We start from the raw sequence: 144,179 nt of genomic DNA on the forward strand, positions 1-144,179 counted from the left end.
CTTAAAACTTTTCAAGTCTTGAAACTTGTGGGATAGGGAGAATTATTGGAGGAGGTGGAGGAAGTGAAGCGTGATTTCCAGTCCCATTAATGCACAACAAAGGGATTAATCTTTCACCTTGATTGCCATGTGGGATATCATCTTCATTAGGAAGACTTGTTTCTAAAGATTTGGGAAGACCATAGTTGTCTGAAATAGACATTTATGAGGGAGAAATTCAAGTTTAGTTGATTTAAGTCCTTAATATAACACCCAATATGAAATAATAAGGTTAGGACCCAACAAAATGTTTATAACTGGAAGAGGGATGTCGTAATCCAAGTTATAAAATATTTGAAGGTAGGTAAATGAAGATTTATCAACTTCCACCATGAAAACAAAATATAATTAAGTTTTAATTGGATTTGAAACTCCTAGATTTTTTTAAATACATTGAATTTTCAATGGCATGTTTGAATCTCGATTGTGCCCTCTCAAGTTTGTGGCTGGGATGCCGAGGATCACAAACAAGGTGTGAATAGTCATGCAAATTTACTTGGTACCCTTAACTTTATAACCTAATTGATGTGTCGGTTAACCACACGCGCTCCACCAATCTATGATAAACATTAAGTTACCATTTTCCACAAATTGTCAGTCCCATGTTGGTGTGCCGGTTAACCACACACGCGCCACTAACGACTTAACAAAGGTGCAAAGTGCAATTTCATGGGTTAGCACCTTTTCACATTTTCCTAAGTAACTAAGATTGGGAATTTATAAGTGTTTAGTTACTTAGTATTTATCATTATACTTTTAATGAAGGGAGAGTTATGGTCCTTATCCTACCCGTTTGGCTAACGACCCTCCAGCAGTCAAGGAAGCGGTGGGTGAGAGTGGACACCCATTAAACTTCCATTTTATAGGCAGTAACCTTATACCCACCTTATAGACCGACTTCGTGAATGAGGCCTACTAACAGTACGATTGACTTTATCTTATACATATCTATCTAATTAAAATTATAATAATAGTATAAGGGTTGAATTTTAAACTTTTAAAATTCTAGGGTTTGATTTGGAATTAAAGCATTCATAAGCAAAACTTTACAAATTCCAAAACTTGAGAGCAAGTATTGAAACTTTTCAAAACTCTTGGATTTTCATAACTTATGAGTTTAATCAAAGTTTTAAAAACTTTAATGAAGAGACTCTTGAACATCCATAACTTGAGGATTGAGGACAAGTTATGAAGTCCATAAAACTATTTATGAGAAAAAGACTCTTCATTTTGTAACCTATGGCACTTTTATGAGTTGTACGATTCATAAATGTGACTTTTCATATAACTTGAGGAAAAGTTACAAAAACACATTTTATGAAGTACTTTTAGATCAATTTGGATTGAAAACAACTAACACATAATTTTTTTCATTAATCTATATTAACTCATAAAACAAGGTGACACAAAAAACTTGGTAATCCATAACTTGAGGACAAGTTATGGAGTCCATACAATGTCATTAAGATCAAGAATTACAGTAACAAACAATTTGCACATAATTCCTATGATCTACCAAAACTCATAAGTATGAACAATCCATATCAACAATTTTCAAGAATCATATAAACATATATAAAACTTGAACCTTTGATAATAACTTTGAAATTGGTTTACCATAATCATTACCACATTAAAAAACAAGTTTATAAGTTCAAAAACAACTTAGGGTAATGATTCTAGACCAATTCCCACACCAAAACTCGAAGATATGCTGTCAGGGGGTCCCACTCGTCGAGTTCATGAACCAACTCGAAGAGTTGGATGAATTTAGGCATGGACTCGGCGATTCAGCTGTCCTGACAGCATACAAACTTTGATTTTCAGCAATTTGCATCAAGTATAAGTGAAAACAAGCCTTGGCTCTGATACCACTGTTGGGTTATGTGCATTTTAACACTCCTATGGTGTACATGCAACCCTAAATACACTTGATCTATGTTTTCTCTATTATACATGCAAATATCAATTTTCCAAGGTATTGTTCTAACTAGCATAATATAAAGTACATGTAATATAAAATCTAGTAGAATTACATACCTCTTTGTTGTAGCTTGATTCCATGGAGCTCAAGAGCCTAGTGTGCCAAGTGTGACACCTAAAATGGTTCACACAACATCAAAAAAACTTGGAATAACCATGAGAAGAGATACTTCACTCTAGAAATTGGCTTGCCCTCTTGTGTATGCACTAGTGCCAATTTCACCAACCAATGGGGTCTTTATATAGTGTGCACATTAGGGTTACACCATGTAATGCATGACTTTACCCATTCCTTATGCTCCTTGGGTGTTAACCTCCATGGAGTATCCATGGATCACCACATGGGTTAAACCCAACATAAGGAATCATGGATCATAAGCCCACATATATAAGAATGAATGATTTACACAATCAATCCCCATATATTTAATTAGTCTCTTTTGATTACTAAATTAATTCAAAATTAATTCTTGATCAATACTAATTAAATAATATGATTTCATATTAATATATTAGAACTTATAATATCTTAATATGTCACGAATATCCTCTTCTCACAAAAGGTCTATCCAAATGTCTCGATGCCATGCAACCCAAATGGACCATGTCGGGTCGGGTCAAGTATATACCAATTATAGTTATGGGCTTAGACACTAATCCAACACGCTTAGCGTACTCTTATGTACGCTTAGTGTACTCCTTCCTGATCCAAGGTTGCAACCTTGGCCCTTAAACTTATCTTGGCTCCACATTTCCAGCACAAAGGACTACAAATGACCACATAATGATAGTAGGCAGGGTTTGAAATACCTGAAAAATCTCGGGTTGTTACACATATGGACTAAACTTGTTCAATCTTAATTTCTTGCCACCTGGCAGCACAAGGGCCTACCATTGCTTCCAGGTTGTTATGCAAACAATTGAGAACTCATAGAACTCACATGTATAGTCATCTTTAATTGGAATGGGCACAGAAACAAGAATATGACAACACGAATGGTTTCAAACCTCAAGTCGGGTGCTAGTGTTTAACAATAGGTTTACTCTTGATTAGTTCTTGAAGCTTTCAAGATCTTTAAGACTCCCAATGACCTCTTGACATATAAGATTCACTTTGTCAAGGAACATTACTTGACAAACAAATATTCAAGAGTTAGTGCAGATTCTAATCAAGACTAACACTACACACAATTGGTCTTAGTTGGTCTTTGTCTTATCCAAGACATCACAACTTACCAATTTCAAATGTACAACAGTAGAAACATTTTACTCTACATTTGACAAGTTTTATAAACCTTTCTTAATATTATGTCACTCAAATTACAATCTTGGAGTATGACTCTAAGACTTGTTTTTGGAACGAAGTATGACTCATCTTCTAGATTTAACCATTTCAACAATTCACAATTCCTCTTCATAGGCATACAAATGCACTAAGATATCCTTAGAGGATCAAGTGTGACATGGTTTTTCATAATCATTAAGATGATCATAAAAGACGATACTCAAGTACTCTCCCATCTTTTCAGATTGGAGAAACTTTTATCTTTCTGCCTAATTTGATTCTTCTTATTCGTCCTGCCATACATTGAACCCTTTCCAATGTTCAGAATTATACTTAAACTTTTAAACATAACGATATTTACTAAACTTTAGTAAATCATGACGAATAGTCTTATCGTTCTTTGTGGTGGACCTGACCAGCGCACACCCAGCGTACTCAATACCCTAGTCCTTCACTTGACTCACATATACATGTGAACAAGGAATTAGTCTTAATTTACCGAAGATGGACATTCTCATTCATCACACAACACAAGTTCCATGATTCCAAGTTTCTATCCAACTGAAACTTGGGTGATGAGAATCCTTCCTTATTTGGCAAATTCTCGACATTACCACAAATGAAGGAATCAAATTCATATTGCTAACATACAAACATGATTTTTCACAAATGCCATTGCAAGGAGATATAATAAAATAAATCAAAAATTTTTATTTATTTATAAAATGCAGAAAAACTTTGTCTTAAAATGCAATTACAAATGAAAACTATGTTTCTACATATGTCTAAGCAATCTATCATAACTCATTAAGCAGCAACTCAAAAATCCGATCATCGAACCATGCGATTGAAATCCATCTTCGCGACCAGATTCAACATACTCTTCCTTTAAGCTTCATTCCTTTTGCATGATCCTACAAAACATCGAAATGCGACCTTGTCACATCATGTATTAAGAATCAACAATTAGGAACTTAATAGAGTTAGATAGTAGATTTACCTGAAGCAGAGGCAAACTTTTTTATTCTACCTTATATCAGATCTTTCAGGTAGTCAGGGCAGCTTCACTTCCAATGTCCCTTCAAATGGCATTAGAAACAAACGGCTTCTTTTGCATTGGCACATGAGACAATCACAGATTTAGCCTTTCTCTTTACCATTTGGTCAACCGAGTTCACTATGGCCGATCCCTTTCCATTGGGAAGAGAAATCTTTTCTGGACTTCCAATGTTACCATTGTCAATGTCCATGGAAGTTTGAGAAGTATATCTTCCAATCAAATTTTATTTTCCAGTGAGCCAAATCATTGCTTATTCAGCAACAACAAGCAAATAGGTTAGATCAATAAGGGTCATGTCGTGGTCTGTCACACAGTAGTCCTTAATGAACTCACTATATGACTCTGGAAGTGATTGAAGAACCCAGTCAACAGCCAACTTTCTTGAGACAACGACACCCAATACTCTCAACCTGTCAATATGTGACTTCATCTCCAAGACATGAGTGCACACAGGTCTTCCATCTTGATGTTCCATTGCCAGTAGGGCTTGAGTGACATTGAAATTTTCAAGTCTTCGAGCTTGTGGGTCAGGGAGAATAATTGGAGGAGGTGGAGGAAATGAAGTATGATTTCTACTTCGACGATCCAACTGTGGAACATCATCTTCAAGAGTAAAGCTTATTCCAAAAGATTTGGGAAGACTAGTTGTCTGAACTAGACATCTACAAGGGAGAAATCCAAGTTAGTTGATTTAAGTCCTTAATATAACAGCCAAATGGAATATTAAGGCTAGGACCCAACACAATATTTAACAATTCGGAAGAGGGATGATGTAATCCGAATGCAAAATATTTGAAGGTAGGTAAATGTGTTGGATATAGTGTCTAAGTCCATAACTTTATTTGGTATGTACTTGACCCGACCCGGCATGGTCCATTTGGGTTGCATGGCATTGCAATACTTGGATAGACTAGATGAGAGAATAAGGCACTTATGATTATTAATATATTATAGGTTCTAATATATTAATAATAGTTTTATTTAATTAGTATTGATCAAGTATTAATCTAGTATTAATTTGGTGATCAAAGTGAGACTAATTAAATATATAGGGTTGATTATGACAATCATCAATTCTTTTATGGTGGATTAATGATCCATGGTTTATGGGTTTGGTTATAACCATATGGAGCTCCATGGATAGTCCATGGGAGTTACAAACCCATGGGTCATGAGAAATCAAGAGTCATGACAATTAAGGGCATTCATGTGTAAACCCTAATTATGACAACACTGTAAAAGGAACCCTATGGCTAGCAAAATCGTGACCTAGTGTTACTAGAGAGGGCATAACCGATTTTGAGTGCTAGAAGTATTCTCTCAAGTTATTCCAAGTCTTGTGGTGTTGTGTGAAGCATTTGAGGCATAACATTTGGGGTGCTAGGCTCACAAAGTCTTGAAGGAATCCAAGCAACAACAAGGTATGTATTTCTACTAGTTTTATGTTCTATGTAATCCCCATGCCATGCTAGTTAGGAAATAACCTTGAAAAGAAATTTGCATGTATATAGAGAAAACATAGATTCAAGGTTATTAGGGTTGCATGTACACTTAGGAAGTGTTAGAATGCTCACAACCCATCAGTGGTATCAGAGCCTAGGATTGTTTTCTGTATACTTGTTGCAAAACTGCTTAAAAATCGAAAATTCTGCACTCTGACGACTGGACTCGCCGAGTCCATGGGGAGGACTCGCCGAGTCCATGAACAAATTCATCCTACTCGACGAGTAGAATAATGCACTCGGCGAGTAGGAGCGTGATGGGCAGTTTTTTTGAGTTTTGTTGCTGGAAATGGATTAAGATCATTATCCCAATCTGTTTTGGACTTGTAAAATCTGTTTTTCAAAATGATAATGATTATGTTAACCCATTTTACATGACTTTTATCAATTTTCAAGTATTGTATATGTTTATATGATTTTCTTGAAATTGTTTGACATGAATTTGTGTTCTTATGAGTTTTTAGAAGATCATAGGAATTATATGTAACCTCCATGTATGTTTAATTCATGATCTTAATGGCTATGATGGTGTCCATAACTTGTCCTCAAGTTATGGATAACCAAAAGTCACTTCTTTTAATTATGATTAAAGAACTAAAGAGGTTTCATAAAATGAAGAGTCTTCATTTTTATGAACCATTAAAACTCATAAGTTACAAATTGAAGAGATTGAAGAGACTTGGAATAGTTTCAAATCTTGCCCTCAAGTTTTGGAATTTGAAAAGTCTTACACTTTAATACTTTAATTCCAAATTAAACCTTAGATTTTTAAAAAGTTTAAAAATCAACACTTATACTATTATTATAATTTTATTATATAGATATGTATAAGAATATGTCATTCTTACCGTTAGTAGGCCTCATTCACGAAGCCGGTCTATAAGGGGGGTATAAGGTTGTTTCCTATAAAATGGTGACTTAATGGGTGTCCACTCTCACCCACCGCTTCCTTGATCGGTGGAGGGTCGTTAGCCGAACGGGTAGGATACGACTTTAAATACTCGTTAAAAGTATAATGAATTATAAAGTAACTATACATTATAAATTCCCAATCTTAGTTACTTTAGGAAAATGTGAAATTGGTGCTAGCCCATAAAATTACACTTTGTACCTTACCAAGTCGTTAGTGGAGCGTGTGTGGTTAACCGACACACTAACATGGACTAGTAAGAGTGGCAAAGGGTAACTTGACCTTATTATAGATCGGTGGAGCGTGTGTGATTAACCGGCACATCGATTAGGTAATATTGTTGAGGGTACCAAGTCAATTTGTATGGTTATTCACACCTTGTTTGTGATCCTCGACATCCCAGTCACAAACTTGAGAGGGCATAATCGAGATTCAAACATGCCATTGAAAAGTTCAATGTATCTCAAAAGATCTAGGAGTTTCAAAACCAATAAAACCTAATAATAAAATATTTCGTTCTTATGGTGGAAATTGGTAAATCGTCATTTACCTACCTTCAAATATTTTATAGTATGGATTACGGCATCCCTCTTCCAACTATAAATAGTTTGTTGGATCCTAGCCTTAATATTTCATTTGGGTGAATTATTAAGGATTCCTAATCTAATGAAACTTGTCTTTCTTTCCTTTCAGATGTCTTCCAACACTGTTTCTGGCTCAAACCCAACATGCTCCTTTTCCCTTCTGAACTTGTGTGGTAAGGTCATCTTTGATGGATCCAATTTCAATGAGTGGATCAGAAACATCAGAATGATTACCCGCTATGAGGACAAAGAATATGTCCTCGATAGGGAGCTTAAGGTTGTGAATGAAGCCACTGCTACTCCTGAAGAGTTTGCGGAGTTTGTTGCACATGAAAAGGATGCTAGTAAAGTAGCATGCATCATGATGGCCACCATGACTCCTGAACTTCAAAAATCCTATGAAGATTTCTACCCCTATGAGATGCACCTAGATCTGATGGAAAGGTACCATCAGAGCGCGCGTCAGGAGAGGTATGAAATCATCTCCTCCATGATAACCGCAAGGATGAAGGATGGTGAACCCATCACCAGTCACTTGCAGAAGATGCAAAGGTTCGTTGACCGGTTGCTGAAGCTAAATGTTGACTTTCCTGAGGAAATGGCGATTGACATCATTCTCCATTCCTTACCTCCAAGTTATGATCAGTTTCGTATGACTTATCATATGAACAAGGAGGAAGTCACACTTAGCAAACTTCAAGGACTCTTAAGGACAGCTAAAAATGGCCTTAGGGGTAAAGCGGTTGCTACTTCTACTCCTTCAACAGCCCCTGTTCTGGCTATTGGGCATGGAAAGGGTAAGAAGAGGAAAAACCCTTCGAAGGGTACCAAGGGTAAGACTCTTGATGGTTCCTCTTCAAATGGGACAATGAAAGGTCCCATTACTCCTTCTTCAAACCCAAAGGAAGCACAATGCTTCTATTTCCAGGATAAGGGACACTTCAAGCGAAGCTGCCCTAAATATCTGCAAGATGTAAAGGATGGGAAGGTTAAACCCATCCATGCAGGTATTTACACAATATTGTCTAATAACTCATCTAATGCTAATTCTTGGGTGCTTGATACAGGTTGTGGTATTCACATTTGTACTGATTTGCAGGCACTAAGAAGAAGTGAGCAAGTAGAGCACGGGAAGATAAACTTAGTCATGGGCAACAGGAAAGCATCACCTGTTACCAAGATAGGAGTTTATTCTTTATTGCTTAATAATGGGTTAATGTTAGATTTGAATAAGTGTTGTTACTCGCCTGAAATGGCGAGAAATATTATTTCTTTTCATGGCTTGTACAAACAAGGTTTTTCATTTTCATTTGATAATAAAAATGGTGCTATTAATGTTTATTACAATGATGTATTTTACTTTAAAGCATTACCTTGTGATGGTGTATATGAAGCCGTGAATGTTGTAGACAATCTAGGAAATAATGTGTTGTATATTGATTCTTCAGATAGCTTGGATAAAGCATCCTTGTGGCATTGTCGTCTTGGACATGTTAACAAGAAGCGCATAGGCCAACTCCAAAAGGCTGGAGTCTTGGAATCATTTGACCTCAAGTCAGATGATAGTTGCGAGTCTTGTTTACTTGGAAAAATGACAAAGTCACCCTTCACAGGTACTTGTGATAGGGGTGAAGGTTTGTTGGACCTTGTACACACAGATGTGTGTGGGCCCTTCAGAGTTGCTACAAGGGATGCTAATCGCTATTATGTGACTTTTACTGATGATTACAGTAGATATGGATATATTTACTTAATCAAGCATAAGTCAGAAACCTTTGAAAAGTTCAAAGAGTTTAAGCAGGAAGTGGAGAATCAATTGGGCAGGAACATCAAGATGCTCCAAACCGGTCGGGGAGGAGAGTATCTTAGCATTGAGTTCCTTGACTATCTTAAGGAATGTGGGATTGTCTCACAATTGAAACCTCCCAGAACACCACAGTTGAATGGTGTAGCTGAGAGGCGCAATCGAACCTTGTTGGATATGGTTCGTTCCATGATGAGTCGAGCTTCGTTACCAATCTCTTTCTGGGGGTATGCCTTAGAGACTGCCGCCCATATCCTTAATCTAGTCCCTACTAAAAAGGTTGCCAAAACACCTCACAAGATGTGGACTGGGAAAGTTCCCAATTTGGACCACATCAAGATTTGGGGTTGTGAAGCTTTCGTGAGGTGTGAGACTCATGATAAGCTTGAACCTCGAAGTGAGAGGTGTATTTTCATCGGCTACCCACAGAGATCCTTTGGTTACCTCTTCTACAGACCCAGTGATAATGTGGTTTTTGTAGCAAGAAGAGGAGTCTTTCGTGAGAGAGAATTCATAAGCCAAGCGGACAGTGGGAGGCAAATTGACCTTGAAGAGCTTCAAGAGTCAAGTGGTGAAGGAACCTCAAATGCTATCGACCAACTTGAGGAGGAAACTCCTGTTGATCCGATAGATGAGTCTGTACCTCCAAGACGTTCCACTAGGGTGAGGAACACACCTGATTTTTATTATGGTTATCACATCACCACTGAAGGTGATACATTTATTAGTGATAGTACACTAATAGATTTGGATGAACCTAATAATTACACGGAAGCCATGGCAGGCCCTGAGTCTGCTGAATGGAAGGAGGCTATGGACAGCGAGATTCAGTCCATGTATGACAATCAAGTTTGGAACTTGGTTGACAATGTACCAGGTCGTAAGACAGTTGGGTGCAAATAGATCTTCAAGAAGAAGACCGACATGGATGGGAAGGTACATACTTACAAAGCGCGACTAGTTGCGAAGGGCTTTACTCAAACTCCGGGAGTTGACTATGATGAGACCCTCTCACCAGTAGCTAAGATTAAGTCTATTAGAGTATTGTTAGCCATAGCTGCATTTCATGATTATGAAATATGGCAAATGGATGTCAAAACCGCTTTCCTTAATGGAAAGTTGGCTGAGGATGTTTACATGGATCAACCAGAGGGTTTTGTCGATACAAGATACCCTAATAGAGTGTGTAAGCTTGATAAATCCATTTATGGATTGAAACAAGCATCTCACAGATGGAATCTTTGCTTTGATGAGAAAGTCAAAGAGTTTGGCTTTTCTAGGAGTGAGGATGAGTCTTGTGTGTATGTCAGGGCTAGTGGGAGCATAGTTAGCTTCTTGGTGTTGTATGTGGATGACATACTTCTCATAGGAAACGACGTCCCAACCTTGCAGGAGGTTAAGTCCTGGCTTGGGAAGTGTTTCGCTATGAAGGACCTTGGGGAAGCTGCCTATATCCTAGGGATAAGGATATTGAGAGATAGGAGCAAGAAAGGGGAATTACCCGTCCAGAGTAATGCCAAGCTGAGTAAGACTCAGAGTCCGAGTACAGAGGCTGAGATAGCTGAGATGAGTCATATACCATATGCTTCCGCTGTGGGCTCGATCATGTATGCTATGACTTGTACTCGCCCTGATGTGGCCTTTTCTTTGAGCATGGTCAGTAGATATCAAGGGAACCCTGGCAAGGCACACTGGACAGCGGTAAAGAACATTCTCAAGTATCTGCGGAGGACTAAAGATTGGGTCCTTACCCTCGGAGGCAGTGATGACTTGAGAGTGGAAGGATATAGCGATGCTAGCTTCCAGACTGATAGGGATAATTTCCACTCTCAGTCAGGCTGGGTCTTTATCCTAAATGGAGGGGCAATTACTTGGAAAAGTTCCAAGCAGGAGACAGTAGCTGATTCTACTTGTGAATCAGAGTACATAGCAGCAAGTGAAGCAGCTAAGGAGGCGATGTGGCTAAAGAACTTCATCGGAGACCTTGGAGTTGTACCAGCTATAAAGGAGCCAATGGAAATTTTCTGTGACAGCGAAAGTGCGGTTGCTTTGGCTAAGGAACCAAGAGATCACGGGAGATCTAGGCACATTGACAGAAAATACCATTTCATCAGACATCGAATAGAAGAAGGACTCCTCGTGGCTAAGAGGGTATCATCAGATGAGAACCCGGCAGATCCCCTCACGAAGGGACTAAGCAGGGTTAAGCATTTACAGCATGCGAGGCGCATTGGGCTGAAGGATGATATTAGTTTCAATAATTAGATTCCTGAAACTTGTAAAATGTAATTGACATTTGATGATAAATAAAAGTTGTTATTTATTTATGAGTAAGGTGTTACTATCTTGTGTTGATTGTTTACTATGTTTCAATTTTGCATGTTTTTACTTCCAGAATAATTATGTTATTATTCAAACCATCCACAGTCAGTCAAACTTTGGAAGTAAGTATTAATTTAAGACTGTCATGAATTTGGCTTGTATGATTTGTCTAAAAGTGCTTTGGACAATGCAATGGTTGCTACAACATTCATGAGTACTCATAAGGGCTGAGTATTGGATCCAACCCACGCTCACTTGCATCACTTCATGGAATTTATCTCGAGTGATCGTGAGACGGTAATATCATATAAATCTTCAAACCTAGAGATATGAGTTGTTGACTATGAGTTGGTTATTCATTGATTGCACGAAAACGCATTGGTAACTCGATGTCATAAAACGTGCCTTTGTGAATAATTCAACAAGTAGTTAGTACAAGCATATCAGTCGAAGTTTATCTGTTCCTTCTAGAAATAGAAGCGATATCTGGGCCCCTCGATGATTTGGTTTTGACCTATGTACCGGGCCCGGTCAGAACCTAATTGATGTGTTCAATTTAGTTCTATGTCGAAACAAATCAGAGATCGAGAAACAAATGCTGGACAATAAGTAAGACCATGTTCCATGTGTTTGTCTGGCTGATATCATGAGAACAGAGGATTATATGATCACTTATCTTAAATGGTGTATCATCATTATCTCAGTTCTGAGAGACTTTGAAAGAGCTACGATTGCTAGTCGGATTTTGAAGTCATATTTGCAAATATAGTTATTAGACTTATCCAAGTGGGAGACTGTTGGATATAGTGTCTAAGTCCATAACTTTATTTGGTATGTACTTGACCCGACCCGACATGGTCCATTTAGGTTGCATGGCATTGCAATACTTGGATAGACTAGATGAGAGAATAAGGCACTTATGATTATTAATATATTATAAGTTCTAATATATTAATAATAGTATTATTTAATTAGTATTGATCAAGTATTAATCTAGTATTAATTTGGTGATCAAAGTGAGACTAATTAAATATATAAGGTTGATTATGACAATCATCAATTCTTTTATGGTGGATTAATGATCCATGGTTTATGGGTTTGGTTATAACCATATGGAGCTCCATGGATAGTCCATGGGAGTTACAAACCCATGGGTCATGAGAAATCAAGAGTCATGACAATTAAGGGCATTCATGTGTAAACCCTAATTGTGACAACACTATAAAAGGAACCCTATGGCTAGCAAAATCGTGACCTAGTGTTACTAGAGAGGGCATAACCGATTTTGAGTGCTAGAAGTATTCTCTCAAGTTATTCCAAGTCTTGTGGTGTTGTGTGAAGCATTTGAGGCACAACATTTGGGGTGCTAGGCTCACAAAGTCTTGAAGGAATCCAAGCAACAACAAGGTATGTATTTCTACTAGTTTTATGTTCTATATAATCCCCATGCCATGCTAGTTAGGAAATAACCTTGAAAAGAAATTTGCATGTATATAGAGAAAACATAGATTCAAGGTTATTAGGGTTGCATGTACACTTAGGAAGTGTTAGAATGCTCAAAACCTATCAAAATGACGATTTACCAATTTCCACTATGAGAGTGGACACCTATTAAACTGTCATTTTATAGGCAGTAACCTTATACCCCCTTGTAGACCAGCTTCGTGAATGAGGCCTACTAACAGTAAGATTGATTTTGTTCTTATACATATATATATATATATATATATATATATATATATATATATATATATATATATATATATAATTATTAAACTTATAATAATATAAAGTATAAGGGTAGAATTTTAACTTTTAAAACTCTAGGGTTTGGAACTAAAGTATTCAAAAGTGAGACTTTACAAATTTTAAAACTTGAGGGTAAGTTTCGAAACTTGTCAAAGCTCTTGGATTTTCATAACTTATGAGTTTAATAAAGGTTTTATGAAAAGGACTCTTGAATTCCATAACTTGAGGACAAGTTATGGAGTTCATAAACAAACATTTATGAAAGACCTTCCAATAAAAAAAACATTTATGAAAGACCATTCACGTTCCATAACTTGAGGAAAAGTTATGGAAGACTTAAAACCATTTAAGATGACATTTAACAATGAGACTTTTCACTTTCCATAACTTGAGGACAAGTTATGGATTTCATCAAAACATTTAGATAAAATATTCTAACTAACAAAATCAAACAATTTGTCTATGATCTAGATTAAACTCATAAGTCAAGATAATTCATATCAAACAAATTTCAAGAAATTAGCCTAATCATATAAACTAATACACGTCTTGAAACTTTGAAAATTATCTATTAATTGGATGAGAATCATCATTACCATAACAACAAAATCAAATTTTATGACCTAAAACATTTTGTGGTAATGATTCTAATCCAAAACAGGCCAAAAAACTTGAAGATCTGCTGTCTGGACATCCAACTCGTCGAGCCCATCTATGGACTCGTTCAGTTCATGCCTAAACTCATCCTAATCGTCGAGTTCAAGCATGGACTCGTCGAGTAGGGCAGTCGGACAGCATTTCAGCTTTGGAAAACAACACATTTTGCATCAAATATAATTGAAAATCACCCATGGCTCTGATACCACTGATGGGTTTTAGTATACTAAAACATCCTATGGTGCACATACAACCCTAAAGGCTTTGGATCTATGTTTTCTCTAATTATACATGCAATATTGTTTCCAAAGATTTAAGCCTACATCTAGCACACAAACGATATAATCAACATAAAAGAGAGTTATAGAATTACCTCTTTGTTGTAGCTTGTAGAACCTCTTGAGTTTGGCCTTTAAGAACTTTGTGCCCCAAGTGTTTTACCTCAAATAGAATCACACAACACCACCAAAAATGAAGGACTTGACAGAGAATACTTGCACTCTAAAATCGGCTATGGCTCTTCCAAGAACACTAGGGTGCCAATTTTAGGAGCTAATGGGTTTCTTATATAGTGTGGGAAAACTAGGGTTACACCATGTAAACCCTAATGTACATGACCATCCATATTTCTTAGGCTCCATGGGTTTAAACCTGCATGGATCATCCATGGGTTGTCACATGGGTTTAGCCCAACCTAAGGAATCATGGATCATTGGCCCACACCATATGAAAGAATGATTTTACCAAATCAACGCCTTATATATAATTAGTTGTCTATTGATCATAAAATTAATTCCAAACTAATTCTTGATCAATACTAATTAAATAATATGATTTCATATTAATATATTAGAACTTATAATATATTAATAAATCATGAATATCCTCTTCTCAAAAGTCCATCCTTACAAATTGTTTCGGTGCCATGCAACCCAAATGGACCATGCTACTCTCGGGTCAAGTACATACCAATTATAGTTATGGGCTTAGACACCTAATCCAACTGTATCCTGACCTCCCATGTTCAAAGAAGAAAGGATCATGTTGTTAGCACAAAATGGAAGGTGTTTTCCACGCTAGTGTTTGCCTTGTGGAGGAAAGGGTCTAGCCCGTTATGTATTTTGCATTGTGTAAAGATCGTTAGAAGATGATTGTTCAGTTAGTTGTTGTAGTCGAAGTAAAGACCTTATCTAGGGTTGAGTTATGACCCAATTTATGAAGGATCAGGAGTCTCAAATAAAATTTGAGTTTATAGCTTAAACGTTAGGACTCAAGGTCCATTAGATGATGAAAGAACAAGTGTAGGTTCAAGCACCACCTTCGGCAAATAAGTTCAAACTTATATGACTTTCCTTCAGAAGGATAAGAGAGAAACAGTCGTTGTAGCTGATATATGAAGATACAAGCATCTTTCATGTGTTTTCACCTAAGTCCTTCAAATATGGTCAGAAGGATCATCACAAAAGGGTCAATTATAGCACGACAAGTTTGAGTTTACTAGGGAAGAAGGATGAAGCGTATTAAGATTAGAAACATTCATTGTTTTTAGTGAGAAAGTGTCACTAAATATCATGCGGGAAATTGAAACGCTTACCTATACCTATGGGTAAGTGGGATGATCTTAGCTTAGATCATATCATTAAGTGTCCTATGATCTTGTTACAACCATAATGTGTTGTAAGCTATAATTAGCCAATTGATAAAAGAATACCTTTCTGTGTATGATTTGTGTAGAGGGTTGGTATGTAGAGAATTTTTTCATAGACTCATAATTAAAGATTTTGATTTCAGATTATCCTCCAATTTTCTTAAAAGTACTTATCTTTGTGATAAAATTAAAACAATTGTGACCGAAAAAGTCGAAACCTGAAGGGGACCCGGATCAGTAAAAATCATGAACTTTGTCATCTATGTCCATAGTAGATGAGGATAATAGCCGTGTGGGGAAATTCAGCTTGAAAATGGTTGTTTACTTATGGTTAAACGTTAATCAACTGAATTGATGTTTCAATGAGGGAACTAGGTCGGCAGGATGGCAAGCCTTCATAAACGAACCTAGAACATTATTTTGAGTATAAGAGTGAGTTGATTAGGTGTTTTTGGGGCATAGTACATATACAATTCTTACTTGGGTAAAGTGAAAGCGAGTGGCAGCGATTGCGCTTATTCGTTGAGTTTCGGATTTCGTGAAGAAATCATCCTATGTGTGGGAGAATTGTATCTCCTGAGAATCCCGAATAGAAATTTTAAGGATTATAAATTATAAATATTCTCTTTATCGAACAATTAAAATCCTCGAATATTAAAATCGTAAATAAATAAGAATCTTCATATATGATACAGGTTATATAAATTATATTATATATTGCGTACATATTTTATGGCCAAATATTATGGGCTAATAATATTTCTATAAAACATTATTATATATTTAACTAATTATGTTAAATAAAATTTTAAAAATAAAAGATTATTTATTATAAATAATCTTTACGAAAGTTGTAGTAGTTGTGATGACGATTCTGTGGGTATAAAAAACACCCAAACCTGACTTCGTTTGGAGAAGTTATGATTTTACGAAGTTTTGCGTTCTGCTATATATGACAAAGTGTGTCATAAAATATGAATCATAGATAAGTTGGTTAGTAGTGTAAATAATCAGAACGAAAGTCATAGTAATCATAATGATGAAGTTATGAGTATAGAGGATACTAAATCAGATTTCGTATGAGTAAGTTATAATTTTTTAAAGTTTCGGTGCGACAGAGTACAAAAGAGTGCTACACAGAAATCGAATGATCATAGGTTGATTGTTAGCTAAACCAATATAATAGTATGTCGGAGTTCTCATAAATACGAAACTGTCGATATAGAGAACATCAAGAACAAAGTTCGTATGAAGAAGTTATGAATTTTGCATGGTCTTTTACAGTGTAATATTCATAGACTCTAAAACTAAAAATAAAATGAGAATTAGCCAATACAATCTAAATGAAAGTTGTAGTACTTGTCGATATGAAACCAGGGATATAAAGAAAGTTGAAAACGGAGCTCCTATGCAAGATATATGATTTTTCAAAGTTCGTGAAATTTTTATATGAAATGCGACCAGATAGCGGCACATGTCACACCTAGGATCGATGCTTGCTGCCCACACTTAGGCGCCCGAATTGCCCTCCATATAGAGTCCTTAGCTCTCAAGTGTTCATTTGTTCCTCACACCTTCACTTATGGGTTTCTCTCTCTGGAGAATCTTTCTCCCTCTAGATTTCTGACTTTTGGGAGTTCCAAAGTGTTCACAGTGACGCTTTGAGGCAACATAGAGTCAGACGAAAAGGAGTATTCGAAGTTAAAGTTCTGTCCGTGACTTTTTTAAATTTTTTTCAGAAAACTCTGTAAGTTATGCTGCACTTACTATGCTTTAAGTTTAACTTATATTTAAAATAGTAGTTATTATTATTAACCTAGGAATAAGATTTATTAGTGATTCCAGTCATAATACTGATTGATCTACTTACGGGAGTGATGTCTATGCTAGATTTAGTGAGGTGTTTAAAGTGGATTTTCCAAACCTTATACTCTATATACAAAATAGAACTTAAAGTATTCATTGGGATTATTGAGGAATCTGAACTCTTCTTATTATAGTTTCGAAGTGAAGGCTATGACTTAGTGATATTTGCATCAAGGTCTTTTTAAAGGAAAATCTAAAGATTTAGGCAAAACGCTAACATAACCACAAATAACCCACCTCAATCATGTGAGTGCATAGTTACTATCATGAACATGATTTTAATACAAGTATTTATTAAAAGTATTAAATAAATGTTGAAAGTTTATAAGTGAATTAAACGCTTATTATCTGGAATATGTGCTTAATGTGTATTTGATGACATACATTGTGTGAACCAAATATGGTTATATATGTGTTAAGGTGTGTGTGTGCGTGTGTGTGTATATATATATATATATATATATATATATGATATTATTACAGGATAATCTTAATATAACTATTATTATAGAAAATATTAATGTATATTAAATACTTATTACTCTGTGTTAAATATATACACTAAATTAGGATAGTGTTGTTTAAACGTAGTTGGTATTGGAAGTTGATTATAGGAGTTGTACTCTAGTGTAGTTTCTAAACTGAGATGTACAAAGGATGTTTAGATCCAATTAAGTTGGATAGTAGTATAGTTGTATACTGTATTGTGATAGTATGGTATAAACATGAAATCAGTTTTGGATGGTTATTAGAAGCATTATAGTCTTACCTAGTGATGGAGTAAGGCTTATAAAGGATGCTTAATCTGAGTTAAGTTAAGCTAACTTTAACACATATGACTAGGATGATGAAATTAATCAATTGTTTGTGGAGTGCTAACTAACATACATCTTTAGTAATGTTATAACATTTAGCTGATGTGGCGGTACACCTATAGTATTGCAAGAGAAAAGATACTGGTGTCAGGAATGACATAAAACCAAGTTGAAGCTAGTGGAACATGTTGAGATGTCGTTGAAATGTAGACTTCTTAGGATTTGACTCCTATAGAGTAAATAAAGATGAAGTGAAGAGATATAAATATATGTATGGTAACATGCATGATTCAGAATATGGTATGAGTAGTTGTAGAGAATTTGTCTCCATACCACTAGAATAAATTCTATTATAGTGTGCCTTGCAAACTGGACACTACATGAGAAAGAATTTATACGAAGATTTTGAAAGTGGAATTCCTAGCGACCTAGGAAAAGTGTTAGAATATGCTATATCAAGCATATGTGTGAGAAGAATCATGAAAGAAGAGACTAGGAAAATTTTGTATATGTTTGGTAAAGCACATGGTTTTTGTTAGAGCACTTGGTAGATACGTGAAATTCCTAGTGGAGTCTATGGAGAACTGTTGTGTGTGCTTGTTTCGACACATTTACGTGTGCTAAATTGCTTTGTGGTGATCATGTGTGCTGACTTGGAAACTATGGAGAAATTCTTGGGACGAGTTTGAATAGGTGTGAAAGGTAGTATAAACCAATACTACTCGAAGCTCCAGATTCATACTTGGATTAGGAAGAGTCACAATGTTACTAAGGCACTGGTTATTGAGTTTGATTTGCCTGTTTCTGTGATTACTTTTGTTCTGGTAATGACTAAGAGAGTGGTTTTTGTTCAGGCCCTTATGACCATGAAAGATTGAGTCTGAGCAATATAGATTTTTGTGCATGAGCAGATAGGTTTTTTGTGGTTGTTAATGGGATTTGTATACTAAAACATCCTATGGTGCACATACAACCCTAAAGGCTTTAGATCTATGCAATATTGTTTCCAAATCTTTAAGCCTACAACTAGCATACAAATGATATAATCAACATAATAGAGAGTTATAGAATTACCTCTTTGTTGTAGCTTGTAGAACCTCTTGAGTTTGGCCTTTAAGAACTTAGCGCCGCAAGTGTTGAACCTCAAATGGAATCACACAACACCACCAACAATGGAGGACTTGAGAGAGAATACTTGCACTCTATAATCGGCTATGGCTCTTCCAAGAACACTAGGGTGCCAATTTTAGGAGCTAATGGGTTTCTTATATAGTGTGGCAAAACTAGGGTTACACCATGTAAACCCTAATGTGCTTGACCTTCCATATTCCTTAGACTCCATGGGTTTAAACCTCCATGGATCATCCATGGGTTGTCACATGGGTTTAGCCCAACCTAAGGAATCATGGATCATTGGCCCACACCATAAGAATGAATGATTTTACCAAATCAACCCCTTATATTTAATTAGTCTCTTTTGATCACAAAACTAATTCAAACTAATTATTGATCAATACTTATTAAATAATATGATTTCATATTAATATATTAGAACTTATAATATATTAATAAATCATAAATATCCTCTTCTCAAAAGTCCATCCTTACAAATTGTTCCGGTGCCATGCAACCCAAATGGACCATGCTACTCTCGGGTCAAGTACATACCAATTATAGTTATGGGCTTAGACACCTAATCCAACAGTCTCCCACCTGGATAAGTTTAATAACTATTATTGCAAGTACGACTCCAAAACCTGACTAGCAATCATAGCTCTTAAAAGCCGTTGTCGAACTCTGACCTAGTCAATGACACGTCCATTAGATAACGGATCATATATTCCTCTATTCGAGATATCATATGGACTGAGACATGGATTATAATAATTCTCACTGTCCATCTTTTGTTTCCTGATTTCCGATTTATGACGACTGACTAATTGAACAAATCAAATCAGTCCAGGCTTGGCCAAGGACTTAGGGGGGTCATCACTAAATCATCGAGGGGCCCACATATATCGCTTTTATCGAAATGGGGTAAAAGGAACGGATAAACTTCGACCCAAATGCTTGCTTGTACCTACTCATCAAATTAAATAGAAGAATATGTTTTATAACACGAAGTTACTAGTGTGTTTAGATATGTCAATGTGCAACGACTCGCAACTACAACTCACATATCTCCGTTTAAAGAATGTAAGATATTATCGTCTCACAATTACTCGTGATAAAATCCATGAAGTGATTCAGATGAGCGTGGGTTGAATCCAATACTCGAATCTTTTTCCAGGAGTACTCATGAACACTGCGGCTATATCTAAAACACCTAGACAAACTACAGACCCATTCATGACAGTCTTGCCTCAATACCTACTTCCAAAGTATGATCGACTGTGGATGGTTTGAATAACCTAGTTATTCGGGAAGTCAAAACATGCAAAGTGAAACACAAGAATAATACTAATCCTATATGCCCCCAACACTTTTGAGTGCCATATTGATTACTCATTATTCATTGTATAATGTTTCGTATAATCAACTTAATACTTGAATTAAAACAATAGTTGTCCCATGCTCCAAGCATGCACACTATGTTTACCTATGTTCCTTACTTTGTGAAATAGATCAATTGAAAACATTTCAATGATGCTCATATCACAATTCCAAATCTTTATTGCAAGTGTAAGATATTCAACTTCTTGTCACTGCTAGCAAGTGTTAGATTCTAAACTATCAAGCAATGATTATTTTGTAGTGTGTAGGTACTAAAAGTCATAGAGACTTGACCAACGATATTACAAAATATTCCGTTGGAGATTGTTACAAGACAATTCCATGGAAATGAAGTCTCAAATTCAAAGTACATTCCTATGAACTGTCACACCCCGCTAAAGCGGAAACACGAGGGGTGGCAATATAAAGGGCTTCATAGCAAAAGTTAAAAGACAACACCAACCATAGTATTAAAAATCATTACAAATTTACAATGAGTTTGAACAACTTTTTAAAAGAAATTACAATGTATTTAAAAGTCAACACATGCAAATGCTCCTACAAGTGAAGTGTCTCTAGGTGCCTCTTACTAAATGATACCTGAAAAAGCATGTAAAATGAGCGGTCAACTACCAAAATAGTTGGTGAGTTCACAAGTTAAAAATAATATCGGTTTCATGAATCGAAATCAAAGTTTTGATATAAGTTTCCATAGATAAAAATTATATTGCTAAAATGAGTAAATAAGTTCGTATAAACAAAGTTTGTTGTCATCATGAGAAATAAGTATGTTGCCCAAAAGAGATGCAACGTTCATATCCTCATGGAAAATAAAGTTTGTTACTAAAATGAGCAAACAAGTTTGTTACTATAAGGAGCAACCAAGTTCGTTGCTAAAACAAGTGAATAAGTATCTAGTAACAAAAGTTCGTTGTTATAATGAGATACAAAGTTTATTGCCATAATGAGAAACAAAGTTCATTGCTATAATTAATAAACGAGTTTGTTGCCATAATAAATAACAAGTTTGTATGTGTATGAGCAAACAATGAGTTCCCAACCAAGCCTATGACTGATGCCCTATCAAGATCTATGCTTATCGTTTCATAGATTATATGGTATCATGCACTCCAGTAATCGGGGGAGTGAGGAGTTGTCAATTCCTAATAGCGCTATCCATAATGACCATTGGCTAAAAGAGTTAATGGTTGGAGTAAAGTATAAGGGAAGGGACTTAAGACGATAAGTTCTCATGTTTCGTGTTGCATAGACATACATATCAGAATATAGCAAATTATAGCAAAATATAGCAATCGAGTTTGATACGAATCAATTTAAATACAACGAACAATAAATAGTTTTTCGGACATGCTTTTCCACCCCAAAACATAAAAACCGAAAATAGGGGAGTGCGTGAATACTCACAATATGCATTGAGATGATGCAAATGATGCCTTGAGCTAAGTTCCACTTGTACCACTATCGATTCCTACAATAATGGTATTCGCTAGTGAGTCTCTAATCGAAATCTAACACTAGTATACTTACTACTACAATAGAATTATGCCAATATTGCGTCAAAGTTTAATATTGATAAGTTACAAACTTTTTTTCTTTGAAAATTAAATTTGAATGAATCAATTGTTATATAACAATTTAATTGGAAAATTCACATTATTGAAATGCTAATATTTAACATTTTAAGAGGTGTTCCAATGATTTAATATTCAAAAACTAAATCAATTTAGTTCTAAAATTTCCCAAACTTTGCATTTCAATTTTAATTGAAGTTAAAGACCTTAAGATAATTTTTCTTGAATTTTTGAATTGTCTAACTATTTTTCACTTTTTTAGTTTCTTGAATAACCATAATATCATGAAAAATACTAAACAGTTAATAAAAATTACCAAACTTTAGATTTTGTTTGTAACTACATTAAAAGACTTCCAGATAAATTTTCATGGATTATAGATAGGTATAACCATTTTTCTTATATTTAATTCTCTAAATAGATAAAAATTCATGAAAAATAGCAATCAGTTAAGAAAATACCCCAAACTTTTTATAATACTGCCATTACACATACTTAAGCTGGAAAAAATATAAAAATGGATTTCTAAAATGTTTAACCCAATTTTATGATTTTTGTGCATTTAAGTGTATTTAATCTTGGGAAAATAGATGAAAAATAGCATACAGAAAGGAAAAATTATTAAAATTTGTATATAGCATTCTAATATATTGTAAGGTGTTCTGGTAAATTTTCATGAATTTTGGATGAGTAAAACTATTTTTCCTGTTTTTAGTCCATTATAAACACAAAAAATCATGAAAAATAGATATGCATTTTAAAAAATTCCCAAAATATTTTCCTGAGTCTGCCACATAGGGTAGAAGCTGCTAAAATTATTAGATACCCTTTTTATATTTCCTAATGTGGTTTTATGATTTATTAGATCTAAACAAAAAGAAAATTCAAAACCATATTAAACTGTAACAAAAGTCATTGAAACCTCATGGGAGATGTTTATTAATTTAAATGATCATCCAAGAATTTTTCCAGAGTTAATTTGCTAGTGTAAATATTTTATATGATTTAACACTCTATTTTCTTATTATTTTCATGTAAAAATAAAGAAAATATATATTGAGCTGAAAATTTCGAGAATGCATATTCATACAATTTAATAACAATGAAAAATTGTTTTCTTATTTTTGATGTCGAAAAACATGCCTAAAGGCTCAATAAATTATAGAGAAAACTTGGTTCTTGTGATTTTGGTAAAGATTATTGATGTTACTTTGAGAATTTTTGCAACATGTTCCAAAGACTTTTGAATCAAGATCTTTTTTTACCTCTTAATAAATGATCTTAATAGTTCAAAATAATTTTTGAATGGTTTTTTGTGATGAATAAGTCCTTTGAACATGCAACACAAAACAACTGTTCATAAGGAAAGTGCTGCTTGAGCAACAGTTTTGTAAACATTGTTAAAAATCGAAATATTGGAATTTTCCATTGAGGTCAGATGGGTTTGAAATCTAGCTCAAAATATTATATTTCAGAAAAAGAATTACGAAATTTTGTTAAGGAATGAGTGAGATATGGCAGTTTAAAGTCAGGTAAAGAAATCTGGCAGATTGCATACATGATGATTGGTTAGAAAAGTGAGTTTTCATCATTTCCTTGAGTAAATCTTTTGAAATATTTTAAATATATCATGATAAACTCATATTTTAGTCATGTTTCCAGAGATCAAAAGATTAAAACTTATCAAAATGTATACATGCATTTATGAACAAAATTTTGTTTCTCAAAAACTCTTAACTTGAGTTTGATGTTTTAATCCTTAAAATCGATTTTTGCACTAAGATCATGAACATGCAACCTTGTTTATCATACATGCATGGTGTTAAAACACATCCATGATGTTTTAAAAACCATTTTAACAAAAAGAAAACAAGTTTTAAGAAGATGAAGAAGGAGAAGAAGGAGAAACTGTAAGAAAATAGCAAAACTTGAAGGAAAAGTAAAGTAGAAATCGATTTTACCTTCAAGAACACCACAATATGATGAAGATTTGAGTATCTTGAGTGTTCTTGGACTTATTTTCTGGAGAAATTTCGTGGTTCTTAGGGGGAGGAAGAGAGCAAATGGAGTGGTGTTTGGAGAGAAGGTAGAGAGAGTTTTCTAGAGAGACAAAGAAGAGAGATGTGTGTGTGTTGGAGAATGAGAGTGTGAGAGAGAGATATGGGGAGAGAGGGATCCGAAAATTTGAGTACAATACCCCTTTCTCATTCATTTTGTTTTATAAAATTTAAGTTCTTTTATAAAATATCTCAATTTTTATATAAAATGTGCACTAAAATCAAGTTTTTATTCATAAAACCTTGATTTTTGATTTATAAATTAAGGGTAAATGTTAATGATTTAAATTTTATTTTCCTTGAATGCATTTTTATAATTTTAATTATTATAAGATCATATTATGAGGTTCATAACTATGTTTATAGAATTTTTAAGGTTAAATTTCATAAATTTAGGTTTTTAGGGCGTTTAGGGTTTTTGAGAGTTTGTAAATCTTTGGATATCAAAATCAATAGAATCATTGAGACTTAAAATTATTTTATGGTATTATAACTCTTTTATAATTATAATAATGTTTGTAACTTATTTTATCGGCTTATTGGCATTCTATGTAGTGGTTTAGAGATTCAAGCGAAATTGAGGAAATCAAGTATACTAGTCCTAGTTTTCAACTTTGACGCAAGTTTCTATGAGATTATGACCTAATTTTTACTACTAGGTCAAGTGAAAGATGGGTGTATATGATTCATGAAATGGTGTTCAAGTCAAGGAATGACCCGAATGTGGATAGTCACTAAAGTTAAGTAGTTGTAGAATTCACATAACCATGTGAAATCTAAGTACACTATCATTCGATTCTACTTGTTTCCAAGTTTCTAGTAGGTTATAACTTAGCTTCTAGTTACTAAATCTGGTATGTGTCGTGCCTATATGTGCAATTAAGTTTAGTCAAATCTAGAACCAACTCAAATTTTGACGGTTGTCACATGAACATCCTTCTTGCATAAAAGTTTCTAACTTCCTCATCTATTATTCAACTCCCAATATGGAAATATTCCATATTTTCCATACGACAACTCATTATAATTAACATTGCTAACTTGCAACACTTACCATAATAATTATGCTCCCACTAGCATAATAATTATTACCTTACTAGCATAACACTTATGCTCCCACTAGCTTTGACATGTACCTAGAAATCAGCTGGACTTCTAAAAATCAATACTTATTGACTTTCATTACCAAAGTTCAGCTTTCTGATACGAGATGCTTCGATAAGACTTTATCTAGGCTTCTCAAAATCATAAACTTGTCCTTAGATAGCTCACATGTGTGTCTAAACAATTTTAGAACTTACAAACGTAAGTCTGAAATGTTTAGACCTTTTGCTATTTCTCACAATTCGAATTATGAAGAGGGATGCCGTAATCATAATCGGATTTTGAGAATACAAATATCACAATTGCTATCTCCTTAAAATCTACTTAGTGAAAGCGTTTCCTCACAATCATTTTCATGAATTGGAGAGAAACCTTATGACACTTAGATTTTATGGTGTATGTTTTCCTATCCATGTGAATTTGTCATAAGCATAATCACAAGACATGGTTAGTGACAAATCCAAACCCATATTGTAACACCCATAAAAATCATGCCAAATTTAACTTTTAAAAACATTTGAAAACCATTAGTCATTACCAAACTTGTTTTCAAAATGTATAATATCATAGTATCTCAGAAACATAAACATAAATATGAGGAGCTGTACGATCACACCTTTGCCTTTCTGCGATCACCTGATGTACCTAAAACAATAAACTGAAACTGTAAGCCCGAGGCTTAGTCAGTTTCCCCCAAAATGCAGATACACTGCACATAACAAATATACAAATAACAACATGTACTGGGTCCACAGCTTTACAGACTGGATTACCCCTGAGCCCACAGTGTGAGTCTGGATTGCCTTCCGGGCCCACAGCTCACATCTGGATTGCCACCGAGCCCACAGTACGAGTCTGGTATGCCCCACCCGACCCTCAGCTCGTATCTGGAATTCTCCCGGGTTTGTTGGTTACCGCACGGAGCAGTATCACCTCAACCCATCCCACATAATATGTCGACATATAACACAACTAATGCGCATATAGATAATCACATAATAATACAGGTAGTCCTACAGATCTACCTAACTGGCATAGCAACTAGCATACAACACTAACTTATACTCAACATACTACCAACTGCTAGGATATCATATCCAATGGGCCGACCTTGGTGCCTTAGACCCCTTAGTATAGTGAGGATAACTCGCCTCGCAAGTAGTGCTGGAAGTACTGAAAACCTCTGATCGCTGACTCACTGGGAATCCCGAACTATCACATAATAAATACCAAGTCAATACACAAGATATCAGTCTTGACTAAGGGTCCACATAATCCATCATGTCCTTTCTCTTTATTGGGCCAAGGCCTAATACCAAATCCATAATCTTGAATGTCCTCATGCAAAGCCCATTATTGGCCCAATTTACCAAATTGGGCCCAACTACCTATTTGGGCCTTATTCTAAGATCCATATTCAAAACTGGTCCAAAACGCCCTTATTCAGAAAGCCCATCAAGGCCCAAGTCCAACTAGTCCACAGGTGGCCCAATCCCGAAGTCCAATTCAACAAAAGCCCAACAGAGGATGTACGCGGGGCGTACTCCTATGGTATGCTGGGCGTACTCCTCCTAACGGTGACCACCATCGGGGTGGTTGACTTAGTACGCTGGGCGTACTGGATTTATGCTGGGCATACACGAGGTTTTGCCAAAACCCTAATAAGTGCTTAATGGCTTAAGCACTTAAGCCCAAACTTCAGATCCAGTGACCAAATATGCCTAGGACTCATAAAGTAACGAACTTTAACACTTTGGACGTCCAGAAAGCTCTTAATACTTGGTCTTAATCCATTAAGACCTTCCTACTCCAAGCATGGGACGTCTTAAGCCATTGTGACCTCATTTTTATCACTCAAAACCTCTTCAAGAGTCTAAAAGGATAGTTTATTTTGTCCAAATCACATCATGCACCATCTTGGGACTTTTGGGACAAAAAATGGTTCCTTAAAGCTAAAATAGCAAGATCCATAACATACATGCATAAAGATTGAATCTTTTTACATTCTGGAGCTTCTAGGGCACCAAAAAACTTCAAATCTACTAGCTTATATTCCTTCTTCAACTCCTTGACCCAACACCTTCTTTCAAACTACTCAAAACACACTCTATAAGCTCACACACTTAAGGAAATAGTTAGGGTTTGGGGAAAATGGCTCTAAACAGTGGAGGCTGAGGCAAGGGAGGGTTATGAGATCATAATGTTGTTTATATAGCCCCCAAACCCTAAATATCAGGGTTTCATCCTGACATACGTACGCCCAGCGTACTAAGGCGTACCTTAGTATGTTTAGCCTACTCTTATGTACGCTCAGCGTACTCCTTCCTGATCCAAGGTTGCAACCTTGGCCCTTAAACTTATCTTGGCTCTACACTTCCAACCCCAAGGACTACAAATGGCCAAATAATGATAGTCGGGAGGGTTTAGAAATACCTGAAAAATCTCGGGTTGTTACACATATGGACTGGACTTGTTCAATCTTAATTTTTTGCCACCTGGCAGCACAAGGGCCTACCATTGCTTCCAGGTTGTTATGCAAACAATTGAGAACTCATAGAACTCACATGCATAGTCATCTTTAACTGGAATGGGCACAGAAACAAGAATATGTCAACACGATAGGTTTCAAACCTCAAGTCGTGTGCTAGTGTTTAACAATAGGTTTACTCTTGATTAGTTCTTGAAGCTTTCAAGATCTTTAAGACTCCCAACGACCTCTTGACATATAAGATTCACTTTTTCTAGGAACATTACTTGACAAACAAATATTCAAGAGTTAGTGCGGATTCTAATCAAGACTAACACTTCACACAATTGGTCTTAGTTGGTCTTTGTCTTATCCAATACATCACAACTTACCAATTTCAAATGTACAAGAGTAGAAACATTTTACTCTACATTTGACAAGTGTTATAAACCTTTCTTAAGATTATGTCACTCAAGTTACAATCTTGGAGTATGACTCTAAGACTTGTTTTTGGAACGAAGTATGACTCATCTTCTAGATTTAACCATTCCAACAATTCATGATTCCTCTTCTTAGGCATACAAATGCACTATGATATCCTTAGAGGATCAATTGTGACATGGTTTTTCATAATCATTAAGATGATCATAAAATACGATACTCAAGTACTCTCCCATCTTTTCAGATTGGAGAAACGGTTATCTTTCTGCCTAATTTGATTCTTCTTATTCGTCCTGCCATACATTGAACCCTTTCCAATGTTCATAATTATACTTAAACTTTTAAGCATAACCATATTTACTAAACTTTAGTAAATCATGACGAATAGTCTTATCGTTCTTTGTGGTGGACCTGACCAGCGCACACCCAGCGTACTCGATCCCCTAGTCCTTCACTTGACTCACATATACATGTGAACAAGGAATTAGTCTTAATTTACCAAAGATGCAAATTCTCATTCATCACACAACACAAGTTGCATGATTCCAAGTTTCGACATTACCACAAACGAAGGAATCAAATTCGTATTGCTAACATACAAACATCATTTTTCACAAATGCCATTGCAAGGAGATATAATAAAATAAATCAAAATTTTTTATTTATTTATAAAATGCGGAAAAACTTTGTCTTACAATGCAATTACAAATGAAAACTATGTTTCTACATATGTCTAAGCAATCTATCATAACTCATTAAGCTGCAGCTCAAAAATCTGATCATCGAACCGTGCGATTGAAATCCATCTTCGCGACCAGATTCAACATACTCTTCCTTTAAGCTTCCTTCCTTTTGCATGATCCTACAAAACATCAAAATGCGACCTTGTTACATCATGTATTAAGAATCAACAATTAGGAGCTTAATAGAGTTAGATAGTAGATTTACCTGAAGCAGAGTCAAACTTTTTGGTTCTACCTTATTTCAGATCTTTCAGATAGTCAGGGCAGCTTCGCTTCCAATGTCCCTTCAAATGGCATTAGAAACAAACAACTTCTTTTGCATCGACACATGAGACAATCACAGATTTAGCCTTTCTCTTTACCATTTGGTCAACCGAGTTCAGTATGGCCGATCCCTTTTCCATTGGGAAAAGAAATCTTTTCTGGACTTCCAATGTTACCATTGTCAATGTCCATGGAAGTTTGAGAAGTAGATCTTCCAATCAAATTTTATTTTCTAGTGAGCCAAATCATTGCTGATTCAGCAGCAACAAGCAAATAGGCAAATCAATAAGGGTCATGTCGTGGTCTCTAACATAGTAGTCCTTAATGAACTCACTATATGACTCGGGAAGTGATTGAAGAACCTAGTCAACAGCCAACTTCCTTGAGACAACGACACCCAATACTCTCAGCTTGTCAATATGTGACTTCATCTCTAAGACATGAGTGCACACAGGTCTTCCATCTTGATGTTTCATTTCCAGTAGGGCTTGAGTGACGTTGAAGCTTTCAAGTCTTTGAACTTGTGGGTCAAGGAGAATAATTGGAGGAGGTGGAGGAAATGAAGTATGATTTCTACTTCCACGATCCAACCGTGGAACATCATCTTCAATAGGAAAGCTTTTTCCAAAAGATTTGGGAAGACCATAGTTGTCTGAACTAGACATCTACAACGGAGAAATCCAAGTTAGTTGATTTAAGTCCTTAATATAACACCCAAATGAAATATTAAGGCTAGGACCCAACACAATATTTAACAATTCGGAAGAGGGATGCCGTAATCCTAATGCAAAATATTTGAAGGTAGGTAAATGACGATTTACCTATTTTCACCATGAAAAACGAAATTGATTATTAAGTTTTAAATGGATTGAAATTCCTAGATCCTTTGAGATTCATTGAATTTATTCAATGGCATGTTTAAATCTCGATTGTGCCCTTCAAGTTTGTGACTGGGATGCCGAGGATCACAAACAAGGTGTGAATAATCATGCAAATTAGTTTGGTACACTTAATGATACAACCACCTAATAAATGTGCCGGTTAACCACACATGCTCCATTAATTTGTGATTAACATCAAGCTACCCTTTGCCACGCACTGTCAGTCCCAGATTACAGTGCCGGTTAACCACACACACTCCACTAACGACTTAACAAGGTGCATAGTGCAATTTCATGGAATACCACCATTTTCACATTTTTCCTAAAGCAACTAAGATTGGGAATTTAATAAAAGTTTAGTTACTTTATAATTATCATTATACTTTTAATGAAAATTAATGTCCTATCCTACCCGTTCGGCTAACAACCCTCCACCAGGCAAGGAAGTAGTGGGTGAGAGTGGACACCCATTAAACTGCCATTTTATAGGCAGTAACCTTATACCCCCTTATAGACCAGCTTCGTGAATGAGGCCTACTAACGGTAAGATTGACTTTGTTCTTATACATATATATAATTATTAAACTTATAATAATATTAAGTATAAGGGTAGAATTTTAACTTTTAAAACTCTAGGGTTTGGAACTAAAGTATTTAAAAGTGAGACTTTACCAATTCCAAAACTTGAGGGCAAGTTTTGAAAATTGTCAAAACTCTTGGATTTTCATAACTTATGAGTTTAATAAAGGTTTTATGAAAAGGAATCTTGAATTCCATAACTTGAGGACAAGTTATGGAGTTCATAAAAAAACATTTATGAAAGACCTTTCAATAAAAAAACCTTTATGAAAGACCTTTCAAGTTCCATAACTTGAGGACAAGTTATGGAACACTTAAAATCATTTAAGATGACATTTAAAAATGATACTTTTCACTTTCCATAACTTGAGGACAAGTTATCGATTTCATCAAAACATTTAGATCAAATACTCTAACTAACAAAATTAAACAATTTGTCTATGATCTAGATTAAACTCATAAGTGAAGATAATTCATATCAAACAAATATCAAGAAAATAGCCTAATCATATAAACTAATACAAGTCTTGAAACATTTACAATTATATAATAATTAAATGAGAATCATCATTACCATAACAACAAATCAAATTTTATGACCTAAAACATTTTGTGGTAATGATTCTAATCCAAAACAGGCGAAAAAACTTGAAAATCTATTGTCTGGACAGCCAACTCGTCGAGCCCATCTATGGACTCATTCAGTTCATGGCTAAACTCATCCTAATCATCGAGTTCAAGCATGGACTCGTCCAGTAGGACAGTCAGACAACATTTCAGCTTTGGAAAATAACATATTTTGCATCAAATATAATAAAAAATCACCCATGGCTCTGATACCACTGATGGGTTTTAGTATACTAAAACATCCTATGGTGCACATACAACCCTAAAGGCTTTGGATCTATGTTTTCTCTAATTATACATGCAGTATTATTTCCAAAGCTTTAAGCGTACAACTAGCATACAAACGATATAATCAACATAAAAGAGAGTTATAGAATTACCTCTTTGTTGTAGCTTGTAGAACCTCTTGAGTTTGGCCTTTAAGAACTTAGTGCCCCAAGTGTTGCACCTCAAATGGAATGACACAACACCACCAAAAATGGAGGACTTGAGAGAGAATACACGCACTCTAAAATCGACTATGGCTCTTCCAAGAACACTAGGGTGCCAATTTTAGGAGCTAATGGGTTTCTTATATAGTGTGGCAAAACTAGGGTTACACCATGTAAACCCTAATGTGCATGACCTTCGATATTCCTTAGGCTCCATGGGTTTAAACCTCCATGGTTTGTCACATGGGTTTAGCCCAACCTAAGGAATCATGGAGCATTGACCCACACCATAAGAATGAATGATTTTACCAAATCAACCCCTTATATATAATTAGTTGTCTATTGATCACAAAATTAATTCCAAACTAATTCTTGATAAATACTAATTAAATAATATGATTTCAAATTAATATATTAGAACTTATAATATATTAATAAATCATGAATATCCTCTTCTCAAAAGTCCATCCTTACAAATTGTTTCGGTGTCATGCAAACCCAAATGGACCATGCTACTCTCGGGTCAAGTACATACCAATTATAGTTATGGGCTTAGATACCTAATCCAACCGTTGTATCTTGACCTCCCATGTTCAAAGAAGGAAGGATCATGTTGTTAGCACAAGATCGAAGGTGTCTTCCACGCTAGTGTTTGCCTTGTGGAGGAAAGGGTCTAACCCGTTATGTATTGTGTAAAGATCGATAGAAGATGATTGTTCAGTCAGTTGTTGTAGTCGAAGTAAAGACCTTATCTAGGGTTAAGTTACGACCCAATTTATGAAGGATCAGGAGTCTCAAATAAAATTTGATTTTATAGCTTAAACGTTAGGACTCAAGGTCAATTAGATACGAAACTGTATGTCAGAGTTCTCATAAATACGAAACTGTCGATATAGAGAACATCGAGAACAAAGTTTGTATGAAGAAGTTATGAATTTTGCATGGTCTTTTCCAGTGTAATCTTCATAGACTCTAAAACTAAAAATAAAATGAGAATTAGCCAATACAATCTACATGAAAGTTGTAGTACTTGTCGATATGAAACCAGGGATATAAAGAAAGTTGAAAACGGAGCTCCTATGCAAGATATATGATTTTTCGAACTTTGTGAAATTTTTATATGAAATGCGACCAGATAGCGGCACATGTCACACCTAGGATCGATGCTTGCTGCCCACACTTAGGCGCCCGGATTGCCCTCCATACAGAGTCCTTAGCTCTCAAGTGTTAATTTGTTCCTCACACGTTCACTTATGGGTTTCTCTCTCTAGAGAATCTTTCTCCCTCTAGATTTCTGACTTTTGGGAGTTCCAAAGTGTTCACAGTGACGCTTTGAGGCAACATAGAGTCAGACGAAAAGGAGTATTTGGAGTTAAAGTTCTGTCCGTGACTTTCTTAAATTTTTTTAGAAAACTCTGTAAGTTATGCCGCACTTACTATGCTTTAAGTTTAACTTATATTTATAATAGTAGTCATTATTATTAACCTAGGAATAAGATTTATTAGTGATTCCAGTCATAATACTGATTGATCTACTTACGGGAGTGATGTATGCTAGATTTAGTGAGGTGTTCAAAGTGGATTTTCCAAACCTTATACTCTATATACAAAATATATCCTACCTCTGATATGATCTTACATGGTTATTCCTTATCAGCTAGAACTTAAAGTATTCATTGGGATTATTGAGGAATCTGAACTATTCTTATTATATTTTTGAAGTAAAGGCTATGACTTAGTGATATTTGCATCAAGGTCTTTTGAAAGGAAAATCTAAAGTGTTAGTCAAAGCGCTAACATAACCACAAATCACCCACCTCAATCATGTGAGTGCATAGTTACTATCATGAACATGATTTTAATACAAGTATTTATTAAAAGTATTAAATAAATGTTGAAAGTTTATAAGTGAATTAAATGCTTATTATCTGGAATATGTGCTTAATGTGTATTTGATGACATACATTGTGTGAATCAAATATGGTTATATATGTGTTAAGGTGTGTGTGTGTGTGTGTATATATATATATATATATATATATATATATATATATGATATTATTACAGGATAATCTGAATATAACTATTATTATAGAAAATATTAATGTATATTAAATACTTATTACTCTGTGTTAAATATATACACTAAATTAGGATAGTGTTATTTAAACGTAGTTGGTATTGGAAGTTGATTAGAGGAGTTGTACTCTAGTGTAGTTTCTAAACTGAGATGTATAAAGGATGTCTAGATCAAATTAAGTTGGATAGTAGTATAGTTGTATACTGTATTGTGATAGTATGGTATAAACATGAAATCAATTTTGGATGGTTATTAGAAGCATTATAGTCTTACCTAGTGATGGAGTAAGGCTTATAAAGGATGCTTAATCTGAGTTAAGTTGAGGGAATGTTAAAGATATTACATAGGCAGGAAATTTGTGTTAATTACAGGTATTGTAATCTTGTTTGGTTACACCCTAAGACCTAAAAGGGATGTTTAGTTCAATTAAGTTTGGATATTTGGTACCATCTTATTAAGGGTATGTGTGAGATTGGAAGGGAGTAGAACTCCGTCCGATCAAATTGATAATCGGTGGGGTACATGTGTATACTAGAGTACTATATTAGTATCCTACCTCCTTTTAAGACAACCATAATTGGTATATCTGTATCAAGAAACCGTTAGGTGCCTGGGTGACCAGTCATCTGCCGGAGTGGGATGACGACCACTGACTAAACCCAATTTGTTGGAATACGCTACCAGACTTATAGTCTGTAAGTGTTAATGAATTACATTGATCTGAGGAGACTGGATTGTATATTAATTCGATAAACTCTATTTCCCCCATGGTTGCCTTTATTGACAAACACTTGTTGCCAAGGACTCACTAAAGCAGTATAGTCAACTCGTTCCTTATAGTGATCCATCAGGATAGATCTTATAAGATATCTGTTATAGAATCAATATGTGAGGATCGACGGGATGGGTAACTAAGGTTAGAGTGTCTTATATATATATATATATATATATATATATATATATATATATATATATATATATGATGTGTTGTTGGATAATAGTTGGTTTTGCGGGTTTATTGATTATGGATTGTTATCCTAATAATATTGTGGGATTGAAAACCCTATATAACTCATTAGGTTTCCCAACATGATCCACTTAATTTATATGCATCAATACTTAACGGTGTTAAGACTACTAGAGACTTAAATATGATGTTGAGTGATTAAAGAAAAATCCTATAACAGTGTTCAGGATTGTTAGGTCTCTACATTATAACTATGTTGTGTGTTGATTATGAAATCCTTAGAATTTTTTTTATTTTGAAACAAACACCTGTACTAAAAAAATGTTTTAATATACTAGGATTTTCCACAAATAAAGACGTTATGGTTTTTCAATGCGTATAGAAAAAGTTTTTTTTTCGGTTCTGCAAAATAAGGGATGTCACAGTTGGTATCAGACCTAGGCATGGGTCGATGAGTTCGATAGGGACGTAGAACCCTATAAAGGAGGGTGAAGGTGGTTAGCTACTGACACCTTCCTTATCACAACACGTTTTAAGTCCATAAGGATATCATATCCCATAAGAACTTTGTAGTTAATCATGCTTGAGTGAGAGAAATTCCAAAATGGGTGATCCCCTAGGATGTTTTCGTGCTGGGAGCCCAAAGCGGACAATACTGTGATACGCGTCGGAGTGGGATGTGACACCTTAGATGTCAACTCTCAACACATAAGAGAAAAAAATCACATATTGACTACATACACCTCTTGTGTACTTCACTAATTTCTAGAGCTTATTGTTCATGTCTTTTGAGCACTAATAAATTTTGATCTATTTGTATGATGTGGATTGATTAGATCAAGCCACAATAAATTTTTTAAAGTTTTGATAAACCATTTTAATCTAAAAATAATTTTATAAAGCAAAAATCATTTTTCCAGAGAACGTCAAACCATAATTCGGGGGACCACATGCTTATGAAAGACTATTACCTTTGTGTATGTGGTGCATCAGCGGTTAGAAACTCGAACCCTAATCTGGGGGACCATGTGCTTCTAGTTAGAAATACATGTCCACATGTGAAACGTTGCACGTCACCTTCTGGTTCACGGTGCATGTTCACTACTCATGGAAATGTTAAATTTTCCACTTGAGTATGCTTTGGTCACTTAAATTCATATGACTCAACCTAATGAAATTTATTGAAATTATATGGTTTTACAAAAGTTAGTTATCACCTTTTTTGTTAGTTTAATTTTTTTAATTCTGCTAATTAATTTTGACATTTTTGTTTGGATGATCTTTTGCATGTGAGATCATAGAAACAGTTATATGGCAACTTGCTTTCAGCATTTTGGTTATTCATTTAATCTAAATGTTGTAATCCATGTTTGGAATAATGTTTTATTTTGAATTGTATAGATCTAATAAACCGAGCCTCGCTTAAACTATGTATTTTTTGAATGGGTGTATTTTAATCATTTTGACCTTCATTTCATTTGAATTCTATGTTTGTAAATTTTAATTTTTTCCTTTTAAAATTATAATGTAATATTTTAGATATGAAATTTTGTATTAGTATAGAAAATTGTTATGAAATAAAGATTGAAGACCATGCTGAGGATCTAGGATTTTGGAGTCTCACAAAGTTTGAGCTAACATGAAGACTTAGTGGTTAAACAAGTGAGAGCTTTGAAGTGTCCCTTTGTCCTTAGTATGACTTGTATCTACTTTGATGGCTCATAAGAGAGACACATAGTATCGAGGCTGGTGGTATCAATACTTGCACATGTTTGTGTTGTTTCTTGTTTTGATAGCATATAAACTTAGAAATCGATGATTTTTAAAAGTTATAAAATGAGCTTAAAATTGAATGTTTTCAAAGAGTTAAATGTTTTAACTAAATACATTTTTTTTGTAAAATCATAATTCACATGTTACCCATGAAAGAGAACACTTCATTATAATCTGTTGAAGTGGGGTAGTGCCTCGAGCCAATATGTTAATTGGATTATACTCGAGGTGATGTGATACTCATGATACTCAAGCACTACTTGAGTCGGGCATCACATGGTTTTTGCATGGTTGATTTACCATCTAGATTCATGATCCCTGACAAACCTGTCATGAAATTGTTTGAGCATGGAAGAGATTAAACATGATTTTGACATAAGTCAATAAATCTTGATAGAATTAGGAGTTTCATGTAGACTGAAATTGGCAAACAATTTGCCTTCTGTTAGTTCTCAGAGTCTGTATGTGTTGTGTCTGAATCTGATTGCGAAAGCTTTCACACTTATATCTTAAGTCTTCATCATAATGTTCTGATTGTATGCTTAGTTTCAGAATATAAACAATTAGGTTTCAGAGTCACATTTACTTAATTGTTATATAACCTGTCAGTTCCTAGGTTGACCTTAATGGTTATTCTCTAACCGACTCCCTTTTTGTCAACCTATAAATACGGATGTTAACTAGAAGGTAGAGTATGTATTTTGCGTGGTTATTACACTCAATAGTTAGAATTGAACTCTCTTACTATAAATTGAAACGAAAAGATTATTTTCCCTTGCGTGTGAACAACTCTTATATTCTTTCTTTCGTAATCTGATTTCATACATCAAGAGCTTGTATATCGATACTACAAGTGGTACCAGAGCAAGAAATATTTGAGTTGACTTCAAATCTTTGAATTTTCCTATGTTCATTAAGTTCTTCGTTCTTCATTTTTGTTTTTTATAGATCTCTTGCGCACTTGCAATTTGTTTGCATCTTGATCTGGAAATTCTTTTTCGAAAACTTGTTTTGATTCGAATTTTGTATTTCACTCATCGATTTGATCTACTGTTCATTTTTCATTGAAATCATGGAAAAAGAAGACTCTCGTATTGTTGCAATCAATCTAACAAGAAGTATTGGATCTAATACCAGAGTTCCAACAGTATTCCCTGATGATTATGAAGTGTGGGTGCTTCATTTCAAGATCATATATATGGTATTGAAAAACATGGTTCTTACATTTGGAAATCAATTATTTAAGGTCCATATACATTCATGAAGATGAGGGAACTTGTTTATTCGTTTGCCGAGTATGAACAACTTCATGAAAAGTATACTGACATGGCTGCTGAAGAGAAAGAGAAACTTGAAAATGACTTGAAAGGTAAAAGAGAAATTAGATTTGATCTTGCTCTAAATACTTTCAGACTAGTGAGTTCATGAAAATCTACTCATGATGTATGGAAGCCTTTGAAAGATTTGTATTCTGGTGATGATGATCAACTTGACTGTGTTCAATCTTCATTGCTTTTAGAAATTGGTTCTTTCAAACGGAAGACTGAAGAAAGGATTGATCAGGTTCCTGAAAGGTACAATCATTTGTTAAGTTGGCTGATGAAGTATGATTTGGAATGTCAACCAATAGAGAAGAAGATGCCATTTCCACTAGGACTTTGTTCTGAATGGAAATCTATTGTTTCGACAGTGAAGGCTCACAAATAGTTCAAATCGTATTCGTTAGTGCTAGTAATTGGAATTTTAAAATCACATGAAGATGAAGTAATTGAACTTGCAAAGCCAATCGTTGATGATGGACCATTGGCATTAGTTGCGAAGGATTACGGCAAACCTCTTCTCATCTTGGAGTGGAAAATAGATCCTAGCCTTATTTAAATGCGCAACTCTATGAAATGATGCAAGAGCAAGCTAGGTAAGTGTGACATCCCCAAATTCATGGTCATTTTAAAAATTTTATTTATGCTTATTTGAAAACCAGAGTATTCATTTTAAAGAATAATATTGCAGAATTTGTTCCTAGAAAAAAACATGATAAATATATTATCAAAGCATTTCCGAAGAAATGTATTTTGTTTATATTAAAACTTTAGGATGTCATCATCAATACAGAAACATAAGCATAAACAGATCTTACATTCCTTTACCCTAGTGATCTACATCTCATTTAATCTCTCAGTGTAATGTAGCTTCGTATCGACACCTATGATAAAAATAAATTGAGTGGTTCAGGTTGGGAAACCTGGTGAGTACATAGGTTTTCAACCCACAATAATATAATTATTATGTTTAATCATTAAACAATTAACCCAACTTCCCATCCCCATTATCTTCTTTATTCTTAAGGATCTTCCCTAAGAATCGTCTATTCATCATTCATTCATTCCTATGGATTGTCCTAAGGAATAGGCACGCAGTCCATCTGTAACAACGTAAATTTTAAAACAATTTTTCATTTTTCAAACATAACAAAACCCATATAATATTCTAAAAAATCTCATGTATGAAATGTCATCACAATAAAACATATCCCAGAATCTCAAAACATAATCCTCTGCCAGTGTGTACAAATCATGTTGGCGCCTTCCCGCGATCCTCGCTGGTACCTGAAACACATATCACATAACACGGTAAGCATAAATGCTTAGTGAGTTCCCCAAAATACCACATACAACACATAAGCCACTCGAGCCTATAACTCGGTATGACCCTCCGATCAATGTGTCTCAGCGGGACCCTCCAGTCCCGTAGCTAGTTGGACCATCCAGTCCGGTCTAGCTTGTTGGACCCTCTGGTCCGGTCTAAATCGTTGGACCCTATGGTCCAGTCTAAATCGTAGGACCCTCCGGTCCGGTCTATATAACACATAGCATACATATATCACAATACACATAAACTCAACATACACATAACACATAAGACCCTCCGGTCTGCATATAGTTACCACTCTAGGTAATGTATAGTGAGAAGACTCACCTCGGGTAAATCTCGGAAAGTCTCGAACTCAAATATCTGATCTAGCATCCGCCTAATCACATAAAGTAATTATCTCCAATTAATACGGCTCTCAAAGGCTAGACTAGACCCTCCCTATATTCCTCAGAAGGGTAAAAGACCATTTTACCCCTTAAATGGCCCAAAGGTCCAAATGTTGTCTAAACCCTAAAAGTCAACGAAAGTCAACCCTCCGGAGTACGCGGCGCGTACCAGCTCTGTATGCTGGGCGTACTAGAAGGCTTCACAGAATCGGGGAGCTCGACCCCCTACGCTGCGCGTACTGGGATTACGCCCAACATAAGTCCTAGTTTCATACTCCTCATGATTTTGGTCTTAAATGGTTAGGACATAAGCTCATATTTTAGATGTGGCCATTTTAATACCTCTTAACCCATAAAGTCGAAACCTTTAACCCTTTGCATGGCTGCAAAGGTCACCCATCACTCCAAACACCTTTCCTCTTTCCTCATTAAGCCCTTATCTCATGCATGACTTAATCTTAACATCCAAGATTGGATTTTTATGGATCTATAATACAATATACACTGACATGGACATGTCAAGGTCCTATGGAGCTCCTTTACTCATAAAGTCTCCACCTTTGGGACAAAAACCCTAGAAATGGTCCATAAAGCACAAACCCAAAAAGACTAGGAAAGCTTTGAGCTTTATACCTCCAAGTGGTGCTCCAACCTCTGTAGAGCTCAGATCCAAAGCTTGCACTCCAACTCTAGCTTCCACAATGGCCCTCTCTTCTTGTTCACAAGCACACAAAGATACTTTTAAACCCAAAACACACACACACAAGCTTAGAATGAAGGTTTGGCTCTCTTAGGGTTTCACTCTCTGGAAATGGTGGCCGGGATGGAGGCCATAGCATCCCTTTTATAGTGATCATGTCTCATTTAGGGTTTTGAGTTTGGGCCCAGTATGCTCAGCGTAAACTAAGGTACGCCCCGCATACTGGATTGAGTCTGCGTCAAAGGCACCCCCATGGGTATGCGCAGCGTACTCTTAAGTATGCCCAACGTACCCACCAATCTCCACTTTTCTATTTTGGGCCAAATTTGACAACTTGGGAGAGAAGAAGGATTAAAGAGATATACCTGCATTTCGGGGTGTTACAATTCTCCCCCACTAGGACCAGACTTCGCCCCCGAAGTCTCATGTCGCGAACAACTCCGGATGCTGCTCCCGCATCTCTGACCCTGACTCCCAAGTCAGCTCGGACTCTCTCCGATGTTGCCACTGGACCTGAACCAGAGGCACCTCCTTGTTCCTCAGAACCTTGATCTTCTGATCCAAGATCGCGATCGGCCTCTCAATGTAATTCAGACTCGCATCCACCTGAATATCCTCTAGCGGCACAACCGCCGTCTCATCGGCTATAAACTTCCTCAACTGGGATACGTGGAAGGTATCGTGGATCTGACTCAACTCCTTGGGTAGCTCCAGACGATATGCTACCTTACCCACCCTCGTGGTCACCCTAAACGGACCAATGTATCGGGGCCCCACCTTGCCCCTCTTCCTGAATTGGATCACTCCTTTCCAAGGAGATACCTTCAGGAGTACGAAATCTCCAACCTGGAACTCGAGCTCGGATCGCCGCCTATGCGCATAACTCTTTTGACGGCTCTGGGCTGTCAGTAACCTCTGTCTGACCTGTTGTATCTGCTCAGTCGTCTTAAGCACAATCTCAGTACTACCCATCACTCGCTGCCCCACCTCTCCCCAACAGATGGGGGTCCGACACCTCCTCCCATAAAGAAGCTCAAAGGGAGGCATACCAATACTCGAATGGTGTCTGTTGTTGTAAGAAAACTCAGCCAAAGGTATATAGGTGTCCCAACTTCCACCAAAGTCCATAACACATGCTCGAAGCATGTCCTCGAGCGTCTGTATCGTCCGCTCACTCTGCCCGTCCGTCTGTGGGTGATAAGCAGTACTGAAGTGCAATCTCGTACCCAACTCCTCATGAAACTTCTTCTAGAACCTGGAAGTAAAACGTACATCTCGGTCTGACACAATCGAGATCGGCACTCCATGCCGCGACACCACCTCTCTCACATACATCTCTGCCTGTCTCTCTGCAGAAGAGCTCTCACTGATAGCAAGGAAGTGAGCGCTCTTCGTCAGCCGATCCACAATCACCCAAATTGCATCAACACCCCTCGCGGTCCTCGGCAATTTGGTGATAAAATCCATAGAAATCTATTCCCACTTCCACTGGGGAATCTCTAATGGCTGCAACTTGTCATGTGGACGTTGGTGCTCGGCCTTAACCCGGCGACAGGTCAAGCACCTCTCTACTACCCATGCAACATCCCTCTTCACACAGGGCCACCAGTAGTCTCTCTTCAGGTCCAAATACATCTTATTGGCCCCAGGATGGATCGAAAACCTCGATCTATGCGCCTCCTCCAACAGAGTGCTACGTGCCCCGCCCGTATACGGCACCTAAATCCGACCACGAAAGGTCATAAGCCCTCGGCTATCCGTCACAAACTCAGACACCTGTCCTATCACCCGCTCCCTTTTGCGGTTCTCCGGTCTCACAGCCTCTGCCTGGGCCTCTCGAATAGTATCCAACACCGGAGTCATCACCGTCATCCTCATACATATTTCTCGAATCAGGGCACTCTCCGCCCTGCGGCTCAGAGCATCGGCCACCACGTTAGCCTTGCCAGGGTGGTACAGGATCTCACAGCCATAATCATTTACCACATCCAACCATATCCTCTGACGCATGTTCAGGTTGGGCTGATCCATCTGATACTTCAAACTCTTGTGGTCCGTGTATACAGTACACCAAACCCCATACAGATAATGGTGCCATATCTTGAGGGCGAACACCACTTCCCCCAACTCCAAGTCGTGGGTGGGATACCTCGTCTCATGAGGCTTCAGCTGCCTCGATGCATATGCTATCACGTGCCCTCTCTGCATAAGTACCACACCCAACCCTGATATAGACGCATCACAGTAAACCGTAAAATCCTCCATTCCCTCCGGAAGGGCTAACACTAGGGCTTCGTATAGTCTCTGGCGAAGGGTCTCAAACGAGGTCTGCTGCTCTGGAACCCAAGAAAAAGCAACGCCCTTCTGGGTCAATCTGGTGAGGGGAACGACAATCTTGGAGAAATCCCGGATAAATCTCCGATAGTAGTCGGCCAACCCCAAAAAACTCCTGATCTCGGGGGGGGGGGGGGATCTCGGCACCTCCCAACTCATGGCAGCCTCAATCTTGGCCGGATCGACCAATTGTTGGATAAGGTGTCTAAGTCCATAACTTATTTGGTATATAAAGTCATGTTACTTAATTAGTTTTAATCTTGAATTAATTATGAATTAATTTAGTGATTAAAAGGAAGACTAATTAAATCATGGGCTATTATATTTATATAGTGTAGGCTAGTGCTCATTTGTTAATGGGCTAAGCTTATATGGAAGTCCATGGATGATCCATGGAGCTTTTACCCATGGATCCTTGGAAGAGGAAAAGACATGGGTTATTAGGGTTTTACCCTAAGCATGTACACTATATAAACAAGCTTATGTTGCATGAAAAAGACACTAAGTGTGTGTGTAAGTGTGGTGGCCAAAACCAAGAGTTAGAATACTCTCTCATATATTTTCCAAGTTTGGGTGATTTGTGATTTCCATTTGAGGCATTCACATTATTGGTGCTTGGCTGTCAAACTCCAAGGAATCAACAATCAACAAAAGGTATGTAATTCATCTAGTTCCTTTGTGGTTAAAAGTACCCCATGCCATGCTAGATAGGTTATAAACCTTGGAAAATAATATTTTGCATGTATCTTAGACAAACATAGATCCAAGGTTTAATAGGGTTGCATGTACACTTAGGAAGTGTTAGAATGCTCAAAACCCTACAGTGGTAGGAATTTAGACAAACATAGATCCAAGGTTTATAGATCCAAGGTTTTGTATGTGTTCATATAATTCTTGAAACTTTGATGATCATGTTCATGTTCTTATGAATTTAGAAGATGATAGGAATTATTTGCTGAATTGTTTAGGATTAATTCTTGATCATTTATGTGTTTTAATGGAGTCCATAATTTGTCCTCAAGTTATGGATATCCAAAGGTCACTTCTTTTAAACACACACTTAAAACACATAAGTTACATGGAAATGAAGAGTCTTCATTTTTATGAACCTTTAATTCATAAGTTATGAAATGAAAAGTTTTGAATAGTTTCAAAACTTGTCCTCAAGTTTTGGAATTTGTAAAGTTACACACACTTTAATATACTTTAATTCCAAACCCTTATAGTTTTAAAAGTTAAAATTCAACCCTTATACTATTTATAACATTAATGGTTAATTATTATATATATGTATAAGATTTAAGTCGTTTTACCGTTAGTAGGCCTCATTCACGAAGCCAGTCTATAAGGTGGGTATAAGGTTGTTGCCTATAAAATGGCAACTTAATGGGTGTCCACTCTCACCCACCGCTTGCTTGACTGGTGGAGGGTCGTTAGCCGAACGGGTAGGACAAGGACTTATAAATTCTCATTAAAAGTATGATGAATATTATAAAGTAACTAAACCTTATATAAATTCCCAATCTTAGTTACTTTAGGAAAATGTGAATATGGTGCTAACCCATGAAATTCACACTTTGTACCTTACCAAGTCGTTGGTGGAGCGTGTGTGGTTAACCGGCACACTAACTTGGACTAGTAAGGATCACGAAGGGTGACTTAATGTTTATCATAGATCGGTGGAGCGTGTGTGGTTAACCGGCACATTGATTAGGTGATAATATTAAGGGTACCAAGTAAATTTGCATGGTTATTCACACCTTGTTTTGTGATCCTCGGCATCCCAGTCACAAAACTTGAAGGGCACAATCGAGATTGAAACATGCCATTGAAAAGTTCAATGAATCTCAAAGGAATCTAGGAATTTCAAAACCAATTAAACCTAATAATTCATTTCGTTTTCATGGTGGAAATTGGTGAATCGTCATTCGCCTACCTTCAAATATATTATAGCTTAGATTACGGCATCCCTCTTCTAAGTTATAATATATTGTGTTGGATCCTAGCCTTAATATTACATTTGGGTGTATTATTAAGGATTCGATATATCTAATCTAAACTTGTTTTCTTCTTTCAGATGTCTTCCAACAACAATGCTTCGGGCTCTAACCCTACGAGCTCCTTTTCCTTCATGAACCTTTGTGGGAGGGTCATCTTTGATGGTTCCAACTTTATGGATTGGATCCGGAACATCAGGATGGTTACTCGTTACGAGGACAAGGAATATGTCCTCGATAAGGAGCTAAAGGAGCTTGATGAGTCCACTGCTACTCCTGAGGAGGTCGCTGAGTATCAGGCACATGAAAGAGATGCCACAAAGGTGACATGCATCATGATGGCCACCATGACAGCTGAACTCCAAAAGTCCTATGAGGACTATTACCCTTTTGAGATGCATCAGGATCTGATGGAAAGGTACCATCAGAGTGCTCGTCAAGAGCGGTATGAAATAATCTCCTCCATGATCACTACCCGTATGAAGGATAGCGAACCAATCACGAGCCACATGCATAAAATGCAAAGGTATGTGGACCGTCTAATGAAACTGAATGTGAACTTCCCTGAGGAGTTGGCAATTGATATCATTTTGCACTCCTTGCCGTCGTGTTATGATCAATTTCGTATGACATACCACATGAACAAGGAGGAAGTCACACTCAGTAAGCTTCAAGGACTTCTGAAGACTGCCGAAAGTGGTCTTAAGAGTAAGTCGGTTGCTACTCCTACTCCTACTACTACCCCTGTTTTGGCTATCGGGCAAGGCAAAGGGAAAAAGAGGAAGCACCCTTCGAAGGGTACCAAGGGAAAGTCCCTTGAAGGCTCCTCATCTGGAACCAAAGGTGGTTCTATCACTCCTTCTGCCATCCCTAAGGATGCTGAATGCTTCTACTGTCAAAATAAGGGGCACTGGAAGCGAAACTGTCGAAAGTACTTGCAAGATGTCAAGGATGGGAAAGTGAAACCATCCCATGCAGGTATTTACACTATATTGTCTAATAACTCACCATATTCTAATTCTTGGGTTCTTGATACAGGTTGTGGTATTCACATCTGTTGTGACTTGCAGGGCCTAAGAAGAAGTGAGGATGTGGAGCACGGAAAGATAAACTTAATCATGGGGAACAAGAAGGTTGCACCTGTTACCAAGATTGGAGTTTATACTTTGTTGCTAAATAGTGGGTTAAAGTTAGATTTGAATAAATGTGTGTACTCGTCTGAAATGGCGAGGAATATTATTTCCTTTCATGCTTTGTACAAACAAGGTTTTACCTTTTCTTTTGATAATGAAGTTGGTAGTATTAATGCTTTCTTAAATAATATTCTTTATTTTAAAGCATTACCTTGTAATGGTGTGTATGAAGCTGTATCGGTTGTAGATAATTCAGGGAATAATGTATTGTGTATTGATTCTTCTACTAGCTTGGATAAATCATCTTTGTGGCATTGTCGTCTTGGACATGTAAGCAAGAAACGCATAGGCCAGCTCCAAAAGGATGGAGTCTTGGAGTCGTTCGACCTCAAGTCGGATGATAGTTGTGAGTCTTGTCTACTTGGAAAAATGACAAAATCACCCTTCACTGGTACTTGTGCAAGGGGTGAGGGTTTGTTGGACCTTATACATACTGATGTGTGTGGACCATTCAAAACCGCCACAAGGGACGCTAATCGCTATTATGTGACTTTTATTGATGATTTTAGTAGATATGGTTATGTCTACTTAATCAAACATAAGTCAGAAACTTTTGAAAGGTTTAAAGAGTTTAAACAGGAAGTAGAAAATCAATTGGGCAGGAACATTAAGATGCTTCGATCCGATCGAGGTGGTGAGTATCTTAGTACTGAGTTCCTCGACTATCTTAAGGAGTGTGGGATTGTTTCACAATTGACACCTCCCAGGACACCACAGCTGAATGGTGTAGCTGAGAGGCGCAATCAAACTTTGTTGGACATGGTTCGCTCTATGATGAGTCGAGCTTCGCTACCAATCTCTTTTTGGGGGTATGCCTTAGAGACTGTCGCACACATCCTTAATCTAGTCCCTACAAAGAAGGTTGCCAAAACACCTCATGAAATGTGGACTGGGAAAGTTCCCAATCTAGACCATATCAAGATTTGGGGTTGCGAGGCTTTCGTGAGGCGCGAAACTCATGACAAGCTCGAACCTCGAAGTGAAAGGTGTATTTTCATCGGCTACCCACGGAAATCCTTTGGTTACCTCTTCTACAGACCCAGTAAGAATGTGGTCTTTGTGGCTAGGAGAGGAGTCTTTCGAGAGAGAGAATTTATAAGCCAAGGAGACAGTGGGAGGCAAATTGACCTTGAAGAAATTCAAGACTCAATTGGTGAAGGAACCTCAAACACTAGCAATCAACTTGAGGAGGAAATTCCTGTTGATCCAGCTGACGAGTCTGTACTTCCGAGGCGTTCCACAAGGGTTAGGAACACACCTGAGTTTTATTATGGATTTCATATTACTACGGAAGGTGATACATTTATCAGTGACAGTACACTGGTAAATCTGGATGAACCTAACAGTGTTAAGGAAGCCATGGCAGGCCCAGAGTCTACTAAATGGAAGGAGGCTATGGACAGCGAGATACAGTCCATGTATGACAATCAAGTTTGGAACTTGGTTGACCATGTACCAGGCCGTAAGACAATCGGGTGCAAATGGATCTTCAAGAAGAAGACCGACATGGATGGGAAGGTGCACACGTATAAGGCTCGACTGGTTGCGAAGGGGTTTACTCAGACTCAGGGTATTGATTATGATGAAACCTTTTCACCAGTAGCAAAGATTAAGTCTATTAGGGTTATGCTAGCCATTGCTGCATTTCATGATTATGAAATATGGCAAATGGATGTCAAAACCGCTTTCCTTAACGGAAAGTTGGCTGAGGATGTTTACATGAATCAGCCAGAAGGTTTTGTCAGTGCAGAGTACCCCAATAGAGTGTGCAAGCTTGAGAAATCCATTTATGCATTGAAACAAGCATCTCGAATTTGGAATCTTTGTTTCGATGAGAAGGTCAAAGAGTTTGGTTTCTCAAGAAGTGAAGATGAGTCCTGCGTGTATGTCAGAGCTAGTGGGAGTATAGTTAGCTTTTTGGTACTGTATGCGGATGACATACTACTCATAGGAAATGACATCCCAACCTTGCAGGAAGTTAAGTCCTGGCTTGGGAAGTGCTTTGCTATGAAGGACCTTGGAGAAGCTACCTATATCCTAGGGATAAGGATATTAAGAGAAAGGAGTAAAAGACTAATTGGACTTAGTCAGAGTATCTACTTGGACAAGGTGTTGAAAAGGTTCAACATGCAGAATTCTAAGAAGGGAGAATTACCGATCCAAAGCAATGCCAAACTGAGCAAGCCTCAGAGCCCGAGTACGGAAGATGAGATAGCTGAGATGAGTCGATTACCTTATGCTTCCGCTGTTGGTTCGATCATGTATGCTATGACTTGTACCCGTCCTGATGTGGCCTTCGCTTTGAGCATGGTCAGCAGATATCAGGGGAACCCTAGCAAAGCTCATTGGACTGCGGTAAAGAATATTCTCAAGTACCTGCGGAGGACTAAGGATTGGATCCTTACCCTTGGTGGGAGTGATGACTTGAGAGTAGTAGGGTATAGTGATGCTAGCTTTCAGACTGATAGGGATAACTTCCGCTCTCAGTCGGGCTGGGTCTTTACCTTAAATGGAGGGGCAATCACTTGGAAGAGTTCCAAACAGGAGACTGTAGCTGATTCGACTTGTGAATCAGAGTACATAGCAGCGAGTGAAGCGGCAAAGGAGGCGATATGGCTGAGGAACTTCATCGGAGACCTTGGAGTTGTACCAGCTATGAAGGAGCCTATGGAGATTTTCTGTGACAGCAATAGTGCGGTTGCCTTAGCCAAGGAACCAAGAGATCATGGCAGATCCCGACACATTGACAGAAAATATCACTTCATAAGACACAAGATAGAAGAGGGACTCCTCGTGGCAAAGAGGGTATCGTCAGATGAGAACCCTGCGGATCCCCTTACGAAGGGACTGACGAGGGTTAAGCATTTGCAGCATGCGAGGCGTATCGGGCTGAGGGACGATATTAGTTTTACAGATTAGATAGCCTTTTCTGAAACTTGTAAAATGTAATCGACGTTTGATGATGAATAAAATGTGTGATTTATTTATGAGTAAAGTGTTACTATCATTGTCAATTATTTACTATTGCTTCAGTTTTGCATGTTTTGACTTCCAGAATAATCAATTTATTCAAACTTCCACAATCGGTCATACGTCGGAAGTAGGTATGAATCAAGATTGTCATGAATTGGGTTTGTAGATGGCTAAAGGTGTTTAGACATAGCAATGGTTGCTACAACGTTCATGAGTGCTCATAAGTTATGAGTATTGGAATAAACCCACGCTCACTTGTATCACTTCATGGAATTTATCTCGAGTGATCGTGAGACGGTAATATCATATAAGTCTTCAAACCTAGAGATATGAGTTGTTACCTATGAGTTGGTTGTGCATTGATTGCACGTAAACGCATCAGTAACTTGATGTTATAAAACGTGCCTTTGTGTGCAATTCAATAAGTAGTAGAACAAGCATATGAGTCGAAGTTTATCTGTTCCTTCTAGAAATAGAAGCGATATCTGGGCCCCTCGATGATTTTGTGTTGACTCATGTACCGGGCCCGGTCAGCACTAAATTGATGTGTTCAGTTAAGTTCTTTGTCAAACAAATCGGAAATCGAGAAACAACTGCTAGACAATAAGTAAGACATTGTTCCATGTATTTGTCCGGCTGATATCATGAGAGCAGAGGATTATATGATCACTTATCTAAAATGGCGCTTCATAGTTCACAAGAGTTTTCGAGAGCTACGATTGCCGGTTGGTTCCTGAAGTAATATAGGCAAATACAGTTATTAGACTTATCCAAGTGGGAGTCTGTTGGATAAGGTGTCTAAGTCCATAACTTATTTGGTATATACTTGACCCGACCCGGCATGGTCCATTTGGGTTGCACTTCACCCAAACTAGTTATGGATAATTTTATGAGAGTTGTATACTTACGATTTATTAATATATTATAAGTTATAATATATTAATATAAAGTCATGTTACTTAATTAGTTTTAATCTTGAATTAATTATGAATTAATTTAGTGATTAAAAGGAAGACTAATTAAATCATGGGCTATTATATTTATATAGTGTGGGCTAGTGCTCATTTGTTAATGGGCTAAGCTTATATGGAAGTCCATGGATGATCCATGGAGCTTTTACCCATGGATCCTTGGAAGAGGAAAATACATGGGTTATTAGGGTTTTACCCTCACCATGTACACTATATAAACAAGCTTATGTTGCATGAAAAAGACACTAAGTGTGTGTGTAAGTGTGGTGGCCAAAACCAAGAGTTAGAATACTCTCTCATATATTTTCCAAGTTTGGGTGATTTGTGATTTCCATTTGAGGCATTCACATTATTGGTGCTTGGCTGTCAAACTCCAAGGAATCAACAATCAACAAAAGGTATGTAATTCATCTAGTTCCTTTGTGGTTAAAAGTACCCCATGCCATGCTAGATAGGTTATAAACCTTGGAAAATAATATTTTGCATGTATCTTAGACAAACATAGATCCAAGGTTTAATAGGGTTGCATGTACACTTAGGAAGTGTTAGATTGCTCAAAACCCTACACCAATATCCTATTCTAATTAACGAGATGTCCCAAGAACTAGACCTCTCGTAACCAGAAATCACACTTGGAAAATTTGGCATAAAGCCTCTCCGATCTCAATACTCCAAGCATCTCCCTTAGGTGCTCCTCATGCTGCTCTCTGGTCCTCGAATACACTAGAATGTCGTCGATGAACACAATGACCGATCGATCCAACATCGGCCTGTATACTCGGTTCATAAGGTCCATGAACGCCGCTGGTGCATTGGTGAGCCCAAAAGGCATCATCACGAACTCGTAATGCCCATCACGAGTCCGGAACGCTGTCTTCTGGATATCCTCATCATGCACCCTCATCTGGTGATATCCAGACCTCAAGTCTATCTTGGAAAACCAAGACGCACCCTGCAACTGTTCGAATAGATTGTCGATCCTCGGTAATGGATAATGGTTCTTGACCGTTAATTTGTTCAACTCCCGGTAATCAATGCACATCCGGTGTGAACCATCCTTTTTCTTGACAAAAAGGATCGGCGCTCCCCACAGTGAGCTACTCTGTCGGATGAATCCCCTCCCCAACAACTCTTGAAGCTGTGAGGATAACTCCTGCATCTCCGGTGGCGCAAGGCGATAGGGTGCCTTGGCAATAGGTGCTGCCCCCGGAATCAAATCGATGCGGAACTCCACCTGCCTCTCGGGAGGCATACCCGACAACTCCTCGGGGAACACATCCGGAAACTCTTGCACTATCGGTACCTCACCAACAGAACTCGTCCTCTCTGCGGCAACTCGTGTATCCATCACATAGGCTACAAACCCTCTGTGACAACCCAGAAATTTTTTTGATTTTAAAGCCCGGTCAATCAACTCAAATGAGTGTCAAACTCATTAGTACCGAGTTCTAGCCCGGTTAAAGGTCTTTCTAAGGAGTTTCAGCCTAGTACAGTTAAGGAATAAGTGTTGGAATTTATCTGCTAAAGGCCTCAGTACAAGAATCAAGCCCTAAACTCCATCAAATGGAGTTTACGACCGTAAACATGGAGTTTACGGCCGTAAAGTCATGTAGGCCGTAAACTCCTCCATATAAGTCCATTTCCTTCACTTTTCTTCATTCTTTCACTTTCCCTTCAAGAACACATGAGTTTTCTCTCAAGTATCATCCCGATCTTCATGCTTGATCTTCAAAAACCGTAAGTGCTCTTTCTCTAGTTTGTTGATAATCCTTCTTAACTAGCTTCATCCTCATGATTCATCCACAAAAATCATGTTTTCTTAGATCTTCAAGTTTCACCAAGAACACCAAGAACACACACTAGTGTTCTTGGCCAATATCAACCATTTCAAGCTTCTAGATCGTAAGTACACTCCCCTATACTTCATATCTAGTTAGTATCCATGCTTAGAGACTTGAAAACATCAAGAAGACAAGATCAAAGGGAGTTTACGGCTGTAAACTCCCAAGACCGTAAACCCCTTTTTGGTGGCCATTAGGGCCACAAACCCTATAGGATGCAAGACAAGTGACCCAGAACCCTTCCTTGATGTTTGAGGGACCTTAAACTTCACTCAAGATCTTAATGGCCATGAGTTTACGGCCGTAAACTCCTTTGGGCCGTAAACTCATCAAAAGCCTCATTTGAGGTGGTCTTCCTCATACAAGTACAGAGCAAAAGTCCTTAAAGCATCCATAGCATTCAAACCAACACTTAGCCATGTTTGACCATGAGTTTACGGCCGTAAACTCATGAGGAATGGTCCATGGGCCGTAAACTCTAAAAAGTGGTGCAATGGTGCCACAATTACTTCCTAAGGCTTGGACTTGATCATAGTATGCTTAACCTTGACTTGTTAGACCTTAAAACACCAAATGGTAGAAATTACCATGGGTTTACGGCCGTAAACCCATTAGGACCGTAAACCCTAAACCCTAAACCGTAAACTCATGTTAGTGCCATTTCACTTTCCTTTGTTGAATCACATGTGATTCCAGCACTTGATCAAGGTGTTTCCTAGTCCCGGAAGGTGTTTCCTTTCATATAGTGGTTTATAAACACTATATTCATGTCAATATGTGTCCTTATATGTCATTTAGGACTTATTGTGTCTCGGGACTTCATTCATGGAACTTCTCATCCTTACATTCATACACGTTTGAATCACCCACATCAGGTGAGTTCATACCCCGTAATGAATCTTTTAACTGCTTTAACTGTTTTAAGGGGGGATACAAGTTGAACACAATGATAATTGTGTAAATGTTTGTTATAAACATCTTTCAAAATGTTACTTATGTCATTTATAAGTCGTCAAAACATTTCAAAACACTTTTAAAGTTATGTTACTTTCTAGTTATACAAAACTTTGTTTTTAAAGTACAAACATAACTTAGTAGATAAACGAGTCTTTCCAGTAACAGTCCAAGTAGAACATTAGTAAGCTATAATAGGTATAGTTTAGGAGAATGCTATTCACTACTTCTAGTACAATGAAGCACACAAAGAGTCAATACCATACAGAGCAGATAGTGAAGAGAATCAAACAATACCATACATAGAGAACACACAATTACTAGAAACAAACATAACGTACAAGATACAATACAAAACAAACAAGTTAGGTTGCTATAGCATGAGAACACACATACAGGATCTAATTATACCAATGAATCACTAACTCATTGTTTTAAACAAAAGGTGATAATTATAATGGGTATACATGATCATATACTTTAATGTGAATTACATGGCTTGCAAGAATTTGCAGAGGTCGTGTTTAGTTCCCCTAATCTCCTGATAGGGGGAGCGTATAGTAAGGGTTCTAGCCTTCACATTATAACCGTAATAAAACAAATATGTTTTTAGGTTATTAGTACATCCGCATGTCATTATAAACGACAACTGTGTACTTACACTTCCCTTTCTTTCATAAAGTGACGGTACCACTTGAAAGTCCAACCCAAACTATTTTCGAGTCAAGATAGTTATAAACTAGGGAAAAATATACATTCTTACAAATGACAAACGGAACAGTCGAGTCTAGCACATAACAGAAGATGCCTTGGTAGAAGGATACGAATAAAAGATAGGACCATAATGCTAGTCTTATGATTCCTTAATGTATACATAACAGGATATATATATATACCAATAGGGTCCGACAGGTAATAGGATGTGTGCTCTCCGCTTCATTTCCTGTTCTTTGTTTGGTTGTGGGCTTGGAACGAATTCACCCAATCTATTTTCTACCCGATTCTATATATATGTATGCTTAGTATACATTGAGTCATCATAAGGGTACCATGTATGGGTTAGGTTATAAGACACAGAGTCAAAGCACAGTTTTTCTAGTACAAAACATACTTTCAGTACTTTTGTATTCAAAACTAGAAACTTCCCAGTAAAGGGTTTAATCCATTTTATTAAACCGGTACAATTTAAAAGACCTTATATGAGTAACTCTATAATACCTTAGTTTATACACCATGTTTATGTATAAAACTAATACCCAATAGGTAGTTGGATGTGTGCTTTCCGCCTTACTTCCTGTTCCTCGTTTGGTTGTGGAATTAGGGCAGATTCGCTCAATTAACTTTCTATTCGATATTAGATTATATATAGCAGTATAAACTAAGCTATTATAAAAGTAGTCACTGTGGTCACTATTTTATTATAAGAAATAGGGGTTTTCTTAAAGGAAACATTACAATTAACTCCATGAGTAATTGTAAAGGAAATTTCATTAGATATAAAGGAAACATTACAATTAACTCCATGAGTAACAAGTGATTACACCAGGGTTATATATGACGATGATAACAACCAATGGAATGTGTGCTATCCGCCTTAATTCATGTTGCTTGTTTGGTTGTGAGCTTAGGGCAGATGCGCACAATCGATTGTTTGTTTACTCTGAGTCTCATATAACTTGTACCCACTTAGTACCCATAGAATGGGTTGTAATATCATTTTACTTAACTTCCATCAAAGTAGGAAATATATGATTTTCTAGAGGAACAGGCGAAATTTTCCAAAACAGAACTTACAACTTACGACATTTTACAACTACATGTTACAACTACATTTTTAACACCATTTTACATCTATATTTTCAACAAGATTTTACAACTCTTATGAACTTACCAGCTTAATTGCTGATCAACTCTTTCAAATAACTTGTATTCTCAGGAGACTATTAGACAGGTGCTCGTGCTGGGGATTCAGAAGATGAAACATCATAGCTTCAAGTCTTGTTTTGTTATTTGTGTATGAATTCTATGTTTTGTGAACACACACATTGTAAACACTTTCTTTCAAAATGAAATGGTTGTTCATTACTTGCTTACCATATACATATCTCGTGATACTAAACATGACGTCCTCCACCCCTGAACGATTCCGCCGTTCCGGTTTTGGGGTGTGACAAATTGGTATCAGAGCATTGTTTATAGTGAACTAAGTATATCAGCCGATAAAAGATATACAACTATAAATACAATGGGGCTTAAGTGCTCTGGATAATGATATATTTTTAGAATATAACTACAAGTTATAAAAATATACCTACTTGCTTATACATGTACATAATAGAACTAGTGTCACGAGGAGAACAAAACTAAAAGTATTTAAAGGTTGGGCACTGTCGTCAACCTGAACAGTTATGTAATCATAGCTAGGGTCAATATAGCCTGATCAACTATATTCATTCGAGATGTGACCGACATGTGTTTGGGAATGATGTGGTGTTGCAACAGTGTTAAAACTTACCTGAGCACCAGAACAAGTACATTACGTTAGAATACTATAGGAGTATTTTAGTTCATATAAATAACTTATGTGACAACTTAAAGACCCTTACGGATAGGTCTATAATCTTGCAAGGTATATTCCTAAATTTTTATATATGATCAAGATCTTATAGACTTAGAATATGTGGTCTACGCTTCGCTATCCATTCCTCGTAAGGGTGTAGTTTTGGAGTAGGATCACTTATTCGAAGGTCTATTTAATCTTCAAAGATATACAAACTTGTGTACCTTGTGCAATTATAGGAGGAATCCGTAAGGATCATCCCATAAAGTTACCTTAAAGCTCATAGATTCTTTAGTCACTTTCATTCTCGCACGACAAGCCCAGATAGATGTAACCACTTGTAACATCCCAAAAATACCAGCTAAAAAATTTCATTTTTAAATTAGGTTAATACATAAAAACATCGTTACAAAACATTCATAATATTAATTCATGTCTGAAAACCGGTAACATCATAGTAAAATATTCAGAGTACATCCCAGAAAATCCATAGTGCGGAAACAAGAGTGTGTGTGATATGCCGCTACCGCGCCGGCTCCTTTCCCCTAGCTGAAGAGGTACTTGAAACAAAACTGTAAACTGTAAGCACAAAGCTTAGTGAGTTCCCCCATCGTACCACATACCATACAATCACATAACATACAGATACTGTCAGGCATATCTGGGTGCCCGACCTACCCCTTCGGTCCTTTCGACCGGATACTGCCCAGCATATCTGGGCGCTGGCCTCCCCTTCGGTCCTTTCGACCAGATACTGGGGACTATTTCACCCCTCTACTACTACCACATAACATATATCACATAACCATAATCTGTCTAACATGACTGGGTATGACTACCCCTTTCGGCCCCATCGACCGGAAACCCTGGGGACTATCTCCCCTACTGCTACTAGCATATAACATCATATCATACGAGCACATAACATATCAGGTAGTAGCAAACCTAGATGATATCACAAAGACAATCATCCAACATACAACTCCTACTGGTGGGCCGGCATTGTGGCCGTAGACCCACCGCTACTGGAAGGTAACTCACCTCGAGGGTAGCTGCTGAAAACCCGCTCGACCTACGCCTGGATGCCGCACCGGTAACCCTCCGGCTATAAATCTGTAATCATGGATTAGGTACTCATAAATACCCCTTAGGTCAAATGACTGGTCAAAGTCAACTTCTTGGTCAAAGTCAACTCTCTGATTGACTGGACTCGCCGAGTCCATATAGCGACTCGCCGAGTCCTTCCACGTCTAGCCCGACTCTGACTCATCGGGTCCCTGTTCCCACTCACTGAGTCAGACTGACTCGCTAAACGGGGACAACTAACAAACCCGCGACTGGACTCGCCGAGTCGAAGGGGGGACTCGCCGAGTCCGACGAACAGATCTCACAATTCGCTCCAATCTTCCATCAGAACATCAACCTTGGAGATTTGGAGATTCTGGGACTATAGCTACGCGTTAAATTGCTAATTCCACGTGCGACTACGAAGGGTTGGACCTCCTACACTTAAACCCTTCTTATCCTAGTGACAGTTCATATGGCTCGCCGAGTTTGAAGAACAACTCGCCGAGTTCAAGGCTATATTCAAGGGACTCGCCGAGTTTGAAGAACGACTCGCCGAGTACCGGGCAATCTTCATAGGACTCGCCGAGTGCACTTTGGCACTCGCCGAGTTCCCTTCGACTCTTCACCCAATCTGGCCAAATCTGAGACATGCAACTGATCCAACTCATGGGTCTCAGTTCCTAGGGTCTGGTTATCACATATACACACAAAATCTGGGGGGTTTTAAGGCTTGAAGATCAACCATTGGGGACAAAAGGAACCTAAGAGCTAATGAGCAAAGTGAGGGTTTTATTACCTGATTTGATGCCTTCCCCAGAGTAGATTTCGGGTCTACCTTCACTTCTGGAACACTCCAACTTCCTCCTTCTTCTTCTAAGCTCTAAACCTTCTTTGGAAGATCAAAATCACTCAAGAACACTAAAGGAGCTAGGGTTGTTCTCTACTGCTCTCTGGGAGGAAAATGGGACGAAATGGGTGTTTTAGAATGGGTAAAATAGGGTGCAAAGTCTGAAAATAGAGTTTCATCCAGACAGGTGGACTCGCCGAGTCCATATGTCGACTCGCCGAGTTCCGAGCTTAAATCCCGTGTCCACCTCGCTGCTACTCGGCGAGTCGGGACGCAGACTCGCCGAGTTCATGGCAAAAATTTAAGAAAATACTTAAATAAAATCGTACCAGGAATCGGATGTTACACCACTTCCTCATAGTAGACAACAGAAGAGTCCAGGAGGAACAAGAACGAGTTCATGAGAAGTTTGCAAAGAAGGATCACCCGAAGTAACCAAAACGTCTTACATGTCACACTAATAAATAATAATCTGGTTAATTTAATGATGAGTGGAAACACTGCTCACATTATATGTTAAGATTATTTTCTTACGTGCAACTGGTAACAGTTATTCAGGAAACATATATTCACTCGAGGATAGTTATTTGAAATTCATAGAGTTTATTAGGTATAGACTCTTTTATGAATTGTTTCTAGAACCCTGTGGAAGTCAGGACCCGATACATCCAGAATTAGGATAAACTTGTCTTTTCAGCTTTCGGCTTGTGTCCATTGCTTTAGACTTATTCCGTCTCATCTTTGTATTATTTTAGCAAAGATGCCTCCTCGCAGATCTAACAGACGCACTACTCCGATAATTCCAATACCGCCTCCTTCGCAAATCGATATGGCAGATATAGACGCTGCAGTGGCTGCGGCTGTGGCAACAGCCATGGCTCAATATCACTCCGTCAGTACCAATGGAGGTGGGACGCCTACTGATTCTACTCGAGGTGAGGTCCTCGGGCGCTCGAGAGAGTTCTCCTACAAGGACTTCGCCAAATGCCAGCCATTGTCCTTTAATGGGACTGAAGGAGTCATCGCCCTCATGCAATGGTTCGAGAAAACAGAGTCGATCTTCGAAATCTGTTTATGCCCAGAAGGAAGCAAAGTGAAGTTTGCTGCCTGCACCTTCTCTGGCAAGGCCCTAACATGGTGGAACAGCCACGTTAAATCAATGACTCTATCAGTGGCTAACTCAATAGGTTGGGAAAACCTAAAAGAGTTAATGCGGGAGGAATATTGCTCGTTAGGCGAAATTCAAAAGCTGCAACAAGAGTTGTGGGGTCTCACTATGGTCGGCTCTGACATAGTGACCTACACCGACTGGTTCAGCGAGCTAGCAGCTCTATGCCCCGGGATGATTACCTCGGAGAGCAAGAAGATAGAAAGATACATTTGGGGTCTGACTGCTCCGACCCAAGGAAATGTGTTGTCTTCTAACCCAGCCACGTTCGATAGTGCTAAACGCCTGGCTCAGCGACTCATCGACCATGGAGTCCGCCATGGCGTGAAAGTCCCTATTCCCGAGCCATCAAGGGAAGGAGACTATAATCAGAAGTCGGGGAACAAGAGAAAGAAGAAGCGAACAACACAAGACACCCCGCAAGAGGAACGAGCGAGTACTATGTACGCCGCTACGACGCCTAGTGCTTCAGCACCTTCCAGTCGATATGCTGGAAACCTTCCGAAGTGTGGAAAGTGCAACTTTCACCACACCGGAGTATGCTGGGAAATGCAGTGTCTGAACTGCCACAGAAAGGGACACACAGTCCGTTTCTGCAAAGCACCGGCTCAACCGATCTTCCAAGTCCTCGGAGCTGAAGAAAACCAAGCCTGCTATGGTTGTGGTGAGGCTGGACATGTTCAGAGGGACTGCCCGATACAAAGGAACTCAGGCGCGGATGGACCCATTCTGATGATCACCGCAGGAGAATCTACCCTGGAGTCGTCGATGAGTAGTGGTACGTATTCGAAATAGTAATTACTTTTAAAATTAATTTATATTCAGATAAGATTAAAATTTGGGGACAACACTTAAAAGTAACTATAACAACTCACATGTTGAAATAGGTCACAGTATTCAAGAGAACTAAAAGATCCCTTAGAGAAGCTATTATGGCTTACCATATACATCAGAGTTGTGCGCAACTAAGATGTTGCAGACTTAGAGTGAGTGACTCCGCTTAGGTCCCCATTCCTTAATTGGTTGAGGATTTGAGGCAGAGTTACTCAGTCGACTGCCCGGTTCATCTTAAATATTCATAACTTGTATATGGCAGACGATGGTAGTGGGACGAAGGAGGATTATGATATAAAGTATCCCTACCGGTTAGTAGAGCACTTTTGTTTGTATGTATTGACACATAGCGGTATGATATGTAGGAGTGTTAACATCAAAGAGAAAACAGGAAACACGGGAACATTTACAAAGAGTACATTGTCGAACATACTAGGAGTACAGTATCGAGCATACAAGGGATACATCATCGTATATCATACGTTTCTTTCATTTGACCAAAACTTTGTTCAGTAAAGAGTCCGTTGCTTTCATTCGTCATGAGTTGGAGTGGTCCTCACCATACTGAGTTCATATGTTTCTATCGCCTCGACCGGCAAGTTCTCGAAACTTTCGTCCTTCGTATCGAAAGTCCGACCTAAACCTCGATTTTATCTTGCTTATTCTAAACCCCGAAGTACTCATGCGAAGAGTACTTTGTCCTCCGAAGCCTTATCGTCAGATATCCGCAGATCGTCATGAAATACCACTCGTCCAGCGGACCAAGTTCGAGCACAAAGGCTAAGGACGAATACAGCCCACCTATTACTATTCCGTGTATACGCGAGGGTAGTATATGATTATGATTACGCAGATTTAGCATGTGTGTTTCCGCCCTATCTCCTGTTCCTTGTTTGGTTGTGGACCTGGGGCAGAGTCGCACATCCGACCGTCTTACTAGCCCTAATTATATACGACTTGTATACACGAGGTAATGATAGATGGACAAAGTACAAATCCTATCATGAACAGAAGGGCAAAGTTGCCAAGTCTACGAGTGGGTATTCTTCCAATCAGAGGAGCGCAACCTCAGTAGTAATGCTAAGAAAGCTAATTTCGGGACAAAATTCCATCTAACGGGGGGATGATGTGACAACCCGGAAAATTTTTTGATTTTAAAGCCCAGTCAATCAATGCAAATGAGTGTCAAACTCATTAGTACTGAGTTCTAGCCCGGTTAAAGGTCTTTCTAAGGAGTTTCAGCCTAGTACACTTAAGGAATAAGTGTTGGAATTTATCTGCTAAAGGCCTCAATACAAGAATCAAGCCCTAAACTCCATCAAATGGAGTTTAAGACCGTAAACATGGAGTTTACGGCCGTAAAGTCATGTAGGCCGTAAACTCCTCCATATAAGTCCATTTCCTTCACTTTTCTTCATTCTTTCACTTTCCCTTCAAGAACACATGAGTTTTCTCTCAAGTATCATCCCGATCTTCATGCTTGATCTTCAAAAACCGTAAGTGTTCTTTCTCTAGTTTGTTGATAATCCTTCTTAACTAGCTTCATCCTCGTGATTCATCCACAAAAATCATGTTTTCTTAGATCTTCAAGTTTCACCAAGAACACCAAGAACACACACTAGTGTTCTTGGCCAATATCAACCATTTCAAGCTTCTAGATCGTAAGTACACTCCCCTATACTTCATATCTAGTTAGTATCCATGCTTAGAGACTTGAAAACATCAAGAACACAAGATCAAAGGGAGTTTACGGCCGTAAACTCCCAAGACCGTAAACCCCTTGTTGGTGGCCATTAGGGCCACAAACCCTATAGGATGCAAGGCAAGTGACCCAGAACCCTTCCTTGATGTTTGAAGGACCTTAAACTTCACTCAAGATCTTAATGGCCATGAGTTTACGGATGTAAACCCCTTTGGGCCGTAAACTCATCAAAAGCCTCATTTGAGGTGGTCTTCCTCATACAAGTATAGAGAAAAAGTCCTTAAAGCATCCATAGCTTTCAAACCAACACTTAGCCATGTTTGACCATGAGTTTACGGCCGTAAACTCATGAGGAATGGTCCATGGGCCGTAAACCCTAAAAAGTGGTGCAATGGTGCCACAATTACTTCCTAAGGCTTGGACTTGATCATAGTATGCTTAACCTTGACTTGTTAGACCTTAAAACACCAAATGGTAGAAGTTACCGTGGGTTTACGGCCGTAAACCCATTAGGACCGTAAACCCTAAACCGTAAACTCATGTTAGTGCCATTTCACTTTCCTTTGTTGAATCACATGTGATTCCAACACTTGATCAAGGTGTTTCCTAGTCCCGGAAGGTGTTTCCTTTCATATAGTTGTTTATAAACACTATATTCATGTCAATATCTGTCCTTATATGTCATTTAGGACTTACTGTGTCTCGGGACTTCATTCGTGGAACTTCTCATCCTTACATTCATACACGTTTGAATCACCCACATCAGGTGAGTTCATACCCCGTAATGAATCTTTTAATTGTTTTAACTGTTTTAAGGGGGGGGGGGGGGAATACAAGTTGAACACAATGATAATTGTGTAAATGTTTGTTATAAACATCTTTCAAAATGTTACTTATGTCATTTATAAGTCGTCAAAACATTTCAAAACTCTTTTAAAGTTATGTTACTTTCTAGTTATACAAAACTTTGTTTTTAATGTACAAACATAACTTAGTAGATAAACGAGTCTTTCCAGTAACAGTCCAAGTAGAACATTAGTAAGCTATAATAGGTATAGTTTAGGAGAATGCTATTCATTACTTCTAGTACAATGAAGCACACAAAGAGTCAATTCCATACAGAGCAGATAGTGAAGAGAATCAAACAATACCATACAGAGAGAACACACAATTACTAGAAACAAACAGAACGTACAAGATATAGTAGAAAACAAACAAGTTAGGTTGCTATAGCATGAGAACACACATATAGGATCTAATTATACCAATGAATCACTAACTCATTGTTTTAAATAAAAGGTGATAGTTATATTGGGTATACATGATCATATATACTTTAATGTGAATTACATGGCTTGTAAGAATTTACAGAGCTCGTGTTTAGTTCCCTTAATCTCCTGACAGGGAGAGCGTATAGTAAGGGTTCTAGCCTTCACATTATAACCGTAATAAAACAAATTTGTTTTTAGGTTATTAGTACATCCGCATGTCATTATAAACGACAACTGTATACTTACACTTCCCTTTCTTTCATAAAGTGACGGTACCACTTGAAAGTCCAACCCAAACTATTTTCGATTCAAGATAGTTATAAACTAGGGAAAAATATACATTCTTACAAACGACAAACGGAACAGTCGAGTCTAGCACATAACAGAAGATGCCTTGGTAGAAGGATACGAGTAAAAGATAGGACCATAATGCTAGTCTTATGATTCCTTAATGTATACATAACAGGATATATATATATACCAATAGGGTCCGACACGTAATAGGATGTGTGCTCTCCGCTTCATTTCATGTTCCTTGTTTGGTTGTGGGCTTGGAACGAATTCACCAATCTATTTTCTACACGATTCTATATATATGTATGCTTAGTATACATTGAGTCATCATAAGGGTACCAGGTATGGGTCAAGTTATAAGACACAGAGTCAAAGAACAGTTTTTCTAGTACAAAACACACTTTCAGTACTTTTGTATTCAAAACTAGAAACTTCCCAGTAAAGGGTTTAATCCATTTTATTAAACCGGTACAATTTAAAAGACCTTATATGAGTAACTCTATAATACCTTAGTTTATACACCATGTTTATGTATAAAACTAATACCCAATAGGTAGTTGGATGTGTGCTTTCCGCCTTACTTCCTGTTCCTCGTTTGGTTGTGGAATTAGGGCAGATTCGCTCAATTAACTTTCTATCCGATATTAGATTATATATAGCAGTATAAACTAAGCTATTATAAAAGTAGTCACTATGGTCACTATTTTATTATAAGAAATAAGGGTTTACTTAAAGAACTTCTTCATTAGATATAAAGGAAACATTACAATTAACTCCATGAGTAACAAGTGATTACACCAGGGTTATATATGACGATGATCTAACAACCAATGGAATGTGTGCTATCCGCCTTAATTCATGTTCCTTGTTTGGTTGTGAGCTTAGGGCAGATGCGCACAATCGATTGTTTGTTTACTCTGAGTCTTATATAGGTTGTACCCACTTAGTACCCATAAAATGGGTTGTAGTATCATTTTACTTAACTTCCATCAAAGTAGGAAATATATGATTTTCTAGAGGAATAGGCGAACTTTTCCAAAACAGAACTTACAACTTACGACATTTTACAACTACATGTTACAACTACATTTTCAACACCATTTTACATCTACATTTTCAACAACATTTTACAACTTACTTACATCACTAAACTCTTATGAACTCACCAGCTTAATTGTTGATCAACTCTTTCAAATAACTTGTATTCTCAGGAGACTATTAGACAGGTGCTCGTGCTGGGGATTCAGAAGATGAAGCATCATAGCTTCAAGTCTTGTTTTATTATTTGTGTATGAATTCTATGTTTTGTGAACACACATATTGTAAACACTTTCTTTCGAAATGAAATGGTTGTTCATTACTTGCTTACCATATACATATCTCGTGATACTAAACATGACGTCCTCCACCCCTGAACGATTCCGCCGTTCCGGTTTTGGGGTGTGACACCCTCTGCAGCCCTGCTGTAGACTCTGTCTCGCTCTGGCAGCCGAACAAAATGATGATCCAGACCGGGTACCCTCGCCATACACCGTCAGCACTCCCCCACTAGGGTCTCGTATGGTCACCAACTGTCGCTTGCAGTCTATCACAGCTCCGAATCGGCTCAACCAGTCCATGCCCACAATGACACATACATCCCCCATCGTAATCAGTACCAGATCTATCGGGAACTCAACACCGAAAATCTCGAGTACACATCCTCGAATCACATCAGTAGCATAAACCGCTCGCTCGTCAGCTATGGAAACTCGTAGAGGTCGACTCAACGCCTCTCGTCGGGTACTGATGTGCTTGCTAAACGCTAATGACACGAAAGATCGACTCGCACCCGAGTCAAATAACACCAAAGCAGGTACAAAACTCACAAGAAAAGTACCTATGCATACCACAGAATAAGCACAATATCTCAAACTCAGTATAAGTAAATAAAAGAATACATATCAGCCACGACATCGGGCGCTGCGCGGACCTCCTCCGCCGTCAACTGAAAGGCTCTCCCGCGAGCCTTCGGTGCCTCGGCCTTCGCTGGCCGGACCTCGGTAGGTCTAGCAGCAGGTGCAGATCCCTGTGATGATCCCTGAAGTAGTTGTGGGCACTCGGCCTTCCGATGGCCTGTCTGGTTGTAGTGAAAGCAAACCGAAAATCCCTTGGGGCAATCCCTCGCGATATGCCCCTCCTTCCCACACTTGTAGCACACACCCGCCATGCACGTCCCATCATGGCTCTTTCCGCACTTCCCGCAAGTGCGGCCCTTCGGACCTCCAGATTTCAAATCAGCAGGCTTTACCCGCTTGGCTGTCGGCTGAGACTGTACCGGCAGCCTATCCCTCCTCTGAGACTCGGCCTCCTCCCTGGCCTGAGTCTCCAGCTCAATCTCCCTCTCCCGGGCATTCGCGTGGAGCTCGGCAAATGTCTGGTATGTCGAGTTCGCCACGAACTCACGAATGTCCCTCCTCAATACGCTCAGATATCGACTCATACGTGCCTGCTGGGTAGACACGTGCTCAGGGCAAAACAACACCCTCTCATGAAACATCCGTGTAATCACAGTCACGGACTCCGTCCCCTACTTGAGGGACAAGAACTCCAGCGCCAATCGTTCCCTCTCCACCGGGGGAACATACTCATCTCGGAACATGGTGGTGAACCTCTCCCAGGTCACCACTGTAATCTCTGCAGGCGTAAAGTCTGTCATAACAAACTTCCACCAGTCCTTCACTCCTAAGCGAAGCTGGTTCAGCGCGAACCGTACTCTCAGATGCTCCGGACAAGAAAATGTGTAGAAGCATCCCTCAATGTTAGAGATCCACCTCATCGCGGCTATCGGATCCTGAGTCCCATCAAACTCTGGTGGCTTCGTGTTGCTGAACTCTCGGTACAGCAACGAGTCACCCCCTTGTGGCCTGGCAGCAGCGACGGCTACGGTGGCTGCAGCAACAACAGCCTCGATAAGAGAAGCGTACCGCTCATCAAACGTCTCAATCAAAGTGGTCTTGATAGACCCAAACATCTCAGGAATCTACGCTCGTATGGCTGCGGCCACCTCCTCGTGAATCAACCTACAGATCTCCTCATCACTGGTACCACTGCCTCCTGGGTGGTGGCGCGTCCCAACCATGATGTCTCTGAAATACAACACAAAAGAAGTTAGAGACTCGCTCGAGTATACTCGCACTCGATACTCAACCCTACTTGTTCTTTAGTACCCTAAGGATTCTTACTTGGAATGCTCACCGATCTGGTGTTTCCAATAGTAAGGGCCCTATACTACCTTCCACAATGCATCAGTATTCACCCCAAGTCCTCCTCCTAGGATCCCAGATCAAAAGTACTCTATATCTCACTAAACTAGGGCTACCCTCCAATAGACCACTCATAAGCTCATCGCTGCAACCTACTCACTCTCGAAGTATCTCATAGTAGCAGTAACTCCTAGGCTAAGGCATCACAAATCAGGCCCACTCTAGTCCTAACTATGAATACCTATCCTACTCTAGCATGCATAGCATATCACATAATATCTCATAACACATAATGTAAGGGTATTTTGGGAAATCACCGTTCGGGCGCTGGCTGATCGTACACACTGCTCCGTTCTACGTTTCTCAAAAATCTTTTTCTCTTATTAGAAAAATTGTTTCTTTTATGAAATTTTTTCTCAAATCCCCAATTTGAGTTCAGATTCGCCCTAAGGTGCATCTGAATCCCTCAAACCAAGGCTCTGATACCAACTTGTAACAACGTAAATTTTAAAACAATTTTTCATTTTTCAAACATAACAAAACTCATATAATATTCTCAAAAATCTCATGTATCAAATGTCATAACAATAAAACATATCCCAGAATCTCAAAACGTAATCCTCTGCCAGTATGTACAAATCATGCCGACGCCTTCCTGCGATCCTCGCTAGTACCTAAAACACATATCACATAACACGGTAAGCATAAATGCTTAGTGAGTTCCCCAAAATACCACATACAACACATAAGCCACTCGAGGCTATAACTCGGTATGACCCTCCGGTCAATGTGTCTCAGCGGGACCCTCCAGTCATGTAGTTCGTTGGACCCTCCAGTCCGGTCTAGCTCGTTGGACCCTCTGGTCCGGTCTAAATCGTTGGACCCTCTGGTCCGGTCGAAATCGTAGGACCCTCTGGTCCGGTCTATATAACACATAGCATACATATATCACAATGCACATAAACTCAACATACACATAACACATAAGACCCTCCGGTCTGCACATAGTTACCACTCTAGGTAATGTATAGTGAGAAGACTCACCTCGCGTAAATCTCGGAAAGTCTCGAACTCGAATATCTGATGTAACCTCCGCCTAATCACATAAAGTAATTATCTCTAATTAATACGGCTCTCAAAGGCTAGACTAGACCCTCCCTATATTCTCTCAGAAGGGTAAAAGACCATTTTACCACTCAAATGGCCCAAAGGTCCAAATTTTGTCTAAACCCTAAAGGTCAACAAAAGTCAACCCTCCGGAGTACGCGGCGCATACCACCTTTGTACGCTGGGCGTACTCGAAGGCTTCACAGAATCAGGGAGCTCGACCCCCTACGCTACGCGTACTGGGATTACGCCCATCGTAAGTCCCAGTTTCACACTCCTCATGATTTTGGTCTTAAATGGTTAAGACGTAAGCTCATATTTCAGATCTGGCCATTCTAATACCTCTTAACCCATAAAGTCGAAACCTTTAAGCCTTTTCATGGCTGCAAAGGTCACCCATCACTCCAAACACCTTTCCTCTTTTCTCATTAAGCCCTTATCTCATGCATGACTTAATCTTAACGTCCAAGATTGGATTTTTATGGATCTATAACAGAATATACACTGACATGGACAGATCAAGGTCCTATGGAGCTTCTTTACTCATAAAGTCTCCACCTTTGGTACAAAAACCCTAGAAATGGTCCATAAAGCACAAACCCAAAAAGACTAGGAAAGCTTTGAGCTTTTTACCTCCAAGTGGTGCTCCAACCTCTGTAGAGCTCAGATCCAAAGCTTGCACTCCAACTCTAGCTTCCAAAATGGCCCTGTCTTCTTCTTCACAAGCACACAAAGATACTTTTAAACCCAAAAAACACACACACAAGCTTAGAACGAAGGTTTGGCTCTCTTAGGGTTTCACTCTCTGGAAATGGTGGCTGGGATGGAGGCCATAGCATCCCTTTTATAGTGCTCATGTCTCATTTAGGGTTTTGAGTCTGGGCCCAATACGCTCGGCGTAAACTAAGGTACGCCCCGCGTACTGGGTTGAGTCCGTGTCAAAGGTACGCCCATGGGTACGCGCAGCGTACTCTTAAGTACGCCCAACATACCCACCAATCACCATTTTTCTATTTTGGGCCAAATTTGACAACTTGGGAAAGAAGAAGGATTAAAGAGATATACCTGCATTTCGGGGTGTTACACCATCACTGCCTGGGTTCATCCAACAGAAACTAATTCCATAGTTGCCGATGTTATCTGTTAGGCACTAAGTCCATAACTAACAATATCCATTTATAGGGAACTAAATCCATAGCTGCCAACGTTTATTTGTAAGGCACTAAGCCCATAGCTGTCGAGATTTATCTATTTGGAACTAAGCCCATAGTTTCCAGCGTTTATCTATCAGGAACTAAGTCCATAGCTGTCAATGTTCATCTATATCATCTTTCATCTCTCATCATTCATCTACCCATCTTTACCTAATATTTTTATAGGTATAAAATACATATACAGTTTAAATCAAATAAAACATGTATATTTTGTTCATCCAACATAGATATCAAGAACACAGATAATATGCACACATACCACATAGTTTATATTGAATACTTCATATCTATGTGTAAGATGAAATTAACTATGCACTCATATATTAAAGTGATGATTCCAAACTCGGGCAGTGCTTCGCTTCTAACAATTCTATTTTCATTCGGAGAAACCTAGTATCATTACATCTAGATTTTAGTCTAATATTTATAGTGACTATTTACAAGCGATATTGTTTTATAAGTGTTAAACAATACTTTTCAACCACTATGTATAGGCAGGAGCCAGACATGAAACATCGGAGGGTAGGATCATTTTGGCATTATAGCACTTCTGAAATCCAACAACCCTATGCGGCCCTTCAAACCAGAATCCCCGTAGCGCAGGTAGTTGAAAGATATTATAATAACAGTTTGTATATTATATTTTATAATATATTTAATGTTTATAAGTTCATAATAACAATATTGAACTTAAACATAAGCTATATTTAAAGTAGGGTAAGCATAACTCACTTACTAGGAGGCTTGGCTAGGAACCGGGCTCTACAGGGGCAGAACTTATGAGCCTAAAGCTCTTCTTCTCGGATCCTTCTGGCGCTCTGGGACTCGCCTCTAGCACTCTGGAAGTGTTTGGGAATGGGAGGGGCTAAGAGGGGTATTTGAGAGAGAAAGAATGGGAAATGTGTGAGTTTTTTGGGTGATTTGCGCCTCTATTTATAGGATGAGTCCGGTTCGAATGTGGGGCATTCCCTTTCTGAACGTTGGTCGTTCATGGCCAGTTGTCATCATCTGGTTCCAAGCCGTGGTGAGGAAGCAGTGGCTCAGATTGCGCCAAGTGTCGCTTCCTAGTTACTCCAAAAACTAATTATCTTATAAAATCCGTAACTTTTGCATACAAGCTCTGTTTTTGACGTTCTTTATATCCACGTGTAGGTATTGACGAGATATACAACTTTCGTTTAGACTCCGTCAGCTAATTTTTAGTTTATTTTTAAAGTTATATTTTAACAGACTTAGACAGTTAAAATCCATTAAAAATTCATAACTTTTTCATCCGACGTCCATTATCGACTGTCTTTATATCGTTGAGATCCTATTAATGAGATATTTAATTCTCATTTATGTTGTGACGGCTAAAAATCGATCAATCTAAAATTCAATTTATGGGTTGTGCACTGCTATGCTAAATCTTAGAAAAATCATAACTTCCTCATACGAAGTCAGATTTGGACGTTCTTTTTATGCACGCTCTCGGTTTAATGTATACTATGAATTTTGTTTAGATATCTAAGGCTAAAAGTAATTTATCGAAAATTTACTTTTTATGTTACGCGGTGTCGTGCCGGTTTAGCCGTAAAACTTCGACAGGTTATAACTTATTCGTTATAACTCGAATTTCGGCGTTCTTTATATGTACGGAACCCTTGTGACATATACTATAACTTGGTTAAGATTATTTATTTTAAATAATCGTCTATCAAAAATTCATTTTTGACGCTAATTGTCTCAAAATTACTAGCCCGAATCTGCGAGCGTTACAATTATCTCCCATCTAGGATGATTACGTCCCAAAATCATCAACGAAACAGGGCTTGTATAATGAGTCCATATGTTATATTTTTTACGAGGTAATAATCGTAACTCCTTTGTCATGTCAAATGAGTATCTAACTCTTGGACTTCTTGACTGCAGGCGATGCTCGATCTTGCAACCGCTCTTCGTACTATGTTGGACTTTCATTCGTAACCTTCGAGTTACAAAATCAATCCTTATTGGAGACTCCTTCTTCTTCTTAACATACTTACATTAAGATAAATTCTTTACTTCGATTATCGAACAGATCGATGGGCCATGTTTTAATGACCTCTCATCGTATGATGCAATGTTTAGACTCAAGTCTTTTAGAGCCAAAATTCCAGAATGGAATATATCTTCCTTCATGTTCCAATGTGATATAATCACATTCTATCATGTAGCACTTCTAGCTACAAGATTCTTATTTTAACAACGATCACGATACTTCTATTGATTGCTTCAATTATCTTTCACTTCAAGCTTCTGGCTTAAGTCAGATGTTACATCGAACTTGGTTCTCTGAACCACGTAACATACTTATCTTAGTCGAACTCGATTTGATATGACCACTACGGTCGGAATATTCGTCACCTTCTTAGTCATTAGCGAAACAATGGTAAAGACAGACATGAACAAAAGGTAATCTATTACTAGCACCTTGGTAACCTTGTGACTTTCCCTGATCCAAGTGTGAGTCATATGCTTCTGGTAGTATAGATATCTATTACCTTTCACACCTAGTCATACTCGTCCCAAGTATTGTCTCTCAGCTCTCCAAGTTATTATCACAAAAACAATTTTAACACATACAAATGTTTCCAAACAATTATAAAATTTTCCCTAGACTCTACTAGGACTTCTTCAATGCGTATCTTCAATCATCAATTCTGCTTCAACTCGGTTGGTGGTAGAAATGCCAGACGATATGACAATTTTGGGAACTACACCAATCGTTCTATCATCCCGCCAATAAAATGTGTACATTCGGATGTACCGTACTTCTCTAGACGTACTGTTTTTTTATCAGACGTATTCTATGGGAAAGATATCGTTGTTACGATACCTTCCGATAGGTATCATTCACTATTGTAAGCCTTCTCATTTCCTCCGTTTACTCAATTCGCTACAAGTCTTTACCATGACGTTCTATACACCAAAGTAGGCGTTCGGTGTATCGAGACGAGAATATAGATAGAGGAAGATTTAGATGCGTATTCCTCCTTATTACTCCGAAAAGTTACATGCCAGTTCTAATATCATAATTAAACGTTTAGAAATCTGAACACATAAAGTTTACAGATCCGGTCAGAAACAGACCATAGATCCAATCAAATAATGGCATCATAAAGCCTCACAAATCATTTAGCACATAAAAGCATTTTAGGCATATTCCCAAAATAAGCTAGTGCTTGTGTCTATTCAGGTGTACTTCCTAAAATATATTAGACACACTCCTTACGATCATTGCTTAGAATTCTAAATTTAAGTCTAGAAATAAATCATTATTCCTAGTTCACTTAAACTAATGCTATGATACCAACTCTGACATCCCTAAATTCACGGTCATTTAAAAAAATTATTTATTCTTATTTTAAAAATCAGAGTATCCATTTTAAAAAGTAGTATTACAGAATTTGTTCCCAGAAAACATGATAGATATATTATCAAAGCATTTCCGAGGAAATGTATTTTGTTTATATTAAAACATTGGGATGTCATTGTCAATACAGAAACATAAGCATAAATAGACCTTACATTCGTTTACACTAATGATTTTCATCTCCTTTAATCTCTCAGTGTAATGTATCTTTAAATCAACACTTGTTAAAGTGATGATTCCAAACTCGGGCAGCGCTTCGCCTCTAACAATTCTATTTTGCTTCGGTGAAACCTAGTATCATTACCGCTAGATTTTATTCTAATGTTTATAGCGACTATTTACAAGCGATATTGTTTTATAAGTGTTAAACAATACTTTTCAACCACTATGTACAGACAGGGGCCAGACATGAAACATCGGAGGGCAGGACCATTTTGGCATTATAGCACTTCTGAAATCCAACAACCCTATGTGGCCCTTCAAACCAGATTCCCCGTACCGCGAGTAGTTAAAAGATATTATAATAAGACTTTGTATATTATATTTTATAATATATTTACTTTTTATAAGTTTATAATAACGATATTGAACTTAAACATAACCTATACCTAAAGTAGGGTAAGCATAACTCACTTACTAGGAGGTTTGGCTAGGAACCGGGCTCTGCGGGGGCAGAACTTCCGAGCCGAAAGCTCTTCTTCTTCGAGCCTTCTGGCGCTCCGGGACTCGCCTCTATCACTCTCTGGAAGTGCTAGGGAATGGGAGGGGTTAAGAGGGGTGTTTGAGAAACAAAGAATGGGAAAGGTGTGAGTTTTTGGGGTGATTTGTGCCTCTATTTATAGGATGAGTCCGATTCGAACGTGGGGCGTTCCCTTACTGAACCCTGGGCGTTCGTGGCCAGGTGTCATCATCTGGTGCCAAACCGCTGTGAGGAATGGCTCAGATCGCGCCACGTGTCGCTTGCTGGTTACTCCAAAAACTAATTATCTTGTAAAATCCATAACTTTTGCATACGAGCTCCGTTTTTTACGTTGTTTATATCCACGCGTAGGTATTGACGGGTCTACAACTTTCGTTTAGACTCTGTCAGCTAATTTTGATTTTACTTTTAATGTTATATTTTAACAGACTTAGACAGTTAAAATCCGTTAAAAATTCATAACTTTTTCATCCAACGTCCATTTTCGACTGTCTTTATATCGTTGAGCTCCTATTAATGAGATCTTCAATTCTCATTTAGGTTGTGTCGGCTAAAAATAGATCGATCTAAAATTGGATTTCCGGGCTGTGCACAACTATGCTAAATTTTAGAAAAATCATAACTTCCTCATACGAAGTCAGATTTGGACATTCTTTTTATGCACGCTCTCGATTTAACGTATACTATGAATTTTGTTTAGATCGCTAAGACTAAAAAGTAATTTATCAAAAATTTACTTTTTACGTTTCGCAATGTCGTGCCGGTTTAGCCGTAAAACTTCGACAGGTCATAACTTTTTCGTTATAACTCGCATTTTGGCGTTCTTTATATGTATGGAACCCTTGTAACATATACTATAACTTGGTTAAGATTATTTATTCTAAATAATCTTCTATAAAAAATTCATTTTTGATGCTTATTGTCTCTTAATTGACTAAACCGAATCTGTGGGCGTTACAGTGAGAACGATTCAATGTTGTCAAATCTCTCATATGATACCATGCTGAAAGAGGGATTTTCTGTTAGTATGCAAGTTCTAAAATGAATTTGTATATTGATAGACTAGAACGTCTTGGTGTTCCATTCCCTCAGGAGTTGGCAGATATATTACTTAACTTGCTGACAAGTTCATATAATCCGAAATTCATCAACGACATCAATATTCATGAAGCTGATGTTTCTCCTGAAACTTCTATAAGCATTTCCAAAGGAATCACTTCAACTAGTATAGCACGTGATAGACAAGTTAGATACTAGAAGCAAAGGTGTTGTGTATTTTATATACTAGTTTATACTTATAAAAATGGACTTAACCACAACAAGGGACTACAACACAACTAAGAAAGTGTAGATATTCGTTTAACAGTATGAAGTTGGTAAGAATGGGTTGCCGAACACTTAGGGAATGAGTGTGATTCCAATATAATATCTACTACTAATTAAACTAGAAAATATTGTAACAAGTACGGTTTTCCGATTTTAAAGTTTCGAAACTTCTAACATTCACTTAAAACAATTTATACCAAGGAATACTTTAAACTAAGTAGAATAAATTAGGTAACAATTTCAAAAAAGATAATAAAGTGTACTTCCATTTAGATGTGATTCACCTGTCTCCTATGAGTGATTTCATTAACAGTGCAATGAATTCAATTTCTTTGTTTACTGATTCTTAATGTGACTAGTATCGTGACCAGGCAACTAATCCTTTGATTTTAACAGAATATTAATTGCAGTGATCAAGTGAACTAATATTCCTAAAAATCAGTGTTTACTTCGAATTATGAAATACTTGAATATTAAACTGACATCAGTGATAATGATTACCAATTATTTATACATGAATGATCATCAGAAAAAATTCTCACACAATAAAGTTACAAACTTTTATATTTAACCCTAGGTTTATGGTCTAAAACTAGTCAAAAAATTCTATAATTCATAAAATCATATAATTCAAGTATATCAAGATAGATTGGTCATCTTACCCTAACAATAATAAAAAATAAACATAAACGATTGAAACTTTAACAAATTACGATCTTTATCAATAAAACATAATAAATAAACGACTAGATTAAAATCGAAATTATTGAAATCAACATATAGTTTAGAGGTTCATCTAGTCTAAATGAAAGAAAAGGATTTTTAGCCCATAAGTAAAGTACAAAGATTGATAAAAACATAGTAGAACTTACTAAACATGATTAAGCAAAGCAAACCGAATGATTAAACATGTTATGACTCTCAATCTCTTTGAATCTCACTCCAAAATCGATCTCTTATCTTTAAAGGATCTCTGAGGGTTATCTGGTTGTTAAAAGTCGAAAAATACTTGTTGAGTACTCCAGATAATGAAAGAGGTTCGTATTTATAATGTTTCCAAAAATCATTCCACTTTGTCTTGGTGAATACTCCTATGTGTATCCTCCAAAAAAATCTGACGTGTACTTCATTTGATAAACATATCGATCAGGACACCTCACCATGGCATGGAAGGCATATTGCAATTGCATGGTCTTCATCTTGTATGGATTTTTCCTCTTCAATGATTGCTTCCAGTCCTCCAGCTTCCAACATAGTATTTTAGCTCCTTTTATCTGAGCATGTCTTCACTGCTACAAAACAAAATTTAAACATTATCGAATATCTTCAATTAAGACTAAAATGTAGCTAAAAAGACTAAGATATCGCGTAAAATGTTTCACTAACTATGGAAATGTCAAAAGGTAATGCAAGAACTCTTTTTTGGTATTCCCCATGACAACAATGAAAAACTTCCAGAAGAGGACAAGGGCACACCCTTCAAAATATGGAATGCGTTATAGAAACAGTTTAAGGGAACTAAAAAGATTCTTGACAATAGGAAGAAAGTGGCTTTATTAGACATGGATAACTTTAAAATTCTACTTGATGAAACCCTTTTTGATGCATATTCTAGGTACACCATTCTTGTCAATGGGATGAAGAAGCTCAAAAGAGAAAGATCACAAGAGGAATTCAATCAAAAAATCCTCAATATGTCGATCTCCTAAGTGGGATATAGTACACATGATCATACTTCAAACCGTAACCAACTTGTATATATAATATATTTGTATGATCTATACGCTTACCTGCAACAATATGAGCCAAATGTCAATAAACAAGCTCAAGGAACTACCATGGGAAATGAAGGACTTGTTTTGGGAGATTAAGCAACCATGACAAATCCATCCTAAAACTTGATTGCATATAAAAACCTCTTTCCAATCCATTTTGCTTCTCAATTCACTAACCAAGGATATGGAATGTTCCCATATCAAAATTCAAGTATGGCTCAATAATATAGTCATAATTCATTCCTGCCTACTCAACAACCTCATCAGATACAACATGGTTACATGACCAACCACGAAGCTTACATTGGAACCACAATTTAACCAACTCAAACCAATTAGAAAGCTGAGTAAGAGTAATGTTTAGCACTTCTAACCAAGTTCAATCCAAACTACATGAAGTTTTTGAGAAAACTATCAGAGAACTTTAGAACCCAAAGTTATCAGCAACCCCAACCCTTCAACCAGAATGATCGAAATTTTCAAAGGCGAAATAACCCAAAGAAGTATAACTCTCAAAATCCTAGCAACTCATAGGATTTAACCAATCAAAAATCTTATAATTCTTAGAATTCAAGGTCTCACAACTATTACTAAAAATCCGAAAGTTCTCAGCCAAGATTCAGTGATAACAATCCAAAGTATCGATGTGGAAATGATTTTGAAGTGATCAAGTGACACAACCTCCAAGGCGAGAATCACTATGAAAAAGATTGTAGAATGAAGAGCGAGAAGGTAAAGGTTGAGGCTTATTATCTTTAAAAGGCCGAACAGATAAAGAAACATTCAAATGACAAGGCATTTATGGTTAGGGAGACAACCGATGTAGAAGTTCAGGTAACATATGATGAAGCCGATCTGGTAGAGGAAACTGAAGTTTATAAAAACTACATCTGTTTCAAGGCTACCATAAATAAGGATCTTTATCCACTCCATCAACCAGTCTTTGAGAACGTGAATTTCATGCTTCATGATAAAAATCTGACAATTGAACCTTTTATAACTGACATCAATCACACTTTGGAGATGATCAAAGAATATGTGGTTGGGGTTAAACATGAAGTTATTTACTACAAAACTAAAGTGACTGCTGCTCAGTTTAGATGTGAAGAATTGAAACGAAGTATAGCCAAGTTAAAAGGAGATCTTGAAATTAAAAATGAGGAACATCTAACATCTATTGAAAAATATGAGATTTTGGTACAAGAATGTAATACTATAAGCAAGGAAATTGTGAGATGTATGCTCAGATTAAAAAAAATAACGTTATAAGGAATCAAAGACTCTACTGGAAAAAAAACACAAATTCCATTATTTTTGGACAAAAACCATCATGGATAAAATATGGATTTAGCAATGAAGAAATGGACAAACAGATCAGAGGTCGTAATACTAGTACAAAAACGGGCTTTCGTCACACGACAAATGAGTGACTATAGGCATACAACCACACATTCGTTTTCACTACATGTGTAACTGAAGGTCGAGTGACATAAAGTACATACAAGCACATTAGCAAATTAGTGGCCACATCCATTTAAAAAGAGTGACGAAAGACATAAAATAAGAGACCAAATGGTTCCAAAATTAATTAAAAAGTGTATTCTGAGTGACGTTAGTCCATCTAATTGCCACATGAAGATGATGTTTGCATAGCCTTGTGTATATTTGGTGACACAACCATTGGTTTTCTTGAAGGATTTCGTCACTTATAATTAAGCAATAAGCTACCTAAGGTGTAAAAAAGAGTGACCAAATATATTAATAATGATGAAAAAGTGTATTTTGTGTGAAGTTAGTCTATCTAATTGCCACATGAATATGATGTTTGTATAGCATTTTGTATATGTGGTGACATAACCATTGGTTTTTTTGGGGGATTTCGTCACTTACAGTTAAGCACTGAGTGGCCTTAGGTGTTAAAAAGAGTGACCAAATGTATTAATAATCTTGAAAACGTGATTTTGAGTGACATTACTCCATCCAATTACCACGTGAATATGATGTTTGTGTAGCCTTTTGTATATTTTGTGACACAACCATTAGTTTTTTGGGGATCTTCGTCACTTAAAATTAAGTAATGAGTGGCCTAAGGTGTTAAAAAGAGTGACTATATGGTTTTTAAAGTAAAGTAATGTATATATTTGTGTAGCCATTTATATATTTGGTCACATAACGTTTGTGTGGTGTTTGGTATATTTAGTCACTCTAAAAAAATCAATTATTTGTGTGACAACATATATATATATATATATATATATATATATATATATATATATATATATATAGTCCATCCAGTGGCCACATAAGTATGATGCTTGTGTAGTCTTTTGTACATTTGGTGACACAACCATTGGTTTTTTGGGGAATTTAGTAACTTACAATTTAGCAATGAGTGGCCTAAGGTGTTAAAAAGAGTGACTATATGGTTTTTAAAGTCAAGTAAATGTGTAGCCTTTTGTATATTTGGTGACACAACGATTGTTTGGTGTTTGGTATATGTAGTCACTCTAAAAGAATCCATTATTTGTGTGAGAAATATGATTATATATATATATATATATATATATATATATATATATATATATATATATATATATATATATATATATATATATATATATATATATGTTTATTTATTTATTTAAAACAAATCAAAAGGAAAAACACAAACCCAACAAAATTGGAATAATTTACGTAATTAAATAATTCAAAATTAAAATTGTAATTTCGTACAAATTAAATAATATCCTAAAGTAACATATCAAAAAGATCTATATAAAATTTAATAATCATAACTGTAAATTCTTTTCAATCTTCTTGGGCATGACTTGTTTTACCACCGAAGCAGAACAGAGAAATTTGTGCTTAGCTGGTAATTTAGGTGCAGTTGTTTCTCACCATCCTTTGGTATTGTAGATCGTGGTGTTACCTGTAAGAAATGAAAGACCAATGTATCAAACATTAAATAAATCATGAAGGATTATAATATAGATGTAGGTTGATAAAACATAGATATGTGTAACTTTTCTTGATCAATTAAGACCAGATCCTTTGACCATGCCACAAAACAACCTACTGCCCCTTAAAAATTTTGAAACTGTTATTTCTTATCTCCGGTATGCTTGTTGCATCTACCAACGCTTTTTGTATTAACACTTTATAGCAGGTTTTTAAGAGTGGTTTGTGATGAAGCATTTGGTTTCCATCTATGATGTATACTTTACCAATATCAATCGTTTGTGTTCTACTATTGTGCCACAGTTACACCTCATTTCCTATGAAATAACCAATATTGGCATATATGCATCAGAAAGGAATAAAAGTAAATACAATATGAACATATTGATGGATATACATACTTTCGGTGTTACTATTAGAGACACATTCTGTTGCCATTAGGACCCTGGACTTGGAGACGTGTTTTGTAGTTGTTCCGTCTTATTTATACCTCTCACACACTTTTGAATTTCTTATGTATATATAAAACAAGTGAAACAAGCTACGTATATAGATTAACTTCCTATGACAGGCCGAAACAAATAATTAAAAGAATGTAATTGAAAAGTTTTAATACTTACCAATGATGTTACAAGTCCATTTGGATCTAACTTCCCTTAGGCAGCTAACTAACTCACCAAAACATAAACCATTCCCTGTGTTTGTGCCATATTGACGTTCAAGTCCTTGATTTCTTTGTCTTTTACTTCACGCTTATGCCTGTCTTTCTCTTCACGTTCACGTATCTCGTTTTCACGCTCCTGTCTCTTAATTTAAAGTTCAAGTTCAAGTAATGCAACTCGTGCGTCTGATGATTTGGTTCGAGGAATATCAAAATAGATGTTGTATATCACTCTACTTCCAACTCCTCTTGCATGACCTCCCTTGTCCTTTCCACACACAAATGTCATGGCATCAGTACCATGGGCACCATGTAAGGTCCCATCTTTGATTTGGTCATCATTTGTTCTCTGCACAAAGTAAGGAAATATTAATGTAATTACATATAAATTAAACATCGTTGAAATCAAAACAAAATTTGTAGTCAAACTTACTAGTTTATCTCTAAGCTTATCATTTTCAAAATTTCCATCTTTGTTAACCTCCGCTTCAACCACAACATACAACAAGATGGTTCTTTATTTGGTTCAAGTTCTTTGGATTCTATCTTATAATCATTAAACAGACAATTAATAAAGTTAAACCAACATAAACGAAAGTATGTTGCTATTAACAAAAAAGAACCATTTTCGTTACCATTTTCTCTTTCACGTGTATGTATCGACCTCTTCCCATTGTATGGTTATAATTGGACTTCTCACGAGTTTTTTTTGTTTCTTCTGACTTTGCCTAACCACAATGGAAAATCAAAAATATAATGTTTACATGCAACCACACTATTATGAAATACATATGGACTGAAAATAATCAAATCTATAGAAATGACTCAAACCTTATATGGCTCAGAGTTTGTATGTGTTACAAAAGCGGTCCAATGTGAGTCCTCAATAATTTTTATATACTTTGCAAGGACTTGATTCGTTGGCTTAGGTGTTGTAGGTGTTTCTTTGTCGAGTAAAATGTATCTTTCTCGAAGTTTCCATGTGTAATTCTTTAGAATTTGACCAAGATGATGCATTATTGACTTTCTAAATGTCTTGTCAAGAACAAAATACTACTGCAAAAAGTAACATAATGTTGTTAACAGTTGGACATAATGTAAATGCATATATGTATAATTAAGGACAACATTAAATAATGTGTTCAATACCATGATTTCACTTCATAGGTTGTCTCTTGTTGGTAACTCCACTTTCTTCCAAGATAGAACTTTTAAACCTATACACTCACGAATATAATAAATTTTACGAAATATTTACATTTTGTAAAGCTATAATTAATATAAAAAAATATAAAAAAATATGAAAGCCTAAACCCTAATAAACCCTAAACCCTAAACCGTAAATTAACCCTAAACCATAAACCCTAAATTAACCCTAAACCCTAAACCGGAAACCCCCATTCATGAGTACGAGCATTAGCAAGATTGATTTTTAGGAGGGCGCCAAGATTGATGTTTAGGAGGGCGCCATGAGTATGGAGTTTCATGATGGAGAGATTTAATCATGCATATTAATTAACATATATTAATGAATCCAAGAAATTGGATTGCCACGTCGATCTATATCTACCAGCACAGAAATAGATGAACATAATTTGATTGGTGAAGACAACATAAAAAAGAAGGCGGAGTGTGAAGGTTATGAAGTTATTAGTTTTTTTATAAATCTCATGCATAGTTGTGTATATTAATCATGGTAAAGATCATACCCTAATTTAGGACCGTTTCTATACGTACCCTAGTCGATATCTCTATGGCCAACATGTACGTACAATGTACGTACTCTAAACTTTGTTTCTGCAATTTAGTGATGCGACTAAGAAACCTTGGCCAAATGAGAAATTAAGCATTAATATGTCAAGTAGGTGTAGTTAATCATGATAGAGAACAAACCCTAAATTCAGACAGTTTCTTTCAATACCGTAGTTTGTGGCCAACACGTACAACCCTATTATTTTTAAACCTTGCTTGTAAATTTTACTATTGTGGGTGAGGAAACGTGATAGGTAATAATAAAAGTAAGCATTTTCTAACCATGTGTATGTACTGACGATAGAGAACAAACCCTAAATTCAGATTGTTGCCTTTAAAACCCTAGTTTGTGGCAAACAAAAACCTTATTTTTTAAAAACCGTATTTTTAAACTTAAGATTTGTCCCTAAAATGTTTTCATTTTACCCCCGTGATATCTTTTGTAGTTGATTTAGGTTTACAAGTTTCACCTGCACGACTTCCAAATTAAACACAAACAAATAAGCGTCTCCGTAATTTTTTCTTTATACCCTTCAAGTTTAGGAATTTTCACTTTTCACCCTAACAACATTGTTAAGGGTAAACATTTTGTTTTACTCTGTGACAACCCGAAACTTTTATCCAGTGCAATCGATCTTTATATCAACTTTAAACTCGATTTCGTCACCTTTTAACGTCATTTAAGCGTCCGTTTAAGCATTCTAAGCTTGAGTACAGTTGGGAATGGGGTTAGGAATGAGTCAACATGTCGTTTAGAAACAAAATCGGGCCATACACCCTCATGAGAGGTGTGTACGGCCGCACACCCACCCTCCAGCCGCACTCACCCTTGTATATATATAAGGGAACCCCCCTTCACTCATTCCTTTCCTTTGGCTTTCTCTCACTACTTTCTCTCTCTAAAAACTACACCCAAGAACACTCTAAAGGCCTCAAAAACGTGAACCCCTTCATCATTCAGCTTGTTATAGTGGTAAGACAGTTGAATCTAAGCTTAAAACTCATAGTGTTCTTCGTGTTCTTCATCCTTTGAATGTGTACGGCCGCAGACCTTCATAAGGTGGCCGCACACACACTAAAACTCTCCAAAGTGAAGAGTTTGGCTCCCCATTTGCTAGTTGGACTTCGTATTGGCACTAGAACACCTGAAAGCACCTCAAAATCAACGTTTCGGACACAAAAGAGGAGTGTACGGCCGTACACTCCTGTGTACGGCCGTACACACCCTCTGTACAGCCGCACACTCCTGTGTGCAACCACACACACAGCCTGGCCGCACACCCTGGCCACCCACTCACTCAAATGGCCGTACACATCCCTTATTTGATCATATTGGGTCCCGACAAGCATTTCCAAGTCTTTAGGGTGGTTTCCCGTCATGTTTAGTCATGAAACACTCTAATTCTAATGCGTATATGTGTTATCACATGATAATAGGATCCACTCGCGTACGAAACATCGGTTGACACTCAACACTCGTAACAAATTGTGCTTTCGGATCCTACGATAAACAGTGAGTTCATACCCCTACGTTTTTCCGAGTTTTTCATGTTTTCAGGGGGGGGGGGATACAAGCAAAAGTACAAGGAAACTTGTGCTCAGTTATATTATTTTGTTTAAAATAGTTACATGTTCAGTATGCTTTCAAACACAGTAAACCGTTTTACCATTCGATTTAGAAATCAACTCGTAGAAGCAGTTTTCAAAACTAAAGCACGTAACTTATGAATCTTGTCATAAATTGTGATATTTTACAAAGGATTCATACCAACCATAAACAGGGTTTTCTGTATTATTACTTGTAAATTTGTTAGTTTAAGGATTGGAGACACGTCCTTGGTAACACTCCACCGGATTCGTGAGTGTAGGACTACCCTTATAACCAGAATCTCTTGGAGGGAGAGCGTGACTATTATGTATAGATCTATACGGGACTGACTATCCCGCACCTCGTTGCTAGCTACAGTGGGACCGTCAGGTCTACGGGTGACAAAGTCATAAAATGATACTGGCCACCGTACGTGTCATATCCAGTTTAATGTATGGTTATGAAACTCGCAACCTTGATAACAGAGATTTACTTTGGTAATAATGAATCTAGTGAACTAACCTCAAAGTAATAACCGATTTGATTACTAGAGGGTATTGATAATACCCTTAGGATCTAGTTCACTACCTACTTATTAGTTCTATTTTTGTAATAAATCTAATACATCTCACGGAGAATAAACAGGGTCTTTCAAGGAAACTACATCTAATGACACAAGTATGGTAGATACTTGTACTTCTCTTTCAGAATCGATAACCAAACATCTTTCATAAGAAAATATGGGATTTTCGGTGGATAACTCAAACTTTCATAAACAGGTGGTTTATCATATAACTAATGGGAAATCAAACATCTTTCATAAGAAAATATGGGATTTTCTTGGTAAACACTTTTCAAAGGATCAAAGAAACCTTTCTTTCACCAGAACTAAACGCTTATGAACTCACCAGCTTTATGCTGATATTCTTTAAAACTGCTTGTATTCTCAGGGCATCAATAGATAGGTATTCCTGCCGACTTTTGAGAAGACGGAGCGTTTCGAATTCACGTCTTTTACTTTTGCTATACTGTTATGTATAAATCATGTTTTTGAACAATGTAAATATTCATATTATAATGTAATGGTTGTGTTTACTATGCTTACTATGATACAACTGTTGTGATACTATGCATGACGTTACTCCGCCCCGGAATGTTTCCGCCTTTGTTTTTGGGGTGTGACAGATTGGTATCAGAACTATTGTTTATAGTGAACTAAGTATACCGAACCTTACACGATATACAACTATAAACACTAAGGGTCCTAAGTGCTCTAAACTAAAAGTATACTTTCAAAATATAAGTATTTTTACAAAAGTATACAAGTATACCTACGTACCAGAAAACAGTATCCCGAGTAGAACAAAAGAAAAGTATTTTGGATGTTGAACACTGCGGTTAAACCTGGGCAGTTATGTAATCATGTCTAGGGTCAATATAGCCTGATCAACTATATTTATTCGAGACATGACCAACATGTGCTTGGGAGTGACTTTGGTGTTGCAACAGGCCTAAAACTTACCCCGTATCCATATAACTTAAAATACTATAGGAGTATTTTAGTCAAAGCCGAATACTTCGTAGAAATTCATTCCAAGTGTTGCCACTCATTCCTCTTAGCGATAACTTACTTGCATCAGTAATCTTTCTTTGCTTATCGCTTAGTAGAACACTCTAACTATCATAGTGAGATATATCTGTTGTTTCATATCTCATGATTCGATTCCAGAGGACTTACCATCCTCTTCCTCCTGTTTGATTTTAGAACAAGATGCCTCCCCATAAAAGACCTAACAGAAGGAATGACGACGCTCCACCACCACCACCGCCCCCTCAGTTTGATCCCGTTATGTTCCAAGTAGTTGTTACTGCTGCTGTGGCAGCCGCGATGTCACAAATGAACCCTGGCGGATCTGGTGGACAGGGAGGTGGTACGCATCCCCAAAATCATGAAGGTGGTCAGGGACACCAGAAGGAGTGTTCCTATAAATACTTCATGAACGCAAAACCCACATCCTTCGACGGCAATGGAGGTGTCATTGCCCTGACTCAATGGATCGAGAAAATTGAGTCCATCTTCGAAATATGTTCCTGTTCGGAGGTCAACAAGGTGAAATTCGCCGCTTGCACTTTCGCCAACAAAGCATTCACCTGGTGGAATGGCCGGGTCAAGTCCCTAACCCTGGCAATAGCAAATGCTATGGGTTGGGAGAGCTTGAAAGATCTCATGCTTGCTGAGTACTGCCCACGGGGCGAAATCCAGAAACTGGAGCACGAACTCTGGAACCTAAAGATGAAGGGTTCCAACATTGCCGCCTACACATCTAGGTTTGAAGACCTAGCGCTTCTCTGCCCGGGAATGGTCACCCCGGAAAGCAAGAAGGTTGAAAGATACATTTGGGGGATGACCCAACCGACCAAAGGAAATGTCCTGGCTGCTAGGCCAAACACCTTCGACAACACTAAGTGTCTGGTGCAGACCCTCATAGATCATGGAGTCGATCTCGATGAAGTGACAGCCACTCCTGAACCGGCTAAAGTGAGCGGTGAGAAAAGAAAATTCTGGAAACAGAAGAAGGGCCAGTCTTCGCAGGAGCCCTCAAAGAAACAGCAAACGGTAGCAGTCCACGCTGCTACTACTCCTGTTGTTACTCCTGTCGTGCAAGCACCTACCAGTAAATATGCTGGTACCCTCCCTCGGTGCGACAAGTGTAACTACCACCATAACCCCGGCCCATGTCGTGAATGTCATGTTCTAACTGTGGCAAAAAGGGGCACACGGTTCGATTTTGCAAAGCACCAGCTCAACCAACCAACCAAACATCTGGAGCAGGCGTCGGTCAAGCCTGCTATAATTGTGGAGAAGTCGGGCACTACAAGAGAAACTGCCCCAAGGCAACTACAGCTGGCGGCACAGGAAGAGTACTGACGATGGGACACGAGGAGGCAGTCGCTGATCCCATAGTTGTTTCGGGTACGTTCCTCCTCGACAACTCTTATGCATGCATTCTTTTCGATTCTGGTGCTGAAAGAAGTTTTGTTAGTGATGCATTCAAGCATTTTCTTAAACATAAATCCCGACCCTTAACCGAAACATTTACCGTCGAGATGGCTAACGGTGAGAAGGATAGCACTAATGAGATATACGTAGGATGTACCCTTACCTTGAACGATCATTCATTTCCCATCGATCTTATGACGGTCTCCATAAAAAGCTTTGATGTTATCATCGGCATGGATTGGTTGAGCGCCAATCATGTTGATATCCTTTGTTACGAAAAAGCTATCCGCCTCAATCTCTCCTCTGGTGAACTCTCATAATTTACGGCGATAAACTCAGTTCGAACCTCCATATCATTTCATGCATCCAAGCCCAGAAACTCCTGCGAAAGGAGTGTTACGCATTTCTAGCCCACGTCATTAACGGAAAACAGGAAGTTAAAGACCTTGAGAGCATTCCCGAAGTCTGCAACTTTTTGGACGTCTTTCCCGAGGAGCTTCCGGGAATCCCTCCCGAAAGTCAAGTCGAGTTTCGTATCGACTTAGTTCCCGGAGCTACTCCTGTAGCCAAATCTCCATATCGCCTAGCACCCGCAGAAATGCAGGAGCTATCAAGTCAGCTCAATGAGCTGCTCAACAAAGGGTTCATCAGACCGATTTCCTCACCCTGGGGAGCCCCGATCTTGTTCGTGAAAAAGAAGGATGGATCCTTTCAGATGTGCATTGACTATCGAGAGCTGAACAAGCTCACTGTCAAAAACCGTTACCCTCTTCCTCGAATCGACGACCTCTTCGACCAACTTCAGGGAGCCAGCTACTTCTCGAAAATAGATCTAAGATCAGGGTACCATCAGCTTAGAGTCCATGAGAATGATGTTCCTAATACAGCATTTCGGACTCGATATGGTCACTACGAGTTCGTAGTAATGCCCTTCGGTCTAACCAACGCACCGACAGTGTTCATGGACCTGATGAACCGGGTGTGCCGTCCTTTCTTGGACAAGTTCGTCATCGTATTCATCGACGATATACTTGTCTATTTCAGAAGCGAGGAAGATCATCGACAGCACTTGAGAGCAGTGCTGGAAACTCTAAGGACGGAGAAGCTTTACGCAAAATTCTCCACGTGCGAATTCTGGATTCGAAAAGTAACCTACCTAGGTCACGTGGTAAGCGAGGAAGGCATACACGTGGACCCCTCCAAAATCAAAGCGATAGAAAATTGGTCAGCACCGAAGACGCCCACAGAAATCCGTCAATTCTTGGGTCTCGCTGGCTACTATCGCAGATTTATCCAGAATTTCTCCAGAATTGCCAAAACTTTAACCACTCTGACTCAGAAAGGCGTACCTTTCTGTTGGAATGAAAAGCAAGACTCCGCGTTCCAGACTTTGAAACAGGCCCTATGCAGCGCTCCTATCTTGTCTCGGCCCGAAGGGACGGATGATTTCGTTGTTTACTGCGATGCATCCAATCAGGGTTTGGGCTGTGTGCTCATGCAAAGGGGAAAAGTTATTGCTTACGCCTCAGGATAGCTGAAAGTACACGAAGTCAACTACACAACGCACGACCTGGAGTTGGGAGCAGTGGTCTTCGCATTGAAGATATGGAGACATTATCTCTACAGAACCAAGTGCACTATGTTCACTGACCATAAAAGCCTACAACACATCTTCGACCAGAAGGAGCTGAACATGAGACAACGGCGTTGGGTTGAGCTACTCAGCGATTACTGTTGGATTAATGTCTAAGTCCATAACTATATTTGTTATGTACTTGACCCGACCCGACATGGTCCATTTGGGTTGCACTTCACCGGCACAATTTATATGGATAGTCTTTTGAGAATAGTATATTTATGATTTATATTAATATATTATAAGTTTTAATATATTAATATGGAATCATATTATTTAATTAGTATTGATCAAAAATTAATTTAGAATTAATTAAGTGATCAAAAAGAACTAATTAAATATGGACTCTTATATATATGGAATGGGCCAAGTTCATTTAGGTTGGGCTAAGCTTTCATGGATGGTCCATGGAGCTTTTAACCCATGGATCCTATGTAAATGAAAGGTCATGGGTATTAGGGTTTACATGGATGTAACCCTAATCCTCCATAATATATAAAGGGGTCCTTGGCACACAAAATTGGCACAAGTGTGTGAAACAAAGTGTGGGCCGATTTTAGTGAGCATACATATTCTCTCAAGTTCTTCCAAGGTGTTTTGGTGATTTGTGATTCCACTTGAGGCTTCCACACTATTGGGGCTAAGCTCTTAAAGTTCAAGACTTCAAGCAACATCAAAGGCATGTCATCTAACTAGAACTTTGTAGTATAGTTGCTTCATAATATGCTAGTTAGGATGAAACCTTGGAATATTGATTATTGGCATGTATAATAGAGAAAACATAGATCCAAGGTTTATAGGGTTGCATGTACACCATAGGAGTGTTAGAATGCTCAAAACCCAACAATTACGAGTGCAAAATCCGCTACCATCCCGGCAAGGCCAATGTGGTGGCAGATGCCCTCAGCCGAAAAGAGTACTCAGGTCGCAGAGTGAAGGCACTAACTATGACTATCCATTCCCATTTATCCGCGCAAATCAAGGAGGCTCAGCTAGAAGCCTTAAAAGCAGAGAACATCACGGATGAAGCCTTAAGAGGAATGGAAAAGAACCTAGAAATCAAGGAAAACGGAGTCTATTATTTCATGGACCGGATCTGGACCCCAAAGTTCGGTGGTTACAGAGAGGTTGTAATGAATGAAGCTCACAAGACCAGATACTCAGTTCACCCAGGTTCGGACAAGATATACCTCGATCTCAAGAAGTTATATTGGTGGCCAAACATGAAAGCGGAAATCGCTACATTGGTGGCCAAAGTGAAGATCGAATATCAGAAACCCTCAGGTCTACTCCAACAGCCGGAAATTCCCGAATGGAAGTGGGAAAGGATTACTATGGATTTCATCACCAAACTACCCAAATCTCCGCGTGGGAACGATGCCATCTGGGTGATAGTCGACCGTCTGACTAAATCCGCTCACTTCCTAACAATCAAAGAAACCTTCAAAATGGAGAGACTGACACGAATCTACATCTATGAGATAGTCCGACTGCACGGGGTACCTGTGTCCATTATCTCCGATCGAGATAGCAGGTTCACTTCGAGATTCTGGCAGTCCCTACAGAAGGCTCTTGGAACTAAGCTGGACATGAGTACAGCTTATCATCCTCAAACAGATGGGTAGAGTGAGAGAACCATCCAAACCTTGGAAGACATGTTGAGAGCATGTGTCATCGATTTCGGTAAGTCGTGGGACATTCATTTACCCTTGGTCGAGTTCTCCTATAACAATAGCTACCATACCAGCATCAAGGCTGCGCCTTTCGAAGCCCTCTATGGCCGCAAGTGCAGATCCCCTCTGTGCTGGGATGAGGTGGGCGACACGCAGTTAGCCAAGGGACAAGTCCCAGATAACACTCTCACTGGTCCAGAAATCATTCGCGAAACCACCGAAAAGATCGTCCAAATCTGAGAACGATTGAAAGCCTCCCGAGATAGACAAAAGAGCTACGCCGACATTCGACGAAAACCCTTGGAATTCCAGGTTGGAGATCGCGTTCTGTTAAAAGTCTCGCCCTGGAAAGGCATGATACGCTTTGGGAAGCGTGGAATGCTAAATCCAAGATACGTAGGACCATTAGAGATCCTCACTTGGATCGGTCCCGTAGCCTACAAACTCCGATTACCTCAAGAGCTTAGTAACATTCATCCCGTCTTCCACGTCTCGAACCTTAAGAAGTGCTTATCCGACGAAGCTCTTACTATTCCTCTCGGTGAGATTGAAATCAACGAGAATCTGAACTTTGTGGAAGAACCAATCGAAATCATGGATCGAGAGATCAAACGAACGAAACAAAGTCGCATCCCGATAGTGAAGGTTCGCTGGAATGCCAAGCGGGGACCGGAATTCACTTGGGAGCGCGAAGATCAGATGAAACAGAAGTATCCACATCTCTTTTCTAATCCATGATTTGTATTGTATATTCAAATTTCGGGACGAAATTCCCTCTAACGGGGGGATGATGTGACAACCCGAAACTTTTATCCTGTGCAATCGATCTTTATATCAACTTTAAACTCGATTTCGTCACCTTTTAACGTCATTTAAGGGTCCGTTTAAGCATTCTAAGCTTGAGTACAGTTGGGAATGAGGTTAGGAATGAGTCAACATGTCGTTTAGAAACAAAATCGGGCCATACACCCTCATGAGAGGTATGTACGGCCGCACACATGGGTGTGCGGACGCACACCCACCCTCCAGGCGCACTCACCCTTGTATATATATAAGGGAACCCCCCTTCACTCATTCCTTTCCTTTGGCTTTCTCTCACTACTTTCTCTCTCTAAAAACTACACCCAAGAACACTCTAAAGGCCTCAAAAACGTGAACCCCTTCATCATTCAGCTTGTTATAGTGGTAAGACACTTGAATCTAAGCTTAAAACTCATAGTGTTCTTCGTGTTCTTCATCCTTTGAATGTGTACGGCCGCACACCTTCATAAGGTGGCCGCACACACACTAAAACTCTCCAAAGTGAAGAGTTTGGCCCCCCATTTGCTAGTTGGACTTGGTATTGGCACTAGAACACCTGAAAGCACCTCAAAATCAACGTTTCGGACACAAAAGAGGAGTGTACAGCCGCACACACCCTCTGTACGGCCGCACACTCCTGTGTGCAACCGCACACACAGCCTGGCCGCACACTCACTCAAATGGCCGTACACATCCCTTATTTGATCATATAGGGTCCCGACAAGCATTTCCTAGTCTTTAGGGTGGTTTCCCGTCATGTTTAGTCATGAAACACTCTAATTCTAATGCGTATATGTGTTATCACATGATAATAGGATCCACTCGCGTACGAAACATCGGTTGACACTCAACACTCGTAATAAATTGTGCTTTCGGATCCTACGATAAACAGTGAGTTCATACCCCTATGTTTTTCCGAGTTTTTCATGTTTTCAGGGGGGGGATACAAGCAAAAGTACAAGGAAACTTTTGCTCAGTTATATTATTGGAGACACGTCTTTGGTAACACTCCACCGGATTCGTGAGTGTATGACTACCCTTATAACCAGAATTTCTTGGAGGGAGACCGTGACTATTGTGTATAGATCTATACGGGACTGACTATCCCGCACCTCGCTGCTAGCTACAGTGGGACCGTCAGGTCTACGGGTGACAAAGTCATAAAATGATACTGGCCACCGTACGTGCCATATCCAGTTTAATGTATGGTTATGAAACTCGCAACCTAGATAATAGAGATTTACTTTGGTAATAATGAATCTAGTGAACTAACCTCAAAGTAATAACCGATTTGATTACTAGAGGGTATTGATAATACCCTTAGGATCTAGTTCACTACCTACTTATTAGTTCTATTTTTGTAATAAGTCTAATACATTTCACGGAGAATAAACAGGGTCTTTCAAGGAAACTACATCTAACGACACAAGTATGGTAGATACTTGTACTTCTCTTTCAAAATCGATAACCAAACATCTTTCATAAGAAAATATGCGATTTTCTTGGGATAACTCAAACTTTCATAAACAGGTGGTTTATCATATAACTAATGGGAAATCAAACATCTTTCATAAGAAAATATGGGATTTTCTTGGTAAACACTTTTCAAAGGATCAAAGAAACCTTTCTTTCACCAGAACTAAACGCTTATGAACTCACCAGCTTTATGCAGATATTCTTTAAAACTGCTTGTATTCTCAGGGCATCAATAGATAGGTATTCCTGCCGACTTTTGAGAAGACGGAGCGTTTCGGATTCACGTCTTTTACTTTTTCTATACTGTTATGTATAAATCATGTTTTTGAACAATGTAAATATTCATATTATAATGTAATGGTTGTGTTTACTATGCTTACTATGATACAACTGTTGTGATACTACGCATAACGTCACTCCGCCCCGGAACGTTTCCGCCTTCGGTTTCGGGGTGTGACATACTCCCATATAAGTTTTGGAATTTTAAATTTCCCCCAAAGTTTTCAAAACTAACAAATATGTTGTTATAATTGTGTTGTCTAATTAATGATCAAACACACATAGTAACTATATAGTGTCACAAATTAAACGAAAGTATGTACTTAATTATATGTATATATCTAGCTAAATTCCCAATCATATATAGTAATTATTATATAGATTTACATGTAATATTATTACCAAAAACAACAATATGATTTACAAGCAGATTTATTTTGATACACTTACATCATGTGCGGCAAACCAGACTTTATGATTTACAAGCATAAACAATTATAAATGTATTTTCTCATGATTTACAAATAATAACAATCAATGTGACTAATATCAAACTTAAAGATTAACCTTTTTTGCCCATCTTTTCTCTAATTAATAGCTACATGAATATTTCGCTACGTGACTAATAAAAATCATTTGGATACACATTTGTGATATGGTGTGGCTATTCGAAATCAATACAATGACTTTGAAATAATATGTGACTGTACACATAAAAAATTATAAATATATTATCTCTTGATTTACAAACAATAACACTCAATGTGACTAATAGCAAACTTAATGATTAACACTTTCTCGTCATTTTTGCTTTAAATAATAGCTACATGAATATTTTGCCATGTGACTAATAAAAATCATGCGATGCACATTTGTGATATGGTGTGGCTATTTGAAATCCATACAACCACTTTGAAATAATAAGTGGATATACACATAAACGGTAGGAAAGCTATAATACACGTTCAACTTCAGCCACACTTATAGTTATGAGACCATATGTACCAAATTTTTTCTACACTGAAATCATGTGAGACAAACTCCAGTTTATGAGTTAGCGACATAAACATTTACTTTATGTGACGATTTATGAAATTTGGATACTTTTTTGTCACTTTTTTTTACTCTAGTATATTTGTCACTTTTTTTACGTAAAGAGTAATTAATGCGTCAAAATAAATCTTCTATAGTCATGCCTCCCAATTAATAAGTGGTTGAATGTTCCGCCAAAATATTTCAGTTCTCTTCAGCTACTTAATTATTAGAAGGTGTGGAAATAAGGTTTCGAATAGTTACACGATGGACACCTTCAGCGACTTAAAATATCATATGTGTGACTGTTCGTTTCCGGCGTCGAGTGACCAAAGCCATAAAATGTAGTAGTTTAATATTCAACCTGATTTGAAACCGTGTGATCCAAGACTTTTCTATGCGGAAAACGGATATCAAGAAGAAGTGGTTACATTCAGACTGATGCGATTACCACTTGAGTCTCGCTGGATCCTTTGCAAACCATAGCACCCCAATATCTTACAGACTTGAAATTTAAGTTTAATTCTTTAGTTGAAAACCCATCATTTTTAGTTGAAAACTCTGTTGTAACCCCCAATGTAGAGAATTTCATAGTAAAAAAATCCCATTTCTCAAGACTCCACCAAAATATAGAAGTCTGATGGTAAGAAACCTGTGAAAGAAAAGAAACCAACTTTTCTAGAAATATCCTTTGCACCGAAAGTTTCAGTTGAGGTTTCATCAATTCCAAAAGTTGCAGTTGAAAATTTGATTAATTTTCCTATTTCTAAACCAATAAGAAAAACCTCACTAAAAGGTATCAATCCTAACTTGTTCAATCGTGACATTTTTACATATATAAATGCTTCTATCTCATGGACAAAAAAATTGGAAAAAGTACTCCAGAAAGGAAAAATTTGGAAAAATTACAATTCAAGAAAACAACATTGTACATCCTATAAATTTAAATTATGAAGCATATGTTGTTCCACTTTTCCTAAAATCATCTCTTGAAAACCAACATCCAAAATATTTCACACCCATCACACTAGTGGAAGATCCAAAATCAACTCCAATAAACCAAGGTTCAAAAGTAGTCACAACCGAACAACCCAAAGTGGTTGAAACTACAAACAATGAGAAGAAGAAAAAAAAATAGAAAAGAACAGAAAAAACCAAGTCGAGGTCAGACTGAAAATGTCATTCCACCTAAAACCTCGAACCCTAAAAGTTCTTCTCTTTCAAATTAAAGATTCTAAAGCCAAACTAGAACTCATGGGCGAAATAGTTTTGAAACTAACAACTTTAAAATGCCCAGACCGGATCAAATGACTCCTTGTGTAGACAAAAAAACCACTCTCATTCCTTTTAGTGGCATGAATCCGTCCTTTGGAGGTAGTCATTAGTATAGGGAAACTTTATGTTTCAAATGGTTAACCGGTTTGCGGGGAATGGTCTGTTTCCTATGTTTGATCAATTTAGAAGTGAATTATCGATACCATAAAACCCAAAGAAAGGCGCCTAAGAAAAACAAAAACAAAGTGCCTGAAAACAAAGCAACGACTATAAATATTGAAAATTTTGTAAAAGATAAGAAAGTCCCTACCGTAATTAGTCCTAGGAAAACAAACACCCAAGGGATCAAAAAGATTTGGATACCAAAAATTTCTATCTAATTGCATGTTTTTTATGCCGAAGTACCACACGACGAGACATGGTACATTGATAGTGGATGCTCTAAGTACATGACATGGCACAATGGACAACTCAAATATTTCAAAATCATATTGCAAATTTCCAGCTTGCGTGACTCTCAATAACATCAACAATTAAAATTGATCAATAATGCTCAAGTGAATTCAAGACTCAAGACTTGGATGGAAACTTAATGCAAACCTAACATAAATGGAATCTTCCACCCATAATCTATTAAGTAGGGCACGGTGTCACTTGATGACTTAGCCATGATGACGTGTCAACACCTGATTAGTCAACCCATGTGACGAGCTTTTCCAAAGCCTAAAAATAAGCCCCTTTGGATCCTAAAGTTGCTCACTCCGCTCGATCTTACTTATTCTATTCATTCACGTTTATATTTTCTAGAGAGTGTTCTGAGAGCATTTTACTTTGTAACATCTATATGCATCCTTAGAGTTTTAGAATGCCTTTGGAACATTCAAACAACTGTAATCAAAGTTTAATATGAAGCATCATTTTCTATTTACTTGTGTAGAATGTTCTAGAACCATTTATCAAAGTCTTTATAAAACTCATTTTGATTCATAAATTTCAAACTTTCCGCACTTCATGCCATTTGATGATTCTTAAACTTTGTTTTAGTACTTCATAAGTTTTTTTTATTGTTTTTCACAGTGGGACGGGAATTTGTTGATGTTTCTTGTAGAACTTTTTTGCTTTGATGTTGTTGACATAGAGTGCATGATCATCATTATCAGGGATTTTAGACATAATTTCTTCATCAAACAAACCTTGGTTTGTACCTTCTTCTCTTGAAAGAAGTGTGAGTGGACCACCAAATGAGTTTTATTTCTCTATATCAATGATGCATTCTTCATGAATTTTCAGGATATAAAAAAATCCGTTAAAGTGTAATAATAAGCTTTTTCATGACTTTTAATAACAGAGGTTGTGAGTTTTACACTCCTTTCTCAAGGATGAAATGGATGTAATGTTAGTCAATTGCTGACTTTTTATTACTTGATGCGATTCTAGAATTGTTATTATTAAATTGAAACGTTCATAAGAACTTTCAAGAGATTCATCGAGTTTTTGATGAAACTCAAGATATTGTATTAAAGAACTTGTCATTCATGATTTCTTACGTTTCTATATTTCTTTGTACAAATCCTTAAGCTTTTTCCGCATATCATGATCAGAAACACCATTTTTCAAATTAAAGTTAATGTTATGTGGGATATCATAACGAAGTTCTCATTTTGCCTTTCGATCATTTTCATTATTCTTCTTATTAGCAGACATGAGGGTTGTCTCTACTTCAACAATAGCTTCACTAGTACCAAATCGGGATCCAATTCCATACATATTAGGACTATTCTTCACTGATCTCCATATGTCTTCATCAATAACATAGATATAGTCTTCCATTCAACTAATCTAGTCATCATAGTCACGGGGGAGCAACATTTGTGTGTTGATATTTGATTTAGATTTGTTTGAGTTATTGAGCTGAATTACATGTTGATTGAAATTTTCCATATTCAAACAATATGTTTGAAAAATCAAAAAAAACTTCAGACATCACAATTTTAAATTTACTAAAATAGGATCTGAATGAAACTTGGATAACAAGGATAACAAACAGATCAAAAATCCCAGAAGGATATTTTAATCTTGCTCTAATACCACTTGTTGGAGCACAAAAAAGTTAATAATGGGAAATAAAATATGGAATTATAATCAACAAGGAGGAATAACTTTTCAATGATACTTTTATTTCAGGTAGCTCCAATACTCATGAAGAATATTAACAAGAAAACCAAGGACTCGAAGGATTAAATTGCAAGAAATAAATGTTTGTGCACACATGATCCTAGATTCACGCCACATATATATACAATTAAGTTATGAGGTGAGGTGGGTGTGGCATATCAACATCTTATGAAAATAAATGTGGATGCTACAACATGTGTAAGGTTTAAGAAGGAGGAACTGAGTATGAGTCTGCATTACTTCGAAACAAATACAAAAGAATATGTGAAAAAGTATTTACTTAATAAACATTCCATTACCTTTGGATAACAACAAAAGCTCGAATACAGAAATTCACAAAGACAAGCACAACAATTTGATCTTCAACATATTACATCGATAAAATATTTTGTAATTTTTAAATCACACATTGAATGGTAAAAGAAAACTAGAGACACAATAAAGTAATGTTTGGGGACATTCCATATGCTTTAGACAATTTATGTACCCATTTAGTTTCTTAAAAGCTTTGTGCATCTCACTATAACTACGTCTACAAATAAGGCTGCCCAGAGTAGAACCCCCAAGACGCATGAGAGGCTGACGTGGAGCCCCCCAAGACGCGTGAACACCGCCCCTAGGGTTGATGCTCTTGCTGTGGCGTGAGTACAAAGACAGAAGAAGACAGAGGTTGTGATTGGGCTATCTCAATTTTTACCGTTGGGGGGGATTTCGACCATTTGAAAATTATTAAAAAAATACATTCAATTGTTAATTAACTTTCACTATATATATATATATATATATATATATATATATATATATATATATATATATATATATATATATATATATATATATATATATATATTATACACATTTTTTTCACAACAAAACACACACACACACACTCTTTCAAAACAATCACACACTTAAAAAAAGGATAATTTTTTCGGTTCAATTTCTTCTTCATCCGATGATGATTCTGATGACGAATTGGTTTTCTACACACTATTGTGTGCGACACAAGACATGGTACGTGATAGAGGCGAAAGTTTACACGGCGATAAGAAGCGTAGAAAATGGATCAACCGGGATCGAGAGGCAGCAAACGAAATTTTGGTACATGATTATTGAAAGAACCCCTTTCTATACTTTCATATTTCTGAAAGACCCAAACTTTCATACTTGACAATATAGTTACTCCATAACATGCTACATGCATATTCATAAAATAATGTTTTTACATTGATAAAGTCATAACAAAAGACTCGATACAAACCGACTATGTTTTAAGATTTTACATGACTACCCAGGATATTGTAAATATATACAAACCTAAACCAAAATACAAAAAAAATAATATTACAACTATTCTAAGTCTTCCAACTATACTGGGTGCTTATTGCCTGCATTATGTTAAAACATTGGGAGGGGTAAGCGATAACGCTTAGTGAGTTCAATAATAGATACAATATAACGTTACGTCATATATATATACCAATATGGCAGAAGCAAATAGGAGCAAGGAACAACAAAGGCATAATGTGATAAGCTTTCCCTAACAATTACTGATTTGATTCAAAGATATACAATCATTGAGACATAAAAATTTCCATACTTAATATACATCAATAACGCTTTGGCCCAAATGGCACAGAAGACATATAACTTCGGATTAACATTTTGGTAGATTTCAGGTTTTCACGCCCTGTCCAACCATCTGCCAATGCCATAGAATAGAGTCATTCACTTACTGGGGGACATGCTCTACATGGCCAGAGGCTACATACCAGTACCACTGTGAATCTGAATTCTTAAACTGATCACATGGTCAAAAGGTATAGCTTTGCTATCATAAATAGCAGAAATAAAAATAACACTGGAAAATACTCAGGAATATCATTCTACCGAAGCCAAAGTGATGCCTATGTCATACACTTCATGGTCAACGGTTCATACCAATACCCAAGTGATGCCTATGTCATACACTTCAAGTCAGAGGTACAGCCTTGCTATAAAAATAGCGGATACAACAACTCAAGATGATAACATGGAAAAGCACATAGCACATATAACACCTAACATACAGTTGTTTCTACATATTAAACTCACCTTGAATTAACCGGGGGTCAAAATAATAATTTGGGCAGCACATCGGCTCTAAATATGACTTTCGTCGTTGAAAACCGGGAGTTTTCTTGAAAACCGGGCTCTGCGAAGGTAGAGCTTCGAAACCGAAAAGATAAATTTTCCGGGTCTCCGGGCACTTCGGGGCGTGTTTCGGGCGATGAAAATAATCCCGGGGCTTCGGGGGATATCAAAATAATGAAAATATAGAAAAGGGGGTGAAAATGGTCATTTTCTCATTTTCCCCGGGAAGTCTCGCAAGGCTCCTATTTATTGGAGGGGAAATCCGAAGGTCGGCCAAGAGGGGATAAGTCAGCGAGGCACATGGCATCCGCGGAAGAGGGACACGTATGCGAGGCTTCGGACACGCGGCAGAAGCAGCTTCTGCGAGGCCTCGGTTCGGACAGCTGGAGGCTCCTTAGTGGTCCGAGCTTCGGTCCAATGGGGAAAGAAGGTGACGACTTCGGACCAATCAGAGGGTGCCACGCATACTGCGGTCCAATCAGCAGTGAGCACATGTCCGAGACGTGTAAGCCTCGCATGCGAGGGTGATGTATCCAAAGATGACTCATCCGAAATTTCTCGAAAATCGTGCCAAATCTTGTAAAATCCATAACTTTCTTATACGAACTCCGTTTTTGACGTTCTTTATATGCACGAGTAGAGAAAATTATGCTCTACAACGTTCGTTTAGACTTCGTCGGAAAATTTTGATTTTATTTTTATATTATTATTTTTAACAGACCGGGACTGGTAAATCCGTTAAAAATTCATAACTTCTTCATCCGATGTCCATTTTCATAAGACTTTTTACCGTTGTACTACTAATGACGTGACCTTCGATTCTCGTTTAGGTCGTGTCGGTTAAAAATCATTCGATCTAAAATTCGAGTTTTTACTTGTCTACTGCTAAGCTGAAACTTGTAAAAATCATAACTTCCTCATACGAAGTCAGATTTTGGCGTTCTTTTTATCGAACTTCTCGGTTTAACGAATACTACGAATTTCATTTAGATCACTAAGGCTAAAAAGTAGTTTATCAAAAACTCACTTTGTACGTCATTCGGCACCGTGCCGGTTTTATCGCGGATCTTCGATTGGTCATAACTTCTTCGTTATAACTCGGATTTCGACGAGGTTTTCGCCTACGTGTTTCTAACGAGATTATCTACAACTTTCAACAATAAAATTTTACTTATTTCAAGTTTTATATTTTCGCTAAATTTCACTATTTAGCTTTTAATTGGAATCTCATAAGACTTCCAATAATTTATGAGTGATTCTAAACATAGTTTTACCTTATTTCTAGTAAAAACTATCTGTTAGAACTCAATACTCAATATCACATAATATTTCATAATATTATTTATATAAAACATGATCTCAAAACGTGTATGTTACAAATACCTCCTCCTTTTGAGAATTTCGTCCCCGAAATTACATCGATTTGGACAAATGAGGATATTTCGCTCTAATCTCATTCTTATTTTCCCTAAGCATAAATTTATTATCCCGTTTCACCTTGGATAATGGAATCGTTTCATCATACATGCTCAAGCATTTACGTAGATATCTTACATGAAATACATTATGAATACCTGCCAAATCTTCAGGCAATTTCCAAGCGATATGCTTGTTGACTAATTGTCTATATAATTTTGAAACGTCAAACAAATCTAGGACTCAATCTCCTTTTCTTCTCAAATTTCATAATACCTTTCCACGGGGTTACCTTCAGTATCACCCACTTGGAATTCTACAGATCGTCTCCTCCATTTCTACACAGGTCTTTTCTCGATCCTGGGCTACTTTCATTCTTTCTCGTATAATTTGAATCTTATCAGTGGTGTCTTGAATCATTTCAGGATCACCAAGGATTTTCTGTCCAACATTATGCCAACATAATGTTGTTCACAATTACTACCGAACTCTAAGACATATGCACGAAGCATATCTTCTACTCCTTGGATTGTTCTTGTTGAATCATAAAAGTGACCCTCTTGAACTTTGCTACCGCAACCACTTCAGCACCCGCAGTCAGTCTCTTTATCAGCATCAGCAACCGGAGTCAGCTACCGCAGTCAATTTACCTAGATTACTTTACTTGTCCTTTTTGTAATACACTCTATTGTCCAGTATGCCTTGCACGGCTGCTTATAGAGATGTAATCTAGTGTAGTTCTAAGTCTCTATAAATAGAGACTTATTCACTTGTATTCTATACCGATAACTTATGCATTCTATCTGAATATACATTCTGAAGTTATCTCTCTATCTTTCTTCACTCATCGCTTCTTACTTAAATCTTATCATAATTCTGCTGTTCATAATCTCTCTTCGGAGCAAGTCATCTTTGACTTAATCACTAAGCTTGATCTTCCTTATTAACTTGGAGTGAATGCATTCCTTGTTATCAATCAGCTTAAGTGTATTCTTGATATAACAATTGCTGTCATTTCTATTTCTTTACTTTTCCGCAACTAACTCTCTAACCATCTAACTATATTATTGTTGAGCTTTTAGATCCTTAGAGATTAACTATTCCGCAATATACTTGTTCTAACTTTTGTTCAAGTGTGTCTCCAAGTTTTTCTCTCAACAATTGGTATCAGAGCCATAGTGGTTGCCTTTTGAAAACGGAACTCTGATTTTTCAAAAGGCTTTCTATACCACTTAAGCTCATCTCTAAAAAAAACAGCTTCAAAATGGCTCAATCGTTATCTCTGGATGTTTCCAACAGTGTTGGTGGTTCTAACCGAGCCCCAATACTGGTAGCAAATGAATATCATCACTGGTCACAAAGAATGGAAAGGTACTTGAGAAGACTTGGTAGAGATGTATGGCGATCCGTAGAAGAAGGACCACATGTCCCAGTACTTACACCTGTTCAAACCGACGGCGCTACAACCAGATTAGGAGGAGGTCAACCAGTTATGAGCCGTCCCACCAAGGATGATCTCGATAAAATGGAAAATGATGTTGTTGCTTTTTATGAAATCTCCTGTGGAGTTGCTCCCGACAACTTCGACATTATCATAAATTGCAAATTAGCAAAAGAGATCTGGGAAGTTCTCACGAATTTGTACGAAGGCTCAGAACAAGCACAAGACAAGAAGCCTACTACCGCACTCAATGAGTTCAACAACTTCAAAGCTCATACTGGTGAAAGTTTGGAAGACTCCTTCAAAAGGTTCAACCTGATAGTCACCAAGTTATCCAGTGCGGGCACCATCCGCAGTAACCATGAAACCAATCTTTAGTTTCTTAATGGTTTGGGAAGACATTGGACTACGGCCAAGATGATAGTCCAAGGTGATAGAAAGATTCACTCCTTGTCACTTTACCAGCTCTATGGAGAGCTGCAAGCTCAAAGATTGTGCTGACTTCGGAGGACCACTTGCTCTCATAGCACAAGCTCCACTGCAATCACCCTACTCTTCATCGTATGAGACTCCACCGCAGTCATACGAAGTTGATTCAGAGTATGATGATGAAAAAGAATTTCAAAAGGCTATTGCTCTGGTTAGCCAACAGTTCAACCGTCTACCCCCTCCTTCCTTCCGCAAAAATCAACAGTTCAACAAACCTCCATTCAACCGTAACTTTGGTTCCCAGAATAACCATCCTCGATATCCCAAAAATTCTCATCCACCGCAATCTCAGAATAATCAACCAAAGGAGGTACCGCAGTCTCCTCAAATCACTGACTCCGGTACTCCTTCAGAAGACAAGACTGATGTTGAAATTTGTCACAAATGAAACAAAGAGAATCACTTTGCACGAGATTGTAAGGCCAATGTAGTGAAAGACAGAGCATTCTACCTCAGAATGACTCAAGAATTGGAAGACAAACAAAAAGGCTGAAAAGGCAAGGGCATACGTAGCCCATGTCAAAAGAGACCATCAAGTTTGGTCATCCGGAGACGAAGATGAAGCCATCAGCAGTGTCAAAAACAAAGAAAAAATATGCATGCTAGCCACCGCAGATGCGGATGCTGATGAGCCTGCAATGCTGAACAAAAACTACTGCTACATGGCAAAGGATGGAACTCTAAGCATCGTCGAACAGGTAAAACTCATGATCCAAACTCTAAATTATAGCATGCATGACTGTCAACCCTACATAGATGATCTTAATGACACGTGTGATGTCGTCCTTTCAGACTATAACAAAGACTTAGATGAAAAGAACATTGCGTCCCAAGAGATGTTCCACGTAAGAGGACGACTAGATAACAAAATACTCAAGATGGCTATGTTAGAGAAGGACCTAGAGTTAGAAAAAGTTGCAAGAATGTTAAGTGAAACCCAATTAGAGATAGCTTTGAATCAGAGAGATTTAGCTCAGAGTGAAATTGTACGCTTAAATCTCTTAATTGAAAAATTGTTTAATGAAAGTGAAGCTATTGAAAATTTGGTGAACAATGGAACCGTGGACAATACATACAATTGGGGTTGGTCAAATGGATATCCTACCGCAATGGATTCCTCACCCCGGTTCAACAAAGACAGACTGTATGTCCCTCCGGACAGAGAATTTCATTTCCCTGTCAATGACAAAACCTTTCCCGAAGATATCAAAACTCACTTCGGTAGACTGCATAGTCTAAGCAATAACTGTGTCATTGAGGAAATAGTGCCTGAGGTTTCGGGTTACACATGTGATCTAATTCCTATATGTGGCACCGTTTATCCAAATTCTCAAACATCATCTGTAGTTGATGAAGAAATCGTTGTTGAAGGTCACACATGTGATCTAATTCCACCTCTGTCTTCAGACCGTAGTTCATCACACTGCAGTCAAAAATCTCACAAAAGTCCCACCGCAGTCTCAACTCAGACTTACTCTGCAGTAGTTAAAACATCACTACCGCAGTCCTCAGCAAAAGGAACTGTGACTCTTCAGACGATTCATCATGAATTACCTATAGAGAACTTTGAAGTGGGACAATGCTCTCAGATCCCAGAATCTTCAAGTTCGGATGACTCAAGCCCACGTTTTCAAAATTATCCTAAAAATTCCAGGAAACCGCAGTTGAACATCAATGACTGCGGTTCACCAAAATCGTTGGCCAAAAAGGCCTTCAAAGAGGAAATTAGATCTTGAGGCACAAATAGAAAAAGTTTTTCAAAAAATAAGAAGCATGTCAGAATTCCTAAGTCCAAGAGTCCAGAAAAATTTGTTTTCTCACACTACATGTCAAAAAACTCTCCTATCAAGAAAACAAACAAAAAGGAAAGTCCAGCTTCAAAAGTCACTCCTGCTTCCTCTGTCAAAACAAAAAGGGGTGTTCAGTCTTTTCAAAACAATGGTTTTCAGGTCTATTCCTCAAATGATCCTAAATGGAAAGGTATTTTACCCACAACAACACTTTTAAAGTCACGTCAAAATTTCAACAAATGGAAGGGTATTCTACCAACTCCACCAAAAGGAACTCAGAAATCTACATGTGCAACATCTTTCCAAAAATGTACTTTTTCGAAATCCAACAACACTCATGTCAGGAATTACCCACCTCGGACCGGTAACAAGTCCAATTCATCCTTTAAACCACTGACCAAACATAATGTCAGAACAAAAAACAAAATCTCCTTTTGTAAATGTCAGTTCAGTTGTCAGAAGAATTTATCTTATGTCAAATCCAATCAGAGTCAGAAACCTAGTACTTTTTCCAAAACTCACAACACTCCAGATCTGATCAAACACCTAGGACTAGGACTAGAAGTTGACAAGAGACCTGTCCCTGCAACCTCGGTCCATGCATCATTCAGAAGCACATCAGTTGCCCCAGGCTCCAAACTAGTTTGGATGCCTAAACTAACCGTGTAATTCTCAGGCTTTGTGCAAGGAGGAACAAGAAGATGAGTGGTTAATTGATAGTGCCTGCTCCTTGCACATGACCGGAAGGTTAGAATACCTTCGGGACTTCAGGCCTGTATGCAATGGTGGAAATGTCACATTTGGCAATAATGAAAATGGTGTCATCCGAGGTTACGGTGTTCTCACTACGGGGAAATTGTTGAATCATAAAAGTGACCCTCTTCAACTTTGCTACCGCAGCCACTTCAGCACCCGCAGTCAGTCTCTTTATCAGCATCAGCAATCGGAGTCAGCTACCGCAGTCAACTTAGCTAGATTACTTTACTTGTCCTTTTTGTAATACACTCTATTGTCCAGTACGCCTTGCACGGCTGCTTATAGAGATGTAATCTAGTGTAGTTCTAAGTCTCTATAAATAGAGACTTATTCTCTTGTATTCTATACCGATAACTTATGCATTCTATCTGAATATACATTCTGAAGTTATCTCTCTATCTTTCTTCACTCATTGATTCTTACTTAAATCTTATCATAATTCTGCTGTTCATAATCTCTCTTCGGAGCAAGTCATCTTTGACTTAATCACTAAGCTTGATCTTCCTTATTAACTTGGAGTGAATGCATTCCTTGTTATGAATCAACTTAAGTGTATTCTTGATATAACAATTGCTGTCATTTCTATTTCTTTACTTTTCCGCAACTAACTCTCTAACCATCTAATTATATTATTGTTGAGCTTTTAGATCCTTAGAGATTAACTATTCCGCAATATACTTGTTCTAACTTTTGTTCAAGTGTGTCTCCAAGTGACTAAGTACTGGGGCAACTGATGTCCACTATTGCATACAGGCCTGAAGTCCCGAAGGTATTCTAACCTTCCGGTCATATGCAAGGAGCAGGCACTATCAATTAACCACTCATCTTCTTGTTCCTCCTTGCACAAAGCCTGAGAATTACACGGTTAGTTTAGGTATCCAAACTAGTTTGGAGCCTGGGGAAACTGATGTGTTTCTGAATGATGCATGAACCGAGGTTGTAGGGACAGGTCTTTTGTCAACTTCTAGTCCTAGTCCTGGGTGTTTGATCAGATCTGGAGTGTTGTGAGTTTTGGAAAAAGTACTAGGTTTCTGACTCTGATTGGATTTGACATAAGATAAATTCCCCGTGCGAGAGGCACGGGGAATTTTTCTATCCAGAAGGTTGCCTATGTAGAAGGCCTCAAACACAATCTCATTAGTGTTGGCCAACTATGTAAGGCAGGACATAGGGTTGAATTTGATGATCAGTTCTGTTATGTAATGAATAGTGACAGAAACACCTGTCTGATCAAATCTCGATCCGAAGGTACGATGTATCCTTTGGATGTCTCTCTGATCATTGGTAGACCGCAGTTGTGCTTCCTATCGAAAGTCGTATCCGAAGTCAGCTGGCTATGGCACCGCAAGCTAGCTCATCTCAACTTCCGGTACATCAACAACTTAGTCACTGGAGAACTAGTCCGCGGTCTCCCTATTCTCAAATTCATCAACGATACTCTTTGTCCGGCTTGTGAATGTGGTAAACAATCCAAAGCAAGTCACCTTCTGATAATGGACTCTTCTATTTCTGAACCACTGGAGCTATTGCACATTGATCTCTGCGGTCCATCAACCGTAGTCAGTCTCCACCACAAGAAATACATACTAGTTATTGTTGATGGCTATACACGCTTCACATGGGTCTTCTTTCTCAGACTCAAATCAGAGACACCGCAGATTTTCATTAACTTCATCAAAGAAATCGAACTTCAGATCAAGCTTCCAGTAAGACGCATCCGCAGTGATAATGGCACTGAGTTCACAAATCATCTTCTTAACAGTTTCTTGGTGTCAAAGGGCATCACTCACAACTTCTCAGCCCCATATACACCGCAACAAAATGGAGTAGTTGAAAGAAGGCACCGCACTCTAGTAGAAGCAGCCAGATCCATAAAACACCATATGAAGGCCTTAACAACTGCAAGCCAAATGTTTGCTTCTTTCATATCTTTGGTTGTAGATGTTTCGTGATCAACAACCGCGATCAGCTTAACAAATTTGCACCGAAGTCTGATGTAGGCATATTTCTTGGTTAATCCACTAACAAAGTTGCTTATCGAGTGCTCATCAGGCGTACAAGGCTAGTCATTGAAAGATTTGATGTGAAATTTGATGATTCTCACATCCGCGACGCCCCTCCATCCACTGAAACCACTGCAATCATGGAGAGTGACATTCCTGCTTCTTCAGGACACTTGAATCTAGTTGAAGTCAATTATGATGATCTTTTCGATCCTGTTGAAACGGTGAAACTATGCGAAGTTCTTGTGTCACCCGCAGCTCAACAACAACATGCTGATGTTTCTGGACCATCTCTATCTGAAGTAGCATCTCTCAATACTTCCACCTCTTTGGTTGAGGGGGAAAGCTCTACTCCGGATCTAGCCACCACCGTCGAGGTTCCAGTACCAGATGATACTCAAGCTCCTACCCGCAGAGAAGCATTACAATCAAACATATCTTCGGATTCGGATGATGAACCCATAGAAAACATTGACACAAGAACCGATCCAAGGGTTATCACTCTCCCATCCGCAGTCCAGGGGGAACCTTCTCAGGTTCCAGAGGAACTCCCATCAGCAATCCAGGGGGAACCTCTCCCAACCATTCAAGAAAACTCCACTCTCGTTCCAACAAACCAAGATGACTCAGCATGATGTTCTCAAATCCAGGGGGAACTGCCATCCCCCACCGCAGCTTCTTCTGATATTCAAGATATTCCCTCTACCGCAGCTGCTGATCATCTGCAACCCCGTCTTCATGTATGGACGAAAGACCACCCACCAGGTCAAATCATTGGGAACCCATCCGCAGGCATCCAGACTCGACCTTCCAAGGACCTATCTGATCACTGCCACTATGCATCATTTATGTCCTCGGTAGAGCCCAGAACGATCAAAGAAGCATTGCTTGAACCTGACTGGATAGCCGCAATGCAAGAAGAGCTTGAAGAATTTCAAAGAAACAAAGTTTGGCAGCTCGTACCAAAGCCACGTGGTCACTCCATTGTTGGCACTATATGGGTATTAAAAAACAAGCTGGATGAATCTGGTGCAGTAGTCAGAAACAAGGCAAGACTAGTTGCAAAGGGCTACAGTCAACTTGAAGGCATTGACTATGATGAAACGTATGCTCCGATAGCACACATGGAAGTTATCCGGATCTTCCTAGCATACGCAGCTCACAAGAATGTCAAGGTACACCAGATGGACGTTAAGAGTGCCTTTCTTAATGGGGAACTAAAAGAAGAGGTCTATCTTCAGCAACCTCCAGGTTTTGAAAGTATGGAATTTCCAGACCACTGCTACAAGCTTGAAAAAGCAGTCTACGGTCTGAAGCAAGCCCCAAGAGCATGGTATGAGACTCTTTCTGAATTCCTTGTTTCATCCGGGTACAAGAGAGGAGTGATTGATCCCACGTTATTTAGAAAAGCAAATGGTGACCACCTTATGCTTGTACAAATATATGTGGATGATATCATCTTTGGTTCGACTGATCAAGGCATGGTGGATGAATTTGCTAAGCTCATGACCAACAAGTTCAAAATGAGCATGAATAGAGAGATCAATTTCTTTCTAGGACTTCAAGTGAAACAAATTCCGCAAGGGATATTCATTCATCAAGAGAAATACACCACTGAACTTTTAAAGAAATATTCCATGGACAAGTGTTCTTCTGCTAAGGTCCCCATGGCCTTCGGTTATAAGATCTCTGCTGATCCCGCAGGCAAATCTGTGGATCACAAGACTTATCGAGGTATCATTGGTTCTTTGATGTACCTCACCGCAAGCAAGCCAGACATTGTTTTTGCAACTGGTGTATGTACAAGATATCAGGCGGACCCAAAAGTGTCACATATGACCGCAGCCAAACAGATACTACGGTACCTGAAAGGAAACAATTCTCTTGGTCTATGGTACCCTGCAGGCAATGACTTCAGCCTGCAAGCTTTCACAGATGTTGATCATGCCGGATGCAGATTAGACCGCAAAAGTACTTCAGGAGGATGTCAATTTTTGGGTGGAAGACTTGTCAGCTGGTCCTCAAGAAAACAAAGTTGTGTCTCTCTATCAACTGCAGAAGCTGAGTATGTGGCCGCAGCCAGTTGTTGCTCTCAAGTCCTTTGGATGAAAACTCAACTAATGGACTACGGGTATAGAATGCTACGGATACCGATCTACTGTGACTTTGAAAGTGCTATTGCTATTTCTCACAATCCAATTCAGCACTCCAAGACTAAACATATTGAACTACGGTATCACTTTATCAAAGACCACATCTTAAAAGGTAACATTGAACTCATCTTTGTCCCTTCTCATGAAGAGATTGTTGATGTGTTCACAAAAGCGCTCGATTCCACAAAGCTTAACACCTTCCTGCAAATGTTAGGAATGATGAATCCAGACCCGTAATTCTTATTGAGTTGTTAGCTACCGCAGACCATCCTTGGTCTCCGTTGCGGTTCTAATTAAGAGTTATCTATGATAGATGGTTATGGTACCATAGTCTAGGTACCGCAACCATATATTATACTTATCTCTCATGGTTCTTTATTGTCTGTTATTACTAATCTTTGTACAAGTGTTTATCCTTAGTTCCTCACTACAGTCTTTTCCTAGTCCATCCGCAATGATTTTCCAACCGCAATGAAATTTCCATCCGCGATGACTTTTCAACCGCAATGAAATTTCCATCCGCAATGACTTTCCAACTGCAATGAAGTTTCCATCCGCGATCATCGTGATAATTCTCAACTGTTTCATCAACCCTTGAATCTTTGTGTGCTATTTAATGATCCTTCATTAAGTTAAACATTAAAGACAAAAAACATTCTCTTTAGAAACTGTCTCATTCCCCTTCTGAATAAACCTGTGTCAGACCTATTTTAGGGATAATGACAAAAAGAACGTGTTTCCATAAACTCATCCTTAATCTGTGTTTTCCCTTCCCCAGCACATCCCATCTGTTACAACTTCCTTTCCCCTCACCCCACGTCCACCTGACACATTGATAGATGTCTGACTTTTCATTAAATGCTGCTCTCTTTTAGTAAATCACCCAAATCTTTTTCAAACCGTTTTTTTTGTGTGGCTAAGATTTAATCCCAATTCAGAGTTTCCCCCCAAATATCAAACGACGTTTTACCCTATCTTTACCATTTACCTAGGGTTAAAAACTTTTCACCCTCTCCTTTATAAACCTATCTTCTTCCCCAAATTCACTTTACGCTTTCTGAATATCGATCATTCTCTCTCAAAAACCTTCAAGCACTCTGTTTTCTACTTCTTCTCAAAACATTCAAGCTCCTACAATGGTGAAATCAGGTGCATCAAAGAAGCAATCTAAGGCTTCAGGCTCAGCGAATCCCACCGGTTCCGACTCTCCAACAATCGCATCAAGCACTTTTCGAGCAATATTTCAAGATCATCCTTCATATAATGCTCCGATCAAGCTTATGATCAAGTTTCTCAAGAACCACCCTCTGTTTGGCCCATTCGATGCATTTACAGTCGTTGTTCCAGTTTTTACTCTCTTCAAATGTGCTTTTTCTGCTTATCGCCCACTGGAAAACCCCCAAGAAGTTCACATCAACCTCATTAACGATTCTTTGGTCATCTTGTCCAAACAAAAGTTCCTCTCAGCCATTAACCTTCTGGTTCATCCCTCCATCAAAATCTTCTGACCATCAATGGTTGACGTCACATCTGCCCTCTACCAGATGGGGTATCAAAAACCAATTCGAGGGATTGGTGAATTCAAGAAGAACCAACTGCCTACGGTATGGCAATTCGTGTGTCACTTTGTCATCCGTTGTCTATCCGGTAGAACCGGAGGCATTGACAACATGGGACTAAAGCTTTTGGAATTAGTATGGAGCATTTTCACCGGACACGACGTCAACTACGGGCAGATCCTATGGGACGATTTCCTTCAATACATTCCCAAGGAGAACCCGAAGGAGAACCCAACCGAGCTCACATTTGCAAGATTCTGGTCTCTCTGCATATCAGACCTACATGCGGACGCTGGAATAGACATGGGTAGTGACATCAACTTCTTCGTCACTAAGGATCTTAAAAGGTACAACCCTTCTTTTGATCAAACTGTATTTGGACCGATACACAGACTCCCTACTCATATTCTTTCTTCTCTTGGTCTTGAGACTGCTGATGTCTCAGACCACATTGAGGCTAAGGAGGGTATTGCCCCATACCCTTCTACCCCGCCTCTTCCATCCGCAGCCATTATCCATGAGGGTACCGCAGTCCCCTCTTCCACTACACTATCCAATCTTTCTCAAAGAAGAAAGAAGTTGGCAACCAAGAAGCAGAGAACCCCAAAGAAAAACGCTCCAAAACCAACCGCACCCTCCAAAACCATATGCGTGACCGGACCGATGCTGAAGCCTCTCAACAGGCTCCAGTAGTCCTTGGGGTGCCCGCACACCCATTCAACACCACCATCATTTTCCAGTCAGACTCAGAAACTGAGTCTGATTCACAACATCGTGGAGACTCCCCCCCAATTCATTCCCAAGGGGATGATACCGGTGCACGCCCTAAGGTCTCCAGGGCTTCCCGACTGCATTTCTTTTCACCCGAGGAGTTGAGCTCCATCCTTTTGAACGTCGCTCATACACTACAAACACCTTCCCACCCGCAGGGCACTTCTTCCGCCCATGCCAGAACTGAGTCGAGGCCACACTTGACCACGGGTCAAGGAGACCGAGGAAGCTCAGGAAATCCTACTCTGCTTTCATCTTTTACAGGTGGTTTAGGCACGGTGAGCACAAATGTGCAAGGATCCGTGGACCCGAAGGACACTTCGGTGCGCTTTTCAGGATTTGACGGAGACGATTCAAATGACTCATGGTTACGGTACACACCTGTTACCGAGTCAGAGAAAAAGAAGTATGATGCATTCAGAAGGGCATTCCAAGCCCGCAAGGAACAACAGATCAAGCAGCAGCAGCAAAAGGAGCAGGAAATCCAGCTCGTGGCTAAGTATTGGACAAATGCCATCAGCAATGTCAGTACCGTAGCCACCATTCAAAAAGTTCAGAACTGGATGGATGAGATGGCTGAGACAATGTTAAAAGCTCAAGCTTCAGGTGCAGCCGCAGGCACCTCCAAAGTCCCTCCTACTCCAACTCCCAATCCAATTCCCACTCCTACAGTCAATCCATCACAAGAGCAAGGATCCGCAGTTGAAATCAGCTCTGCTCCAACCTTCGGTCTTGATGATGACGATATCAAAGAGGTCAACAAGCCAAACCCTTCAGAAGATGACCTTATGATGTTTGAAGAAGAAGAGGAGTCCAGCGGTTCCCACCATTCAACTTCCAAGCCTAAAGAGAAGAAGAAAAAGAAGAAGAATGTTGTCTCCAGAAAAGAGTTCCTAAGCCTTCAAGCCAAAGTCGATCAGATCTTGGCTGCGGTCAAGCCTACTCATCCGCAACCTGAAGACACCCCAGGACCGCAGTCACTGATTGAAAGAATAGAACGTCTGGAAACAAGGGAACGCATGGCTGCTGAACGAATCTCTCTCAAAGTAGAGATGGGGATCCGGTCCCTAACAACAACCGCAAGGCTGACCATAAGGAATTCATGGCTGCAGCGGAACGCCTCATCACTGAGGTGACCGCAATCAAAACAGATCTCCAGACAGCCATCGCGGATCAAGCTTCTCAGTCTCAGAAATTGATAGATGAGACTCATACTGCTTATGAGTCCACTATCTCTGTTCTTCACGCCACCATCAACAGACTACAGAAATCCCTGTCCTCCAACTTTCACGGTCCAGAGATCCTCCAACTCACAAAGGAGATCCACAAGCTGCTCTTCAGCTCCTCCACACCTAACAATCAACAATTGGTAGAAGCTCTAAAAGCTCAATTCCAAGAAGTCTGTGCCAAGGTTGATGGACTTAAGCAATGGCTTGAGGAAGCTCCTCCGTTGCATCCCTCAAGAGGGGGAAGTGAAGAAGAAGAAGAAGTCCATCACTCTGATCCATGTATCCATCAGAGTCCCCCCATCATCACTAAAAAAATTCCCACACCGCAGCCTTCACCGCAACCATCTCAATATACTCCGTCTCCTCACACTTGACCTCCAAAGGATACTCCCAAAAAGCCAGAGACTCCTCCGCACTTCAAGAACTTGGCTGAAAACATGTCTTCTCCAAGCACCACAGACTCCCCTGCCACCGCCCAAAGAAAGCATGATTGGAAAGCAGCCAAGCTGGCAGAGTTAATTTGGAGAGAATGCGGGTTTGACACCATGATGGATGAGTCCTTGATCAATTCTTGGATTAATCCTCACCGCAGGCTACTAGATGAAGACTACCGACCCAACCTCACATAGTTGAACCCCCATCAGACGGGTACTGGGATGTACCAATTTCTCCAAATGCCAAGTACTTCACTGTATTTGAGCAGTTTGACCGGAGCCTTCCAAATCACAAACGACTGCCGATGGAGTTTGAGAGACTAAATTGTTTTTATGCTAAGCACGCCTCCTCCATCGAAAACATATGGTCTAACGATAGACCATCCGCAGTCAAGAACTACAAAGTCCGGAAATTTATGAAGGTTGAATGCATCCAGTACACCCTGACAAGAAGGGAACATGACTACATCTGCAGCCAAACAGACTTCCCTTGCATGAATCCGGAAGAAATCTTCCTCATTGCCAAGGTATTTCAAAATAAGTCTGAGAAGCACCCCAAGATGAAGATTGCGCTGGAAACGGCCAACACCGTTCTCAAGGAAATTGTCTGCGATTTCGCCAAAATAGATGCGGATATCTACCCCACCATCCTCAAAAAGTTTGATCTCCCACCGCTTGAACCTGTGCCAATGCCTACCGAAGGCTTTCAAGAGAGATCTCTAGGCGCAACAAACTTTCCTGAACTTGGAGTCATATTCAAAAGGAAGACTGACAATGTCAAATATTTCATTCCTATGACTGACATGCATCGCCGCACCAGAAAACAACTTGACATCTGCCGGACCGCAGTTGAAAGATCGAAGCATACTACTGCAGAAGTCAAGTTTGAGATCACAAGAAGAATCACATGGCTGGAAAACGTTAGGAAGTTTTGGTGGATTCTGATCAAGTTTCTCAAACTTGATAGCTGAACCGAAGTTAAAGAGGTCACTTAGGGGAAATTGTTGAATCATAAAAGTGACCCTCTTGAACTTTGCTACCGCAGCCACTTCAGCACCTGCAGTCAGTCTCTTTATCAGCATCAGCAACCGGAGTCAGCTACCGCAGTCAATTTAGCTAGATTACTTTACTTGTCCTTTTTGTAATACACTCTATTGTCCAGTATGCCTTGCACGACTGCTTATAGAGATGTAATCTAGTGTAGTTCTAAGTCTCTATAAATAGAGAGTTATTCTCTTGTATTCTATACCGATAACTTATGCATTCTATCTGAATATACATTCTGAAGTTATCTCTCTATCTTTCTTCACTTATCCCTTCTTACTTAAATCTTATCATAATTCTGCTGTTCATAATCTCTCTTCGGAGCAAGTCATCTTTGACTTAATCACTAAGCTTGATCTTCCTTATTAACTTGGAGTGAATGCATTCCTTGTTATCAATCAGCTTAAGTGTATTCTTGATATAACAATTGCTGTCATTTCTATTTCTTTACTTTTCCGCAACTAACTCTCTAACCATCTAACTATATTATTGTTGAACTTTTAGATCCTTAGAGATTAACTATTCCGCAATATACTTGTTCTAACTTTTGTTCAAGTGTGTCTCCAAGTTTTTCTCTCAACAGTTCTCTCCGTCTAACCATCTGTCTGGGGATGATAAGTTGTGTTGGGAGTAACTCGAGATCCCAATTCACTCTTCATATTCGCCCAAAAGTGATAAGTGAAGCGAGTATCACCATCGGAAATAATCTTTAGTGGCACACCATGTCTCAACACAATTTCGTCTAAGTAAACTTGTGCGTATTTCTCCATTAGAACCGTTCTACGTATGGCGAGAAAATATGCACTCTTAATCAGCCGGTCGATAATTATCCAAAGACTATCATTCACAGTTTTCTTCTCCTCTTTCAAGGTATTAACTGTATAAGCCGGATAAGTAGAATATCCCTTCGACATAAATCTACGAGTTTTTAAGAAAGAAATATATTATTTTCACCGTAGACATAAATTGAATCTTCCCTTTCGATAGGGATGCATATCATCTCTTCGTAGCACAAGAGATCTGCGTAGTTCTTTAACAACCAATCCATGTTGAGAATAATATCAAAGATAGGAATTAGGTTAGCAGGAAGATTATAACTTTCAATTCCTATAACACTATCTCTATGGACTTTATCAGCAAGTAATGATATATTTCCTATGTTATCTATATGAAATGATTGGACAATTTGCATAATGAGCAATTTGAAAATAATGTGCGAATTTATAAGGCACGAAAGAATCTGAGGCATCACAATCAAATAAGATGTGAGCAAATCTAAAGTTTACGAGAAAATTACTAGTCACAACATTCGAGTCCTAACTTACTTCCTCTGTGGTAATCTAAAATGTACGATATTTAACTTTTGATTTAACAAACTATTGTCAAACTCTTCAAACTTCTTAATTACTAGCGGTGCTCAAACCTGCACCCGCTCATCATTCTCTATTGGGATTTCGATCCTAATCTTTGAGTTAAAACTCAATTCTCATTGCTTACTCCTGCTCCTTCTTGGTTTATAGACTAAACCCAATATAAGGTCTTTACTTTTGCTATAACAACAACTCGAATGGTCTTATTCTAATGACCTTTGATTTTATAATGCACAAGACACGTAACGAACCAAACTCTTGTATTAGAATCAGATCGAATAAATCAAGCTGATGGAATAAAGAAAACAAAAAGAGTTTGAACAAGACGTGGATGCTTCGAAATAGAAAGAATAGCACCACGTATCTCCAATTCGTGCTTTAGGACATATACATCTTTTAGCTTTTGGCACCTCCTCCTTTTTAGCTTTTGGCATCTTTTAGCTTTTGAACGGAAACTTGACTCCCCGCCATTTGACTAGTAAGAGTAGGGCGGAAACATTTCTTGTGGCCAGTAACACCACATAACCAGTCACATCTCTGGCTAATGATTGCTCAATCCTTTAATGAAGATCGTTATATTTCTATCGACTACCTCGACCATTTACTTCTTCAGTATTCCTACTGAAGTTTCGTCACTATACAAGACATGGTTCTCTGAACCAATCAACTCCTTTCGCGGATTTATACTAATCGGACTCGATTCTTTATGACATTAAGATTTGAGCGATAACTATCTTCTTAGTCATTACCGAAACGAAGGTAACGACACACATGAATAAAACGGAATCATTTACTAGCTTCTTGGTAACCTTATGACTTTGCCTGATCCAAGTGTGAGTCATGTGCTTCCAGTAGTATAGGCCTCTACTACTATTCACACCTACTCATACTCGTCCCAAGTATTGTCTCGCAGTTCCCAAGTCACCATTCAAAATTTTCACAAAGCAAATTTTCACATATAAGTGTGTTCAAACAAGTACATACAACAATTTCTCCTAGACTCAACTAGGGTTTTCGCGTTTCTATCAAACATATCTTGGACTACTTATACTCACCTTCTAAAATTCTTCTCATGCATATGCTCGATTTAATATATCCTAATACTTTTTCATAGGTCGATAGAAATTTTACTTCCATTTCTTCATATAAATTCTTTCTCGGGTAGTGTCTACTCTGCAAGACATACTACACCCAAAATTTCCTCTAGCAGTGTAATGACAAATAGTTTCCAACTACTTACATCATCTTCTAACTCATGCAAATCATCATACATATTTGTTGGTTTCATTATCCTTTCATGACATCGTCATTCCTGTATCTGAGTAAGTTTTCTTCTCATGGTTGTATCTTTTAAGTCTACTTCATAGGAGTCTATCCTAAGAAGTCTGCATTATAGCTGCATCTCAGCAAGCTCTACTAGTTTCAACTTGGTTCTCTGTCATTCTTAACTACATCATTTCTTCTCATACAATAATATGAGTGTATAACTTCTTCAACTAAGTACTCTACCTTACTCTAACAAGTAAGCCACTCAGCCTTTTCACAACCGAATAAACTATTTCACTATCCCAATCTTGTATGTTAAAGTCGGCTTAACACACAATGGAACTTCCATAAGGATGTGATAGAAGTCAATCATCACTCAATATTATTAAACACTAAGTCTGAGCATCCTGTATAGGGTTACTACTCGAACTACATACTTCATCACAAAGTCTTGGCCTAATAAGTCTAAAAACTTCATTAGCCTTTTCCTTTGATCTTCATTTAATTCTTCTAAATCTTGTACTATATTAATTTCAATACTGTTAAAGTATTTATCACCACCCTCGGTTCTTCCGACTCTATAAACAATCACTGCTTTAATCTGGACAGCGGTGGAACAACTTCATCGGTTATGCCAAAACATTTATCTTATCCAAATGTATTTCAAACGCACATCTTTCTTCCAAAGATGTTATTATATTATCTTACATATTTTAAATGCATAATACCACTCTGTTGGTATTAATACACTATTTACGATTACACTTCATATTTATTATTTCACGATATCCTTCGATCGTTTATCAATAAACTTATCAATATCAATTATCATAAGTATCTTTATTACTTCGAAAAATTTCATGTAAATTCTATTACGAAAATTCTTAGAATTCTAAACATAAAATTTTCCAAACCAAGGTCGGCAACAGACCTTAAACTTTCTCAAATAATAGCAATATAGGTATGAAACCAAAAGCATGTTATATTTACTTATCATTTAGCATTTAATAGAATATAAGACATTTCTCCTCTTAATATTCTAGTGCTTACCCCATTAGGTATTCAACCTAAAATATACCAGATACATGTTGTATCATCTTCACTTAACAATTCATGTTTAAATCTAGAAATTCTCAAAATTCCTAGTTCATATATACTAATTCTCTAAAATTTTTGAAGTAACTTAATATCTTAGAATACTAGGGTTTATCACTACCCAATACCCCACTTAAGTATTTCCTATGGTTTGTATCCATATATTTACAATGATTCAGTTCATATATTGAACTTCCAATAGTTTAAGCCTAAATACCAATCCATGGGATTTAGTTCACTTAAACCACTGCTCTGATACCATGATTGAAAGAACCCCTTTCTATACTTTCATATTTCTGAAAGACCTAAACTTTCATACTTGACAATATAGTTACTCCATAACATGCTACATGCATATTCATAAAATAATATTTTTACATTCATAAAGTCATTACAAAAGATTCGATACAAACCGACTATGTTTTAAGATTTTACATGACTACCCAGGATATTGTAAATATATACAAACCTAAACCAAAATACAAAAAAATAATATTACAACTATTCTAAGTCTTCCAACTATACTGGGTGCTTATTGCCTGCATTATGTTAAAACATTGGGAGGGGTAAGCGATAACGCTTAGTGAGTTCAATAATAGATACAATATAACGTTATGCCATATATATATACCAATATGGCAGAAGCAAATAGGAGCAAGGAACAACAAAGGCATAATGTGATAAGCTTTCCCTAACAATTACTGATTTGATTCAAAGATATACAATCATTGAGACATAAAAATTTCCATACTTAATATACATCAATAACGCTTTGGCCCAAATGGCACAGAAGACATATAACTTCGGATTAACATTTTGGTAGATTTCAGGTTTTCACGCCCTGTCTAACCATCTGCCAATGCCATAGAATAGAGTCATTCACTTACTGGGGGACATGCTCTACATGGCCAGAGGCTACATACCAGTACCAATATGAATCTGAGTTCTTAAACTGATCACATGGTCAAAGGTATAGCTTTGCTATCATAAATAGCAGAAATAAAAATAACACGGGAAAATACTCAGGAATATCATTCTACCGAAGCCAAAGTGATGCCTATGTCATACACTTCATGGTCAACGGTTCATACCAATACCCAAGTGATGCCTGTGTCATACACTTCAAGTCAGAGGTACAGCTTTGCTATAAAAATAGCGGATACAACAACTCGAGATGATAACATGGAAAAGCACATACCACATATAACACATAACATACAATTGTTTCTACATATTAAACTCACCTTGAATTAACCGGGGGTCAAAATAATAATTTGGGCAGCACATCGGCTCTAAATATGACTTTCGTCGTTGAAAACCGGGATCTGCGAAGGTAGAGCTTCGAAACCGAAAAGATAAATTTTCCGGGTCTCCGGCATTTTGGGGCGTGTTTCGGGCGATGAAAATAATCCCGGGACTTCGGGGGATATCAAAATAACGAAAATATAGAAAAGGGGGTGAAAATGGTCATTTTCTCATTTTCCCCGGGAAGTCTCGCAAGGCTCCTATTTATAGGAGGGGAAATCCGAAGGTTGGCCAAGAGGGGATGAGTCAGCGAGGCACGTGGCATCCGCAGAAGAGGGACACGTATGCGAGGCTTCGGACACGCGGTAGAAGCAGCTTCTGCGAGGCCTCGGTTCGGACAGCTGGAGGCTCCTTACTGGTCCGAGCTTCGGTCCAATGGGGAAAGAAGGTGACGACTTCGGACCAATCAGAGGGTGCCACGCGTACTGCGGTCCAATCAACATCGAGCACACGTCCGACACGTGGAAGCCTCGCATGTGAGGGTGACGTGTCCAAAGATGACTCATCCGAAATTTCTCGAAAATCGTGCCAAATCTTGTAAAATCCATAACTTTCTCATACGAACTCCGTTTTTGACGTTTTTATATGCACGCGTAGAGAAAATTATGCTCTACAACTTTCGTTTAGATTTTGTCAGAAAATTTTGACTTTATTTTTATATTATTATTTTTAACAGACCGGGACTGGTAAATCCGTTAAAAATTCATAACTTCTTCATCCGACGTCCGTTTTCGTCAGACTTTTTACCGTTGTACTACTAATGACGAGACCTTCGATTCTTGTTTAGGTCGTCTCGGTTAAAAATCACTCGATCTAAAATTCGAGTTTTTAGCTGTCTACTGCTAAGCTGAAACTTGTAAAAATCATAACTTCCTCATACGAAGTCAGATTTTGGCGTTCTTTTTATCGAACTTCTCGGTTTAACGAATACTGCGACTTTCATTTAGATCACTAAGGCTAAAAAGTAGTTTCTCAAAAACTCACTTTTTACGTCAATCGGCACCGTGCCGGTTTTATCGCGGATCTTCGATTGGTCATAACTTCTTCGTTATAACTCGGATTTCGACGAGGTTTTCGCCTACGTGTTTCTAACGAGATTATCAACAACTTTCAACAATAAAAGTTTACTTATTTCAAGTTTTATATTTTCGCTAAATTTCACTATTTAGTTTTTAATTGGAATCTCATAAGACTTCCAATAATTTATGAGTGATTCTAAACATAGTTTTACCTTATTTCTAGTAAAAACTATATGTTAAAACTCAATACTCAATATCACATAATATTTCATAATATTATTTATATAAAACACGATTTCAAAACGTGAATGTTACAATTATTTTGCACCTGTTAGTTTATTTGATCTATCAAAATTTGAAGAACGTTTTCGTATCAGTAGAAACTTATTCTTACGTATAGCTAGAGATTTGGAATGTAATTATGAGTTTTTCCAATTAAGATGGGATGCTAGAGGTAAACGTGGTTTTACTACAATAAAAAATTTACAGACGCTCTTAGACAATTGGGATATGGCATAGCCGCAGACACATTAGATAAGTATTTGAAAATGTCTGAGAGAACGGGTCGAGACTATACATATCTTTTTTGTGAATATGTTATAGAGCTATACCATGACATATACTTGCGGCATCCGACTAAAAGTGATGTCGAACAGTTGTATGTCGCACATCAAGCTAAAATGGTTTTCCGGGGACGCTTGGTAGAATTGATTGTACACATTAGGAGTGGGCGAATTTTCCTAATGCATGACCTGGAAAATTCACAGAGCCTATGGTTTTGACATGCATTCTTTGGTTTGGATGAGTCAAACAATGACTTGAATGTGCTCTAAGCGTCTCCGTTATTTAACAATATTTTGCATGGTAAAACACCAAACATGTCATACGTTGTGAATGGAAATGAATATAAGTAATGGTATTACCAAGGTGATGAATATATCCAGAGTACGCTACAATTGCCAAGTCATATTCATTTCCGGCCGATAAAAAACGAAAACTGTTCAAGTTAGCATAGGAATCTGCAAGGAAGGATGTGGAACGAGCGTTTGCAGTAATTAAACAAAAGTGGCACATAAACAAACATCTGACACGATCATGAGATATGGCAAAATTGACGACGGTGTTGACTGATTGTATTATTTTACATAACATGATAATAGACGAAGAGGGTATCGTTATTTGTTCATATTGTTAGGTTTTGAGCATTCTAACACTCCTATGGTGTACATGCAACCCTATAAACCTTGGATCTATGTTGTCTCTATTATACATGCAAATATTAACTATTCCAAGGTTTCATCCTAACTAGCATATTATGAAGCACCTATACTACAAAGTTCTAGTTAGATGACATACCTTTTGATGTAGCTTCATGTCTTCAAGATTTAAGAGCTTAGCCCCAATAGTGTGGAAGCCTCAAATGGAATCACAAATCACCAAAACATATTGGAAGAACTTGAGAGAATATGTATGCACACTAAAAACAGCCCACTCTTATTTTCACACACTTGTGTCAATTTTGTGAGCCAAGGACCCCTTTATATATTATGGAGGATTAGGGTTACATCCATGTAAACCCTAATAACCATGACCTTTCATTTACATAGGATCCATGGGTTAAAAGCTCCATGGACCATCCATGAAAGCTTAGCCCAACCTAAATGAACTTGGCCCATTCCATATATATAAGAGTCCATATTTAATTAGTTCTTTTTTATCACTTAATTAATTCTAAATTAATTCTTGATCAATACTAATTAAATAATATGATTCCATATTAATATATTAGAACTTATAATATATTAATATAAATCATAAATATACTATTCTCAAAAGATTATCCATATAAATTATGCCGGTGAAGTGCAACCCAAATGGACCATGTCGGGTCGGGTCAAGTACATACCAAATATAGTTATGGACTTAGACATTAATCCAACAGTCTCCCACTTGGATAAGTCTAAAACTATTATTGAGTATGACTTCAAAACCTAACTGGCAATCGTAGCTCTTAAAGCCGCTGTCGAACTCTGACCTTGTCAATGACTTGTCCATTAGATAAGGGATCATATATTCCTCCATTCTAGATATCATATGGACTGAGACATGGATTATAATCATTCTCTCTGTCCATTTGTTGTTTCACGATTTTCGATTTATGATGACTGACTGATTGAACAAATAAAATCAGTCCTGGCTTGGCCAAGCACTCACATGTGTCATCGCTAAATCATCGAGGGGCCCACAGATATCGCTTTTATCCCGAAGGTAAAAGGAATGGATAAACTTCGACTCATATGGCTTGTTCTACTACTTGTTGAATCATACACAAAGGCACGTTTTATAACATCGAGTTACCAATGCGTTTTCGTGCAATCAATGTATAACCAACTCATAGTAACAACTCATGTCTCTAGGTTTTAAGAATATAAGATATTATCGTCTCATGATCACTCATGATAAAATCCATGAAGTGATTCAAATGAGCGCGGGTTGAATCCAATACTCAGAACTTATGAGCACTCATGAGTGTTGTAGCACCACTTTGTCCACCAACTTGGACCTCTACAAACCAACCCATGACAGCCTTGATTCATATCTACTTCCAACAAATGACCGACTGTGGATGGTTTAAATAACTTAATCATTCAGGAAGAGCGACTTAGTTATTCTGGAAGTCAAAACATGCAAAGTGAAACACAAGAATAAATGAATCAAATATGGTATCAAACCCTATGAATATAAATAAACACTTTTATTTATCACCATACTGATTACTCATTATTCATTGTTTCAGTTTTATCAACTTTATACTTGAATTAAAAACACTAGTTGTCCCATGCTCCAAGCATGTACACTATGTTTTTCTTAAACAATAGCTTTGCCATACACCAAGTATGCACTCTATGTTTGTCTATGATCCTTACTTTGTGAAATAAACCAATTGAACATAATTTCAATGATTCTAATTTCACACTCGCAAATCCTTATCGAAAAATGTGAGAATTTCAAATTCCTATCATTTATCGAAATCTGTTTAGATTTTAAACTTATATGCACTGACCCTCCTGTAATGAATATGTACAAAGTCACAAAGACTTGTCAACAGTCATTATAAGGTATTCCAATGGAGTTCAACTCCATGGAAACTAAGTCTCATATTCAAAGTACATTGCTTTGGACATGCTTCTTGCATTAAGTTTTCTAATCTTACACAGATAACTTCCACCTATGGAGACAACTCCATATTCTCATTTTGACTATCACTTCTGAATAAGAGATGCCTCTTTTCAGAATATGTCAATATGGTCCTTCCAAAATTAGCACTATACTTCCAACTGTCCCAAAGCAACCAATCTTTGGTAAACCTCAGATTGTCCTCGACAATTGCTTAATCATTTTAGTCATATCCAATTCTAGACCTTTTCCCTTCTTAATGCCTCTGGGCATTTGGAAAAATTTAGAAATGACAAATATTATAGCACATGCAATCGATCATGTACCCAATGCAAATGGTACACGATTCATGATGTCTCACATAAAGACATGATTCTAGACCAGTCTTTTGCTACAATTATTAGCATAACACTTATGCTCCCACTAGCTTTGACATGTACTCAAAAATCAGCTGGACTTCTAGAAATCAATACTTTATTGACTTTCTTACCAAAGTTCAGATTTCTGATACGAGATGCTTTGATAAAACTTTATCAAAATCATACACCTTTCTTTAGATAGCATGCATGTGTGTCTAAACAATTTCAGAACTATGAAAAGGGATGCCGTAATCATAGTCTCAATTGTTTAGACCTTTTGCCATCTGCTTCAAATCTACTTGGTGGAAGTGTTTCCTCACCATCATTTTCATGAATCGGAGAGACACCTTATGACCCTTAGATTTTATGGTGAATGTGTTATTATCCATGTGAAACGTCAAAACCATAGTCACAAGACAAGGATAATGACAAATCCAAACTCATATGGACTGAACTTATGCAATCTTAACTTCTTGCCACCTGGCAGTACAGGGCCTGCCATTGCTTCCAAGTTGTTATGCAACCCATTAAGAACTTTCAGAACTCCTATGCAAAGCCAACTTTAACTGGAATGGGCACAGAATATGTCAACACGATAGGTTATAAACCTCAAGTCGTGTGCTAGTGAAGAACCTCAGGTTTTATTCTTGATTAGTTCTTGAAATTCTTTTTAGGATCTTTAAGACTCCCACTATCCTCTTGACATATAAGACTATCTTGCCAAATATTCAAGAGATAGTGCGGATTCTTTATCAAGACAAACACTTCACACAATTGGCCTTAGTTGGTTTTTGTTTTATCCAAAACATCACAACTTACCAATTTCAAATGTACAAGAGTAGGACACTTTTACTCTTACATTTGACAAGTGTTTTAAACCTTTCTTTAAGATATGTCACTCAAGTTACAATCTTGGAGTATGACTCTAAGAATTGTTTTGGAACGAAGTATAATTCATCTTCCTGATCTAACCATTTCAAAAATTCATGACTCCTCTTCTTAGTCATAAGAGTGCACTAAGATGACCTTTAGAGGACTAATTGTGATATGATTTCTAAATCATTAAGATGATCACAAACATGATACTAAAGTACTCTCCCATCTTTTCAGATTTGAGAAACTTTTATCTTTCTGCCTAATTTGATTCTTCCCATTCGTTCTGCCATACATTGAGACTTTTCCAATGTTTCGGAATTATACTTAAACTTGTAAGTATAAGCATATTTACTAAACTTTAGTAAATCAAATAGTCTTAACGAGCTTTGTGGTGGACAGGACCAGTGCACAAGAATGTGTACTCGATCCCTTTAGTCCTTCACTTGACTCACACATCCATGTGAACAAGTAATTAGTCTTGATTTTCCAATGCTTGAAAGTTCTCATTCATCATACTATTCAACTTGCATGATTCCAAGTTTCGGTCCAATTGAAACTTGGGCAATGAGGAACTTTCCTGATTTGGTAAATTTAGACACTACCACAAATGAAAGAATCAAATCCATTTTCCAATATTGCTGTCAGTGGAATCATATAAGCAACAATTTTCCACAAATGCCATTGTAAGGATACTTCAAATAAATAAAATCAAAAATTTCCTTTTATTTTAAAAACTTTGCGGAAAAACTTATCCTTACAATCCATATGAAAACCTTGTTGTTATATATTCCTAAGCAATGTGTCATAACTCCTAAGTAACAGCTTCAAAATTCTGATGCGATCGAAGTCCATCTTCGCGATCAGAAGCAGCATATACTTCCTTTAAGCTTTCTCTCTTTTCTTTGATTCTTATAACATCACCATGTGACTCAGTCACATTATGTAATAAGAATCTCCAAATAGGAGCTTAACAGAGTTAGACAATGGACTTTACCTGAAGTAGAGTCAAACTTATTGACTTTAACATCCTTAGGTAAATTTGGCAGCTTCGCAAACAGTGCCCCTTCCTTTGGCAATTTTAACAAATGGACCCTTTGGTAATGGTACTATCTCAGACTTAGCCTTTCTCTTTACCATTTGGTCAACCGGGTTGACTATGGCCAATCCATTTCCATTGGGAAGAGTATGCTTTTTCTGGATTTCCAATGTCACCATTGTCACTGTCCATAAAGTTTTTGGGAAGTTGATCTTCTAATCAAATTTGCTTTCCTATCGTTCCAAATCATTGCTGATTCAGCAGCACCAAGCAAATAGATATGATCATTAAGGTTTATGTCATAGTCTATTTCATAGTAGCCCCAAAGGAACTCACTATGTGACTTAGAAAGTGATTGAAAATCCAACTTTCTCAAGACTTTGACACCCAACTCTCCCGGCTTGTCAATATGTGACTTCATCTCTAAGATGTGATCACACATAGACCTTGCTTGCCAATAGGGCTTGAGTGACCTTGAACTTGTGGGTTAGGGAGAATAATTGGAGGAGGTGGAGGAAGAGAAGTATGACTTCCATGAGCCAAACTCGGGAAGTCATATTCATTAGGAAAGCTTGGTTTGGGAAGATCATTGTTGTCTAAACCAGACATCAACAATGGGAGAAATTCACGTAAAGTTGATTTAAGTCCTTAATATAACACCCAATATGATATATTAAGGCTAGGACCCAACAAACTATTTTATAACTTGGAAGAGGGATGCCGTAATCCAAGCTATAAAATATTTGAAGGTAGGTGAATGACGATTCACCAATTTCCACCAAGATAAACGAAATGTATTATTAGGTTTTAATTGGTTTTGAAACTCCTAGATTCTTTTGAGATTCATTGAACTTTTCAATGGCATGTTTCAATCTCGAGTGTGCCCTTCAGGTTTTGTGACTGGGATGCCGAGGATCACAAAACAAGGTGTGAAGTAACCATGCAAATATACTTGGTACCCTTAATATTTACCCCTCAATCGATGTGCCGGTTAACCACACACGCTCCACCGATGCTATGATAAACATTAAGTTACCCTTTGCCTACCTTGTTAAATCAAGCTAGTGTGCCGGTTAACCACACACGCTCCACTAACTGACTTAAGAAAGTGCAAAGTGTAATTTCATGGGTTAGCACCAAATTCACATTTTCCTAAGTAACTAAGATTGGGAATTTATAAATGTTTAGTTACTTAGTATTTGTCATTAATAATTTTAATGAAGGGAGAATTATAGTCCTTGTCCTACCCGTTCGGCTAACGACCCTCCACCGGTCAAGGAAGCGGTGGGTGAGAGTGGACACCCATTAAACTGCCATTTTATAGGCAGTAACCTTATACCCCCCTTATAGACCGGCTTCGTGAATGAGGCCTACTAATGGTAAGACGACTTGCTCTTATACATATATATAAATATTATTAACTTATAATATTATAAAGTATAAGGGTTGAATTTTAACTTTTAAAATTCTAAGGGCTTAACTTGGAATTAAAGTATTCATGGGAAAACTTTACAAATTCCAAAACTTGAGGGCAAGTTTTTGAAACTATTAAAAAAATTTCATTTCATAACTTATGAGTTTAATGGTTCATTAAAATGAAGACTCTTCATTTTTTATGTAATCTCTTATTCTTTAATAACACTTTTAAAAAAGTGACTCTTAAACATCCATAACTTGAGGACAAGTTATGGAGTCATAATACTATTTAATGAAAAAGACTCTTCATTTTTTTTATGTAACCAATGACACTTTTATGAGTTTTAAGATTCATAAATGTGACCTTTTATGTAACTTGAGGACAAGTTACAAAAACACATTTTATGAACTACCTCTAGATTAATTAGGATTGAAAACAACTAAAACACAAATTTTTTTTTCCATTAATCTAAACTAACTCATAAATCAAGGAAACACAAAAAAATAACTTTTGGATTCCATAACTTATGGAGTTTAATGTTTTGTTTTATGATGAAACTTTTCATGTTCCATAACTTAAGAACAAGTTATGGAATTCTTTAAAACATTAAGACCAAGTTTTGTAACTCCATAAAAAATTTTGAATCAATTTTTTTTAAACCTTTTCATATCCATAAATTATGGAGGTTTCAAAAAACTCTTTAGATCAAACTTTTAAAACTAATAAAATAATCATATCATTTTATCTTTTACTAAATTTGACCTAATTCAACTCATAAAGCAAATGATTCAAATTTTACAAATAATTAGTTTTTCACAAAACCAAGTAATTATCTTAAAATTTGACAAACGTCATGTTTTTTTTTCCTTTTTTTTCAACTTTGAAAATAAAACATTTGCATCAATATAACAGAAAACAACCTGACTCTGATACCACTGTTGGGTTTTGAGCATTCTAACACTCCTATGTTGTACATGCAACCCTATAAACCTTGGATCTATGTTTTCTCTATTATACATGCAAATATTAACTATTCCAAGGTTTCATCCTAACTAGCATATTATGAAGCACCTATACTACAAAGTTCTAGTTAGATGACATACCTTTTGATGTAGCTTGATGTCTTCAAGCTTTAAGAGCTTAGCCCCAATAGTGTGGAAACCTCAAATGGAATCACAAATCACCAAAACACCTTGGAAGAACTTGAGAGAATATGTATGCACACTAAAAACGGCCCACTCTTATTTTCACACACTTGTGTCAATTTTGTGAGCCAAGGACCCCTTTATATATTATGAAGGATTAGGGTTACATCCATGTAAACGCTAATACCCATGACCTTTCATTTACATAGGATCCATGGGTTAAAAGCTCCATGGACCATCCATGAAAGCTTAGCCCAACCTAAATGAACTTGGCCCATTCCATATATATAAGAGTCCATATTTAATTAGGTCTTTTTGATCACTTAATTAATTCTAAATTAATTCTTGATCAATACTAGTTAAATAATATGATTCCATATTAATATATTAGAACTTATAATATATTAATATAAATCATAAATATACTATTCTCAAAAGACTATCCATATAAATTGTGCCGGTGAAGTGCAACCCAAATGGACCATGCCGGGTCGGGTCAAGTACATACCAAATATAGTTATGGACTTAGACATTAATCCGACACATATACCTTGAACGATATACTTAATCCACCTGCAGTAATACAAGTTGGCAGCCCGACATACTTCTTAAGGGTATTGGAAATATAAAACTGTGAAACAAATCACAATCTACGTCATGAGAACACATATGGGAAAGACAATTCCAAGGGCAAAATGACAATGAAGACGAGGAGGCCGGATGAGGGCGGTGACGACGATGACGAGGGGGGTGAGGGCGGTGACAACGAGGCGGACGAGGACAGTGGCGACAAGGAGCATGAGGTCGGTGACAACAATGACGAGGAGTAGTATTTTTCTATGTTTTTTTTATGTTTTAAATATTTATGTTTTTTAAATAATGTAATGTTTTATTTGGTATGTTTTATGTTTTTTTAGTAGTTTAGGTTTTAAATTTCTATGTTTTTAATTAATGAAATATGGTTTTATTTTTCTATGTTTTTAAAATATTTATTTATGTTTTAAATTATGTTTTTATATTTAATTTAATGTTAAAATATATATATATATATATATATATATATATATATATATATATATATATATTGTGGAGTGGTAACCAATTCCAATGTGTGAGAAGTTGGTGGTGGAGCTAAGGTGACGTTGATTTAACAAGTTTTAATAATTAATTTCACTAAACACATTAACAACAGATTTCATACCTATTCAATTTCTCCTAGTCCTAGGCTAGTGAGTAGTGAATGCCATCCGAATTTAATTTTTTCGTTATCTCCTTTATAGAAACCACTCACATAGATTGTACAGTAGACATGCTGGTACTGCATCATCGTTTGAAAAATAGGAAAAAAAATCTTGTTAACGAGCTGTTTGTGCAGTTCGGGAAACGTCATCGTCAGAATACAAAATCAATGGTTTTTATTTCTTTTTCCTTATTTACATATGGATGGCTATATCCAAATTTGAATCCAACTATCAAACAAATTCCTCTCGACCAAAATGCGCCTGGATGTATTTAAATCAAGAAGATTTCCTCATAATCTTGCCTTTTCAAAAATTAGCTAAGGCGCATATACATTTATTAGAATTGTTCCCCTATCACTCTCCTACTTATCCAATGAAAATTGTTTTTTCTGGATTTTATTGACATCGATATCGTGAAAAGACCCACATCCCGTATATAACCGTATATAGAGGTGTTCCCATGATATTCCAATAGTACGTATCAACAACTTTTTTTTTCTTTTTAAACGGCGAATAGAGATATATATTAAAAGAATAACCAATTGCAAGGAGCTATGGAAACAGTACAACGAGAGATTAAAGAGGAAACATATTTATTTAGAGACAAAGAAAAAGCAAAGAAGAAGGAAATTCAAAAGGGGACACAACTCCAATTTGTCCACGTTTTTCAAGATTTACCCCTGTACTTGCACCATTCGAACGTCTGTAGAATAATTAAATATGTTGTTTTAGTGGGGGAGGGGTGTTTTAAGTGGAAGATTTTCTCGTTACGGGCTAACCATATGTTCCAAACCGTTGAATATAGGATTACATTAAGCACTTGTCTTGTGTTTGCACAATTCCCCCAAGAAGCTCCAAACTTGATGCATTCCTTGATGCCTTCAAATTGTATATCATGCAAACCACACCAATTGAGAATCCAATACCAAACCTGTTTTGCGAAACAAAACCCAAAAAGGTGATTCGTAGATTCGGTTACTCCCCCACATAGCTGACAGTTTGGAGTTACGGGAATACCTTGTATATGAGCGCTTCTGAAACAGGTATGCGGTCAAGATTAGCCCTCTATGGGAAGAATTTGACTTTGAGTGGAATAAGTTTTGACCAACATATCAATGTTTCTGTGAAGTGACTACATGAATCATCTACTAGTCTCCTCATAACATTCACCATGTACGTTCCTTTTTGGTTTAAATTAAAGTGAAAACCAATTTGTGAGGAGAAGTTGAACTCTTGTGAGGCAAAGAAATTGTGAAACTTGTGTAATTCTGAGAGAAATGAATTATTGGAAGGATTGCTTTCCAATTCCGTACAAATCCATTCGCACTTATCCTATCCGCTAGCTTGCACTTTTTAATCTCTTCCATTTGATATAGATGAGGGAAAGGGGATTGTAATGGAGCATCTCCACACAAAATGTCTTTCCAGAAGAGAATACGGATATTGAAACTCGGTATTAAGGAGAAGATACCATTTGGGTCAATGTTACGAGTGGGTAAACTTATGATAGCTTTAACAATGTTGCCCCAAAGACCAGAATTACTTTTCCTGGACAAAAAGGTAGGAGGACGTGCTTTGAGATTTTGTATACTTTTAATTACTTCCACTCAAAACTGCCCATGTTCGTTCCTAAGTCTCCACCACCATTTTATTAAAAGTGCGATATTTTGTGCTAATAAAGTACCAACACACAATCCACCAGTTTTTTTCCAGCCACAATCTTGGAGCAATTAACCCAGTGAATCTTCTTTTTATATTCGTTCCCACCCCATAGGAAACGTCTTCTAAGATTCTCTAAGGATTCAAGCACCCCGTGGGGAGCCTTGAAAAGTGAAAGCTAGTATGTGGGAAGACTACTAAGAACAGATTTTATCAAGGTTAGTCTACCACCGAACGAGTGTGTGTTTGTTTTCCAACTTGACAGTCTCTTTCAGAGCTTATCCAATATTGACTGCCAATTTTTCTTTTGTGTCATATTTGCTCCAACCGAGACACCAAGGTAAGAAAACGGGAATGAGCTTCTCAAACATCCAAGGGTTATGGCCATCAATTGAATTTCAGCATCACGAATACACATACCAAAGAGGCGAGATTTATGGAAGTTGACTTTCAGCCCTGACGAGATTTGAATACATTTGAGAATACGGGAAAGATTTTTAATGCTATATTGGTTCCAGTCACCCATGAATAAGGCATCATCAATGTAAAACAGGTGAGAAACCTCTGGACCGTTTGGGGTAGTTTTACACCTTTTATCAAGTTTTTCGTCTTCACACCTTGTAAAGCGACATGTAAACCTTCCATTGCTAGAACGAAGAGGAACGGTGATAGAGGATCCCCTTGCCTTACCCCGCGTGATATTTGAAATTTGTCCGTTGAAGTACCATTTATCAAAACAGATGCCTTAGAACTTGATAAGCAACCAAGAATCCATTTGCGCCATTTGTCACCGAACTCCATTTGCTTCATTATTGATTCCAAGTATCCCCAATTGATAGAATCAAAGGACTTTTCGAAATCTACTTTGAAGCAAAACATTGATCTTTTTTTCTTTTTTGATGAAGAATAAAGTTCACTAACCAAGAGAGGACCATCTAGTATATTTCTTCCTTCAATGTAGGCAGATTGCACTTCATCAACAACTAGATAAATGACACCTTTGAGATGATTTGCTTGGATTTTCACGATGATCTTGTAGCGACATCCTAGTAAACATATTGGCCTGTAATCGCTTAAGGAAATAGGGTCCTTTACTTTTGGAATCAAGGTAATGAATGATGAGTTGCACCCTTTTAATAATGTTCCTATTGCTTTGAACATCCTGATATAACGGATAATATCCTCTTTCATCAACACCCATTTGTTTTTAATGAGTTTAAACATGAACCCATCCGGCCCTGGTGCTTTCTCGGTCCCACATCCCCAAATGGCACTTTTTATTTCCTCTATCAAAATAGGGGATTCAAGTTGACAACTTTGCTCTGGAGCTAATTTCTTGAATAAGGGGTTGATTAGTTTTGGCCTCATAGGCCACGATTCCTTGAATTTGGCAGAGAAATAATCGAAGATCTCCTTCTTGATAATCATTGGATCTGACGACCAACAACCGTTAATTTCCAGAGTTATTTTTGGGATAACTTATTTCTATCGTTTTTTGAACCAGACTGATCAGAGACCGCATCAACAAATAAATGATTGTCACTCAAATACTGGCGGAGGCAGCCACATTTAGTACTATAAAGCCTTAAAAAAAATCTTATTTTTACTAAAAAGCTCCACATTGACATCCACTTTTACATCAAATACCCCTATTGATATTTATTTTTTTTGAAAACAACTCAATTTTTTTTAATTTCACAATTTTATACTTGTATGTATTTTTTTTGTCAATAATGGACCCCATTTAGATTTCGCTCTAGATCCGCCACTTCACTCAAGCCTCTGGTTACTAGACTAGACTGAAGGGCAAACCTTTAGGGGTGAAAATTTTCGACCAGATCTGTAACCTGACACGAAAATAAACGAGTTTGGGTTGAAATTTCTGACTCGTCAACCCGTTAACCCGCCAACATACCAACCCGTTTATTTCATAGGTTAGGTTTGTTACCTATTTCGGTTAGCGGGTCAACCCCCCAACCCGACTATATATATTATATTTAAAAATTAAAATTTTATTTATGAATCAATTGAATATACAACACAATTGCACTTTGCATGAATGTTTTCAATTTCATTTGGATGTTTATGAGCTTATGCATTTATGATTTTATGTTGAAAACCTCTTACTTCAAATTGTTGTTTATTAAATTATTCTGTTAGATTTGGATTTGGTTGTTCATTTCAATCTATTAAATGTAAAATGCTAATTATTAATTAATTTAGAGACATGTATAATTCGTATAAATTTACATGTGAAAAGTTACCCAAAAACAACCCACTAACCCACGAATCCCTCAACCAGTGACTCGCCAACCCGAACCAACCCAATTGCGAAGCCTACCGACCATTTTAAACATTTGAGGTTAGGCGAAAAACTCCTTAGAGTATGGGGTGTTTGTTTGAGAAAGCGGGCAACATTAACCTTTAGGTGTGATTTCCTACACTTCGTGCCATCCAACTGGTTTTCAAGTTTCGTTGTATATCTTCTAATCCATCGAATCTAATGAAAGCAAAATCCATATCCCTTTGAATCTTACTTCCTTGCTAAATACACACCCACCGTATTCTCATACTTTTGAAATACGTCGAGCATATCAAACATTGTCGCTGCATAGGGGTGTTTGATACGAAGTGGTTGTCTATAGATTATGATCTCTACACTCTTGTAAAGCTATGTTGGTTTTATTCGAAATATACAATATAGTTCTACTAAATGACCAAAACGTATAAAATTATAATTGAAAATCAGAAAAATCAAAATATTTATTTACACAGGTCCATGCTTTTATATATTTTAAAACAATATTGCATTTTTTACACATTTATACGATAGATATTTCTGTTTATTAAACTATTTTATACAGCAAAGACAAGTTATTCAGCCGCATTTTAATAAGTTAAAGACGTAATTACTGTAAAATAATACATATTTTTATCATATAATATAACAAAGCATTATTATATATTTCGTATATCATATAACTTTATTGGATAATTATATTTATCTAATCTATATATAAACAAACATATAACTTTATTTTATTTTATAAAATACTATAAAAATAAGGTTTGGTAATTTGGTATGGTCCACGGTATCTCCATGCTGCCGTGTAATCCACTTCCATCGTCCAACCAACTTATCGGTTATCATTAGGGTTTTACTTTAATGTGTGAGTATATGCTTATCATTATATTTCATTTTCCCATATATCACCAACCTTTATTTACCAACAGATCTTGGAATATTTCACATTTTAAACATCGAAAAAGTAACATATATATTTTATATTATCCGGATAAGATTAAAGCCTGGGAACATGATTTATTTTTAGGGAAAATGACTTATATGGGTAACTATGTTTCAAAATCGTTTAAAAAATATCATTTAAGTTTGGTGTGTCCAAAAAACACTATCCAAGTAAAGCATTTGTATAAAAAACACCAACGAAGTACATTTTTTGTTCAAATTTGACCTTTGGTAATCGGCAATTACCGGTAAAAAATAAGTAAAGGAAAAAAAACAATAGGAAATGACTCAAAGATGTAACTATGTTTCAAAATCGTTCAAAAAACATCATCCAAGTTTGGTATGTTCAAAAAACATCATCCAAGTAAACTTTTTGTACAAAAAACATCAACAAACTATATGTTTTGTTCAAATATTACTCACCGGTAATTGGTTCTTACAGGTTAAATGATAACTTGGCTTAACTATTATGACATGACATAATAATGATTGACAAAACAATAAATGATATATTCCTCCTTTAAAAACCGATTTAGGGTTTCCTCATGAACGAATGACTTCTTCTTCTCCTATGAAGCCTCTGCGATATGGATTTTATGCAAGTACGCCCGACGTACTCCTATGTACGCCCATCGTACTCGGCTAGGCTCAAGAACCGCCAATCTTCCGAAGGCCATAACCCTCGGTATGGCTGTCTGATGCCTAAATTAGCTCCCGTAGATATAAAGAATGACGAAATCACACTTAGAATGAAGAAGTTATGGCATTCGGAAGATTTGGCGGTTCTTGACCCTAGCCGAGTACGTTGGGCGTACGCTAGGAGTACGCCGGGCGTACTGGCTCGACATCCGGATATGATGGGACTATGCACAGACTTGTTTAAGTTAGGCCTCGGGCCCACCTGATTGTAGCAGGTCATTTTTTGGCTAAGGCCATGTTGGGGGTTCTTGGGCCATATTAGGCCTTAGATGCCTTGTAGTTGGGCTTGGATGCCTTTTTGGGCTTTTTATGGATTTGGGCCTTAGGGGGAGGGAGGTCCATTGAGGCAGGGGTAAAGGAGCCCTTTTTGCCTTAAGTTAAGAATTAGGGTTTTGGACTTGAGTTCGAGATCATCACTTTAGAAGAAGACGAGCAATCAAAGGAGAAGACTAAGTCATTCGTTCATGAAGAAACCCTAAATCGGTTTTTAAAGGAGGAATATATCATTTATTGTTTTGTCAATCATTATTATGCCATGTCATAATAGTTAAGCCAAGTTATCATTTAACCTATAAGAACCAGTTACCGGTGGGTAATTTTTGAACAAAACATATAGTTTGTTGGTGTTTTTTGTACAAAAAGTTTACTTGGATGGTGTTTTTTGAACATACCAAACTTGGATGGTGTTTTTTGAACGATTTTAAAACATAGTTACCTCTTTGAGTCATTTTCCTATTGTTTTTTTTCCTTTACTTATTTTTTACCGGTAATTGCCGGTTACCAAAGCTTAAATTAGAACAAAGAATGTACTTCGTTGGTGTTTTTTGTACAAATCCTTTACTTGGATGGTGTTTTTTGGACACACCAAACTTGAATGATATTTTTTGAACGATTTTGAAACATAGTTACCCATATAAGTCATTTTCCCTTTATTTTATTCCAAATTACAAAACATACAATTTTTTTAGAACGAAAAAAATTATATAAAAAGACACTAACAAGACATTAGAGAAAAGTATAAAACCCAAACATTACATAATAGCAACCACTGATTTTGTAACCACCCAAACCCAACTAAAAGAAACCTTACACCTACTATGACACCAAGAGTATACCTACAAAGATCGCATAGAAAAGAATGGTCTTTTAGGCCTAGCGTCATCAAAAAACATTTTATTTCTAAAATTCGAGATATACCACCACATAATAAGAAAAACAGCTTCCTAGAAATTCTTAACACCCTTGTTGAGACGCAAATTGCCAAACCACAAGAGCCAATCGTCATGTGAGAAAATAGTGGGGAAATCTAAACCTCACCAACCCATCGGCTTCTCTAGAAGAGACAAAGCTACAAATAAGAAAAGAACAAATGGTTTACCGATTCCACTCCAATGTTACAAACAATGAAACACAAGCTAGAAACATCCAAACCTCGCTTGGAGAGGTTAAAACGAGTAGACAATATGTCTAAAACCAACTTCCAGGAAAAATCATTCACTTTAATGGGAACAAGATTTTCACATCTGGAAGCAACTGAGGAGGCCGGTAACAAGTGCCCATCAACCAAAAAATAAGCCGAACCAACATAATACTCTTTCAAACTATCAAGCAACCAAAAAAACCTATCCTCCATCGTAGACAACAAAACTGATTGTAACATTAACCCAAGAGCCCTTTCTTGCCCCCCCCCCCCCCTCGGCTCCACTTAACAGAATCCTCCGAAAAGAGTGAACTAAAGGATTTCTTAGTTTTTCAGCAACATAAGCATCTTTATGACACTCTTGCAAGTATTATTTAGGAAAAGAAATACGCAAAATATTTTCCCCTAGCCACATATCCTCTTAAAACTTTGTATTTTCACCATTTCCAATTCTTTTCTTAGAAAGAACTTTAAAATGCACACCCTTACCATTCAAAAGAGAAACAGAACGAATAATATCAAGCCAAGCAGAATGCTTATTATACGGGATCACGCAATCTAGAGAACCATTACTCTCATGAATACATTTAATGATGTTAACCCAAAACGCATTTGGATTAGAAAGGAAACGCCAAACCATTTAAAAAGCATTACATGGTTCAAAGAAAAAAAGATGCAAAATCCCAAACCACCCTTATCCTTAGTTGCTAGCATCTCTCCCAGCTAATCAAAGACATCTTTCTCTCGTCTAATTCAACGCCATTAAAAAAGTTCATTCTTAAAGCCTCAAATTTAGCCAAAATACTAGAAAGAACCTTCAAAATCGCTATATAATAAGTAGGTATAGACCCCAAAACTGACTTTAATAACGTGAGTATACCCCTAATCGAAAGAGCTTTCACCTTCCACCTGGATAAACGCTAGTTACCATTTGCACCACATTAGACCAATACTTTAATTTTGACATAGAGCCGCCCACCATGACTCCCAGAAGAGAAAATGACATCCTACTAGGAATGTAACCAATCAAAGCCGCTGTTGATTCCTCTTCCGAAAAAGAAATTCCAATCCCCATTAACCTACATTTTTGAAGGTTAATTTTAAGACCTGAAAACATGAAGAAAAAACTCGAGGATACGTAAAATGTGGCAATGAATGGAGTCACTCCACTCTCTAATAAATACAACGTCATCGACATAAAAGAGATGAGACACCTGCATATGAGAAGAATTCTCAACAAAAATACTAGAAAAAAACCATGCTCCATAGCCCGAGAGAAAGATATATGAAGGGTCTCAAAAACCAAAATAAACAGAAATGGAGATATGAGATCACCTTTCCTAAGACCTCTAAAAAACATAAACTCTTCGGTAGGAATTTCATTGACCAGGATCGATCCCATTGAAGTGAAAAGACATCTTCTAATCTAGTCCCTCCAATGCATAGCGAAGCCAAATCTATAGAAAATATCATCTATAAAATCCCATCTAACGGAATCGTACGCATTTTCGAAGTTAACTTTAAACACCATCGTTTTTTTTCTTGTTGACATTACACCAAGATATCACTTCATTTAGAATAATTGGGCCACCCAAAATATATCGACCATGCACAAAAGCAGATTGCTCGACACTCACTAAATCACCCACCACATTACTCAATCTACTGGCAAGGATTATCCCTAAAATCTTGTATTGACAACCGATTAAGCTAGTAGGGCGAAAATCATTGACAAACTTGTCATCCGCCACCTTTAGAATCAAAGCAATAAAGGAGGTATTGCAACTAAGAGGAAATTTAGCCGAAGTAAAAAAATTCATGAACCGCCTCTACTACTTCTGTTCTCACTACACGCCAAAACTTCCGAAAAAATTAAAACGTGAAAACATCCAAGTCCGAAGATTTATCTGAACTGCAATCCCACACAACCCTCCTAATCTCCTCCATAGTAACATCCTCTTCTAACCTCCACATTTGCAACTCCAAGAGCCTACTTGGATTAGTATCACCAAGGTGAATGCAATGTGGAGTAGGAAGAGAAAAACTCGCTTTGAAATGAGAAATAATTCTTTTTTTAACTGCATTCGGTTCATCAATCCAATCTCCATCTGAAAAAATACCTCGAATAGCTAGATGGCTGTGTTTTTTTATTAACAATAGCCCATTGCACCTTATCTTTTTGAGTGAGATCAAGAGCATCAATGTTCTCTAAATCCGCGAAGTAATTAGCCAAAGCTGAACTATTCCCTATCACCGTTTCCCCACCTTCACCCCTATCCAATTCGACATCAATATCATCGAAATTCGATAGCAACTCCAACTTAGTTGAATTACTGCTCACCTTCGAAGCATTAACCCAAACTCGAAGCTTGCTCTTTAAGAATTGCAGTTTGTTAGTAAGAACTATCATCATTTGAATTCATAACCAAATCACTATCCCAAGAATCGATAATCACTTCCTCGAAACCATCCATAAGAAACATGAACGGAGTTGGACCATAATCAAATTAAGTTTACTTCTTGAAGAAAAATAGGTCTATGACCCGACAAGTGTTTTTGAAGAATACACCTAAAATATGAGGAAAACACTCCAAAAAACCTTCAGCGACTAAAAATCTTTCAAGCTTACTAAACTTACCTGCAACTTTATCAAACCACGTAAAAGAATAACCACCCAAAGCAATATTAAATAAATCAACGTAAACAATAAAATTATTAAACGCCAGAGCACACGCAACATGAAACTCAGAATCAGATCTTTTAAAAGCCACTCGTACTTCATTAAAATCACCCATAACCAAATTCTCGCCATCCCATGTATTAATCACTTGACAAAAATAATCTCGTAAAAGATGTTCTTTTAATAACTCTGGAGGAGCGTAAATGCAAATCAAAAGCAATCTAGACCTCGACGGATTCCAAACTCCCTCAACATGAAAAAAGTATTTTGATACAGTAGCGTTATTATTTAAAAATAAAGAACTATCCCAAATACAAATAATACCTTCTGAACTTCCAACCGCAGGACCAAAAACATAATCAAAATTAAAATTCCCCTAAATAGCTCTAATAGAAAATAAATTTACATTTTCTATTTTAGTCTCTTGTAAAGAAAGAAAATTAACCCTATCCTTAAAACACAAACTTCTAACCAAAATTTTCTTCTCCTGTTGCCCAAGACCTTGAACATTTAAAGAAACGAAACATATTTGACATTATAAAGAACTAATTGAAAATTGATTATATCTTCCTTATTTTTTATACACCCTTCCATGTTATATCCCCATTGTAACGTCCTAACAAATGACCCAAAAATTTCATTTTTAATTTAATAAAAATGGTATTCCAAAAACATCATCAATACAATCCAAATAAAATAAGCGTATCAAATATCATCTTAAAATAGAGTAAATCACAAAAGCGGAACTATGTGGTGTGTACAATGAAGTCATCCTAAGCTCTTCCCCTTGGAACTAGAAGTACCTGAAACATAACCTGAAAACCGTAAGCACAAAGCTTAGTGAGTTCCCCAAACTACCGCATACCATAGATAATAAATCACAGATTGGGCCCCGCCCGGTATCGAGTCCCACTCGGCTTCGGGCCTCGCCCGACATTGAGCCCCGATCGGTATGCATATCTGTTATTTTTAGGCCCCGCCTGTCATCGGGCCCTGCCCAATATACACATACAATTATATGACATAATCATACTAACACATACAATTATCATAAACAATAGCATACGATACAGTCATCGGGCCTTGCCCGGCATCGAGCCCCGCCTATTATACGTAGTAGCACATATCTCATGCAAGGGTTACACAGACTCCTAGCATCCTACATAAATAACAAGGATTGGCATTGGTGCCTTAGATCCGCTAAAACCAGTGAGGAAACTCGCCTCAATCGACAAATAAAAAATCCTAGACTCGCTCCTGCTGCGAACCGACAAATCCCCAAGTTATCAATACCAAATAACATCCAATTAATAATTGAATTCCAATCCATAACTATCAGTCCGTAATTAGGGTAAAAGACCATTTTACCCCTTATCTAATTTGGACAAAGACTTAGGCCCAAACCTATAATCCAAAAGGCCCAAAAACCAACTAACCGATCAAGGCCCATATTTGGCCTAATTTTCCAAATTAGGCCCAAACCCTTACATGGGCCTTACCTTGAGGCCCACCAATTCTCCTAGTCCAAAACACTTGCACTAAGATGGCCCAACAAGACCCCAAGCATCTAAGCCCAATAGAATGGCCCAAACTTAAAGCCCAAAATGCTAAGCCCAACAGACTGGGTATGCGGGGAGTACTCAGCTGTACGCTAAGCGTACACGGTAAATGGCTTGTACGCGGCCCGTACAAACTTGTACACCCAACGTACTCACCCATTCATCCAAAACTCACTTTAAGCACTTAATGCTTATGACAAGAAGTCCAAACCACAGATCAAGCCCTTAAGAAGCGTCTAGAGCTATAAAGTCACTGACTTGGCGACTTTGCATGCCCCAAAAGGACCCAACTTCAAGATATAACACTCTACTTTCACTAAATGGACATAATCTCATGCATGGGTGATTCTCAAACCTAAAGGTGCCAACTTTATGGACTTTGAACCTCAAAAACACCAAGAGTGGCAACTCATAGCTCCTGGAGTGGTGTCAAACCACTAGGTCTCATTCATGGGGCCAAAAAGGGTCCAAAACCCATATAAACTAGATCTAATCTTCTAATGAACAAGTTCATAGCTTTTGACCTCAAACAAGCTGGAAATGGATTAGAGAATCAGGATCCACAAGCTTTTCCTTGATCCACAACCTTGCACCAAACTCCTTCTTCTTGATAATGAACCAATACACACCAAGATGAATACAATGAGCTCAAAACACAATGTCAAGGTCTAGGGTTTGAAAATGAGGCTATAAGGTCAGTGGAGGCTGAGAAATGAGGGTAACATGATCCATAAGTGTGATTATATAGTGTCCAAACCCCATAAATTAGGGTGTAAGTCAGACGCACTATGCTGGGCATAGTTTGATATACTCTGGGCGTAGTGCCTCAACCACCCACGTGATGGGTTTTGAACATAACATACCATCCTATGTGTGCATGCCACCCTAAATAAATTGGATCTAAGTTTTCTCTAATTGAACATGCAAACTTGAACAGAAAAAGAAGAAACCCTAGGTTCTATGTATTATAATCGAAATTCACATAATAAAGATTAAAATACATACCTTGATTGATATATTGTAATAACAATCTAAAAACCTTGCTTGAAAGACCTTTGGTAGCAAGCGCCACAAGTGTCGCGCCTCTAATTGCTCATAAACAAACCTAGCAACCAAGGATCAATTTTGAGGGAGAGAAGGGAAGAATAATTTCGGCTCTAAGCCTTCTTAAGGATGAATGGACGAAATCCAACCCTAATGAGGGTTAATATAGGTGTTAGCAAGGTATTGGATAAGGAAGGTATGTCCAAGATAACCCTAATCTCTTAACTTCCTCCATAAGGCATCCAAGGCACCCTTAGAGCCCAAGGAAACCCTAGGAGCATCTAGATTTCGTTCCCCTTACCATAGGGAGGATTTAGAATGCTCAATTCTCAACTATTAAACATAGTCACATTTACTCCCTATAATTTCAAATAATTCTATTAATCCCAAAATTAATTCCATATTATTTTCTGATTAAATATTAATTAAACAATATGATTTATAATTAATATATTATTTCGATAATACATTAATAAATTATTTATTTTGATTTCTTATTAATTTATTAACCAAGTAATAAATTAATAAATCATTCTTCTCTCGCTAACAGTCATCCTATTCAATTGCCAGGCCTGAAGGCAACCGAAAACGACATTGCTACTATCAATTTAAGTTTATACTTATTATAGTTATGAGATTAGGCACCTAATCCAACAGTCTCCCACTTGGATAAGTCTAATAACTAAAACTGCCTGTACAACTAACAAATTGATCAGCAAATTTTAGCTACCAAAATCCGTTGTTGAACTCTGACCTAGTAAGTGACGTGTCCTTAGATAAGAGATCAAATATTCCTACATTCTACAAGATATCATATGGACATGAGACATGGATTATAATCATTCTCTCTGTCCAAGTTTTGTTTCCCGATTTATGATTTAATACTACTAATATCAGGCTACTGATTGAACACATCAATTTAGTCCAGGCTTGGCCAAGGCCTTAGATGTGATCATTAAATCATCAAGGGGCCCACATATATCGCTTTTTCCCATTTAGGGTAAAAGGAACGGGTAAACTTCGACTCATATGATTGAACTATTCACTCATCAAATCACACACAACAATACGTTTTATAACATCAAGTTACTGATGCGTTTACGTATTATCAATGCACAACTGACTTGTAAACAACAACTCATATGTCTCTATTTCAAGAATATAAGATATTATCGTTTCAAAATTACTCGTGATAAAATCAATGAAGTAATTCTCTGAGCATGGGTTAATCCAATACTAAAATCCCTATTTCAAAAGTACTCATGAATACCGCAACAAATTATTGATATGTCTAAACCCTTAGACAATCTACAGTCTGATTCATGGCAGTCTTAATTCATTACTTACTTCCAAAAGTATGATCGAATATGGATGTTTTGAATAATCCAATTATTCGGGAAGTAAAATATGCAAAGTGAAATACAATAATAACCTAATTAACTATGGTCTCAAAACTATTGAATATAAATAAAACACTTATTATTTAATCACCATAATAATTACACTTTATTAATTGTATAATGTTTCGATTAATCAACTAAATACTTGAATCAAACATTAGTCATGCCATGTTCTAAACATGCATACTATGTCTTTCTATGGTCCTTCCTTTGTGAACAGATCAATTGGACATAATTCCAATGATACTTATACCACAATTCCAAATCCTTATTACAAGTGTAAGAATTCCAAATTCTTGTCACTACTAAATGTGTTAAAGTCTAACCTTGCATGCAATATCCTTTTGTGATGACGAGGCTTCAAAGTCACAATGACTTTGCCAACGATATCACAAAATGCTCCATTTAAACTTTGTTACTTAAAACAATTTCATGGTAATGAAGTATCAAGTTCAAGGTAACTCCTTGAACACCTTCCTTGCATTAAGGTTTCTAACTCATATGTAGATTTCAATAACCAACTCCCATTATGGAAACATTTCCGTATTCCCATATGACTATCGACTTTGATCAAGAATTATCCCAATCAGAAACATGTCTATATGGTCCGTCCAAATATTATACTTCCAACTATCCATAAGCAAGCAATCTTCAGCGAACCTTAGATTGTTCTTTAATAGTTGTTTAACAACTTTATTCGCACCAAGTTCTAGTCCTTTTTCCTCTCAATATCCTAGGCATTTGGAAAAATGAGAACAAGCGAATATTGTAGCATATGTAATCAATCCTATATCTGAAGCATATGAGATTCGATACATAATGTCTTACATAAAGACATGATACTTAATCAGTCTCTTGCTATAATATTTCCATATATCGAATTTCCTATGTTGAATCACTTCAACATGATATTCATATATGTACAAGACTAAGTTCCATTAAAATACTTCAATATAAACCTTCAGATTTGAAATGAAGTATAAGTGTCCTCTCCCTTAAAATTTTCAATAACGAAACAACTTCCAAACTTCGCAACTTGCAAATTTGTAACATTTGTTTCCTACGAATAGTATTCCTAACCTGCAACACCCAGCACAACAATTATGCACCCACTAGCATACCAACGCTTCCAAGTCGTCAAGCAGCTCACTTCCATTGACCGATGTACTATCACTGACCAACGTGCTCTACCTTTTGCAGTCAAATGAGAACTATAGAACTCACATGGATAGTCAACTTAAATGGAAGGTGCATAGAAACAAGAATGTGTCAACTTAACACAATAGATTATTAACCTCAGGTTGTGTGCTAGTGATAACTAACAGGTTTATTCATGATTTACTCCTAAAGCTATTCAAGACCATAAAGACTCCCACTAACTTCTTGACATATAATTTTCTTTGTTAAGGAACATTCCTGGACAAGCAAAACAAACATTGAATGGTTATTGTGGGTTCTTATCAAGACAACACTTCATTTAATTCATATTAGTTTATCTTTGTTTTAACCAAAACATCACAACTACCAATTTCAAATGTGCTAGAGCAAGAAAACATTTCTACTCCACATTGTTGGATATAGTGTCTAAGTCCATAACTATATTTGATATGTACTTGACCCGACCCGGCATGGTCCATTTGGGTTGCACTTCACCCGAACAATTTATGGATAATCGTTTGAGAATAGTATAAGTTATGATTTATTAATATATTATAAGTCCTAATATATTAATATAAAATCATATTATTTAATTAGTATTGATCTATAATTAATCTAGAATTAATTTAGAGATCAAAAGTATGACTAATTAAATATGGGCTCTTGTATTTATATAGTGTGGGCTAATGCTTATTTGGAATGGGCTAGGCTTGCATGGAAAGTCCATCGATACTCCATGGAGCTTTAACCCATGGATCTCATGGAAATGAAAAGACATGGGTATTAGGGTTTACATGGATGTAACCCTAATCCACCACACTATATAAAGGAGGCTTTGGTTCTTGAAATGACACGACTTGTGGTGAGTAAAGTAAGAGGGCCGATTTCAAGAAGGTGATTACTATTCTCTCAAAGTTCCAAGTTTGTGGTGATTTGTGATTTCCATTTGAGGCATCCACACTATTGGTGCTAGGCTCTAAAACTCCAAGCAATCAACTACAACTACAAGGTAAGTAATTCTACTAGCTTTATTTGATTCAAGTTCCCCATGCCATGCTAGATAGGATAAGAACCTTGGAAAAATAATTATTTGCATGTATCTTAGTCAAACACAGATCCAAGGTTTCTAGGGTTGCATGTACACCTTAGGAGTGTTAGAATGCTGAAAACCCATCAGTGGTATCAGAGCATGGTTTGTTTATTTGATACTTGATGCAAAAAAAAAAAAAAAAAAAAAAAAACTTGAAAATCGA

This window comes from Lactuca virosa, chromosome 2 (assembly GCF_052849685.1).
Source record: "Lactuca virosa cultivar CGN04683 chromosome 2, Lactuca_virosa_CGN04683_v6, whole genome shotgun sequence".
NCBI lineage: Eukaryota > Viridiplantae > Streptophyta > Magnoliopsida > Asterales > Asteraceae > Lactuca > Lactuca virosa.